Below are 121896 nucleotides of genomic sequence, written 5' to 3' on the forward strand. Positions count from 1 at the left end.
CCGATTTGCCCCGACCATAAGCCTGCACCCCTGCTGCCTTGAGATCTGCAGCTGCAGGAAATGGCATGACAGTCACCTTGCAGGGTGGCTCCTGGTCTCAGAGCCCTGATGTCACTGTGCCTTTTGCTCCCGTTTTTAACCTGGGAGGGGGTTAGAGAAAGTCACAAACCCCCAGCACAACGGACAGTCCTCAGCCTCGCCAACCTTTGTCCAGCCCGTCTGCACACTGCCTGCATTTATGGCTAAACCCCTTCCCTTTTCATCTCTGTCCCCAGGAACCCGGAGCTGGAGCAGGCCGTGCACTAGGCAGGACTCCTAATGGCTGCTTTGATTGATCAGGTCTGAGCCATTCTCCCATTTGGTCAGAAAGGTTACCTAGCTCCAGAAACAATCAATGGATCACTAATGCATGCAGGCAAGTTTTCAGCCTGTTCAGACTCCAGGACATTTTATAGACAGACTGCCAAGTCATTTTAAAGCTGTGAACATTCAAGTGGCTTTTGTAGCTGAGCCCATGCTGAAACATACCAATTGCAAGCCTTTGAGCTGCTCTGATTCTTCATAGCCTGCTAATAGGGATGTGGGGACAGGAAGTCGTGATTAGATGGCTTCCATTTAGGGCAGCAGAAATAGAACATCTGATAGAAATAGATGGAGAGCTGTCATTAACCTTCACAATGACACCTACCTCTATAGGGGCCTATGGAGACACAGGCTGGAAATGCCATCTTTAAAGATATCTCTGAATTTAATGGGCACTCGACTTGGCAAACAGTGACACTGGTCTGTGCTAGGGCTCCCTGAATTCCCACTTCAAAGACAATCATTTTTAAGTGGGCGATTGGCACAGGGGGGGTGGAGTGAGAATAAGAAGAGTGCAGAGGGAAAGGAAAGAGCTCATTAAGGAGTCCTTTTCACCATTCACTCCAAGAGGATGAAAGAATGGAAAGTTAGTGAAAGCCCAGGGTGCATCAGGAATTCATTCTCAGAAACTGACATTTATTCTGAGCAGTGATTACATGTTCATACTTAAACCTCCCATTTTGAGTTTCAAGCACACATCCCCCCATCCTCTAGTAACTATACCCAGTAGTCACTCTCCCACTCTCCATTTTTAGGGTTCAGCCTGCACTTCAGGTTTGGGTCTACAGGTGGGACATGTAACCTGGCCTGGTCAATCAGATGGCAAATTCCCCAGACCCGGAAGTGACTCAGGATGAGCACACAGACTTGATCCAAGCAGAGTGAATCCACTGTCTGCAGCAGAGTGACTGGAAAAGATGGTCCCGGGGCAGGCTGCTGGGTGTCCCCACCCATCCCCACTCCACCCCCAGCAGAGCCCACCCCCAGTCTAGAGGGAGACAGTGCATTACTTGCTCTCCCATCATCCTTTGCAGTGAGAGTCCTGGTCACATGACCCAGACCAGCCAGTTGTATCTGAGGGAGCTCCTATGGGGCTGGGGGAAGTGGGATGATGAGAATCCTGGGAAAGAGCTGCCTGATACGGAAAAGGAGAGATGTGCTTGGCAAGAGGTTTCCTTTTCTACTTTCACTGGATGCCACCTGTGAACACAATATGCTTAGAGATGGAGCGATTTGGGGATATACTAGCAAGACTAACAGAATTCCAAAGAAATCTACCAGAACCTTACATTTTGAGTTCCTGAATCACTCTCAGAATTAACGTAGTCTTTGGGTTAAATGTGTGGGGTGGGGTGGGATGGGTGTGGGGAGAAGGGAACTCATATTTAAGCTATTTTCTAGATTAAGGTTTTATTATTCCAGTCAAATTATTTTAAGTGAAATAAAAATATAGATGGTTTGGGAGCTATCCCCAGCCATTTAACCACCCGGAGAGCCCAGGAATGATGCCAGCATGAGCAGAGCTGACATAAACAGAATCCTGATGACACTGTTGGAGCCCCTGAATCCACCGGTACCTAAAGCCTTGCCTCTGAAATTTTCAGGTACATGAATTGATGCATTTTACTTTTTCTTAAATCAGGGTTGAGTTCCTCTTACAATTTACTACATTAAAATTTAAACTTCTACATAATAGTAGGGCATTTAAAATGTAAAGATATATGCCCAAAGATATTCTCTACAGTATTATTTATAATGGCAAGTTCTGCTTGGCTGCCCGTCTCTCTGTCCTCAGTCTCCAGCCAGCCCGTCCAGAGGCACCTTGCCCTCGGCCTAGCCTGGTCCTACACAGGTGGACCCGCCTCTGCTCCCTGCCAGCAAGTCCCAGCACCTTAGACTGGGTCTCTAAGCCCCAAGCTGGCCTTTTTGCTGAGACCTTCTGGGCCTCATGCCAGCCTCATCCTGCCTGGACTAACTCCTGTCTTTAAAGGAATCAGGTGCACCTCCTTCAATGAGCCTCCATCACATTTGGGAAATAAGTTAGATTAATCTGCTTCTTATTCATAAAGCTGTCACTCAAGACAGTATAATAATTCAGTACAAAGCACCAAACTAGCCTGGCCAGCGTGGCTCAGTGGTTGAACGTTGACCTATGAACCAGGAGGTCATGGTTCAATTACTAGTCAGGGCACATGCCTGGGTTGCAGGCTCGATCCCCAGTAGGGGGCATGCAGGAGGCAGCTGATCAATAATTCTGTCTCATTGTTGATGTTTCTATCCTTCTCCCTTCCTGAGATCAATAAAAATATATATTTTAAAAAGCACCAAACCAGCCAACATGCTCACTGTTCTAGAATAGTCCCAACATGCTCAATTTCTAGAATAACAAAGTTTGCAGTGGCTACAGTAGCAGGCGCTTCTTCACGTACTTGCTCACTATTTGAGGAGAATGTTTTGCCCTGAGTCTTGGCTGTTCTGAGAAACAACTCTCCTCTTGTCCTGGTCAGCAGTGCCTCTCTGTCTCTCTTTGGCGCCGACCTGGCATCCTACTCCAGGACAGGTAGAAAATGTGTGTGTGTGTGTGTTGGGGGGGGGGGGGGATGGGAGATCCTACAGGACCTTGGTCAGCTCGGGCTGCTATAACAGAGTGCCATGACCTGGTGGCTTATAAGCAACAGTCTTTTACTTCTCACAGTTCTGGAGGCTGGAAGTTCAAGATCAGGGTATCATCTTGGTCAAGTTCTGGCGAGAACCCTCTTCTGTGTTGCAGACTTCCATCTTCTCGTTTTACCCTCACTTGGTAGAGAACAGAGGAGAACAAGCTCTCCTGTGACTCTTTAAGGGCAGAAATCCCACTCACAAGGACTCCACTGTGCCGAGCCAGCTTGGCCATGGGTGAACCTGAGAGGGGGCGGTGAGGATGGAGAAAAGACAGACAAGAGAAGAAAGCTGGGCACTAGGTGGGACGCCGCCCTCTCTGATGGAGAGACAGTGCTTGACCTGCAAGCCGAGTCTTTATTTTATACCCGGATTCCAGGAGGCAAAGTAAGGGCGTGGTTACAACGTTCTCTCAGGTTTCGATCTACTCAATTACATGCACCTGATCAAGCTTTACTTGCTGCACCTCCTGCAGCCCATATCATCAGCCATGTGGGACCACAGGTTCGGACCATAAGCTCAAGCTTACAACCATAGCCTTTGGCTGTAATTGTGCTGAGACTGACACGTGGCTTTGCCCCGAGAGGATTGTGCCCTCTCATTAGTCCAAGGCTTGAACCTGTCCAAACGCTGTAGCCTCTCTCCACACTCCACCCTCATGACCTCATCTAATCCCCATCACCTCCCAAAGGCCCCACCTCCTAGTACCATCATGTTGGGAGAGGGGTTCCACATATGAATTAGGGGACACAAGCATTCAGTCCATAACTTCTTCTAATGTCATTGGCTTTTACTCTGAGGGAGATGAAAAGCCATTGGCTGCCTTGAGCTAAGTGGCAGGAGATGACTCAACTGTTGGGGGCCCCTGAGGGGGGAGGGCGCCTATGGGAGTGGACAGTCTATAGGCACCCGAAGAGAACAGGAGACCCATGGGGAGGTATCTGCAAGCACCCACGATGGAGGTCAGGACCATGGTGGTGGAGGTGGAAATGGAGAAGCAGACAGATTCCGGGTCTGTTCTGAAGGTGGAGACCACGGATTTGCTGCCAGGTTGGGGTTGAGGGGAAACAGAGAAATGAGGGATGACTGTGGCGCGGGGCTCCTGGACCCAGCTGCTCTAAGGAGGGAGCTCTGAGGCAGAGATGTCCTGAGAAGGAGGCCAGTCACTCAGACCTGTGACCCCACAGCTGTCGGTTCTCCTGCCATGACTTTCTTGTCCTGTACTATGATCATCTCTTCGCACATCCCTCCCAGCTGCGGGTTCTCAAGGGCAGGGCGGCCCGTGCCCTCCGTCACACTGGGGCTGGTGTCACAATCAGGGCCTGGAAAATAGAGCCCTCAGTTTGTGGAAGAAATAAATAGCAGGTACAGAGAGGCTGAGTAGACATATGGTGGATGCAACCAACCATAAAATTCTCAGCAAAAAGTAAGAAAAAAAGAAAAGGAAAAAATCTAGCTTGAGTCAGTTGTTTTTTTTTTAAACCATGTTTTGTTATTGTTATGGCTGTTTTGAACAAGTGCTTGGCGACTTGGCACATCCATTAGAAGAACTAAGACGTGAATCCCGCCGATCGGTCTCAGGAATCTAACTTGGGAAGACACACAGGTGCACACACACAAAGATGCTCACTGCAGGCTTGTCCAGAAGAGGCAAAACCTGGGAAGAACCCAGATATCTATTACCAAGCAAACGAATAAACAATTATGGCACCGATGTCACCAAGGAATACTATGCGGTGAACTAAAGAAAAGTTCAAAACCATGTGTTTCAACATGAATCTCAAAAACATACTGTTGAGTGAAAAAAGCAATTAGGAAAATGATATAGCATGTTTCCATTTACATGTACCATCTACACCAAAAAGATACCTGTGGTTTTTATTTAATTATAATTTTTATCAAAGTCATAGTGGATGCCCCACCATGCACCACTGATTTCTGTTCTCCAGAAATAACCATTTGGGGCAATTTTAGCATTTCTATGAGTACCTTTGTATTTTTCCAGCAATATGTTTATGCTGCTACTTGTTCATTTTTTTCTGGATCATTACCTACCATTTTCCTTTTGTAAAAGAAAATTATGAAGATTTAATTCTTAGATCAGCCCTGCTCACACCATTTAGAGCATGGGCTCTGGAGCCAGGTTACCCGAGTTCAAATTCTGCCTAGCAGGTGACCCAGCGTAAGTCATTCCACCCCTCTTGGTCAGAGTATCCCGGCTGTGAAGTGGGAATGAAGAGTATGTGCCTCACGGAGGGGCTGGGAGAATTAGACAAGTTCATATGCAGGAAACACAGGGAACTAAGCTCACGAGCCTAAGGAAATGTTCGTTAAACAAATAAAACAGTTTGCAGCACAGGTTCCCTCTTCAGCCGATTTCGGCCCGTGGCCACCATAAGCATCTGCCCGGGTCCCACCTCCTTCCTCTCAGAGGGGGGCTCGTTTGGGGCCCAGAGAGAGGAGGGCCCCTGCTCGGGCATGCATACAGCTCCTTGGTCCTAAAAGGTCCAGGACTGGGGTTTCCTTTGGATGCATTTCATCCATTAAATCCGTGCGCCCTGGAAGCCACGCAGCTCATTTCCGTTGAAGACAGAGAGGTCAAAGCTCCCTCAAACTATAGATACTTCTCTAACTGCCTTGCCTGCCCCGAATTCACCGTGATCGTTAGCAGAGCCCCCGGTGCTCCGGCTGAGAGAGGAGAGGGAGGCCCAGACATATCATTGCTCATCTAAATTTTTAATAATGCTCCGATCTTCAGATCACCGGGGTAATCAAACCCAAATTAGCCTGGTACTCCAAGCCTCAGAATAACAAGGGGAGTGAAAGGGATAATGTTTCTTTAATGAAAATTTCATCAATGCAGATTTCTCATTGAATGTTAAGGGTCCTGGCGTGAAGCCAGCATCAGAGCAGACTGCTGTGACATTGACCTTTGTCCCTCAGAGGGAGACACAAGTGCAGAGTCTGGCTGACTTCACCTGCTCAGAGACAACCCAGGTGGCCGTCCTTGCGGCTCAAACGAAGGAAGACCTTGAGGCAGGAGGCAAGTCAGCTCAACCCCCAAACCTCCCCACCCCACCTCCACCCCAGCCAGTCCTTTCCAGGTTTCTCTCCAAGCTCCAGGTCTCAGCCCCTCCCTCGTTTCTCAGTGTCTCAGCCCCTCACTGTCCCCACCCACTCCTCCTGAGACCTCCCACTCCTGGCTCAATAGCACCTCCCTTCTCCAGCTGCTCAGGCCTCATCCTGGGAGTTGTCCTTGATTTGTTTGCTTTCCTCTTCCTTCCTCTATTCCATCCACCAGCCTGGCCTTCACAGATAAGTCCCAAAGCTGGCATTGGTGGCCCTACAGTGTTGCCATCCCCACCCCACGGTGGCCTTCTCATGGGTCCAGCTGCTTCTGTCCTCATCCCCACAGTCTGTCTGTACACACGGTCTGAGAATCCATATACAATACACTCAGAGCACACCGCCCCTCCGCGCCGACCTGCCCCATGGCTCCGGTCAGGCACAGTGCAAGTTAACATCCTTGCAGCGGTCTACAAGGTCTCACATGGATCCGGCTGTGTCACCTCTGACCTCAGCCGCACACAGTCCCCGTCTCCCACGCCCCTGCAGCCACTCTGGCCCTCGCTGCTCCTCACCAGCAGGCTTCGCACTGGCTGTGCCCTCTGCCTTGAACCATCTCCCCCCAGGGGCCATGTGTCCCTGGTTCATTTCCTCAGGATACTTGGCCCTTGTCACCATCTCAGCGACTCCCTCCCCGGGCGGTCCACTTAACCACTCCTGTTCCTCCCTCGCGATCCTGCTGCACTTTGCTCCTGGCCGTCATCACCGCTGGCCCATTATATCCCCAATCACTGATCCTTTTCATGTCTATGGTCTCTCTCCCTGGCTAACATGTGAGGGATCAGGGACCTTGTTTGCTTTTCTTCTCTGCTTCCTTGAAGAGAGCTTAGTGCCGGGAAGGAGTGCAATGCGATTTGCTGGGTGAAGACATACTAGTACATAAGAGCTAAGTTGGACATGCCTTTTAGAACAAGTATTAATGGAGCACCTACTATGTGCGAGGCCGGTTCTAGGTCCTGGAACACATTAGAGCAGCGGTCACCAATCTTTTGGACCCCACGGACCACCGGTTGGCGACCGCAGCACTAGAGAAGAAAAGAGACAGAGTCCCTGCCCTCGTGGGATGACCTGACCTCCGACGTGTGGACCCCACTACTCAAGCAAGCAGGCAGCTGACCAGCATGAGCTGCAGACCGAGCTGGGGGACAGCACTTCCACACATGGGCCCTCTGAGCTGAGCTCTAAGAATGAGAATAATCCACCCATTTGACGATTGGGTGAAGAGTGCAAAGGGTTAGCTTTTCCCCCCAAAAAAAGGGGAGGAGGCCTTTGCCTTCAGCCACAGTGACCTAGGGGGACAATATGAGATGGTGGGGGTCCTGCTGGGCCTCATGATAATAATAGCAGCTGATGTTCATTGAAATTTACCATGTGCCACTTTACATATATTTTCTCATTTAATCCTCACAACAACCTGAGAAGGTAGGTGGCGTGATTAGCCCCATTTTACAGATGAAGAAACTGGTTAATTCATTTTTACTCAGCCAGTTGCAATAGTGCTCTATAACTTAATAATGCTCCAAACCCAGTGACTTACAATAACCAATACTTCCCAGGGCACATCGCCGCCGGTCCTCTTTTTCCACGAGTTACATTCTTGAGGGATTTGCCTCACCCTGTTCTTGCCCAAGTTCCCCTGACCAGCTGACCATCAGATTTGGGGCTCACCTGCTCTTTAGCCATTCAGACCTCCTCATCCTCAGGGGAGCCCTTCCATGTCACCAGCTGAACTGTGTTGCTTTTAGTCACTTACCTGTGCCGAGCCAGCACGGTCATGGGTGAACCTGAGAGGGGGCGGTGAAGGATGGAGAAAAGACAGGCAAGAGAAGAAAGCTGGGTCTCAGTGGGATACTGTTTCTCTGATGGAGAAAGCCGAGTCTTTATTTTATAGCCGGATTCCATGAGGCAAAGTAAGGGCACAGTCAAGATGTTTACAATGTTCTCTCGGGTTTCGAATCTGCTCAGTTACATGCACCTGATCAAGCTTTGTTTACTTGCTGCACCTCCCACAGCCCATATCACTCAGCCACATGGGGCCACAGGTTAGGACCATAAGGTCAAGCTTACAACCATAGCCTTTGGCTGTAATTGTGCTGGGACTTGCACGTGGCTTTGCCACGAGAGGATCGGGCCCTCTCATTAGCCCCAGGCTTGAACCTGTCCGAACGCTGTAGCCGCTCTCCATGCTGACCCTTTGACATATTGGTGCCTTTTGTCACTAATTTCCTAGGCAATGTGTCAGGGGAGAAGCAGCCCTCACAGCCACACGCAACACACTGAGCGGGCGGCTCTCCTGACAGGGCAGGACCACTCAGTCTCAGAGGTGGGGAAAACCACCTTCCACCTGAGGCTCAGCTTGCCATTCGCAAAACGAGTGGGTTTTAGATGATTTCCAGGGGCTCCGTCTGACGGGAATGTTCTATGATTTATATATGTATTTTAGAATTCTTAAGCTCCCATTCTATTCTTCTTCTTGCTCTTTTAATTACTCAACAAATACAAATCAATTACTCATTCTGTGGTTGGCTCTGTTCTTGGAGCAGAAATTCAACAGCAAACGGACAGCCTTCCTTCTCTCATGTGCTTGCCATTCCTGTGGGCACGAATGACAGTAGAATGGTATCATATGAGTAAATCACATTCAGACGGTGACAAGTTCAGTGCAGGACCTGGGGACATGACATGGGGGTGCAGCGGGCTTCTTCACACGGGGGGTCGGTCTCTGTAGGTGACACCTGAGAAGAGAATGGAAGGGCGTGAGGAAGCAGGTCTTGGAAAGAGCTAGAGAAAGGGCATTGGGGTGGGGCGGCAGCATGTGCAAAGGCCCTGAGGCAGGAAGACTTGGACTTTTGGAGGAAGGCCAGTGTGACTGGAATGGAGGGAGGGAGGGGGACAGAGATGGGAGATGATTTGGGGAAAGCTACAGTAATGGTGCCAGGCCTTCTAGGACATGGTGGAGGTGGGTCCACTGTCTCCCAGGTGCGATGGGAAGCTGCTGAAACATCTACTTGGGGTGACAGGGTCCCATTAGTATTTTGCAGAGCTCACGCTCCTTCTGGGTGCCTGTAGAGAGTAGGTGCCAACTCAGGTGAAAGCACGGGGCTGGGGGGCAGCAGACAGCCTGGAAGTGGATTTTTTAATTTAGTGCATGCGATGGAGAGAGGGCCTGAGGAGACAGATGCTGGGTCACGGGCCTGAGCGACTAGACCACTTACTGAAGATGGGGGCACTGGGTCTTCTGTGGTTTTGTTGAAAACTTGCCAGATCTGAAAACCTGAGCAGCTGTGGGGCCTCCCTCAGCTTCCTGAGCACGCAGGGACCCTCGTGCGGTCACTGCGCCCTGGGCCTTGGCCTGGGGACTGACCCCGTTCAGATGTGGAGGCAGCAGGAAGCCCAGCCTCTGACGGTGGTCTGGGCAGAGCCAAGCCCAGATTCATGGAGGAAGCTGAGGCGCCAATGATCCTTCAAAGAGCACCCCACCCATCACCATCCTCCACGACCCCAAACCACAAGAGGAGGAACTGGGTTCTCGTGGAGGAGACTAGGTTCTCACAGGACCCTCCGGGGCTGCCATTTGGATTTGAGCAAGGCTGCGCTCTCAGCCCCAGCCTCCTCCATGAGCCCAGGCTAGAGACTGGGAAATAAATTTAACTGCAAAAAAAAAATCAAGATTTTGACGCTGGGTTTAATCAAGGGCCCATTTTTCATTGGTCCAGCTGCAGTACTTCTCAGAAGACTCAAGGCGTTCAGTTTTTACACTAAGACTTTTTTTTTTTTTTAGTGCAATTTAGAGAAAGAAGAAAGAGAGGGAAAAGGGGGAGAGAAAAGTGAGCAGGAGAAAGAGGGCTTTCAACATCCATATGAGAAATAAAAGGTTCTCAGATCTCAGTCCAGAGGACACAAGCATTCAGCCAGTTTTGCTGTTTAAACTCTGGAGATGTAGGCGGCTTGATGTCAGATGCTGGGCAGAGAAACATGCACATAAGAACTGAGTTTTATCTATATTATCCCTTATAGGATGTTGGTAACTTTCTCACATTGGCATCAAAAAGACCCCTCAGACTTAGCAGCCCTACTGTGTGCCAGTGTGAACATCTCAGCACATATCAGGCCATCGCAGCCCTCCCAGGACCTCTGAAGGAAAAGCTGCTCTCAGCCCCACTCCCAGGGACCGGAAAACTTTCTCAGTCAGACCTGCCCTGGGAGTAGGGATGAGAGCCCAGTGCATCCCCATCCACCAGCCCCTCTTTCTCCAAAGAGACACCCTGAAGGAGTCAGCTGTTTCATATTCTGGGCAAACAGACGATTTGTTCCCAGTTGTTGTTGGCCTTCGGGGGACCCAACCTGGGCATTCATAGAGGGTTCTCAAGGAGGCTGGGCCTGGCTTTCCCGGATGAGTCCACTTCTGGATGGAGCTGGAGTGGGGACCTGGCACCTCCAAGCTCCCTGGTGAGACCCTGCGCTCACCCTGCTGTCTCTCGCCCACCTGCCCCCAGCCAACCACTGCCCTGCACACCCCACAGTCAGAGCGGAGAACAGACAGCCACAGGCAGCAGGTCCTCAAGGTGCATCCCACCAACACTGAGGAGCGAAAGCCAGCCGGCCTCCTCGCTGTGGGGTCACTGTGCATCTCCCCTGGCAACAAATAATTAAAAGCAACAAACAAGGGTGTTATGTTCCGATGATCTCGAGCTTCTTTCATTGTTACGTGTGTCCAATGACACAAAGCAGTATTCACCTTAAGCGAAGTTTCAGCGTCAGTGAGAAAATGGCTTTGCCAAGACCCTGCCTTATCTTTCTCTCCAAGACAACCCTGGTCCTCGTGGCTTCGGCACACGGAAGCCACTGGTTGGAAAGATAGGAACGTGTGAAGGTCTTTTCCCCCCTAAGATACAGCGTTGTGATCGGTATGGCAAAGATTCATTTGTGTGCCTTGGATAAAAGCAGATTTCATCCACTAACAGCAGACATATCAACCGACGGGAATTACTTATTAGGGGCCGTTGGGGAAGCAGATAGGAATTATTCTTTCCTTCTAAACAAATTTTTGTGTGGTGACAGCCTCCTAGGAAGCAAATCAGGGAGGGCATGAACATAACTCTAAGACAGAAAGAAAACCACTGTGTTTTTTAAAGAAATATGTAAACAGTAAGTGAGAGAACGCATAGCAGAATGTGTTTATGGATTCTGAGTTGTGCCAAAACCAAAACAACTTTTAAGAAAATATTTAAAGCACCATCGGTAACCTTGAACAGATTGTGTTCAAATGTCTTTAGTATTCAGCGGGCCACCCGGGAATTAAGGCAGTATTTAAGAAGGGATGAACAGTTAAGCTAGCGCTAATGTTTTGAGCTCCTAACCAAAAGGAAAAGTGTGGGGACAGAAAAGAAAGTCTGGATCGAGCAACGTTCATTTGAAGTGTCCAAGGAAATGTAAAATGTTCGTTTCAATTATGTATCTTTTTCTGCCATCATTAATAATGATGCGCGCAGTGTTTCTGTTTCTTTTCTTCTCTTTTCTGTCTTTCAAGGACAGATAAATGATCAAGAGGCAGTGATGATTGAGGCCTAAGGCCTTGAGAAGAGCTGCCGCCTGAGCTAAGCTGAAGAACAGGTGAGCGGTGGGTCCCGAGAGGCAAGCAGAGGGACTGATGTTTGAAGAAAGGGAGCAGATGCTACGCAGGCACACAGCAGATTCTACACCAGCTCCCCAAACATGTTACCACCCATTGTGAGGGTCCTCTCTTTTCCTTGCTCTTTGGCACAGCCCTGAGTCCACAGAGTGTTCCTTTGCGGGGGAGGGAGGCGGGGGGAAGGGCCGGGGATGCTTCATAAGTGAACCTTCAATTCAGCAACCACACTGGGTGATGAGCGGGCCTGGGTATGTGCGCAGTGTTGGAGAGGTGCAGAGGATTTGGGTATGGCCCCCTGTCCCCAAGGATATCACAGGATAGTGGGGGAAACAGATCTATAACCTGAGAGTTACAATTGGATGAGTGATAAGAGAATAATCAGAAAGTGTTCTTTGAATACTTAAGTGATAAAGATGAGTGTGCATTTCTATTAGATCTTGGGTAGACCCAAAACTTTGCACAATGAGGCCCCTGCCATCTTTCTGGTCTCATTTCATGTCACAATCCCTTCTTGCCCACCCTTCCTAGAATTCCAGCCACTTTGGTCATTTTTAAGTTCTTGAATGTGACCAGTTCTGTTCTACCTCAGGGCCTTTGCACAGGCTGTTCCTTCCATCGTAAATACCTTGTCTTCCACACCTTCCGCCAACTAGCCCCTTCATCTTTGGGGGCCCAACTTAATTGTCACTTTTCTAATAGACCTTCCCTGATAAAGTATACCCTGTCCAAAGTATACCCCCCGATATTCTCCATCTCACTTCATGATTTTTTTTTTCATTCAACACATTTTATGGACTGCCTAACTATATTCCAGGCACTTTTCTAGAAGCCAAAGATAAAGCATCAAGCAAACCAACAAACACCGCTGCCCTTGTGGAGTTTTTCTTTTATTTAGTGGAAGAAAGGAGTAACCCCAGTGAAAACTGTTAGAGGGCATCAGATGCCCTGGAGATAAATAAAGCAGAAAGGAGAGAGCGGTGCTCTATCTCTGGCTCTGCTCCGGGGGAACCCGAGTGGAGACACTGTTCATAGCGTCAACCTCAAAAATATTGGGGACCAGTCTTTTGTTTTGTCTTCAGAGACCCTGCGACAACATGGCGGGATCTGCATTGACTCCGGCTATACCACATCTAAGTGATCCCCCCTCCCCCCCTTTTTTTAAAAAACAGTTCTCTAAGAATTTTTTTTCTCTGCAGGTGATTCATTTTTTCCTCATCCACTTTGAACATATAAAATTGAACATACATCAAACATAGCACCAGCTCATTTCAAAGTATTCGCCATTAACGAGGGCCATTTCCAGGCTTCCAAGTGCCCTCTCTGTAACTAGCTTGCGGCATTTTCATCATAAAGAGTCGTTAGCATGCTTTCAATCTTCACTGATTTAGAAATCATTTCCAAGAAATCCACTAGTTGATTTGTTACTAGTATGGGTGGTGTTTTTTTTCATTTGAAGTCTGCTTTACAAAATCATTTTCTTATTTCCTCCAACTAGAGTAATAGTTGTTAATTCAGATTGTAGCTGAAACAATGATGACAAAGGTGGTGGTGATGGTGATGGTGATGCTCATGACAAAGGTGGTGGTGATGGTGTTGTGGTGGGGCTGGTAATGATGAATGTGATGGTGATGTTGGTGGTGGTGGTGGTGGTGGTGGTGGTGGTGGTGGTGATACTGATGACAAAGGTGATGCTATTGATGGTGGGGATGGTGATGATGTAAATGATGGTGATGTTGATGGTGGTGATGGTGGTGGTGGTGGTGGTGGTGGTGGTGGTGGTGGTGATGCTGATGACAAAGGTGATGCTATTGATGGTGGGGATGGTGGGGATGAATATGATGGGTGATATTTAATGGTGGTGGTGGCAGTTCCTCACACATTGGGAAACATCGATTGAAGATAGGAGACATTAGCTGTGGATGGTTTACTAATACAAAATATTCCTTTCATATTTTAATTCCATAGTGCATCAGCTTACAATTTTAACCTTATTAAAGTATTCATAGGTAATCACTTAAGAACCTAATTTGAGAACCTTAACCAGTCAGAAATACCTGAACCCAATGAGTCCTGCAACCCAACATCGAGGTCATGTTCCCGGGTCAGGTTCTCCTTGAATGGTGTTTCAGAAGTGGTTGCCATGGAGGTTTCTAGGAGAAGCATTGTCTCAGCCCAAAGAGAACCATTAGGGATTCCTGTCTTATGGAGTTTTGGGGAAAGAAGTCCATGCCTAAACATACACCATGTAGGTGAATCTTCCTCTTAAAAATGAGCCCTTCTTTCTTTACTATGAGTAGGAACCACTCCAAAGAAGCCCATCACACCCATCACACCGTGAGTAGACATCAGCTTTCACAAAAGTATCTCAGGGTGGGCTCACCAGGTGGAGGCTTGCTCTTGCCATCTGTGAGAGGGACCACAGGACCGCTTTCATCTAAAGCAGCCCAGCCAAGTTCACAAGCCACCTCCACAAGCCAGGCCAGTATCCAGTGACCTACTTCTATGTGGATGACCAGGAAGAAGACATAGATGAAGTGTTTGCTCACCTGGGAGCCATGCATCCCAACTTCCCTTTATTTTTCCTCCAAAATAAATAAATAAGTAAATAACTCATGCAACATTTGCACTTATCATCTAACGCAAGAATGAAACAGGTACAGAAATGAATATATTAATCAGGCTCCACTGGCAGACGTGCCACCTTCTTTCATTAGAGACTATAATTTGGGTGCTGTGATTTTCAAAGCCAGTGAAATACTAACTAGAAGCATTTCATCTGGCATCACATGGGTCCCTAAAATAACATTGCTGGGAATGGATCATTTGATAAAATATTCCTAAACAGTTTTAAGATACATAATGTGATGGGGTAGATTTTTTTTTTTACAGCAAACTTGGCAGAATTTTCCTCCAGTATCCAACTTTCCAAATGTGATTTCTTTATTCCAAGATGCTTTTAAGCTTGCAAAACTGAACTTACTGCTTACCTTCCCCCATGCTGAATTGTCTCTTTCACGTTTTGCAGTTCATTTAAAACCTGAGATTGATGACCCCTTTAGTGCTGAGTCACAAGAATAGAAATGGCCAAATTTTCAATTACAGGTGGGGAAAAATGGGATGTCTGGAACTAGTGTGCAGGCAATATTCAGCATATTCCTTACGAGCGTAGAAATGATAAATGCTGATGACCAAAAGACTCTCTGATGTTCCCCCAAAATGGTCATTCTCTTGTAGTTTTTTTCCTGTCAATAAGAAAAGGGAGTTTGGGATTTTTTAAATTAAATATTTGTGTCTCTCCAGGTAGACCAAATGTGCTATGAATTCAATGTCTGGTTCTTAGGATCTTAGCACCATCCATTATTCCTTGAACCCGAGAATAAGAAGTCCTCAGTAAATTCTTGTTGACAGCTTGATTAATGACTCTAAAAATCAGGAAATGACAGGTCTTGGTGTGGACTGGGATCACTGAAAGAAAAGAAAAGACTTGTTTTCATGAAAAATAACTATTATGGGCTGGACTGTGTTCCCCCAAAATTCATGTTGACATCCTAACCTTCATTTCCTCAGAATATGATTGTAATTGGAGATAGTCTCTAAAGAGGTAATTAAGGTTAAATGAGGTTATTCGGGTGGGCCCTAATCAATACGATTGGTGTGTCCGTATAAGAGATTAAGACATGCACAGAGGAAAAACCATGTGAAGACACAGAGAGAAGACAGCCACCCACAAGCCCAGGAGAGAAGCCTCTGGTAAAACAGTTCTGCTGACGCCTTGACCTTGGACTTCCAGCTTCCAGAACTAAGAGGAAGTACATTTCTGTCGTTTAAGCCACCCAGACCATGGAACTTCGTTGTGGCAGCCCTAGCAAACTAACGCAATAGCTACCTTGCCTTAAACTGAGGTTCTGTTCTCTGAAAGCTGACATCATTGACATGCAGGCAGCCCTTGAGTGAATTATGACAGGGTTTTACATCAAAGTCAAGGATGAGAGACTTGGAACTTGAACTTAATTATGTAATTTGTACCTGGTCAGATAGAGTTTCTATAAAATGCATTGTCCCCAAAGAGTTCCAAATGATTTATAATCTCTAAGAGTAAAAAAAGTAAGCAACCTTTTTATACTAATATTTAAAATCCCCCTCTTCCAACTCACACCAAAAATAAAAATAAAAAGCATTTATATCATATCTTGAAAACTAAGTCTTCTGGGCAGAAATGCTAAGCCCCAAGTTCTTCTGTGGGCCAGCATTAGGCAGTGTACCCACAGGATGCAAATACTATCAACTTCTTCCCTGAGTTGTATACACCTGGCAACAAGAGAGTGTAAGTTAACAGAAAAATGAATAAGTGAAACATAAAATATTAGAAGAACCATGTTTCATTCGTGCCGAGCCTGGTGCCAGCTCACTGTTCCCACATCACTGCTTTTCTCGCTTCCCTGCTCACGAACCTCCAGCTCACCTTAAATCACCCACCTCTGAGAGCCCAGCTGCTTTCTCAGACTCCCCAAAGCATGCCCCACGTCCCTGCTGGCATCCTCTCCCGTGAGGGCCCCAAAGCCTGGGCGGGTGGAAGGGAAGGGACGCTCTCCTCTGCACTCCTGGCCGCTGGATGGGCCACAGTGGAGGGAGAGATGCAGGAGGAGCGCTCAGGGGCAGACGGCTGGGCGGACTGTGATCACAGCCCATGTCACATCGACTCCTGTAGAAATTAGAGGTGATTTAACGAGTTGGGGCGTCCAGGCCAATGTCACAGTCTGGGGGTGTTTCTCTCAGGTCAACCTTCCAGGAGGGGGGCTTCTGTCTCCCTGAAGCGGGTCATGAGGGGCAGCCCCCTCAGAGAGGAAAGTGCTGGGCGCCTCTCCCTCTCCTCGGTCTTGATTGGATCATTAAGAGCTGATTGTCTGTGCAGCCGAGAGGAGCAGGGAGAGGCCCCAAAGTCAGCCGAGCCCAAGGCCTGTTCAAAGGACTAGCAGGCACTTAAGTCTCAGAGGCGATGGGTATTGATTTCTCCTTCAGCTGCCATGCAGGACTCGGAGCCCTCCCTCCTGTGGGGATGAATGCGAGCCGCCTGCAGTGCACGGTGTGGCTGACTGCTCCACAGACCTGCTGACACCCGGGCCTGGGGCCTGGAGGGCCTCTCAGGGGCCCTCCCCACAGATGGGGACAAGGACTGGCCCAATGGCCAGATAGACACAAAGGTCATTGATGATTGCCAGCGTCCTGGTGGTTGGTATGTCCCTGTGACTGACCATCTGCCTGGCCTCGAGTAGGGGCTCCTGGGTCAGCTTCTAGAGCTCGGCCCCCACTCACCATCCCCTCTGCTTGGGGTCTACTCAAGCCTTCTCCTTTCCATAGCTTAGTTTCCCCATCAGTCAAATGGGTAGATTGACATCCATCCCCTGGATTATCTCAGAGACCAGTGGATGGAAATGTGAGGTCCCAGCAGTGGGATCCACGATGAAGGATGGTAGTGAAGATGCAAAGTGTGGAGCCCACAGCCCCAGCTGCAATCTGTAGAGCCACGTGGTGAGATTGCTTTTATTCATTCTAAAATTAAGCTCATTTATCATAGTAAATTGCCGAAGGAACAGCTGTTGTTTCTGCCTTCCCAGCTTCCAGCCACCATTCCCCCCCCCACATTGTTCCAATTTTTCCTTGGAGAAGCCTCTCTCCGCATTCCTAACCCTTGTGGCAATTCTCAGAGCTGACCCACTCTTAGAAGGCAAGTGACCCAGGTCTGGCCCATCAAGGACGCCATTTTCCTGCCATAGCGATTGGCTTAGGGTGGAATGTGACCCAGCCTAGTCCGATGACCACCTGGCCTGGTCAATGACCATCCAGCCTCGGGACAATGAAAAGAAGACCCTCTTCTGGTGAGGCTGGGAGGCTGGTAGAAGATAACACTGGAGTTCCACCTACTATTGATGCATAAACAAATTACTCCAAATTGTAAGAGTTTAAAATAACCGTTTTATTATCGCATGGATTCGGTGGGTCGGGAATTCAGACTGAACAGGGCAGGACCATTCATCTCTACACCCCAAGGTCTGATACCTCAGCCAGGAAGAATCAACAGCTTGGGATGTTGCAATAGTCAGGGCTGGAATCATCCAGAATTACCTTCCTTCCATCTGGTGCTTGCTGTTGCCTATCAGCTGAGACCTCAGCTGAGGATGCCATCCTTGGCACCTACAAGTGACCTCTTCTATAGCGGGGCTTCCTGACAGCGTGGTGGCCACCGGACAGCAGGAAATCTTACCAGTTCAGGGTTCCAAGGGCAAGTGTCCCTGAGAACAAAGCACAAGCCACATTGCCTTTTCTGACCTGGTCTCTGCATCATTCTCACCTCTGCCTATTGATTTCCAGTCAGTCACATGCCTCCAGATTCAAGGAGAGGGGACGTAGAGCCACCTGTCCGTGGGAGGAATGTCAAGGTCCCACTGCAGCTGAGCAGGGAGGTCGGGATGTTGTTGTAGCCATCTTTGGAAAATAAACACGGCCACGACTGGTACTTGCAAAAGGAAAGCACCTTCCTGCTGATGAAGCCAGCACAGCAGAAAGTAGAACCATGATACGAAGAGAGAGAGCTGAGTCTAATAACACCATGCCAGCACCTGGATCTGAAGTCATTACTCTTGGACCTTTAAATTACACGAACCAACAAATTCCCCGCTTGCCTTAAGAGCTAAAATCCAATCACTTGCAATGAAAACAGCTTTTCAAACTCCAGCTCGGCTCTGCCTTGAACTTGAACTTGAGGATGGTTTTAAAGCATGGCTGACACCTGGTGCAGAATAAGACAGTGACAAACATTTGTCCATGCTGAGTGATTTCTCTGGTACAGAGGTTAGCCTGCCAAAGAGGGCGTTTCTCTGGGGTTGGGTATGACCGTGAGTCCCACTTTCAAGGAACTCTTCTGTGGTTTTGTCACCTGTGTGACATGATTTGCCAGCACAGTTCTGAGTCCTCTCACTCCCTGCCCGGAAGGTGGTATAGATGTATTTGCACTCCCAACAGGGGAGATAACCCCTTGCAAAGAAGTCTCAGCTCCAGGAATTCAGCAGCCCCAAACATGCTGTCGTATGACCAGCGGCCACGGAGCACCAGAGAAGCACGTGCCTGCAGCCCTCGCAGCCCTAAACCTTCCTCCTTAGGAAAGGGGTGATTCCTCCAGCATTTCCACCTTGCAGGTCTCGGAGCCGGAAGCTGCTTCTACCCCTGGGATCTGGATGAGGTCTGTGCCGTTTGGGAGGGAGGTGACTGAGCACACTCACTCACACAGTCTCACAGCCTGGCCACTCCAGGTGCAATCGCATATTTTATAATGCTTTCTTGAAATCTCCTGATCATTGTCTTCATAGCGCTCATGTCCACATAATGCTTCAAAACGATTGTTGTTGCCAAGCTACCCTTTTGGGAGAATGTGCCCAGGGTCAAAGACATTCCCAGCTTCCCTTCTCCTCAGCCTCCCAGGTAGATGGGACACACCCCTGGGAGTATCTGGTTAAATACCCAAAGATCTCACCACGGTGAATCCCAAAGGGTTGCCTAGAGGCAGAGTTGTGTGAAAGTCCAGAGGACAACCGTCTTATCCTCTGAGGGCTAAAGACCGTGTTCCTCCCTGTCCCACAACACATTTGCAGCTAATGGACAGAGTTGACAGGTGTCAGAAAATAGGCGGCCCCTTTGGGATGGGAACCGGCACTCGCCAAGCTCGGCCGGCACCATCCGTCAAGGCGAGTTTGTCTCTGGGGGCATCACAGCCAAGTTAGCTCTCAGCTTGCTGCTCTTCGGTTATCTCCCTGAGACAAACCTTTTTAAATGGAGTCTGAGGTAAAGAAGCTGGCTGGTGCCTTCAGCCTGCCTATTTGTGAGGGCCTCGCCCAGAGAGTAGTGGCTGACTTTGCCATCAGCCAGGAACGAAGGAAAAGCTGGGAACCTGACTGCAATGGCCTGTGACAGCGACAAAGACATCCGTGAAGCCAAATAAAAGTGGGACAACAGGAGCAGGTGTGGCCTAGCATGAGACATTAATATTTAACCATGATATGAGTAAAATGACAACACAGATTTGGTGAGCTTTGAAATACTCACACACAAAAATTGACTCTGCAGAATTCCATTCCAGAACTTGCCATCATTCCTAGTGAGTGTAAGTTTCCATAAGAATTCTTTTAATTGGCCACCAGCTTATGGTCTCACAGCATCCATATCATAAATTCCACAGATTGCCAAACCTGCATGTATCAAACCTGACAAGACCTGAGCTTAAAGGAACGCGTCTTTACTTGCCTCATTTGCACAAAACTGGAAGAAGCGCGTCGCACCCCCAGTGCTTAGAAAAGCATTCAATTGGAGTTGTCAACGTACAGGAATAAGCGCACTTTTAGAGTCACGTTATAATGCTCACTTATAAGGACACTCTGTTGAAACCTATTGATTGATCAACCATTTGACAAGTAGTTTTTGAACAACTACTCTGTGCAAAACACCATTCGGTGTGATAAAGTGTGCAAGGGAATGTAGTACAATTCCTTCAAATGAGGCAAATAAAGACGAGTTCCTTTCACGCATTGAGAATTCTGCTGACTCTGAGGCTCAGGGTGAGCAAAACGCAGATCCGGCCCCTGCAGGGATGACTGAGAGAAGCAGTGCGTCCCCCAAGTCAGTGCTGTCGTCTAACTTAGTGAAGGCTTTGTGCTGCCTCGGAGATGAGTTAGCGCTGGACACAGGCACCGCGGGAAATGCCTTCATTTCCTGCAGGTTCTTCGCGGGCGGAGCACGCTGCTGCTCAAGGACACCGAGGGCCGCGGTGCCTGTGAGAACCGTGGCGATGGGCCCTGCCCTGGAGTCAGACCCCGCTCACTCCAAATGTGCGCAGGCCATTGACACACTCTGTGCCTCGGTTTCCCCATCTGATAACTGAGCATGCGTGCCTAATTCGTGTCAATGAGACAGTGCGTGGAAAGAGCTGTTCAGAGCTGTGTCTGGAGCTCAGAGGGTGGGGCAGGTGGTGGCCGTCAGTACAGTGCATTGCAGGGTCTCGGGAGGTTTGGGTTTGCACTGGATCCGTTGATAACTGTCAGATCCTGCAGCCAGCGAGGCGTCCTGAGTAGATGAGGACCATCCTCGTCAGGGACGTGGCATTGCCTGCAGACGTGGTACCGAGCTGTGAGCCTCCTGGCCTGGCAGCAGCTTCCAAGCCAACGGCCCAAGCGTGTGACCGCAGTGTCCTGTCCTCCCTGTGCCATCGCCGCACAGTGTGTGGTGACTCCAGATGCAGAGTCGGGCCAAGGGGTGGCCCTTCTGGCTGCCACAGTCTGTGTGTGGAGGCGATAAACAGATCCGAAAAGGGAAGTAAATGTTAAAACAGAAGTGGATGCTGTGGCAGGAAATCCTAGTGATTCGGGCTCAGAAAAGGCAGAGCTCTCAAGCAGGGGCAGTCCCCCCTGCCTCTGAAACGGAGACGTGGGGCGATGTCTCAAGACATTTTTGGTTGTCACAACTGGAGAGGATGCTGCTAAAACCCTACACTGCACAGGAGAGCCCCAGCAGCAGAGAATTATCTGGCTCAAAATGCCAGTGTTGCAGGGGTGAGAAGTCCTGAGGTGAGGGAGCAGAGATGACTAAGGAGAGTGGTTTGAACTGGGTCTGGAAAGAGATGAAAGTTAAGGGAGCTGACTTTGGTGGGGGAAGCCTTCCAGGTGGGGATGAGAGCGACAAAGATCACCAAGGTCTCTCCTACCTCAGCGCCTTTGCACCTGCTGTTCTCTCTCTGGGTGTGCCCTTCCCAGCGGCCTCAGCGGGGCCCTCCTTGAGCATTTATATGGCTGCATCAATCAGCTCTATTGTCCTTTACATCAATTATCACCTCCCGACACATCATATAGTGGACGGTTCAATGGCTGCTGCTTGTCCTCAGACTACAAAGTAACCTCTAGGAGAACAGGGACTTATTTGTCCCCAGAGCCGGGCAGGGACCAGTGCTCTGCAATTAGCTGTTTGTGAATGACTCAGAAGCAGAGCCCTTTCCTGTAAACCCACAGGTACAGCTTTCCTATGTTGATATTGAATGGTCTCATACATCACCCACGTTCTCTATTGGTTCTTAGATAGTAAAGCCTCAGAGCTCTGCTGGGCAAAAAAACACGCATTTCTAAAAAGAAAACTGGAAGGTGGCATTACCCTGATGTAAAAGTCCCCTCTCAGGAGAGAGGGGACTCTGAGTCACCTCAGGTGCCTGGGGTTCAGGGTCCATGCAGGGCCCACTCTCATGCATTTATTTCTCTCTTTCCAGCTCTCAGCAAACCCACAGCTCTCTCCTGGCTTGCATTTTAATACATTTAACTTAAAGAAACATTAAAAACAAATAAAATGCACTTAGGAGAATGCCTTCGGGAGTTAGCCGGCCTCTGGGCTGAAGTGAATCAGCTCCTATTGGGGTCTTTGTGATGATTAATTATTTATCCCAACCCTGATTATATTCCTGGTGCCACCAAGACAGAAAGGGGACAGGGTCCCTGCCCAGGGCTTCCCAGGGAGGAAGGGACAGTCTGTGGGGCTGAAATAGGTTCCAGCTAAAAAGACAATGATATGTTGTGGCTAAAGGCTTCTCTATACCTTTGTTATATTTTTACTAGAGGCCCAGTGCACGAAATTCATGCATGGGGGGGGGGGTCTCTTCATCCCAGCCTGCACCCTCTCCAATCTGGGATCCCTCAGGGGATGTCCGACTGCCAGTTTAGGCCCAAACCGGCAGTCAGACATCCCTCACACAATCCAGGACTGCTGGCTCCTAACTGCTCACCTGCCTGCCTGCCTGATCACCCCTAACTGCCGAACCCCTGCCAGCCTGGTCACCCCCAAATCCCCCCCCCCTCGCTGGCCTAGTCACCCCTCACTAACCCCCCAGCCGGCCTGGCCGCCCCACGCAGCCTGCTGTTTGGTCGTTACTGTGAAGGCATCCTAACCAATTTGCATATTACCCTTTTATTAGTATAGATTTTTAATGATGCCCATTTATTTTTTTAATTTAAAAAGTAATAAAACATTTATAAAATACTCCTGGAACTAGAGAAAAAATAAAATTGAAATCCAGTACATTACTGCACATATAAAAAGTCTACTTGATATAAAATTAGGATTTCACTAACAAATGTACCTTCAGATCCTGCCTTGATTTTGACCTCACACTGTATTGTATGCATTTCTCTGTGCCATCAAGGAGTCCTCAGAAACATCAGTGTTAGCAGCTGTGAAATATTCCATCCTATGATTGTACGAGGAGTCCTCTACTGCTGGACAGAAGGGTGTTTTCTCTCTTTTCTGTCTTTTTGTTGCTGCTGCTGCTGCTGCTGCTGTTCTTGTTCTTAGCATAAACAACACTGCAGTGAACATCCTTAGGGATCTTCAGTCACTCCGGTGATCCCTGAAGTTCCCAGTGGGAAGAAAGAAAACCTAAGCCCGAGCAGGAAGTAAATCCTAAGCTTTCCCAGGGTTCTGTCTACAGAGGTGGAGGTGAGCATGAAGACGTGTGTGGAACCCAAGAACCATCCAGGTGCCACCCCTGTGCACCCCAGGCATCACCTGGAGAGGGCTCCCACCCCTGCCCGGTGCCATCACCCAGAACCTCCCTTCTCCAGGGCAAGCCCAGGGCAGGCATCTGCTGGATCTGAACGTTCAGCACTAGGAACCCCTGGATCATGGGAAATAATAAATGATTTGCTGTAATTTCATTTTTTTAAATGTGTTCTTCTCTTATGTTTTCGCTCAATATAAAAAGTGCCTGTTCTGGAGCAGGTGCACGAGGCTCTGAGCTCCATCCGAGAACAGAAGCTCTGCTGAGGCAGAACAAGCCTCTGGTTGTTCCATCTCCACAGAGAGGGGGTGGAGGAGACGCGGGCTCTCAGAGCTGCTGGGAGGGGAGCCTGCCTCACGGGGACCTGTCTCTTTCCCACTCTCTCGTAGCAGACAGGAGAATGGTGGGCAATTGATGGACATCTCCTGTTTGAAATTGGCATGGCCATTGGGCTCTTTGCTCTAAGAAATCAGCTCATAAATTCTTAAGCTCATTTTAATTTAATATAAAGGCTCAGACTTTCAGCCTGGTATCTTAATACTGAATTGTCCCTTTTATGGAGTTATTCCTGAATGACTTTCACAAGTGGCTTTCCTTTTGGAAGGAGCTGTGTGACCTCAAACTAGTTGCATAAACTCTCTGAGCTTCACTTCCTACTCCTGTCCAGTGGGAGTGATGAATGACAGGGATGTCCTATGGGGCTGTCAGCCTAAACCGTGCGAAGACAGGGAGCAGTCAACCAGACCCGCACGTCTCGTCTCTGGGGAAACAGTTCCTGTCGCTTCTCTCTTGACTCCTAATTTGAATCCTAAGAGACAGGAAGAGAGCTTTGCTCCCCCAACCCCCCACCACCGTTCCCCGACCTCTCCCACAGAGGAGCCACGGCAGTGACGCTGGTGGTGATTTAATAGCAAACTCCACCATAAGAACCGTCATCGGCAGGGGACACAGTTGGGGTCTCTCCAGAGAAGGTGTCAGGGTGAACGACAGGAAGCAGAGTGATGTGTGATCCAGAGGAGACAGACTGCCCTGCTATTCCCTTGTCACTGGGAAGAGGCCAGGGCTAGGTTTGACAAACGCGGAGTGAAAACGATTGGAAAGGAGAAAATGAACTGACATCATGTCCACACAGACGCTCTCAGCATTAGTGGGACTTGATGAGCCTTGACGATCTGATTAGAGAAAAATGAAACAAACAAATAAAAACTGAGCACGTGCACAGAATTGGAGCGTCACTGAGCATGGCCCAGCGCATGCTGGTGCTGCCCCCGGGAACATGTGCCAACGTGACACGGCGGGCAGGGACCCACCATCCAGTATGAAGGACAAGATGGGCTGCCTCCCCGGAGCTGAGAGCAAGGAGATGTGGATGCTATTGAGGGCTGCAGAGTGTCCATCCCAAGGGTTTGTGACTTCATTGTTGTCACAATGAAGCTACATAACAAACCACCCAAAACTCAGTTACAAAGAACATAAGCAGTTATTTCTCATTCTTACACCTACAGGTCTGCTGAGGGGCATCGGATCTAGTCCAGGCCGGGCTCTTTTTTGCTCCAAGCTGAGGGTTGAGTCCAGGTTGGCCACCTCACGTGTCTCTCATCCTCCTTGGACCAGTGATGACCAAAGGCATATTCTTCTTACAACAGAGGCAGGAGCCTTCTATTGCATGAAGTCAGGACCGGCTGGGCAAACACGTGTCAACCCTCTGCCCACATCCCATCAGACACAGCAAATCACACACCAAATTCAATGTCAGTGAAACAAAGAGAGAGAGATCCTACTTCTAGAGAAAAAACTACAAAGTCACATGACACAGGGCAATGGACCTAGGGAAGGAAAGATGAAGAATTAGAAACAACGATGTTCAACAGTACAACCTCCCACAGATGTGAAAGTCCCCTCCTGGTCATATTCTCAATGAAACAGAATCCTGGACTCATGTTTGGAGCAAGTCATTTCTTTTCTCCCCGCTGGAGTTCCCACATCTGTACAACAGGGGTAATGATGTCACGGCAAATCATGTCATATAAGTTTGTGATAAAGTGCAACACAGGAATGCCAGAAAAGTGCTTAGAGCATGCCTAGCACGGGGAGGGGGCGGGGGTTGGGCAAAAGCTAATACAGTACTAGCTATTAGCGTTACTGCTAATGATGGAAGAAACTCTCTTGAGTATCTGATTAGAGAATCATTCTCCTGACAATTTACATTTTCTTTTCTTTTAATGAGAGAGAAAAACTAATTGTCTCTCAGAGGCGTGTATAAAAGAGGTTAGGGCACTTTGGAGTCACACAATCCTGGTTTTGAGTCCCATCCTGCCACCTAAAAGCCCTAAGATCTTAAGGAAATCAAGTGGCCTCTCTGAGCCTCCATTTCTCACCTGTAGAATGTGTGCAATCTCATCCCCAGGATGTTCTGGGTCAGTTTACAGGCCTGGCACATGATGACCGATGACGAGCTGATAGAGCACTGACCTAGGAGACGGGAACTGGGACCTCTGGCCTCTGCTATGCTTCCTAGTACCTTGGGGGGAAAAGTTCCTTTGCCTCCCTGAGCCTCTTCTGCCCCATATGCACAGGAGACAGCTGGACCGGTCAGGCTGAGGACGTCCCTGCCGCTCTCTAGCGTCCTCTTGTTCCATGATCTCAGCATAGTTCCTGTGCAGTGAAGGACAGACGTTGAGCCTGGGCCAGGCTCCCACAAAGCCCAGAGGCCACTGTGGTTACTCAAACGAGGTCTGAGGATGCATTTCTGCAACAAAGGCTTGAGTTTCATGGACAAGATTTCCAAGGGTTTTCTTTCTTCATAGAGAGCAGTCACCCTCTCAGCCTGCAGGCAGTTGTTTAGACATCTCCTGCCTGCAGGGAACTCTCAGAGAACAAACAGGAGGCTCTTGTTTAGCTCTGGGGCAGCCTCTATTTGCTCTTGCTCTTGCCTGGCCTGGGGCAGACCTCCCCTGAGTGGCATTCCCCCACAGACCCCACATCCAAGGGAGAAGTGATCAAGCTAGGACCTGAAGCTCTACCCAGCCCGGCCTTAAAGGCTCTCCCTTCCACCATGATGCCCCCCCTCCCCACCCCATGTTTCTATCTCCCCAGCAAAGATTATTTCCCTAAAGTACCTTCTGTTCCCAGATCTAACCATTCCGCGTTGTAAAAAGCACAGACACTCAGCAAACATCACTTACACTGATCACATAAATGATGCTTATAGGAAGAAATTGGGACATCATGTTTAATCTTTAAAAACATGTGATGCTGCTGGTCAGTGTGCACAGTGGTTGAGTGTTGACCTATGAACCAGGAGGTCAGAGTTCAATTCCTGGTCAGGGCACATGCGTAGATTCCTGGTTCAACCCCCAGTAGGGGGTGTGCAAGACGCAGTCAATCAATGATTCTCATTGATGTTTCTAGCTCTCTCTCCCTCTTCCTTCCTCTATGAAATCAATAAAAATATATCTAAATTTTTTAAAAATTAAAAACAAAACACGTGTTGGGATCTGTGGACGATAATGAATAATGTGCCTCCCATGCTCCTGGTTCAGAACCCTGAGAAATACGGTAAACCCAGGGATCTCACAGTGGACGGGGAAACCTCAGCTCTGTTAGCGTGAGGCTGCTTTGGAGATGGTAACTTGACCTTGGGCCACATGTGACCTCCATGGACAGAAATCTCTCTGCAAAACCGGACAGAGAGGGATTTCAGAGTTAACTGGCAAGTCCCTGGGCCTGGCTTTGAGCTCTGTTCAACTGTGGAAAGGAACATTATCATCTCCCTCCCTCAAATCTTCGAGTTGAGAACCAAATGAAATCAGGCCTTTAATTCTCCCAGCCAGCTCACTGCTCACCCACCCACCAGCACATACGTGTGAAATCCGTCTCCCAGCACTCCAGGCACTAACGGGTAAGTGTGAACACGATGACTTGAAGCAACATGTGTCCCCAGTCAGTGAGGAACCCAAGTGTGGGACAGCTGCCGAAGAGTGACGTCTGACTCAGACCCTGGAACGCCTGCTCCGGGCACAGGGATTGCCGGGGAAGTATGGGACCCACACGTACTGCAGGAGCAAACGAATTGAAGTAAAAGAATGGCACTGCAGACGACATTAAAGCCTCTCTAGGACACACGACATGGAGGTGATCCAGATTCTAAAGGCCTATTGAATCACTCTGTGAAAATGAAATTGCTGAGACAGAATGACAATTAATTTCATGATAATGAGGTAGATAGTCACAGATTTCATCTTTGCTCGGAGTTCTTCCTGTGCACTGTTTCGGGGTCACAGGAGTGTGTCCTGGCCTGGGAAAGAGTCAGGATTTACCCACAAGGGTGAGCAGGGCTGTAGCACATGGCGGGTCCCAAAGGTGGATTCCAGCCCAGGTCAGTGGCTCCAAGGGAGCCTGTGCAGGCTCACAACGGAAGTGTGGGAACGCCGGTCCGGTGGGCAAACAGGCGGTGTCAGGGGAAGAAATAAAGAAATAGCTGTGGATCCTGGCTCACCAGCCTTGTGACGCCTTTATGGCACTTGCTGGTCTCCACCAGCCCCTGCTGGTTTATGATTTTGACATTCCAGTCACTAGAGCGAAGGGCTGGCCTCTCCGGCTGGGGCTCCAGGCACAGACGTGGCACCTTGGCTGGGGCAGAGACGGCCCCGGGCTGCTCTCCAGACCCATCAGCCTGCAGCTGGCAGCGAGAGGCCTGTTCTGAAGCCCAATGGCAGTCACACTTTGTTGTAACTCTCTCTTGCCGCTTTGGAAGGAATTCCCAGGTGAACTTCAGACCCCTGGTTGTGACTTTGGTTTCAACATAGTGATGGACACACCTTGGCCAATCAGTTGTCTCAGTGGAATCTGTGGTCACCGTTTCCCATGGACATCATCTCAGGTATCAACGCTGAAACAGAGACAATGACACGTCCCCAAGTGACAGCATGAGGCCCATTTTAATAGCAGCTTCAGAAGCCCCAGATGATTTTTATTGCAATTTGCTGGTGAGGCCATTAAAGAGAGGCCGAGTCAATTCTGGGCCAGCGCTGATTTTAGTTTTTAACAACTCAGAGGAGGCAAAGATCCATCCTCAGAATAGCACTGAGTCAGTGGGGAGTTGACCTGGAACAGGCCCTGAGTCCATGTCTGTCCCCACATAACCAAGACGGTAAGTTACACGGCAGCTAATTACACCTGGTGCGGCTACTTGAGGATGCGATCGACCAATTAAGGCTGCAGGCACAGGTGGTCCAAACCCTTGGAGCAGAGCTTCCAGCCAGAGGTGGACAGCCTGTCCTTCAAATCCACATCCTCTTGGAGAGGTGACATGGGGACCTTGGCGCAGTGAAGCAACTGGGGTCAGTGGTCAGAGACCCAGACTTCCTCTCAGGACAGTGCACTTGGAACCAACCACAGTCCAGGAAACTGAGGCCTCACAGTGCTGGCACCACCCTGACGCATGGGGCCTCAGCACAAAGCCCCCGATGTCCGACCTGAGCTCCTCTACGCATGTCTCTGACACAGACTGAACCTGCCCCCACAGCGGCCACTTTATCTGCTGCATTAAGTAGTTCCTATCTCAGGGCCGCTCTGCTGTGCAGTGGCCCGACCTTGACCTCCAAGGGTCACTTTCTGAATTTGCTCACTAGGGCCTGTGTTCCAGACCCTGCAATTAAGCCCCGGCTCCCGCCCGCCTCCCCCGGGGGCATTCGCACAGAAGGTTTCATTGTTTCCTCCCATCTGACTCACATGTGCCCTGGCCTTCTGTTTCTGAAAACACCCCTCCCTCGCCTGCCTTGGGTCAGGGGTCACCCCGAGCATCCACTGCGTTGGGAGTGGCGGCCTGAGCCATCCCGGGTTCCTGTGTGACACCAGCTGGCCAACAGGGAGCCCAGGCCTCGCAGAACCCACACAGGGGCTCCCTAGATGAGGACACGGGCATGAGGGCGATCATGGGCTCTGCCAAGAACAGGCACGCAGTCACCCCTGCTGCCTGCTTCACCCCCTGTCCTCGGCCCCCACAGCTCACCCACCAAAGCCAACCTGCTGAGTGGCCAAACCACCACCAAGACAGGCCCCTCACACGCTCTGACCCCCTGAATGGCCAGTTTGCTTAAAACAGTGCACAGACGCCTGCCGGGGTCTGGAAGCCCCAGGAATGTGACTGTGGTCAGAGGCCCTGAGCGCGACCTCCGTGAGGCCAGGACATCAGGAGCCCCGTGGTGACGGGCAGGACCCGGCTTCCGGTTTGTGCAAAATAAACATGTCTTACTTTTCAGTGAGTGAGGAGGAGCCTCAGGCTTCTCCGTGGACAGTCAGAGCTTCTACTGTGAGAAGGAAGGTCCCCCACCCTGTGTCCCGTCCTGCAGACACCCAACCTGGAGATGGTTTCCGTCTCTCAAAGGGCCCGGGACTCGTGACTGTCCAAAAACTTAATTTTTGTCATTTTCTGAGAATCTGTTGGTTAAACCAGGCGGCTGACTTATGAGGATGGGTCCAGAGAGGCTTTGCTGTTCACATGTCCCTTTGTCACAAGACACCAGGGACCCAGCAGGACCCGAATGCTCCCTGCAGGGTCAGCTGGAGCCTGGGAACCACGGCCCTGGGGCCCGAACTGAATTTATGTAAAGAGGCTGGTGTTCTCAGCGTGTGGGGGAGCTGCCTGTGGGCGGGAAGGAAAGTGGGTGCACAGGGCCCTGGGAAGCCCTCCCTGGCGCCCAAGACCTGTCCTAGGGGCAGAGGCACCCGCGGCCCTGCCTTTCCCTGGGGCTGGCTCAAGCCCCTCCTTAAAGTCCCCCCCCCCCCCCAGTGAGTCCAGCAGCCCCGGTCAGGCCCCAGGCCCCGGTGAGGGTGGGGTCCTGGAGCCCCGTCCCAGCCCCTTCAGCGCAGCTGTGTCCAGTCTCCGGCTCCTCCTCTCACTGACCTGCCTGCGGCGGTGGCCATGGCTCCCCTTGTCTTCCAGCCGCTCGGGGGGAACACATGCACCAGGAGCTGCCCCGAGACCCCTGCGACGGCACATGTGACATTAATGCATGGAATCAGCAGCCTCAGCAACACGAACGCATTTCCTCGTGGAGACGGCGATGTGTTTGGTAAAAGGGATCGTTAGATGTGTGCAAACATTCCACGGCTGTGGAAGGGCCTCGGGCTCTGACAAATGATAAATGAGACTATTAGAGGCTTGGGAAAATGTAAATATCATCTTTTGTAAGTCCTACTTGGCAGGGGAAAAACAAAAGTGTTTCCCCAAAGCAAGGAGGCCTTCCTCCTATTCTCTCCCCATGAAACGCCTGGACTGTCTGACATACTTTCACGTGTCTTGATTTGTCTTCCATTTTCCTACCAACGCCTCCGCAGCCTGTGGGAGGAACCACTATAGTTTCAGCCGCGTTTCCTCTAATTCAGTTTCTCAACCTTTATTTCATTATCACTCCCTAAGGAGCCATATTAGACTTTTTTTTTTTCATCGCCCCTCATGAAATTTTAATACCGCAGAAATACGGTACCGTGGGTTATGCACTGTACGTACATCCGTGTTTTCACATAAAGAGGGTGAAACCTTTTTATCCTCAAGAACCAACTTTCACCCTTTGGGGAGCAGTATCACCTTGTTGAGAATATATGTTTCATTCATTCATTCATTCCTTTATTCACTCAAACATGCAGCAAATATGCAGCAGGTACAGACTCTGGGCACTGGGGACTCGGCCCTGAGCAGAGCAGGTGACCAATGTGGATGGAGCCAAGTGGGCAAAGGGGAGTGTGGAGAAAGGTAAGGCCAGAGAGGTGACAGGTGGTATTCGGGACAAGGAGATGGATCACCTCGGGCCTATAAAACCACTGTGAAGACTTCAGCTTTTACTCTGAAGGAAGTGAGAGCCATTGGGACATGATCTGTTTTATATGTTAACAGGAATTATCTGGCTACAAACAGGTTGGGGGTGTGGGGCCAGGGCTGGATCAAGGAGCCCAGGGGTGGCCAGGTGCAGGTGATGATGGCCTGAGCCAGGCGGTCACAGGTGAGAGGGTGTTCTCTTCCCGGTAGACTTCACAGGCTGCACTGCTGGATAGGTGAGTGTGAAAGGACAGAGGAGCTGAGCACAACGCCCAGGTGTCGGCTGGGCTGCCATGTGTGGAGATGGGAAGACGAAGGGGAGGTCTGCGCTTTCATAGCGTTCCTCTGACTGACTGTGAGGAACACCGTGGGGCGGGGACAGAGGAATGAGGTTTATTACCGTTCTGCAGGCAGGCCCAGCTTCATTATCCGTGGGGTCTGTATAGAAAGAAAAGTGCTCAAAAGCAGGAAGAAAATGCCAGTAATACTGCTAAGAAAGCTTTTTCTTTTCTTCTGTGGTCTCTCTCTCTTGGCCCCTCGTGGTGTTTGTTATTCACTATTAAATGGTTATGGGGGCACCCGAGGGCCAGTGCAGACCCTCCTAGGTCAGGCCCCTCAGGCCCAATAGCAGAAGCAGTCCTGGGCAGGATTGTCCGGAGAAAATTCTCCAAAGTGACACCTTTTCAATCCTGTCTTTTAAAGAAACGTGTTGGCATGACAGTGATCTAATCACTGTGGTTCTCTCTTGGCCCATCAGTGATAAAAACTACAATAAAAATAGTTACTTTTTTATTGTAAAAACAGTCCTCCTCCAGGTGGCCTCACAACCCTCTCCCTCCGCTCAGAGGCCACCTCCTCCCGGAGGCCTTCCCTGACCACCCACCCTCTATTTCTTTAACCTGCTCTGTCTTTTATGTGTTCATTTTCTGCCCCATTCAGCAGAATGCCTGCTCCACGGGGGGCCTGCTTGGCACACGGTGGGACTCAATATGCATTTGTTGAAGGAATGAGATTTTACTTACTTAATATGAGTAACCATGTAAACAACTACCTGGAAAAAGCACCTGTATGTAAACACCTAGCTGATAACGGTGGTGATATGTGGGCGGGTGGAAGCCAGGGGAGGTCGATAGGGACCTGGACTTGCCTCTAATGTTTTGATTTTCCTCCAGGGGAAACAAACTTATGTATTACTAAATTAATAAAAATTAATTTTAATTAAAAAATCAATTTCATGTAATAACGATTTTACAATAAAGAAACAGAATTTCCAGCTTTGATTGAGATATCTGACACCGAGCACACCATCATCCTGAAAGAACCAATTTCACAGCAGCAAACCAATGTTGGCGCATTAATAATAATAACAGTAATAACCATGACATCTGCTCCTCCTGCTAACCGTTTCACAGGGCTTTGCTAATTCCAAAGTGTGTGCCTCCCATGACCTCATTGGATTCTTATGACAACATTGCATGGTTGGTAGAAGAAGGTTATGATTGCTATCGTGATCCTTCTTCCTGTTTTTCCAAAGAAGAAGATTCAGTGACTTTCTCTGTGCCATGGGCGCCTCCTGAGGGATTCTAGGCAACTATTGGTCATCCCCTTCGTCATGTGACACTGACTCTCCCAGCCCAGTAGCCGAGTGGGCCTGACCCTGACCCCAGCTCCAGAAGCGGGTGAGCCACGATTGGCCTCATCCCACTCCCCTGCCTTGGTTGATTCAAGGATGGGCGCCTGCCAGGTGGGTGGTGAGATGTAAGGAGGTGCTTGCCTGGGTCCCCTGGCTCTTCTGAGGCTCTCTCTGGACAAGGTGAATATGAGTGGGGCTCGCAGAGCCTCCGCAGCCTCTCCTGGCTACCACGAGGGAAGGCACTCTGAAGCCAGCACGGACCTTGAGAGAGACAGGAATCGAGAGAACTTCAGGGAAACTGAGCCTGATCAAATCACCCCCAGAGCCTTTTTATCTCTGGCATGGTTTAAGGCTTGAGTCCGTAAATCTCCGTGTTGTTCAAGCTTGTTTGCACTCTGTCCCTTCAACCACAAGCCATCTGCCTATTTGCACAGAATCACACAATAGAAAGAGGTAGGTGACGAAACCCAGCCTTGTCGTACTGACCGTGTGTGTGTAATGTACACCTTCTCAAAACCAGCCTGGTTCCTGAATCCTAACTTGGGAGTTAGAGGACAGGCCCCGTGTGCCAAGTGAGGCGGGAGGAAGGGACCTGCCGATCCCAGGGGAGGGGATGCCAGGGGTGGGCCATCTACCACTGGCCGCTCAGGTTTCTAGGTTAACACAGTGCACGAGACCACCTGTGACCAGACAACCAGGGCCTCATCTACCAATGCATCGTTTACGTCCGCACGCCCAAAATGATGTGGCAAATGCCTGCAGTCGTAGACCCCTGGGCGAGAAAGCTTCCCTGCGCTGAAGACCTGAACCAGCTGCAGTCACAGTCACCTTCAGGAGTTCGCAGCCCTTTTCCCACGCTGATCGCCGGAGCTGATACAAGTTGGCATTAATGAGCAAGCAGATTGCAGGAGACCTGGTGCGGGGTGACGTCCTTGTACGCTCCGCCCCACCTGGCCTATCCCACAGCCGGTCAGAAAGCAAGGGGCCGGCAGCACGGTGGGCCCTGACCTTAGTGTGCCCTCACCCCTCCCGCCCCTGGTCAGCAAGGACAGGGACGTGCAGAGCTGGACCTGGCTTATAAATAGGGGGTGGGGAGAGGCTCCTCCCTCTCCCAGAGCTGAGAGCCAGAGCTGTGGGGGTTAGAGCTGGGAATCAGGAGGACTGGGGTCCTGGGTTTCCTTTCGCATTGACCTGAACAGGATACAGTGGCAATGAAAACAGCCTGCTGGTCTCCAGAGAGGAGTTGGCAGAGCAGCGGCTGTGAGGGGACAGGAGGGAACTGGCGTCTTGTCAGAGGTCCCTTCCCTCCTGCCCACCGGGGGGAAGTCTGGCCCACAGAATGCTCTGTGATGCTGCGGCCTCTGTGGAGTCAGAGGAACGCTAAGCTTGCAGCCACGCCAGAGCATCTCCCAGGACCTCACCCCCGCCCATCAGAGGGCCAGCTGCAGGTGGGTTCTCATCTCACATGAGACAGCATCACTCAGAGCTCCCAGACAGCCATCGATTCAATGCCGCCAGGGGCAAGGGTGCCAGCGAGGTGGGCTGGGGCAGGCAGCTCAGAGAGGCGGCAGGGCCAGCGTGATTTATGGCCCCAGCTTTCATAGACACCCCACTGCCTCGGAGCCCTGACCTTGAGCAGATCACTCTGCAGTTTAGGAGTAATTAAGAGAAGTGTTTCCTTTTTATAGCCAGTTCCCCTTCCTCGCAGGTGTCAGGCTGGCTCTGGGATGAAAGCAGCACGAGGTCACGGAGACGGAGCAGGAGGTGAATCCGCTTCTTCGGAGAAGGGAGATCTGAAGTGAAGCGGGAAGAAAGGCCTTTTTATCAGACTTGATTTTTTTAAAAAAAAAAGGCAGGGAGGAAGGAAAAGAAAATGCCTCTCAGGCCCAGGCACCCTGTGACTGGGAACAAAGGGGTCTCCTGCAGGTCCAGGGCTGCCCAGAGCCCTTATCAGTGTCCCTGTGACTTAATTAGTCCTGAGAGCATGCCCCGGGGTGGGCAGGGGACCAGGAAGGTCCTGAGATAAAGGGGAAAAAATAAAGCATTTCTCCAAGGCCCTTTGGGATGTAACAATAAAGAACACAATAAACAGCCAAGGGTCCAGACGCCCCGTGAGGGACAGGAAGTGGCTGGGCAGGTGAGGTCCTGTCCTTTATAATGTGGAACCAGTGCTGCAGGGACTGGGTCAGACACAGAGACTGTCTGGGGTTGCACTTTCCAGTTAAAATCCTCAGCATCTTTATTTCTATTTCTTCGTGTAGAATGGAAGTAAATGGTCACAGCCCAGCTTTCAAAAGACAACTTATTTGCTCTTTGTCCATAATAATATGACCTTGGGAAAGATCATGTACTTTGAATTTTATGCAGACCTGTTTCATTTATTTATTCACTACTTTCTGAACAATATTTATTGATCACCTTCTCTGCATAGGCCTCAGAGGAGGAGTTTTTTAGTAAAAGAGACACAATAAACAAGCAAATAAAAGACAAGACTGATAAAGAGGCTAAAACTACTTTAAAGGGGTGACATTTGAGCTCCGAGGAAAACCCAGAAGATTCCAGCCACAGAGAAGCCATCAGGAGAAGATGCCAGGCCAAGGGCAAAGCACAGGCCAAGGCCTGGAGGCAGGACTGGGCTGGACACACGCAAGGAACAGAGAGGAAGCTGTGGACGGGACAGTGGGGAAGAGTGGGTTCTAGGGAGGTAGGAAGCGGGACACACGCCTCCAGGGTTAGGGCAAGACTGTAGGGTTCAAGTGAAGAAAGGTGGGAAGGGGGTGGAGGACCTTAAACGGGCAGACCATCATGGTTGATCTCACTTCTGAGTAGTCATTGATTGGCTACTGGGTGGAATCAATGGAGAGACAAGAGTAGAAGCCAGGGATCCAGACTGAACCCAGGACTAAAAGATGCATGACGTTGAGTAAATTTATCTTCCCTGAGCCTCAGTGTCCTCATCCGTGGAATGAGGGAATCACAATCAGATTCAATAAGACCATGCCTGTAGTGAGCCCAGCATACAGCACCAGAGTCTTTCTATACCTGTAACAACTGAATCTTGACCTTCCCAAATTCACACCAATTACCCAGAGGGTAACGGTGGCCAGAATAAGTGCGATGTACATATGCGGTATAACACGGCCCTTTCACCAGTCCATCATTTTGCCACGAAGGTTAGCAATTCTTCCGTGTGGGGGCTCCTGGCCATGGTTTGGGGACTGTGAATGCTAACATACAGCTCACCTGGGAAAGGCAGGGCCGCTAGTTAAGCGACTCCCCTGGAACAGAGCTGATGTGGAGTGAGGAGGTGGCTCTCAGGAGCAAACACTGGCGTGATCCAGGGAAGGTTCTGGTTCCATCGTGATCCAGGGAAGGTTCTCACACACTCAGTCACTTTCTAAAGCAATTGCTTGCAGCTGGTTCCCCAGAGTCCCAACCCCAGGCTGCACTTAACTGAAACCTCCCCCTTCCCAGGTGGCTCAGGGCTCTGCTTCACCTTCCAGGTGGAAGGAATGAACATGGGACACCACAAGGCCCAGACAGACACATCCAGGATGTGGGGCACCCGCAGGGCCACTGATCAGGAAATTCAACAGCAATGACTTGAAAAGGACGATGAAGGGAGTGGATCGCACTCAACAAGAGACTCCAGAGACTGACCCACTGAAGGCCAGTGGCCCTTGTTTGCATCTAATTCTGGAAAAGCAACGAGCAAAAGACACTGTGAGACAAATGGGGCCATCTGACCATTCCAGTGGTGAGGGTATTGTGGCTCTGCTAGCCAACATCCATTTGCTTTAAAACACGTTGGCAGAAAGAGGGGCGAGCTGCAGGGAGTGGGACAAATCCTCATAGTTATTGAATCTGGGTGATGGGTATATAGTGGTTCATTATATTCTATGGTTGCACATCTATCTATATATATAAAAGCCTAAGAGACCAAACGACCGAACAACCAGTCAACCAATTGCTATGGTGTGCACTGACCACCAGGGGGCAGATGCTCAACACAGGAGCTGCCCCCTGGTGGTCAGTGAGCTCCCACAGCCAACCTCCCACAGCTGGCCAACCTCCTGCGGTCCCTCTCCCTGGCCAACCCGTCCCCCCCACCCCCACCCCTATCAGCCCTGATCACTGGCCAGGCCTAGGGACCCCACCCATGCATGAATTCGTACACCGGGCCTCTAGTCCATAATAATTGTCCAGTTGTACTCAGTTTATTGTTTCAGATCGCTGCTTACTTGGGAAGTACTGCAGATTATTGCAAATCACCGATCCGTCATTCTGGCTCATCCCCATGTTAATCGGGCATGAACAGGGCACTTCACGTGGGCACCAGCCCTCAACTGTAGACATTCCCACTTCTGCTGCTGGGTCCGGATGCCGAGCAAGGAATTTTATTTCACTCCAACTGAAGCTACCAGCTTGCTCATTACAGAAGTGGACCTGCTGACGGCGATTTTATGCAGAGCTGAGCACACAGCCTGTACCTGTCACCGGCTCTCCAGTGAAGATCCAGGGGTATTTTCAAGCAGAAATAATGGGCCACTGCGGCTTTTTAAAGAGCTCTGATTTATCTCTGGGACCACGTCCAGGCTGGAGTGTTGGAGACCATCCCAGGCGTCCTGGCCTAAGAGGAGATTTTAATACCTCGGCAGCTTATGAGCAGATGGAGGACCGCAGAGGCCTTGCCTGTGGAGGTGACCTGGTGTTAGGGTGACCTGTGCACCCCAAGGAGGTGGGTATTTGGAAAGTTGCTGTTGGATTGGACCACATGACGGTTCACTGGAGTAACTCAGCATCCAGGAGGAATATTTGCAGGCAGGATCGTGTGGTCTGTTGCCTTCATTACTCAAAAGCAGGAATCTGTGTTTGCGAAGATGTGAATTATGTCTCTTTGACTGAAAACAGCTCCCTGTGTCCTCTGCACAGATACACTCAGACCCAGCTCTGCCTGAGGACCAAGCACCAATGCACAAGCCCATGATTGCCCTTGGCCCGAGCCACCTGAGTCAGGTCTCTGCCCCTGATCACCGAGAGAATTCCTCAGGAGAAGGTTCACTTTGGGGCAGAAACTACCTCAACCTGCCCAGAAACCAAGAGAACATCTACACCTGCTGAGATTTTCCCTCGTGATCGTCCTGTGTGGGCCTCACCCGCCACCATGGGGGTCGTTTTCTTTGGCCGAATTCAGTGACCTGTCAGGGAACCCTTATGGGGTCAGCTGTGCTCCCTTCCTGCCAGGAGAACACGCTGGTCTCTATTAGAACCAAATGACATAATTACACCCTGTGCGTGCAGCAGTGGGACTTCTTACTGCGGGGGACTCGCAGCACCTTCGTTTCTGAGGTTTTGTTCAAAGAAAACAAACCTGCCTGGAAGGCAAGCTCTGTTGTTACAGCTGCTCCAAGGCCCTTTCCTGCATCCCAGCATCCAGGTGCCCCTGTGGGGCTCTATCCCTTTCCCAGAGGCCACTGCGCTTCCCCACAAAGGCACTGGCCACTGTGCTTCCCCCCAAAGGCCCTGACCACTGCACTTCCCCCTAAAGGCCCTGACCACTGCACTTCCCCCTAAAGGCCCTGACCACTGTGCTTCCCCCAAAGGCCCTGACCACTGCACTTCCCCCAAAGGCCCTGGCCTCCTGTGACTTGGTTTCTGGGCATCAAACAGGCAGCAGTGAGGGTGCAGCTCTGCCTCCAGAGCTCCAGGAAGCAGGGATCTCGGGTGTCTCTTTGCTAAACTGACGCCAGCTGCCTCCTTGAAGGGGTGAAATGCCCTGAGCACCCAGCGAATGTCTGCTCCTGGAGGCACCAATGGGAGAGATGCCGACGCCTCCAAAATAAGCTCGAGGAACAACCCCCAAAACTGCAAGTGTCGGGTCCAGGCGAGGCTGGTTGGGGAGTTCATTCCCAACAGCTCCCGTGCTTCCGGCCACAGGATCAAGACCACTCAGGCCCGGGGCCTCTTCTGCATTTCCCGTCCTCTCTGTTTTCTAGGGACCCCTGTTCACCCCCAGGCCCTGGGGTTGGGCCCACATTCTAATTCCTGGAACTCAGTGCTTGCCTTGCACCAGGGCCCCCCCAGCCTGTCAGGAAGTGGTCTCTGGAGGCCACACCCACTCCTCTCCCTGGGCCATCTGACATGATTCCAAGCCCTGTCACCTGGGCTCCCAGAGATGCTGTTTCCCTAAGGCCAGCCCTCCCCCTGCAGACACCGTGTCTCTGTTCTATTGCCTCCTCTGCTGTGCTTGTGGCATTTGTTATTTTCTGAAATTGTCTTGTTTGTTTATTTACCTCCTTCTCTACTCTATGTGTCCCCAGACCAGAACATGAGCTCCCTGAGGTGGGGACTGTGTCCGTCTAATTCTCTTGTTTCCCTGGAGCCCATAACAGTGGTTGGTACCTAGAAGCAGCTCAATAAACGTGAATGAATTAGACGAGTGAATGAAGGACTGGATGAATGAGTGAGGGAGGACCTTTGGGGAAAAGTTCTGTTTTTATTTCCCATTTCCTTTTCACCTAGTGCCTCCTTCCAACCTGATGACTTGCTGGACTCAAAGCCTCATTTATCTGGTTAGTATTGTCTGAGAAAATGTACTGTGATGATGAACTGTTCCTTATCTGTGCTGTCCAATATGGTAACCATGAGCTACATAGCATTATAGGGCACTTGAAACGTGGCTGGTGTGACTTGGGAGCTGAATTTTTTATTTTATTTACTTTTGATAAATATAAATAGCCACAGATGGCTGTGAAGGACACACAGGTCTCCATGCTCAGCGTCATTCAAGGCCGTGTTCTCCGGATCTCACCTCCTGTCTGCCTCTGCCTGGCCTGGCCAAGCTCCCAGCTCTGCCCCTGTCAACCTCCTGCCAGGGCAGGCACCTCATTCACCTTTGGTTCAGGTGCCCACAGGGATTGGCACCAGGTTTCAAGATGATTAGAGCATCCAAGGCCATCTCAATAGGGACTTGGGTCAAAGATTTTCCAAGAATATAGGACAGACACGAACTTCCTTCTGATAGCTTGGGTTCCCAAAAAAACACCCCAAAAGCTCTAAACAAAGATGACATCACGGACACAGAACTTAGTGTCCTCGAGGGGACCCCAGGAACCGGGGTGATGCCGAAGCGAGGGTCCCCAGGGCCCGCGAGGCTGAGGCGGAGGGCAGAAGCTGCAGGAGACCTCTTTCTCACTGGGGAAAGTTGGGCTCATTTGTCACCGTGTTTGGTGGCTCCTGGAAGAAGGAAGTTATTTTTGTTGAGCTTCTCAAAGCCCAAATGTTGCCAAGGAGAATGAGTGACTCAGAGGGGACACGCTGGTCCCTCGGGAACTGGAAGTCACTGCCCTGTGTCCCAACATGCCCAGTCAGGGTTTCCTCAGAGGACGGGACACCTCGACTTCGCCATGCATGCATGTGTTCACATGTCAAGTGCTGAGAACATGTGTGAGTCACCGCTGTGCCAGGTACCAGGGAGACAGTGGAGGTCCAAGGCCGCCTCGGTTCCATCCCCCAGGGCGTTTCCCTTCCAGGGGCTCTGGTCTCAGCCCCACCTGCCCAGCTTCTCTCCCTGAGCCTCATTTCACCACAGGCATGATGTCACCTGCCCTGCATGCTTCTTAGAGCTGATGCTGCAAGAACAAAAGAAACAACATATGTAAATGTGCTTTCATGTCCAAATAATGACGACTCTAACCTCAAGCTTTCCCACTGACTTCATGTCTTTGGCTGGGTTCCTAGCAGGGGCCTCCCAGTGCCCGCAGCAGATGTCCGGCTCAGGGCCCGCACAGGAAGCAGGATCCCCCGCACGGTTTCACAGATGTGAACTCGGGGACTCTGCACGGAGGGTGGGCAGGGTTATCCAGCAAATGAGGATGTCGAGGCACAGAGATCAGCACCAGCAGGAAGCGGTCACTGTCCCAGGGCGGATGAGGGGAAGGGGGTTAGGCTGCCCCTCACCTCCCACTGACCAGCTCCAGCCAGAAGGCAGAGGTGGGAGGAGCCCCGGGGGTCTGCAGGGGTCTCCTGGACATGTGGTGGACCAGGTCAGCGTGGATGTTGGGGGGGGGGGGGGGGGCGGCTGTAGGTGGCAGGAGCAGATGAAGGCCACCCCAGGATGGAGCTCACAGGGAAGGCAGGTCGCGGCTCCTCGGGGGGACGTCTTGTTCAGCATGTGCAGGAGGGACCAGCTCTGCTGGCGTGGGTACTGTCCACAGGAAACATGATCTCCTCCTTCGATTCTATTTGCAGAGCCGCCTCCCTGCTGCCCGAGGGGACAACCCGCTTCAGGGCCCGCAGAAGAGCCGCCGCTCCCTGCTCTTCCTTCCGTTCTCAGTGCAGATGAGAAAGGCGTGGTCTCGCTGCTCTCTCTGCACTTCTCTCTGAGCTCCCAACTCTGGGAAAATCACCCTCCACGGGGACGGGGGTGGGGGGGGGTGGGGGGGGTGGAGTTACAGCCGGAATCTCTGCGACTCTGTCCTGAGTGACCTCCTGTCCCAGCACAGGCAGAGGACGGCCTGGCCTCCCTGGGAGGCTCTCGGGGCGTCCGTTAGTTGGCCCCACGCTGACCCCTCCCGTAGACCACGGTCTCCGCCCCAGGCTGCTTTAATGATTGAATTAGATGGTCTGCGGCAGCTGTAAGAAGAGTCTGGGAAGAGCAGATGCTCCGTAAATATCCCTCCTCCTCCCGGCCCTCCCCTCTTCCCCCTACCTCCCCCCTGTACAACTGTTGTCATCCTCCTGATCACAAAGCTGCTTCTGCAAACAGTTCACGTGTCGTTCTCATCGCTTTGTTGGGAGAAAGACATCAGCTCTTAACAGCTCTCAGGAGGCCGGCCTGTTTATGTCAAGGCCAGTCGGGAGGCCCCGGTCCATTCTCAGCCAAAGACTGAAGTGAGAGGCAGGCGTGTTAACATTCATCAGGGCCTCCCGAGGGCCACGGTCTGTGCTCCGGGCTTCACCTACACCAAATCGATTTTGTAGGTCAGAACGGTCACATGTGAGTGAGCACCTTGTACGGTTCCCCTAATGTCATCTCCCTCACTCTCTAAACCACTCCCGTCTCCTCTCATCCAGCAGATATTGACTGAGCAGCTACCACGTGCCAGGCCGGTGCTGGGCCCTGAAATGGGGGTGGGGGGGTGACCGGATGGACACGGCCCCTGACCTCACAGGGCTCAGGGTCCAGGGACCCACATCCAGGTGATCCTAGGCCAGTGGTCGGCAAACTGCAGCTCGCGAGCCACATGCGGCTCTTTGGCCCCTTGAGTTTTTAGCAAAGGCCAGCTTAGGAGTACCCTAATTAAGTGAATAACCATGTACCTACCTATATAGTTTAAGTTTAAAAAATTTGGCTCTCAAAAGAAATTTCAATCGTTGCACTGTTGATATTTGGCTCTGTGGACTAATGAGTTTGCCGACCACTGGCCTAGGCTATCAGTGCACGTTCTGGTTTCTCCTTCATAGGATCCCCCAGGGTCAAAGCACAGCCGACACCAGAGGGCTGGAGACCACGGGGTGGACGTTTCATAAACCCTGATGACTTAGAGGGAACGTGTAACAGACAAGGGGCTGGGGAGGGAGGGTGGAGAGGAAAGAGGGAGAACAGTGTGGAGGGGCTGACTCCCCAAGTGCTAAGGGGGAAAGTTCTCATGTCTCCGCCTAATGGAATGGGAATGGGGGGTCCCGTTTATTAAGGCATAAGGTTGGCCAACAGGAGAATTTAGAATTTTTTAAATGCACTTACTACCTCTCAGGATGGTGAAAGAACGCTGAGCTGCCGTGAAGGAACTAAACTTGTCATTTTTCAGGGCAGGAGAGCCAATATCTATTACCAGGAGATGACAAACCTAGACCTGGCTGCATGCACCATCTGGGATATTGGTTATGACCGCCAGCGAGCCCCGAAACAGCAGAGGTTACAAGGGGAGGAACTTCACTTTTCATTTATCACTGTGCTTTGCTGTGTGGTTTTTTAATAGCCATTTATTTGTATGTTTGTTTTATAATTGGGGTGGGGGGGTGGGGGGACCTAAAAGGAATTCATTCATTATGTGAATTCAGAGAGTGGTCCAAAAGTGCATGAAGGGGGCGAGTAGAACAATCGTGAGAGGTGTCTACCCTGGTATCAGCCCTATTTCACAGAGGAGGAAACCTTGACCCAGAGAGATGTCTCCATCCCACAGTCAGGGGGCCATAAAGGGCCATGCCGGGCCGTGAGCCCAGGGCTTCAGACGCCAGACTCACCCCTGAGTCGTCCGCAGTCACACAATGGGCAGCGCCTCTGTGCCTGGTGCCGCTGGAAGTGCTGGACACACGGGACTTAGCAGGACAGGCAGGTCCCTGCTGCCTCGGAGCCCACACTCAGCTGGGGAGGGAGAGAGATGACAGCAAGGAAACATGTCCTCGAGGTCGTTTCAGATGGTGGCGAGTGGTACCCAGAAGAGAAAGCAGGGTGACATGCTAGGAAGGGCCCATGAGAATGTGGCTCCTGTGGTCAGGGCGGTCAGGAGGGCTCCCGAGGAGGTGGCATTTGGTAGAGCCCGGGAAGGCGAAAAGGGGCATCCATCCAAAGCGCCGAGGGACAGCATCCCAGGAGGGCACACCGCCCTGGGCCGGGATGAGCCTGCACATTCGCAGCACAGAAGGAAGGTCAGTGAGTCCAGGAGGAGGACGGGGCGGGGTGGGCAGGCTCCCACTCAACCCTGGGGTCTGCCCATCTGGAAGCATCTCTGGGTCCTCAAGCATCTTGTCAGGGCAGGGGGAGCTCCCACCCTGGGCGGAAAGGGCTTGCTTTGTGGGTGGCGAGGAAGGTGAGGACTTGGGAGGTGACCCTGTGTCCCTGTTGGAAATCGAGGGCTGGCTAAGCGGGGTGGCCTGAGCCAGGACTGGTTCTTTCCTCATCGGGCCTCTGCCTTCTGGCTGGGGCATCGCAGAATGAGAAGCAAGAAGTGTGACTGTCACAGGGAAGACCTGCTTCCAAATTTCCTGACCCAGGGAACTTCCTGTGATAGGCTCTCCCTGTGCCAAAGGAGGTGACGCTGACAAGGGGACTCCCTCCCTTTCAATCTCCTTCTAGTTCTGCCCATGTGGCTTCTCTGTTTGGTTTTGATACTTTCCAACTAAGCTGTAAAGGCAGGACATATGCATAATTATGACACTTGGATTTGTTTAACTTTATCCCTGCAATTTCTCAAGGGTTCCTGCAATTCGAGAACACCACTGGATGATAAGACATGCTTTGGGGAAGTGATCTAACTACAACCTACAGGAATGGAAGGCGTTTTTAAGTCAGCTATTCCCTCGCATGTATATGTGCACACACATACATGTGAGTGTCATGTTGTGTTTCTAGATGTGAATTAACCATGTGTTTTACTTTCTGCATTATGATGCTTTGACATCTGGGAGCCCGGCTGACCCTGCAGGGACTTCCCCTCCCAGAGTTAGCCCATTTCAAGAGGCAGTGCACCGCTCGCTCCGGAGCTGCTTTTCAAATGCCAACCCACCAATCCAGAGCCCACGCCCCCAGGCTCCCACGCTCTGGGCCACTCTGCACCCGTTGTAGTCAGCCCTGGGCTGGGTACCAGTCAAGCAGGGACAGCCTCTATGCCCAGAGCCACTGAAATCATTCAAACCAGTCAATCCTAAGCCTCGTCCCCCTGCCCCACCCATTCCTCCAGAGAAAAACAGAGGAGATCCCCTGTCGTCAGAACATTCTGCTCAAATGAACACAAAGGCTGTCCCTGCTTGACTGAGCACAATAAAGGCTCTTGCCACAATGCGCCCTCTGCCTCCTGGCAGACCCCGGCGCTTCTTCAGGTGGCCCTGCGGCCTGCAGATCTGCGAGTACAATAAGCTTCCTCCATGCAGCTAGTTCTATGTCTCCGTGTCTTACTGTAACTGACTAACACAAACCTCAGCTACTGTAACTGCCTAACACAAATCTCAGCTTGGTTAAAACACAAAGTCTCGCCCCGACTGGTTTGGCTCAGTGGATAGAGCATCGACCTGCGGACTGAAAGGTCCCGGGTTCGATTCCGGTTAAGGGCATGTACCTTAGTTGTGGGCACATCCCCAGGAGGGGGTGGGCAGGAGGCAGCCGATCGATGTTTCTCTCTCATCGATGTTTGTAACTCTCTATCCCTCTCCCTTCCTCTCTGTAAAAAATCAATAAAATATATATTTTTAAAAAACCAAAGTCTCTAGGTGTCCCATTTTATGGGTATGTCCATAACAATGGCACACATAGTCACCAGTCCCCTTGTGTGTGTTTAGACAACATGTAACTTTGCATCACAAAACACCCAGTGATGTCAGAGGCACCATGCTCTGCCCCGGTATCCAGGAGACCTCGGCTTGCTGCTCAGTCACTGCCCCCGCTGTGGGAACAGCGGCTGCATCGGGAGCCTCCAGCTGAAGGGACTGAATTACATCTAGAAGGGCCCATATTGTGCCGCAGCTAATGACACAGTTAACCCCTGGTTAATTTTCTGCTTCTTCAGTGTCCTGGGAACGGGTGGTGTTTATCCGGCTGGGACAATCCGTTATTAATGTGCATTAATGTGCCAGGGTGTTTGCTGTTCTGGGCCAAGGGCTTTAATAGAAATCGGCCGATGGGGCCAGGGCCCTGCTGAAGTTGCAGAATATGAATGAGGTCCTTTCTTTACCCTCTCTCCTCCACCCTGATTTGCATGACTAAGCTTTTTTGCCTTTTTGAAAAATGTGTTTGTTTGTTTCTTGCTTGTTGCTGTGTCTCCTGTGGAGGAAACAAATTACTTGCTCACTAGGCAGGGACCTCAATCTGGCAGGAGCCCAGGCCGGCCCCTCTGGCAAAGGGAGCCAGACTGCCAGGCTCGCGCTGGAGGGGACAATTCCGGAAGAGTATACGCGGCCCAGGAATGTGGGACGAACATTACCTTGGCCCCCGCAGGCTCCATAAGAGGGGGTGTTAGTCCCAACATGGAGGGCGAGATGGGAGAGAAAAACAGAGGAGATCCCCTGTCGTCAGAACATTCTGTTCAAATGAACACATAGCTCAAAGCTGTGCCTTGATGAGGCTTTGGGTTCTCTGGGGAGAGGCAAGACATTGCTCCTGGTTTCCGAGTCTATCGGAGCCAGTCGCTGGTTTTTAAAACAAATGTAATTTTCTCTTTACTGAAACGAAATGCATAGGTAACATAGCCTACCTACATGTGTAGTTTTTAACCAACATGATAGCCCAACTATAGAGGAGATGAAAGGAATTTATAATAAAACACGTGTCAACGCGTAAATGCTCTGGTGCGACTTACCTAGAAGATGTAATAAAGTCATCAGAGGCTTGAGTTGGATGTGGAATCCCAGTGGATGAAGCTGTGCTGTTTGGGGCAACTCAACTGCCACCAGAGGCTTTGCTGTGAGTAATGAGACTTTCAAACTGGTGCACGGCCCTCCATGAAGTCCTAGACAGAAAGGACGGAGCACAGTCTTCTGAGTGTACACCCTGGTTTTACTCTTGAGAAACTTGGGATATTTTAAAACAGAAAAAAAAAATATTTTTGTGGCCATGTACAATGGAATTTGATTCTAAACTCAGATTACTTTAAGCAGCCTTTTCATCTACGTCAGTGGTTCTCAACCTTTCTAATGCCGCGACCCTTTAATACAGTTCCTCATGCTGTGGTGACCCCCAACCATAAAATTATTTTCGTTGCTGCTTCATAACTGTAATTGTGCTACTGTTGTGAATCGTAATGTAAATATCTGTGTTTTCCGATGGTCTTAGGCGGCCCTGCTAGCGGTTCTCAACGACCCACAGGTTGAGAACCACTGCTGTAGAGCCTAAGACCATCGGAAAACACAGATATTTACATTACGATTCACAACAGTAGCAAAATTACAGTTATGAAGTAGCAACGAAAATAATTTTATGGTTGGGGGTCACCGCAGCATGAGGAACTGTATTAAAGGGTCGCGGGTTAGGAAGGTTGAGAACCACTGATCTACGTGAACGTCCAGTGGGGCATTCAAAATGAGTGCCAGTGCCCAAAGAACGAATAAGAATGGGGGCTGCAGAAGGCGATCCGGAATTAGTCCCCAAGGCAGGTGTCGGGGTCCCAGACGAGGAAATGAATCCAGAGAGAGGGAGAAATTCACCCAAGAGCTCATAGCGAGAAGGGGGCCGTGGTGGTGCTTAAGTGGAATGCTAGTGGTTGGAAGGGAGGCCTAAAAACCCCTCCAGTGTGATTTCCTCTGTTTGTCACACATCTTGGCAGACACTGCAGCAGCTCAGCCAACTTTGCATGCCCAGCACAAGACGGACCGAGTCCATCTCTGACTTTTCCCTGACCCTGAAGAAGAGGACCACCTTGACCGCCCACCTATTAGGACTGTTGGGAGGGGTGGGGATGCTGTTACTCTGCCTGGATCCTATTTCCTGACCCCCTGCACCACTACCTTGAGTGGTGTTCTTCCCCAAAGCACGGCCCTCGACCCAAGGCAGCTTCTTTACCCGGGAGGTTATACCTCCAGGCACATCCTTGGGCAGCCCGGAGCCCCCCACGGAGGGACATGGAGACCGATGCCAGCCCCCTTGCCTTAACTTGGAATCAACTCGGGGATATAATTTGTGCTCCAGCGCTCTCCATGGGGTCAGGGTGGCGTTCCTCTCCTCCCAGCTTAGCTTTCTTCCCCTACTTTGTTCTGTGGACAGTTGAAAACAACAGAACTCATGCCAGTAGATTTAAGCAGAAAAAGGATTTATACCTAGCTGAGAACTTGGTCCAAAAATCATCCCACAAAGTGATTCACATGAAGATACCTCTGAGTACAGACATTGTAGCTCCCACCCCTCAAAGCACTGGCCTGTGGATCCTCCCATGATGGGCTATCCCCAGAATTGACTTCCTAATTGCTTGATTTCTTAAGTGACAACATTCCAATTCAAAATGTATGTGTATGGGTCCAGATCATGTGCGCAGCCCGAGGCGCCTGCCCCTGTCCTACCTGAGTAATCGGAGTTACTCAGTAACAGACAGCCATGTATCGGGTGTCACATTTCTGTACGGCTAACCAAAGTACAAATGCTCGCGAAACTCTTTAGGCAGGTGGTCATGGAAGAGCTGTTTCCCCCTTTAAGCCCCTGGCATTCCCACACCAGAAGGTTGCAATAAATCATCCTCTAGTTAACTCTCTCCTCCCGGTGACAGACAGCGCCGTCACCACTTCCCCCGGAGCCTCTGTCTTTTTAGCCTCTTTCCCTTAAAGCAACGAGGAGTTGGATGAATCGATGTCGGTGGAGCTCCGACCAACACTTACTCTCCGATCAGCATGAGGTCAACCTCGGGGTCCATGTGGTTGTGTCTGAAAGAGCTGTATATGCTAAACAACAGATGCAGACACATGGGAGACTATGGAGTCCACCCAGGTTTACACGTCTGAGAGCGGGGAAAGGGCTGCCATAGGTTCTACACTAAACTTTCTAGCCCTTCTTTCTTTCCTTCCTCGACAAGTATTTATGGAGCATCTGCCATACGCCAAGCAATGGCCGAGAAGCTGGACGTACGCTGCTGAGAAAAGTGGGCCTGGTCCCTGACATCATGGACTGTTCCTTTAGGGTGTAGGTTAAGGAGGGCAGCTATTAACCAAATAGTCCTTGAAACCAATGCAGCCTCTGGACTCCGACAAGCATGCCCTTTCAAAGCCACTACCATCCTGCTGTCCGCCTGCTCTGACTCCTCTTACTTCTTCCCACACTCAGAGGCTACGTGGAGACTACATAGCTGAGCACTCAGAGTAAAACCCGCCCTCCCGGCCCCACAGGGCAGGGCCCTGGCTGCCTCTCTGACCAGCCTCCTGACTTCTGCCTGAACTTCCTGGCACAGCCACACTGACCTTGTCATTCTACTTTATTTAGGCCACTGTTATCTTGAGTCTCTGCTTCTCAGTCAAACCGAACACCACTGACACAGCGCCTTGGGGAGCTTTTGTCTTTGTTTTTAGGAGCAGACGAAGTCATAGAAGCGTTTAGTCAGCAGGGCGACGTGTGGGTTTGGTGCATTCAGTGACCCCTCTGCTGCGATGAGGAGACTGGGTGGATGCTGGGTGGTGGGAATTGGGTATTGAGGGAGAAGGTGGGTGGACTCTCCTGCCCTCCCACAGTGTAGAGGACATTGAGACAGCCAGGGGAGAAGTTAGGGGGAGACAAACTAAAACCTGGAGGCCAAATGGGCCCCAATGGGTGCCTGCGTGCATTTCCTGTGTAGCCGCATGGTTTGAGATAGGTCACATTTCTGGACCCCAACCTCCTTGTGTAAGAAATGGGACTATGACTTATAAGATCCCTCCCCACTACTCTAAAGATCTCACACTTCTGCCCAGCTGGGTGGCTCAGCTGATTGGAGCATCGTCCCATACAATAAAAGGTTGTGGGTTCGATCCCCAGTCAAGGCATATACCGGAAGCAACCGATCAATTTTCTTTCTCACACCAATGTCCCTCTTTTTTCTCTCTCTCTCATTTCTCTCTCATCAATAAGAACATATCCTCAGGTGAGGATTAAAATAAAATAAAGATCTCACAGGTCTTCCCAAGATTGCACAGCCAACAATGGGCAAATCTGGATCCAGATCTTGATGTCTGAGTTTCTTGTTCATGTTCATGGCCCCTTCTGCTACCCCAAGCAAGCCAACCACGTCTTGTCAGAAATGAACAAAAGGAAAGGAGTAATCATGGCATCCAAGATCATGATGGCAGAGACCCCGGGAAAATGAGCACCCCAAAGCTCTCGGCCAACTTTCTTCTGTGTCCATCTCTCCTGAAGGTCCACAGCGATGAGGCTCCACTCTGGCAGGGGAGAAAGACATGGTTGGACGATAGGTAAGCCAATCAGTGTGGCTGTTTCAATAAAACTTTATTTGTAAAATGGGCAGCAGGCTGGATTTGCCCCCCACCCACCTGCCAGCCATGCTTTACTGGCTGCTGTGAGAGTGGCCAGTGGTGGACAAAAGGTTCCATCAACAATATGGTCAGGGAGACCTCATTAAGGACACAATGTGTGGATGAGAAGTCACTGAATGAAGACCCAGGGCAGGCTTTCCAAGCTGAGGGAAGGAGCTGCCAGGGCAAAGGCCACGAGGTTGGAACACACTCAGTAAGTGGGAGGAACAAGGCTGGAGAAGGAATAGAGGCAAGAGAGGTGATGATAGGAATGACAACTTAACGGCCCTTACGTGCTCCTGGCACTCATTTAATCCTCCCAACAACCCCATGAGGCAAGTGAGACTACTGCCCCATTTTCCAGAAGAGGAAACAGACACAAGGAAGTGAGGCACCTGGCCCAAGCACCCCCAGCTGGTGTCTGGTGGCTGGTGGGGCCAGCATGTTCCCCCCTTTCACGAGGAGAACTGCCTGCAGGGGAGAGGGTCCCTGTGGCACTAACCTCGGTGCCTGGCAAAGGAATGACAGTGACATTTGTCCAGCACTGACCCTATGCCAGGCCCCCTTCCAAGAGCTTCACAGGGACTAATTCATCCAATCGTCACATCAGCCCTATGAGATCACCATGTGACAGAGAAGGAAACTAGGCACCCAGAGTTTAATTTTCCCGAGGTTGTGGGCTGGGGAGGGACCGAGCCAGGATTCAAATTCAGGCCATCAGACTCCAGAGCCCCTGCTCATAACTGCTGTTTACACACGTGCACATGTGTGCTAGTGAGTCAGAAGCAACAATATTTAGAAGAGTGTTACCCCCCGTGGAACAGTAGGAGTTGTATCTGTGAGGCAGTTTTCCATGGATGTGAGTGCCTGAGTCACAGCTACTTGGTACATGGTCAGATATAAGAAAGGCTAGGGGAGCGTGGAATCCTGACTCCCGTGATCCCAGCACACCATCTGCTTTCGTCTGCCAGTGCCGGGCTTTGCAGCTGCAGTGTGTTCAATAAACCGACTACAAGTAAACCCAGGTTCCATCTCTTAGGCGCTCTGTGACAAACAGCAAAACACGTCACCATTCTGGGCCTCAGTTTCCAAATCTGTGAAGCGGGCCTAATAACACCCCCCTCTCCAAGGGCTATTGTGAGGATTGAGATGATACCTGGGAGTGCTTAGAGCCATGCCTGGCACACAGTTAGTGCTCAATAAATGCTGGCTCATATCAGGATTACCCCATGAATAAGCAGTCTGCTCCCTGACTCCCCAGCGCCAGACAGTCCCCGTGACCCTCCATGATCAAGAGCCACCCTGGTATCATTGCTTCAAAGCACCGTTACTCCAGGCACCCAGATAAGCGGCCACACGTCAACCAGAGACTCGCTGGCCTTTGTCTCGCTGTGCTGGGCTGATATGATCTAACATCGCAGGATTTTATGCTTTTCTTTGCCTGTTCCTTTTCTGTACGGATCAACAAAAAAGATGACAGCTGCACCTGGATCTTGTGTTTTAATAACTGTAATAATGCACAGGAAATTGGGTGGCTTGGGGACTCAGCCAGAGAGCGAGTCGTCACCATGTGGACAGACCAGGTGGAAGGAGAAGATTCAAGGGCAGGAAAGAGAAGGACCTTTGGAGATGGGAATAGAATAACTCGAGAGCCTTCGACGGTCCAAGTTAAATTAAATGTCAGGAGTGCTTCTTCCTTGTCAGAAGTTTCCAGTAAGAGAAAGAATGGGCACCTCCAAGCAGTGAGTTGAAAGTGAAGGATTCAGTCCATTGCTTTCACAGGAGAAATAGGCCCGTCTCCTCACTGGGACCTGCAAGGCCCTGACACCCATCCCCGCCCACCTCTCCTACCTCCACACTGCACTCTCCCCTCACGAAGCAACCATACTGGGTCTGCTGGTCCCTGAATCACACCCACATGACTGTGCCCACCTCCCAGCCTTTGCACTTGCTGTTCCCTCCACCCTGATCTTCACACGTCTGCCTCTTCCTCCAGGACCAGGTCTTGGCCCTAACAGGGGATCAGAGGGCTTTCTTCCAGAATGCTGTGTGTAAGGGGGCCCACCCTGCAGCTCCCACCCTCTGCTAGTCCACCACCCTGTTGTTTTCTTCATAGCTCTGTCACTATTTAAAATATTCCAGGTGTGTTTTCAGTGTGAGCACCGTGAGAACAAGGATCTCATCTTTTCTGTTTATCTCTCTCCCAAACACCTAGAATGTGCTGGCAGAATGCAGGTGCTCAATAAACCCTTTTAGGTAAATGAATGCATGAATGAATGAATGAATGACTTGGTTACTATCTAATGAGGTTTGCAACTCTTTCCTTACCAAGTGAATTGGGCACAAATCCACAGTATGTGTGTCAGTGATCATCTAGTGATGCCTTGAACATGAATCAGATCTTTTATTCTTTTTCTTTATTTATTTTTAATCTTTATTGTTGAGAGTGTTACAGATGTCACCCATTTTCCCTCCATTGTCCTCCTTCACCCAGTGAAGGCCTGGGACCTGCCCCAGGCCTTCACCACCCATAGGTAATGCATATATGCATATAAGATCTTTGGTTAATCTTTTATTCTTGTTTCCTTTTACATGCCTGCCAGCCTGGCTAAACTCAGAGCTCCTTGAGGGAAAGGGATGTGCGTTGTGCTTCTCTGCACCTTCCACAATGACTTGCACTTGGTTAATTCTACAAAGGTACCTCAGGATTGGAATGGATTGGATTGGATTGGATTGGATTGGATTGGATTGGATTGGATTGGAGCTAGGCACACAGGGGAGACTTGGTGAACAATGAGCAAATGTTGTTGCTTCATCATCTAGAGTCATCAGTCAAGCCGAGTCATCATCTAGAAAGTTTGATCACTTTCAAGGTATTTTAAATGCCACATTCTTTCATCAGTGGCAGCTCTTATGCCTCTAGACCTATAGACCATTCCCTTTGTCCCTTCAGTTCCACTTCTCCTGGTGAACTCCTACTCATCCCTCTACTGTCACTTCTTCTGTGAAGCCTTCTCTGATTTCTCCTTCATTACTCCACTTCCATCCTTGGCCCCAAGGTTGATCCCTCCATCTCTATTAGAGCTTTACTACTTTACTACTATTTTTATTCTCATGTCTGCCTCTACTATTTTACTACTCAGTACACTGTGAATCCTTTAAAATTAATTTTGATTATCATTTGTTTTAGATTCCTTAGTGCTTAACTCAATCTTTGTTAAATAGTAAGTCTCCCACAAAAATTGTTATTTGAACATATTATCAAAGTAACTATAAAATGAGACAGAACTAAACAGAGATACAAATAACATGTTTAATCCCCATTTTCCCCTGTGAGAATGGTGCCTCCATGAGGCAGGGATTCTGTTGTCTTTCCTGATTTAGCCCCATGGCCTTGTGTAGAACCTCACACCCAGAGGCTCAAAAACATGTGTCAGATGCAAGACTATAATGAGCCATTGAGGAACTAGGAACTGGCTCTGATGGGCATCCCCAAAACCTCAGGAAAAAGGTGAGTCTAGACTTGTGCTATAAAGAATGGTGGGCCGAAACCGGTTTGGCTCAGTGGATGGAGCGTCGGCCTGCGAACTGAAAGGTCCCAGGTTCGATTCCGGTCAAGGGCATGTACCTTGGTTGCGGGCACATCCCCAGTGGGGGGTGTGCAGGAGGCAGCTGATCGATGTTTCTCTATCATCGATGTTTCTAACTCTCTATCCCTCTCCCTTCCTCTCTGTAATAAAATCAATAAAATATATATTTAAAAAAAAAAAAGAATGGTGGATTCCTGTTCATTCAACAAATACTGGCTGAGGACCTACTGTGTGCCAAAGTCTGTCATAGGCACTGGGCTATGACAGTGAACAAGACAAAATTCCCGCCCTCTCGGACCTGACCTTTTAATAGGAAGAAAGACAATAACCAATAAAAATCTAAATACAATGTAATGTTAAGAAGTAAAAAGTGTTCCGGAGGAAGTATACCAGAATAAGAAGATGGAGATGTTATTTTTGACTAGAGGCCCAATGCACAAAACCCGTGCAAGAGTAGGCCTTCCTTCCCCTAGCTGCCAGCACCGGCTTCCCTCTGGCACCTGGGACCCAGGCTTCCCTCTGGCACCCAGGACCTGGGCTTCCCTCGCAGCCCCAGCTTCGTCGGGAAGGTTGTCCGGTCTAATTAGCATATTATGCTTTTATATATAGAGAGAGAGATGGGAGGTCTGAGATGATCTCACAAGGGAGAAGATGGTAGAAGAGACCTGAGTGAATTGGGGGAAGGGCCTGGAGGAGAGGAGCTACGTGGTTCAGTGGAGTGAAGGAGGCTGAGAGGTGTGCGAGGAGCAGAGAGGTGCCCACACATACATATGGGAACTAACTAATGCATTAGATATACACCCATGCACTCAAATTTCATTTTAGGTGATTTTCAGTATTTGAGTGTTTGACAATAATTATTACTGTTCGGTACAGTGATACCATTCAGAAAAGTGCTTTAGACAGGCACTCTTCTCTGTATTGGAAATATGTTCTACATTGACTAAGGTGCACGGGTTATAGAAAGGAGATCTCACCTCCTCACCCAACTTCCCGATCGATTGGCATGACCTAATTTGTCAGGATGCTAACTGTAACAGCAGAGCACTAACATGCCCAAGCCCCTTTCTATGTCTGCTGAATGCCTTTGGAGACGATTTCTGCCCCTTAATAGGAGCAGGGCTATGAAAATGAGCACGAAACCCAAACATCAAAGGATAGTCCCTTCCATTCCAAGTGGCCCAACCAGAAGACCTGGAAACTAAGAAACCTTCCCTGTCGCCTGCTGTCCAGATGGAAGGAATGCAGCTTACAAAGGAACCCACAGCATCTCATCACTAAGACCAGCGTCTTTTCTCTTTCCGAGCTTATTCCCGTCAAGCCCCAGTGGGTTTGGTTTTGTTTGAGGTTTAACAGGATTTCAGACTTGGGGGTGGTCTCTTCGGATTTTCTCCTTCTTTTTCCTTTTGATGCTTAAAAATACCCCACGACACCAAAGAAACAACCATGGCCGAGAAGATCCGAATTACACAGGATGTAATTCCCTTTCACATACACGTCAAACGGTGGTGGTAGGTCATTTCTGAAGTGGTGATTTTCCTTGTACACGAGTTCAAAAGCTGAGGATTTGGGTTAAATAAAAGTGGCTAAGAATAAAGTGTGACCTCAAGGACCCCCACAAAGCAGAACAGTTGTGGACCGGAGAGATATAGCAGTCAGTCATCTATTGCACCACCGGGCCACATGGTAGACCCAGGAGAAAATGGGTTAGGTCTCCTTAGGTTTGTCATTTCTGTGTGTGTGTGTGTGTGTGTGTGTGTGTGTGTGTGTGTACACATGCACAATGTGCATAGTATGAGATATTTGGGGTTCTTCATTCCATGAACAAAGAAACTGGCTCTCCTGCTGCTCTTGTGCTCTTACTGATCTTGGGACACTTGGGACTTGTGTGACTCTGGATTGTGGGTTTCCCCTTGCGTTTGCCCACGTGGCCCAAGGCCATGCACACCACACATGCAATGCACTAATGCAGTGGTCGGCAAACCGCGGCTCGGGGGCCACATGCGGCTCTTTGGCCCCTTGAGTGTGACTCTTCTACAAAATACCACGTACCCTAATTAAGTTAATAACAATGTACCTACCTATATAGTTTAAGTTTAAAAAATTTGGCTCTCAAAAGAAATTTCAATCGTGCTGTTGATATTTGGCTCTGTTGACTAATGAGTTTGCCGACCACTGCACTAATGGGCTGCGACGAGCCTGATACCGAACTGGACCTGGCTCCAACCTGGAAAGGAAACTCTGGACACTAGCCCTGCCTCTCGCTTCACTGAAACCCCAGCTACACTTCTTCTATGACTGGACTCAGGGAAATGGGACTTTGGAGACCCACGGGTGGTGATTCCACGAAAATAAAGCTTTCTACCCTATCTGATCCTCCTTGGTGGGGGGGGGGGGTGGCCTCCAGAAATGCTTATTCCAGCGATACCCCAAGAACCCCACTTCCACTAGCAATGGAGAAACACCACCCACGCTTTTCTCTGATAACAAGAGGACAGAGGCACATTAATTCTGTAAAACTGCCCAAGAGTTTCTCTAAGTGGTTGTACTATTTCATGCTCCTGCCACTGACATACACGAGTTCCGTGTGCTCCACGACCTGGTTTTGTCAGCTCTAGACTCTGGTTGCTGGCCTGCTGCCTTAACATATGGAGGGTTTAGCACTCAGTGGGAAGAACAGTTTTTCTTCGGTGAGGGCAGGAGAGAGGATACAGTGATGTTTCCCAGACGGCAGTGGGCATGGGTGACTGCCCTCCAGTGTCCATGACCCATCATCACTTCTCAGGAATCTCCTGTTCCCCTCCACCTCCCACGGGACCCAGACATGTCCCACCCCACTCAGCTCAGCCAGTGCACTCTTCTGAGAAACTTCCAAAGCTTTCGAGGACCTGATTTCTTCTTCTGAACACAAGTGACCTCCAACACCAGAGGGTCTCCAGCCTGGGGCTGACCAACCCAAAAACCAGGGCATCAATGAAAGGCATTCAACCCCTGAAGGCATCTTCAGATCACTGACTCCCCTTTTGACTGAGGGGACCAACATATTTTACAACTGGTTAAGCCAATCTGAGTATGAGTTTCCGAATCCACTGTTTATTTACAGTGTGTGTTGGAGAGCTGTGAGCCAATTCTTATTTTATCTCAAATTTTCCACAAGGGTGTTCAAAGTTCAAACCATGTTTGGGGGGTGCCAAACACCTACCATCACCAAGGAGGCTATAAAAGGGAAAATATTCCACTTGAAAGGGAAGTGGTTTGTTAATGGTTGATATCGGGTTGTGTTTAGAAGCATCATGCTCCCCAGAGTTAATCAATGAAACAGTCCAGCGTGCTCCCAAAGATGCTCCAGTGACTCCAGATTTTCGAGATCCAGTGGTTTTCTCCAGCTGTTGGATTGGCTGTATTCTGGGGCCTGTTAGCGGAGTTGACAAGGAAGCCTCTGCCTGGGGCTGAGCTCAGTTCTGCCCACATGACTAGGACAAGGTCAAGGTGCGGGAAGTAATAATTGCACTTTTGTTTGGTGGTTGTGTGAAATGACATGGGTGAGACCAGGACAGGCGGGGACAGAATCAGTAATAGAACCACCTCTCTCAAGTCACCATTTCCTGAGTGTTCTCTCTTCCGTGACATTTCTCCAACCCACCTCCCCAGAATCACAGTGTGACAGGGAAGGTGGACATTGTCACTTGTTTCAGACCTGAAACCCAGACTCAGAGAATTCCTTGTTGCCCTTGGAGATGTTTTAAGATTTAACATTTTTAATCATCTCCCTGTTTTCTAAACATTTTTCCAACCTTTCCATTGAATGTAATCCAGATGGATGGTTTTTTTTCTTAAAAAGAAAACGGGACTTTTGGCGAGAATGTTGGTCTGTTTGATCCATCTCCCCACCCCACCCCACCCCACCCCCAACACCGCAGCCCCCACCCATGCACTCCGCCTGCACTCAGCACTAGACTCACTCCGATGGAAGGAGAGAGGCTGCGTTCAATATAAATGCAAAACGCTCCAGACACGCAGGATTGTCTGTGCTTTGCATGAATAACGACAGCAGCTTGCAAGTGGGCAGGACTTGGCAGAGAGGCCCCTTGGCCGACCCGCCCGCGGAGGCACCAGCACGCTCCCCCAAGTGCCTGTGAAATCTGCCTTTGGTGGCTAATTTCACACTCCAGGGACAGAGCTGTGAACAGCTCAGAGCACGTGATTCTCATTTTCATAGCAGTTTCCTTAACCTTCAGACACCCTCTTATGGCATTTTCTCCGCCTTTGCAAAAATTAAAATGCTCACTTCCTTTAAGGTTAAATCTCAGGTTTGTTTTCACTTAATCATCTCTTTACTGCCTTGACTTTGCAAACAACAGAGATTTTATTTTGTCTAGACGTTTAGTGACGCTTTCTCCCTCCTCAGTTACATTTTTTTAAAAGCCAATTCTGCATTCATTATTCCCTCTCCTGCCATTTTCTAAATAATGTAGGTACTTTGGATGCTTCTGTGATGAGCAAGGCATGCTTTTGAAATGCCCTATTAAGATATGCTTTTCATCTCCGTTCTGATCATAAAGCGAGTTTTCTTCTCTGGATTCCGCAGACCTGAGAAATGTGTGCAAGACACAGGGAGGGTCCTTTGGGACACAGGACGTGAGGATCTTGAGCTGGCTGCATGAATTTTAGAGGCTGGATTTAGAAAACCCCAAAAGTGTTTGCATTAGGGATTAAGGTTTGAATGTTTTTGATCGTTCCTGTTATCAAATAACTCAGATGGGCATTTCCATCAATGAATGACTCAGGCATAATATCTATTCAGATCATAAAATATTCTTAAAATTTGGCTCAGTTGTTTCAGAAAAATAATCATGGGTTTGTTTCTGATATAAATTGCCTGGTTGGGGTTAGAGGGTTTTTTAATAAGCCATAGTTCTCATTGTGGTCCTTTTCAAAACAGAATATGTTGAGCAGGCAGGAAAGTAGAGGCATACAGGTGAAATTTTAATTCCTGGTCAACCAACCGATCCTGTGTTTATTTGAAAATTTGATATTTTGTTCATTATGGACTTTCCTGGAATTGATTCTGACTTTTAAAGTATTGCATCAAAATTCTATGTATCTTCTTACCATTTGCAGCAACCTGGATGGAATTGGAGAACATTATGCTAAGTGAAATAAGCCAGTCCATGAAAGAAAAATACCACAAGATCTCACTCATTTATGGATAATAAAGAACATTATAAACCGATGAACAAAAAGATAGATACAGAGACAGTAAAGCATCAAACAGACTGTCAAATTACAGTGGGAAGGTTAGGGAGAGGTGGGGGAGATAAGAGATCAACCGAAGGACTTGTATGCATGCATATAAGCATAACCAATGGACGCAAAACACTGGGGGGTGAGGGCATGTATGGAAGTGGGGTGGGGGGGGGCAATGGTAAGATATGTACACATATAATTCCTTAATAAAAAAATGAAAATAAAGTTCTATGTATCTTGATTACTGACTGAGTTTGGGAGCATCCCAGCGCTATTGTGCCCAAGGCAAGTGCCCACCTGCCCCCCTCAGTTTCTGCCCTGAATTCACTTCAAGCCCAGGGAAGTGGTGAGCCTCATCACAGAGGGTGAAGTTGGGTCTTTCCTGTAGGAAAGGGGGATTTAAGGTCTGAAGCTGGCCCCAGACTCTCAGCTTTCCTGTGCCTTCCTAAACACCGGGAATTAAATCTCCAAATTACGGGCTGTCGGGATGTCATTGGCTCCCAGCCTCCTGCCTGTCTTGCCCTCTTTCCTTCGTCTCTCTCTTCATGTTCTCTTGACCTGAGATGGGGCCAGCAGCCCCCCTCCAGCATCATCCCACATTAGAACAACTGAGCGCCAGACTGTTCCTTGGGTGAGGTTCTCTCAGATGAAACCGCACAGCACCAGGATCCCAGTATCATTGTGTGTACAACCAGGATCCCAGTATCATCGCCGTGTACAACCAGGATCCCAGTATCATCGCCGTGTCCACCCTGGGATCCACAGAGGCCTGGGGAGGAAGGGGAGGATTTCCAGGCAAGAACTTCAGATTCAGCTGTAACCCCAGGCAGCCTTTCCCAACCTGCTCTGAGCCCAGTGTAAAAGCCAACTTGGTAATTCTCCGTGTTCTTTTTTCCTTTTTAAAATTTTATTTTTTGATTACAGTTTGCATAAAAATGTGGAACGCTTCACAAATTTGCATGCCATCCTTCCGCAGGGGCCATGCTAATCTTCTCGGCATGGTTCCAATTTCAGTGTATGTGCTGCCCAAGCAAGTGCTCTCCGTGTTCCTGAGTGTCTGTTCTATGACACAAATTGTTGACCAAAAATCTTGTATAGTCAGCCTTCAAAATACCAACAATTAGATATTGGGAATATCTGGAAATATCTACTTGGATCAATGATCCCCGCCTCCGCCCCCTCCCCCACCCCCATTGTGGGCAGATGATGGAAGCCCTGTACCTGTTTGGGAATGGTTATTATAGTGGCAACATGTTCTTTTAAACAATCACCCAAAAGACATTACCCTTCTTTTCATTGTAACTGGCACCCTCCTGCGTGCTCTGTCACAGCCCTCCGATGCAGGAGAGGATGAGAGGGAGGGAGGTTGTAAGGAGCTGTCCCGGGCCATTGCCCACCCACGGCCCTCTCTTCCTGGAGGCTGCCAGGAGACGGTTTCTCGTCACCAGCCAGGCGAGGTAGGAGGCGCTCGGTCTCACACCCTCACAGTATAGCTGCAGACCATAAAACCACTCAGCTGCAGTCTAGAATTGGCTTCTTGGCAACAGGGTGTCCCATCATTTCTTGCAGCCATCCAGCCTTTTTCATTAGGTGTCACCCTGAATCTTAAAGGTACAGCTTTCTTTTGGGCAGAAAGCCTCTTGGAGATAAGAACAGAAACCCAACTCAAACAGGAATAAGGAAAAGACAAAAGACAATTATTGACCCACATAACTTCAGGGCAGTCTAAGGTAGTAATTCTCAATAGCGGTGATTTTGCCTCCGCACCGCCTCAGGACACTTGGCAATGTCTACAGTCATTTTTGGTTGTCAGGGGGTTGGGAGGCAGCATGCTACTGGCATCTAGTGGGTAGAGGCCAGAGATGTTGTTATACATCCTACAGTGCACAGGACAAACCCCACAACAATTACCTAATTCTGAGAAAACCTGCTCGAGGGTGCTGGCTTCAGGCATGGCTGAATCCAGGAGCTCCAATCATGTCTACAAGGCTCCGTTTCTCTCCCATTCTTGGTTGTTTTTTCCACACTGACCTCACACACACACACAGACAGAACCTCTCTGCTCTGCGGGCCTGCTCACATCCTCACAGAAACAAGTCCTGTGAAAAGAAAGGTGTTCTTTCCAGTAAATCAAAGCAAGTCTGGTGTTGAGTTTCATTAGCCACCCAGGAATCTCTTTGACCTAAGGAGGTGGGGTTGGAGGTAAAGAGGAAGAACGCACTGATCACCAAGTACAAATCTAGAGCTGGAGGCTAACAGAGTCAAGTGACTACATGGATTGAAGAGGGGAGGAACTACTTGCCCAAAATAAAATCAGGGCAGTGATACCAGAAGGAGGAGGAATGGCTGCTGAACAGACAAAAGCAATAGTCACCTATTCTATATAATAAAAGCCCAGCGACCAAATGGAGGAATGACCAGAACGACCAGTTGACCAGTGGCTATGACGTGCACTGACCACCAGGGGGCAGACGCTCAATGCAAGAGCTGCCCCCTGGTGGTCAGTGCGCTACCACAGTGGGAGTGCCGCTCAGCTGACCGGGATGAGCGGCTGCTCCCGCTGCAAAGGCCGATGGGTAGGAACCTGGGCTGTAATCGTTGCCTCCTTGCCCCAGGCTCCTCCTTCTTGCTCCCTGCCACCTCCTCCAGATGCCTGCAGACTGTGCAGCGCCGCCAGGCTCACAGAGCTGACCCCAGAGGTTGGGAGGCGGGTTCGTGGCTGCTTCGGGACTGAGACCTACTCCACCACCTCTCAGTGCTATTGTCCTTGGGCCCGGCCCCGAGCAGGTCCCCTGGAGAGGCTTCACGGAAGATGCCGGACCAGGGAGCAGCTGCTCAGAGGGCGGGTCCACAGCCACTTGGCAGACAGCAGACCAGGATGAGCAGCACTCCTACAGCAGCCGATCCCCACAGGCCATGTCCCCCACCAATGCACGAATCCCATGCACCGGGCCTCTAGAAATCACATATTTATGAATGAAAGGGGTAGGGAAAGACCTGGTTTATAGCATTAAACCAGGAATATGAGAGGAGGAAAGAATGCGAATGTGAGTTCCTCGTGCTTATCAGAAAGTGTACACCTGAGGGTTTGCGGGCAATCTTTTTTTCTTTTCTTTCTCTCATTTAATTGGGAAAAGAATTATAGATATGTATGACATGCAAACACCTTCCACGCATTCAATAAACTTGTGCATGAGAAAATATCTTTACAAAGTATAGCATATTATACAAACAAAATGAAATGTGTTACTATGGCCCCAGATGCCGAAGCTGTAAAACAGGTATTTCCCTCAGGGTTCTGTTTCCACAGAGAGATTAGTTTTATTTACCTGTGGTTAAAGATTAAAGTATGGTGCCTTAATTCCTTAACAAGAGAAAGAATGTGTATCCTAGGGTAATGATGATCAGCCATTCCACTTGATTCAACCCTCTCTGCAACTCCTTAATCTACTTAGGTGCCTGGTTGATATATTTTAATAAGCCTGCAATAGCCTCTGACAAACAGAGTGAGTCACAGTCCACAGAAGGCTGGGGCTCTTCCTGAGGTGGAGGGGTGGGAAGGCTCTCTCCATCTCTGATGCAAAGGGGAGGGAGGGAGGCGTGCTTTGTGGTCGGGAAGTGATTAGAAAGACATGCTGGGGTGTGACCACAGCAGATTTACCCAAAAGGAGCATGGCTCCCTCTCCCCATGGTAATTGCAGCCCCCGGCACATTCCTTCCACCCACAACCTGAGGACCTTGGAGCTGTCAGGGCAGATCTGTAGACTCCTGCAGCCTAACCTGCCTGTCCAGGGCCAGGTGGTTTTCTAAAACGCGTCTACCAGCTGTCCCACGGCCAGCTGCCCAGGGTAGACACCTCACTGACTGATATCTGGAGAAAAGGGAAGCTTACACCGGATGAAGCAGACACTCCCGTCATCCTTGTTGTGATGTCTCATCTCAGTTTGGTCTTGGTCAGAGTGTCTCAACAGGCGACGCGGTTGGCATTTTGTACAGGGCAATTCATTGTAAGGGACTGTTCCAGGCATTGAGGGACATTTATCTTTACCCGAATCCTTGTGACGATTGAAAACACGCATGCATTTCCAATCAAAAGGTTTGCATGCAAAACTCACTTAAAATGCCTAGACCCTCAGTGGGGGACCCAGCACAGGCCCCATGGCACCCTTGCCTGGGTGAGGCTTGTGACAGGCAGGTCAAGCGCTAGTGCCTGCAAATATTCCATTACGGACCAGCCACGGCTCCAAAGGAAGGGGACGCTGCTTCCTAAGCATTCAAGCCTGCAGAACAGGTCAAGTGTGAAAACAGAGAAAAAAGGACCCATGCACGGAGCCATCAGGCAGTAGGCATTGGCAGAGCACGTGTATCAGGCCCAGTGCCCAGTGTGGGGGCCAAGGAAGAATGAAGACACCATCCCGCAGGGCAAGGGGCTCACTGTGGGCCAGGGAGAGAAACAGAATTATCATCCACCGTGGAAAAGCAACGGGAGAGAGGATCCTGGTGAAAAATGAGGTTTGATCCTGCAGATCCTGACCTATTTATGTGTTATTCAGCTGATCACACCTGAAGAGTATTGTTATGTGGGGATGGGGTGGGATGGGATGGGATGGGATGGGATGGGATGGGATGGGATGGGATGGGATGGAATGGGATGGGATGGGAAAGAATAGAATAGAAAACACCAGAGTGTGTCCCCGTTGGTAAAAGTAAGTATTGTGTTCTTAATATTTTGTGTCCTCAATTATTTAAACATGTATATTGTCCTGTGATGGAAAATGTATTTCTAATTTTGAGTCATGTTCCAAAAAGCTTCAAAAACAGAGTGTATGTAATTTGGGATCCTGCATGGAATTGTAGGACAGAAAAGGGCCATTAGGGAAAACTAGTGAGATCTGAATAAAGTGCAGAGTTTAGTAAATCGTAACATATCAGTGTTGGCTACACAGGAAACTGCACTTGCAATGTGGACCAGAAACAGACGTGAAAACCAGTCATGAACTGAAAACTCAGCATCAGATTTTGGAATAATGAGCTGCTCAATTCCTCCTTCCCCAGCACCCCTGGGAGGTGCAGGACAGGGTCGTTTGCTGCAAAGAACAGGACAAGGAGAATCAGCCAGATTCCCAGATGTCACCCAGCTGAGCGGCCAGAGCACCAGGCCCTGCAGCCCCAGACTCTGACCCGGGAGGGTCCTGCCCACCAGCAGCCACCAGGGACAGAGCGTCACCCACGTCACCCAGAGCCTCCACTGCCCGCGACACTTCCTCACCCCACCCCGTCTCAGCCGCCTCTGCAGTGACAGGCAGGCTGAGAGGCTCAATTAGGTTTTAGAACACAGTCTTTCCACCAAGGTTTCCTGGGTACAGAGTCCCCACATTCCTCTCCTGGGAGAACATCTCCCTCCGGCGACTGTGACCCTTAACGCCATCGACTGTCAGCTCCTACGGAAGCCACTGGTGTGAGCTCAGGAAGTGACCAGGGAAGCAAATCTTCCAAGTGCTTATCCCACCCCAGCCCGTGGCCATCACGCCTCAGACTAAAAGGGCCAAGAAGGACAGAAAGGAAGCGCAGGAATAGAAACATCAGGGTTTCCCCTGGAAGAGAGAAGCCGAATGAACTGGGCGGACTGGAGCACCGTCCTGGCCGGGCTGGGGGAGCCGTCCCCGCCCCCATTTACACTCAGTGTCCCGCATGCAGGGCGTGTGGAGGGGGGCCTCCCACACTGACACTCCCCCTCAGTGTCCCTCTGAGGGCGCTGGGCTGTGGTTTGTTGACTGGGTGTCCGCACGGAGTAGGTTCTGGAAGCTGAGCTCAGTCTTGGGCACAAGCTTGGCTCTTGCTGGAAGGTCATCGGGCTCCGTGATGACCCCTGTCAGGTGTGTCCATGACGTGTGCCCGTATGGCAGTGTAGTCGGGTGGTCAGGGGCACAGTTTCTGGAGCCCCCCGCCCACCCCCGTTTCCTCTGTCAAGTGAGCGGTGGGATGGGGCGACCTTGGAGACTCTCCCAGCGCCTCCAGCAGCCGAGCGAGGAACCCACCCGCCGGCCTTGCCGAGCCCACGCTGTCTGCCAGGCCCAGCTCCAGGCTCTGGGGATGCAGCCGTGGCCCTGAGCCCAGTCCTGCCCCCACAGACCTTGCACTGCGGCAGGAGACAGACAATGAGCAAGAAATCAAAGCAACACTCCAGACAGTTTCAGAGACCTAACCGTGCAGGGAAGAACTTGACCCAGGCTGAAGCGGTGGAGTGACGGGCGTGGGTGGGCTTGGATGGGGACTCGGGGAGCTCAGAGGGGACATTTGACCGGGGTCCTGAAGAAGGAGAAGGAACAGATCATGTGAGGGGTCAGGGAGGGGGCTCCCTGTAGAGACAGCAGGAGGGTGGAACCTGAGTCACAGCCAACCCCACCCTTCCCAGCAGGCCCTGTGGGACCCACAGAGAAGCCACCTTCTTTCTACCTGCCCCAGAGTCCCTGCAGTTCCAGCTGGGAGCGGGGGAGGGAGGGCATCTATTAAGAACCTCTTTAAAGAGTGGTTAAGAACATCATCTCTGGTGCAAGGATCCCTGGGTTCAAACCCCAACTCTACCACTTACTAGCTGAGCGACCTTGGGCCAGTTAGTTAACCTCTCTGTGCCTGTTTCCTCATCTGTAGAACAGAGATAAAAATAGCACCCACCTCACAGAGCTGAAGGAAGGGTTAAATGACTTGTTTCCTTAGACCTGTGCCTGGCATATGATATGAGTAGTCCGCCGTTACTGTTTGGGTAGAAGAGTCCAGCATATTGCACAGGATGCCAAAAAACCCATGCGAGCAGACCAAGATGGGCAGATTGACATGCAAAGGGTGTAACTGAAAGACAAGCACAATTGGCATCGGAACATTAGTCTTCCTGGAGCCTGTGCCTACATTTTTATATGACAAGGAATTTCACGGCAGCCTGGCAACTCTTGAAAAAAATTAATTACCCCTGCTGCCTGCCCCTCCCTGTGCTCTGTGTTTAACCTGGACTCTCCCTTCTCCCACCCACCCCTAGAGGGGTCCCTGAGGTGTCCGTTACACATTTGGCACCAGCCCCTTCCCAGCACTGAGTGAGTGGTTTTCTGGCCCAACTGCACACAGCAGCCCCATGAAGAGAAGCTAATGTGTCATCCAAAGAGCTGGAGGGGGTTTTCTGCACAAAGGACAGAAGCAGGAAATAGACTGGGGGGGGTGGGGAGGGAAGGGGGGGAGGTCTCTGCAGAGTTGGGGTGGGGGTTGATGCATCCTGTGGTTGGACAGCTGGCTTCCCCTGGGACAAGCCCTGCATTCCCATAGGACGTGGGGAGGCAGGAGAGAAAGGCTGAATGTGGGGGATCAGCAGAGGCAGCAGAGCTGGGTGCGGTGCCCGGGCCGTGGTGGCTGGGCCGCAGTGACATGTGTACAGGGGTGAGATGTCACCAGGAACTTCAGCGTCCTCAGGATTCGGGGCAGAGGCTCCAAGAAAGGAGTGGATGGGAAGAGGGGAAATTCATCAGCCCCTCCCCCACCCGTCCCAGCTCTGCCCAGGACGCTGTGGTGCTTCGTGCAGGAGCTGGACATCAGTCCCTGGAGCCGGCCTGGGCTGTCACTGCTGCACAGACACCAAGCACCGGGAGCAGAGGCACAAGCAGGAGGCAGGGCACGGGGAGGGCAGTGAGCAGGAAGCACCAACGGGCTGCGAGCATCTGCCTTCGCAGTGACCAAAGGGAGAGAAAGGGAGACCAGCAGGTCCTGGGCAGGGGGCCCCTCCCAGGAGGTCTCCACAGACAGTGGGGCTGGGGGAATCACAGGGATGGCTCCAGGCAGCCACTTCACAGCTGCCCTGGGACCCCACGGCCCAGCCCCCAACTGCCCTGAGGCCCCACGTCCCAGCCCCTGGCACGAGGTCTCCCGGCCTCTTCTTCTCTCCAGTTTTTGTGACTTGATTGAGCACCAAGGTCTCTATCTGTGCTCCCAGCCCCGACACCCACAGCCTGAGTGTTACCGTCCAACATCCTTCAGTCGTGTCCCCCACACCTGGCCCAGCCTCATGTCCCCCACACCTGGCCCAGCCTCATGTCCCCCACACCTGGCCCAGCCTCATGTCCCCCACACCTGGCCCAACCTCATGTCCCCCACACCTGGCCCAGCCTCATGTCCCCCACACCTGGCCCAGCCTCATGTCCCCCACACCTGGCCCTGCCTCAGGCCCGGGCAAGGCCTCGATGATGCCTCCTGGGATAGGAAGTGTCCAGGACACCACCGGTGCCCCTCCAGATGGCACAGAAGAAATGGCGCTTGAATCACTCCCATCACCCTGACACCGGGGCTCCTGGCGATGCACAGGAGGGGACCTAGCCATTTCTCATAAGGACGGGAAGCAGAGGGGAAGGCACCCGGCTGATCAGGGCGGCCATGCTTTCCAAACTACTCCCACCTGCAGGTGAGCAACCTGCCCTAGATGTGCCCAGGCGGCTGAAAACCAGCAGAAGATAGACGCCATCAACTTGCAGAGTCCTGCCCGGATTTCGGTTTTAAGAAGTAATTTGCAAGAAATAATTTGCCGCAGTGAGCAGTTGCCAGGCATCCTGGCTGATTGGCGTTTTCTCTTAGTGGCTGTTCTCAGGCTCTGGAGCCAGATTGGGGCTGGGGGCTCCGCCTTGGCCTCAGGGGACCCTCGCAGACTGCAGGGAGCCACAGAGTGCACAGGCTGACTTAATGGACGTTGATGGAGCCCTGCAGGCGGCCATAGCTTAGCATGACGCTCCTAATTCAAGGACAGCGGCCAGTTGTTGCCCATCAGAGCTTACAAAAGACGATTGCTTTGGTCCCAGGGAGCATATGGGGGCAGGTCAGATGCCAAAATCTGGGGCCTGCCACCTGGCGTTTTTCAGCAGTGACCCTTCAGGAGAGATGGCCATTGTGAGGGAGACGGTCATGGTGGGGCTTCTATCCTGCCTCTGCAGGGTCAGCTCAGCTCTGCCCCTGGGGTGGGGTGGGGGTGCAGGAGGAGGATAATGTCCTTAACCTGCTGCTGACCTGGCCCGGTGGGGCCTGGGGGCTTTGCATGGGGGGAGGGGGCACACTAGATGCAAATACTACAGGCCTAGGGGTCAGGGGGTTCATGCAGGGGCAAAGGCCAGGGAGGGAGGGTTCTGGCCTTCAGGATGAGCCCTGTCTCCAGCCAGTGGGTGCCACGGCAACCCCAGGAAAATAGATGTCACTGTCCACTCCAAGATGGGTGTCACTTTCCACTCTCGTGTATCTTGTCCCTGGATGTTAACCCCTCCTTTCCCCGGTGATTTCGGGGCTGCACGGGAGATGTAATCAAATTTACCAGAGGGTTCTCTCTCCTTCCACCTGCCCACCGTGAGACACTCAGAACTCACCAGATGTAACATAACATCGGGATAAACAGGCCATGTTAAGTCCTTTGAAAGCAATCCACAATTGTAATCCAATTACAATTGGCTGTATTTCTCACGCTACCTCACCCCAACCTCATCCTAACTGTGTGCCAAACTCACAATACACACACACACACACACACACACACACACACACACACACACACAGCAGATGCCAATTTTGTGCCTCGCCGCCTCACGGAGCAGGGGAGTGCTGAATAGTGAACCGTTGATCGGCATGAATTAATGAGAGGTGGTGGCAGCCCCAGCTTTTACCTTACAAACAGGTAGCAGGCTGGGTTGCCATGGAGAGCAGGCGGACCGGTGCCAGGGCCCACCCTCAGGACTATGGCCTCCTCTGACTAGGGGGTCACACGGGGCTCGGGGAGGAGGCAGAGGCATGGCCTGGCATTTCAATGATGCCCGACTTGCTGTGTGAGTGTACCAATGCGTGTGGGTGTAAGAGAGGGTACGCGTGTGTGTGTGTAAGTTTGCACATATGTCCAGAGCCCACATGTACAGGTTGAAAACTGAATGGCCCCAAAGACCTGCGGGACACACTTTCTGTTCTGCGGGCTTAAGCTCCAAGGGGTCACTGAATGGACAATTCCTGCTCTGAGTCAGGGCGGCTACCGACCCAGCCCCCAGGAAAGCTGCCCCTCCCGCTCCATAGATGCCCCCCTGCTCCCTCCCCGTCTCCTCACAGCCATCAGCCCTCCCTCCTCTCCTGCCTCTTCCCCTCCTTTCTCCTTCCCGGCCTCCCGCTTCCCCTCTCATTTTCTCTAGCCACATCCTTCCTTGTCCTGCAAGTCCCCTCCCCTCACTATGGATCATGGGAGGAGAGGACCACATCCTGCCGCCCTGTCACACAGAACCCTGACACGGGTTTGTGGCCATTTTTTGTCTAACGAATCCATCCCAACACAGAAAAAAATACATACAGGGGTGGACAAAAGAAGGTGTGCAGTTGTTTGTATGGAAAATAACACAATAATTAATTAATAAATAATAATACAAGAATAAAGTCTGTATTTTGTATACTCACAACTGTAAACCTACTTTTTCCCACCCCTGTATACACACATGCATACACACACACACACACACACACACACACACACACACACATCTGTGCATTACACACATGCATACACACGTCTGTATATGTGCACACATACATTCTTACACCACATACACAGAATGTGAACACAGACCAGAAGCAAGTCCTCTACCCTATGCCTTAGCTTTGGTTTCCCCAGAAGCAGACCCTGAAGCAAGGTTTCAAGTTCAAGTATTTTATTTGGACCCCAAACAACACCAGTCGGGTAGAGCAGGGAGACAGGGAGGGATGCAGCCAATAAGCATCCTGCCTGCTTCTCTGGGAAACAGACAAGGGCAGCCGAGGTCTGAAGATGGGCCTGAGGTTCTGGGAAGCGTGGCTATACCCCCTCAGCAGGTGACCAACGAGGGAAATAAAGCCCAGTCCCACGGGGGAACCGATGCATCCTGCAGGGTTATCCCATCCAAACCCCAACTCCACAGGCCTGGCTGGGGACCCAGGCGCACTACTTTCCCAGCACCTCAATTCATTTCCCAGCACCGTGACAGGCACTGTGCGGAGGGGAAAGCAGGGACATGAGGTACAGAGTGGTGACAACAAGGAGCCAGAGTGGCTTACCCAGGGTGGAAATCGATGGTCTTATCACTGTACCAGCCACGTGCCGTCTCCCTGTGGCCCCGTCCTGCCATCTCTCTCTCTCTCTCTCTCTCTCTCTCTCTCTCTCTCTCTCTCTCTCTCTCTCTCTCTTTCTCCAGGCTCTACAATCTCCTCCCTAAATTAAACAAAGCCAAAGCCCATGTCCACTGGACCCCCAGGGTGACTTCCCTGTCCTATGACACTAAGGCCACTTGCCAGATCTTTTCGATCATTTTAAAATGCAAGCCACAGTAAGAAACACATTTCATACACTGACCCAGCACACACACACACACACACACACACACACACACACACACTTATACAAAAGTTTCCCATAAACACTGCTTTCCCTCACCCCACGCCTCGCGCTCTGACATTTCCTAATCTAGTCTATTCTGATCTTCTGCAGATTTTAAATGCCGGCTGCAGCCTCCGCATTGATTTCAAACCCGCTAATGCATCGCGAGCTGTGATCTGATCGACTCTGCACGGGCAAACAGCGGTTGTGGATGTTCAACCAAGTGCCATCTGTCCCACGGCGAGGGGCTGGGTTCCCCCAGAGACAAACCACCTTCTTCTCCAGTGTGGGGACAGCAGCTGACATTCCAGAGCGCCCGCCACGTGACCCACACGGGGCCAAGGGCTCCATTTGGTTCATGGGGGGTGGGGGTTGGGGGGGATGGGGGGGATGGGGGGAAGCTCCCTCCTCATGGGCCAGTTCTCTGTGGGATGACGTTTCTGCTGCTGGGAAGGACCGGTCCACCTTCCATCATCCTGACGGTCCCTCATCTTGCTCATTGCTGTCCCTCTTGCCTCCATCATTTCCACACCACTGACAGTGACAGTCTTCCTGCACATGCTTGTGACAGGGCCTTTTGGTTTCTGATAGACTTATTTAAAACCAGATTTTACCTACAAAGGTGGTTTTTCTTTCCAGTCTCGCTTGGGGTGGGGGGTCTCGTGGCTGTCGGGAGGCCATTACTCCCACGCAGACATTCTCATTCCCTTTTGAGGTCTAGGAGGAGTCAGAACCGACTGGGGAACAGCTCGAGCTCTGGAGTCACCTCCCTGGTTCAAATCCAGCTCTGCCACTTCCTGCTGTGTGACTTTGGGCAAGTTTCTTAAGCTCTCTGTGTCTCAGTTTCCTCATCTGAAGAACATACTGGCCAGAAGATAGTAGTCTCTGCTGCCCCACCAACTGGCATTTAGGCTTTTACACTTCTTTCCTCTTCTAAAAAGGCTTAGAGACCTGTCTTTGCATATTTTTTTCTTATTATTTCCTTGGGATAAATTCTCATGAATGGAATCTGGGGCCTAAAGTTACGCACTTTCAGGATTGCCAAATTGCCCTCCAGAAAGGTTGCACTGGTGAACTCACCCAAGAGGTCTGGCTTTTTTTTAATAAAAAGTTTCTCCATCAAACACTTCCTTTTAATCCACCCTTTGCCTTTATTGGGCTCACACATCTCTTCCAAACCCTCGTTTCCTAGATCATAATCTTGGAATTCAATACATGTTCTTCTTTCAGGTTATTATTAATATCAGATATATCAGACACTGTGAGAGCCCTGCCAGGGCCTTAGGGAAAGAGACGTGCCTTTCAGAGCTGCAGAGAATAAGAATGACTAATCCGTGCAGATTTTGAATCTGAAGTGGATGGGGAGGAGCGGAGCATGGCTGGCATTTTCACTCTGCTCCTGGCGTGCAGTGTGTAGTGCAGCAGATCATGCCCAAGGTGGGCACCCAGTAATCATTTCTGAATGGAAAGAGTAGTGCTACGCATGTTCCAGGCAGAGCTAACAGCAAAGGCAAAGGCCCTGAGGCAGGAAGGTGCTCGGCCCATTTGGGAAGAAGAAAAGAGGCCAGTGTGGCTGAAACAGAGTAGAAAAATTCATCCCAGTTGGCCCAGAACGTTCCCAGTTTTAGCACTCCAAATCCTGTGTGCCAAGAAACTCCTCGGTCCTGAACAAACCAGGACAGGTGGTCACCCGGGGCTGGAGCAATGTGAGCAAGATTAGGCAGAGTCATCTAGTCTCCTGATATCTACTCTCCCCTCACAGCAACAGACTTTTATCTGGGCAAAATAAAGACTACATTTCCCAGCCTCCCTTGCAGCCAGGCATAGTCATGTGACAGGCTATGGCCAGTGGGGAAGAGATCTGTGTGTACAGCTGTTGGGTTCCCTCCCCACTTGAAGAAAAGGGAAGCTTTGTACCCTTCCTGTCCCCTCCTCCTTCTCCCTGCTGACTGGCATGGGGACCTGATGGACCATGTGGGAGAAACCTCACTGTAAGGATGACGGAAGGAGCCTGAGACCCTGAAAACTACCCAGAGAAGAATCACCCTACAAGCTTGGCTTTTCTGAGGCTATAACCTACCTGGAAGAGAGATGGGTTGGAGAGACAGACAGGGGCCAATCACACCTCGCCTATAGGCCAAGGTGAGGGAAGAAACGATGATGAAAGAATCAAAAGTGCCCACTTGCTCCAGACGAAGAGTCTGTCATGGTGCCCCTCCCCCCATGCGGAGTAACAGGATTTTTCCACTTCCCCGTTAGAACTTTGCAAGACACTCAGCATAGTCACAGGTGCTTATCTCCTAATGAGTCCTTTAAATTTTTTAGACCTACCCCTTCAGTTTATCCACAGGGAAACTGAGGCCCAGAGAGGGAATGACCTGCCATGTCCTCAGGAAAAGGCCAGTCTCCTTGAACATTCTCCATGGTCAAGTGGACATACTTTGCTTCGATATCTACTGAGAATCAGACCCAGATATTCCTTCCTTCTTTCATTCATTTATCCATTAAATACTTTTTGTAAAGCAAGATGTCCACATGAGACTCAGTTAACATGTGTTGTGGGAGTGGGTAGTCCTTTATAATCAATGCCTTTGATGCCCAGTGAGATATTTCTAACCCACAGGTCCTGGGGAGAAGGTGACAAGACCATTTCCTTGCCTGCTGCTCATCTCCTCTCCCCCACTGCTTCCCTTGTTTGTTTATATCTTCATAGTGATGCCTTCTCCATCCTCTGGGCTTGCTTTTCCCCTCCCAGTGGCCAGAAGGGCTCTCATCCAGGACCCATTTGGGATGCTGCTGGCTCTCAGCCACCCCAGACCTTCCAACTGAGCCAAGAATAAACTGAAACTCTCCCCATGAGGCCAACATTCTCTGCATCTCCTGACATCTTGACCTCTCCAACCTCCCTGGCCACCCCACCCTCCCATGCTCGCCCAATCAACCTTCCCACTGACCTCAAAAGGCACAGCACACACCGGCCTCTGTGCCTTGGCACCTCTGTTCCCTCTGCCCGGACACCTCTTCTCCCTGTCCATGCTCAACATCACCAGCTCACTTCCTGTCCATGCTCAACATCACCAGCTCACTTCCTGTCCGTGCTCAGAGCAGCCATTATGACCACTTATGTCAAAAGCACATCTCACTCCTCTGCAGCCCTCTGTCTTCCTGTTCTGTGCTTGCATTTATAGCTAATCACTAACCAGCATTATAGTAAATATTCATTTTGTGTATTAGCTTATTGTTGCTCCCCCATGAGAAAGGAGCTTCCATAAGGCCAGAACCTTGTCTGTCTTGTTCACAGCTGTGTCCCCAGTGCCTGGAACCTCAGTAAACATAGTATATGTTGAGTGAATAAGCCCCAAGTGCCCAGTGCCTACAGCTACCAACCTCCCCAGCCATGATCAAGACCAGCCACCTGCTCACAGGTCCCATTTCCTCTTCCTGAATACATTAGACAATGATATTTCTCAGCAAACTCGCAGTGGATCTGGGGACATGTGCCTGAGTTCTGACCATGAGAACAATGGTACAAGGGATGTAAGGTGATGCCAGGCAGTGACCTTGAGCACACAAATTGAAGATGGTGCCATCACAAGACTGAAGGAGCCTGAATCCCTGAGCCACCACTTGGAGGAGATCCTGCCAGGAGAGCTGCCCCACTCAGACAGACAACACTCTCAGAGGTTTGGGGGTTGATGTCATAGCAGCTGCTAATACTCATCCCAACTAATGCACAGACACCGTTCATCACACTCTGACCTGTAAACACTGAGTTTGGTGAGGTGTGACCAGGAAAGTACCCAGGCTGATTACCCTCCTTGCCCCAGGTCCACTGAGCAGGACACAGTGACCTGAGATCAACCCAACTCCTGCCCACCTGTACACCTACCATGGATGGATCAGGTCCCAGGTACCATGCACAGAAATCTGAAACCCAGCTTTGTCCCTGCCCTCCTGGAGCTCACTGGCCAGAGCATGGGATCTTCCAGAACCGCCTCCCACACACAGAGCTCACAGGGGCCAGGCAGGCAGCAGACAGAGCTGGGACCGCCTGACCCACTCCCCTCACCTGGGAGTGGCTGCTGTAACAGCACTTGCAGCTCACGTGGGGCTGAGGTCCCAGCCTCCAAGACACCCCGAGGCCTCCCTGGCTGCTTGGCAATCAGGCCAGGAACCTGTAAGGAGGCGTGACTCTCATTTCACTTAATTGAAAAATCCACATCATCAAAGACAGCTTCGTGCTCAGTGGCCCTTTCTTCCCTCGCCAATGACCATTAACCTTTAAAAAGATGCTTTATGAGCCATTTGCTGAGCCTCATTCTCCGTGCCAAAGTGTAATGAGGCTCGTAAAGGGCCAGACCCGGGAAGGGGCATGTGAGAAATGCCACGAATGGGAGGCCTGGGCAGAGCCGCCCCTGGGCCACCCAGCCACGTGGGAGCCAGGAGTGCATGCAGCAGCAGCCACGCCAGAGCCCAGCCCTCAGCCACCGACTCCGGGACAGTCGAGTCCACGTCCTGTTGAAGCAGGGAGTTCGACTGAGCCAACAAATGAACAAGGGAGAGCCTGTCAGTCCTCTGGCCAAAGCCCTCTGCCTCCACCTGCTCAGAGAGAAACCAAGTCCTCACAGTGGCCGCGGGTCTGCCTGCCTCGGGCCCTCACTGCTCTGGTTCCCCAGCCCCTCTGCCCCCCGCCCTCTCCTCTCCAGCCATAATGACTTCATGGCCTCCTGATGTGCCTGCAAATGCCAGGTCAACCCACCTCGGGCCTTTGCACAACCATTCCCTCCGCTGGGAAAGCTCCTCTCCAACTGGTCTCCGAGTTGCTCCCTCTGTGTTGCCTTTTCAGAGGGAATTCCCTGCTCCCACTTTATAAACACCACCACCCCCAGCACATCCTCCACACGCACTGTCCACCTCCAGCTTCATTTCCCACCAAAGCACTGACCCGGACCTGACATACTGTACCTTTAACTGATTTACACGTCACTCTCCTCTCTCAGCATTAGGATGTACACGCCAAGGGAGCTTTCTGCTTTGCTCACTGCGTTGTTCCCAGTACCTAGGACACCGTCAGACACATAGCAGACACTTGTGGAGTGAGTGAGTGAGTGAGTGAGTGAGTGAGTGAGTGAGTGAAATCATACCTGAAGGACAACCCCCTGGAGGAACTTGGTACGAAAGGTGTGCAGTCCTAGTGCCCACACCCCTCCATTTGCTGAAGGGCAGACTCAGAAATACAATTGTCACGGGGATAGCACAGGCCAGGGTCTGACTGACAGCAAACAGGCCCTCACAGCCAGGCCCTTGGAAAGGGGCGGAGACCTGAGCAGGGAAGGGGGAACCTCTGAGGGGTTGCTCCCCCAGAGCAGCTGCTGTTCCCTCCGAGTTCACGGGAGCATCTGCTGGTCCTCGTCCTGCTGCCTGGAGTCCTCTCCCCATCGCCGACCCAGGGCGGCTCCTCCCATCACTAGGGTCTCCGCTCGGTGCCCCTCCTCAGACAGTCCTCCCTGACCCCGGGTCTAACAGGACCCTCCCCTCGGTCACACCTCCAAGGTGTATTTTCCTCGATGCACTCGCCATGCTCTGAAATTCTCTGCTTCACTCATTCATCTCCTGGCTTGTTCTCTGCCAGCGCCACTGAGGACCCAGCTCTGTGAGAAGGGGGACCTCACCTGTCTTGTCCTCTACTGAACCCCTGGGCTTACCTCAGGGTCCCACACACAGTAGGTGCTTAACAGACATCTGTGGAATGAATGGTGGGAGGAACCCAGTGGTGTATACTTGTCTCAGTGGAAATTTTCATTTCTTGTAACTACCACGGCTGTCATCGCAGGTGGGTTAGCTGCTGTCTGCCGAGGAAATGGTCATGAAGACAGGAGGGTGAGCAATTAGCTTCCCCAAACCCCTCGGGCTTTGCTGTAGCTCAATAAAAAGATTACATTTCTTTCTTTGGAGTCTGTGTTCAGTGAAGCTCTCAGTAAGGCAGAATATAGCCATCACTGGCTTTTTCCTTTTCCCCTTTAGCAACAACAAGGTCTTTGAGAAACCAGTTCAGTATCTGCACCTCCCGTCCACCTGGGGAGGACCCGGGGGTCGCACTCCAAGGCTGACCACCCAGGAGTCTGGGTCCAGTGACCAAGACCTAGTCCCCCTCCTGCTCCTGCTCCTGCCCTGGTCACAGCACAGCCTGGAGCTCTCGGTGCCACCACCTGTGAGGTGGGGACTGTGATGAAGCGACCCCTGGGTTTGACCTTTACTCGTGAGGGTCCCTGACAGGGTTGGGGACGAGGAATCCTGCTGGGGACAGGCTCCTGGAGTGGATATTGTGCTCTGGCCCTGTCTCCTCCTAAGGAAAAGGGCTGGTCAGTTCTCCCTGGAGGATTCAGCTCACCCCGATTCCCACCAGTGCACCCCGACAGCACACTCTCCCCATCCCCCCTGCTGCCTGGAAGCCAAGGACGCCCAGGCTCCTGCCCCCCGAGGTCTGGTGCCCTGCTCCCCATTCCTTCTGGTCAGTTCCTCTTGTCTGTGCCTCAGAACTCAGTGTGGATTCTGTGCCTGCACCTCAGACCCGAGGGATGCAGCCACCACCTTCACCCAGGACAGGTGCACCTGAGCCCCCAGTCCCAGGCGGGTCCTTCCTGGCACATTGTGGATGACAGAGCATCTCCAAGGAACCACGGGCCCTCGAAGTCCTCAGAAGCATCAAGAGCTTCAGCAGGGAGCCCCATACGGGAGACCCACCATGTAAATGTGCGGGGGACCCCTGAGAAGGCCAGGCAGAGGCATCAGAATGGTCATTGCAAACGACCCGGGAGCGGAGCTGTGTTGAAATGCCTGTGTTGACCAAGTCCCTCATGAGTTAAATTATTTAATAAATGAAATGAAAAGTCCTCCTTGTCTTCCTTTTGAATGAGCCGTGAAATAAGATTCTGGGATGGGCCTCCAATTCACCCGAGAAGGTGAAACCTAGAACGAGCTGGTCCCAGCAATGAATTCTCTGCAAATTAAAAGAACAGCGAAGCACATCACATCCGATTTCCACAAACATCCCTCAACGCACGCTACTCCGTGCCTGCGAGGGCACAGTGACACGGCAAGCACGCCCGCCAGCGGGGCTCTCGGTCTCAATGTCTCCAGAAGCAACTTGGTGACCATATCAGCAGCTTTAAAAAGCACTCGCTCTTGATCCAGTCATTGTAATGCACAAGACTTAATCTTACGGAGCTATTCATAAATGTGAACCAAAATCATTCAGTAAGATGTTTGTTACAATATCCATTATAACAGCAAGAATTGGAAACAATACAAATGTTCAACAGTATAGAAATGGAGAAACGTGCGTGAATTGTCCAGACAGGGGAATGTTGAAGGATAATTTTATAATACGTTTTCAAGAAGTTTTTAATAGCATAAAAATGTTCATGATATCATGTAAACGTGAAAAAAAGCAGGATATAACACTATGTAGACTATTCTCTCATCACACACGTTCAGAAAAAATACTTGAGTGAGTAATAAACCAAGATGCCAACAGTGGTAACGTATGGGTAGTATAATTATAGTTGGTTTTCACTTTCTTCTTCAGAGTTGTTAATATAGTTTCACATTTTCTGGAATGAGCACGTTTTTTAAAATCAGAAGGAAATTTTTAAAGTTGCCAGCAGCTACCATAATATTCCCTGGTAGTTACTGCAAAATATAGGACCTTTCATAAAATATAAGGTCTTTTAATAATTGATATTTTATTTTCAATTTAAATTCTGACATCAAAGCTTATAAAATAATTTGAAGAAAGAAAGGTTCAAAGCATTCATTAACATTCTCTATGTTTGAGAAAGAAACACAGCAGTCAAATTACTTTGAAAAGTACCAAATTTGTGGTCTGATTTTAAATTGATATCTTTAACATCTTTATGCCACTCGGTAAACTTGTCTGCTCCCTGTCAACCTTGAAATACATAATTATCATGAATTTGAAAAATAAACCTATTATTTTGAACAAACTTAAAAAAAGTGTTGAGTACTTTTTATATAATTTTATCACATAGTTATAGAAATAGTTTCATTTGTCTCTGCACACATAATTGTCCTAACAATCAAACTATGAATTTACTTTACTGAGATTCCCATATCATGTAGTATCCCCAAATGTTACTTTCCTCCCTAAAACCCTTTAATACCTTCCCATTGCCATAGGACATCCCAGCTCTCCACCAGCCTACTATGTTCAGGGTGATCTGGCCCCACCTTCTCCTCTCTGCTGACAGGTTCTTGCCTATCCACCTTATCACAGTTCTTCAGACAGACTCAACCCATTTCTGAGCCTTTGCACTTGTGTGCTTTGCAGAGTTCCCCATCCAGAAGTCCTAGCCAATGCAATAAGACAAGAAAATGAAATAATAGGATACAGACTGAAAAGTAGAAATAAAACTGTCTTTGTTTGCAAATAACATGATCATCTATGTAGATAATCTGAAAGAATTGCTGGAACTCATAAGCAATTATTGCAAAGTTTCAGGATATAAGGTTAATGTGCAAAAGCCAATCACTTTCCTATTATTGATCAGCAATGAACAAGTGGAACTTAAAATTAAAAGTTCAATTTCATTGTATTAGGACACAAAATATTGAAATATGCAAGTGTAAATCTTACAAAATATGTATGATATGTATATTAAGAAAACTATAAAACTCCAGTAAAAGAAATCAAATAGGAACTAAATGCATGAAGAAATATTCCATGTTCATGCAATTATGGAGGCTCTGGGGGGAAAATATGCCTCCAGGCCAGTTCATGTGATTGGCATCAATCAGTTCCATGTGGTTATAAGACCAAGGTGCCCATGTTCTTGCTGGGTGTCCACCAGGGACCACTGGCAGCTACTAAAGGCCTCCCACATTCTTTGCCATGTGGGCCCCTTCATCTTCAAGACAGCAAAGGTCTGCTGAATACCTCTCATGCTTTGAATGTATAACTTCCTCTGCCTCTGATTCCTAGACTCAATTTTAAAGAGCTAGCATGATTAGACCAGCCCCATCTGGTTTATTTCCCTTTTGATTAACTCAAAGTCAACTAATAATCTGAATTTGATCTTCACAGTCCCTTTTGTCATATACAACATCACATAATGACAGGAGTAATATCTCATCATATTTACAGGTTATGCCACACTCCAGGGCAAAAGATTATACAAGGGTGAAGATCACTGGGGGTCATCGTAGAATTCTGCAGACCACACCCCTGACTCTTCTGTAATATGAGCCCTTACATTCATTTGTTTATTTAAGGTAATTTGAATTGTTCTGCACTTAAACCCAAAAAGAGTTATTCATGAAATGGGCTATTATTCAGTCACACAAAAAAGAATGGAGTATTGATACATGCCACAACATGGATGAACCTTGAAAAGATTAGGTTAAGCGACATGAACCAGACAAAAAAGACCACATATAGAACTGCATTTATAGGAAATGTCCAGAGCAGGAGAGTCCATGGAAACAGAACATAGATTAGTGACTGTCTAGGGTGGTTGGGGGAATTAGTGATTATCCAGGGGGGTTGGTTTCCTTTTAGAAGTGAAGAAAATGTTCTGGGACTAGCAGTAATGGTCTCACACCTTGGGAATACTAAAAACCATTGCATTGTACACTTTAAAAGGGCAAATTAGATGGTATGTAAATTATATCTCCATATATTAAAGTGAAAAAATAAAAAGAATCCTGATTTTTAAAAAGACTAAGAAAATCAAAGATCCTGATTTCATTCAAGTCCTGCTTGGGAAGAGCCGGGGCTGGGTGTGCTGTTTCTGTGTGAATATGGAGCCTTACGCTCTGAAGTCATCCCCCTCACGTTGTCACAGGCTCTACAGCTCCCTGGGGAGGGGAGACGTGGGGGGAGGGAATCAAATTATTTTTTAAACTTCTCCCATTAGTGAGGGTTAGCTAGACAAATGGCTTATGGGAACTTGCTCAAAAGTACCTATAATTTGAAAGGTCCATGAAAGAGAAATTCTCCTGGAGTTCATCCCACAAAAGTAAAATTAATGGTTGATGATGAGTGTTACCAATCAGTCCTTATCTCAAAGGGAAACCGACGTTAGCTGTTAGAGCCAGAGATCATCCTTCTCTCTGGAACACTTTCCAAAGAGGCCATTTGTTAAAAAGCAATTTGCAGATTCCCCTGATAGGGGGGCAGGTTAATCCATTCAGCGAAGGAGGTGTGTGTGTCCAGGACCCACGTGTCATCCCCAGGACTAGTACAATCCCTAGGGCTCTGAGGTGGACAACCGTGAAGACATACTTCCACACACTCACAGGGGAGGCTTCAACAGCCCAAATTCCCATGCAGGGCTGACTGGATGAGCACAGAGCACCTGACCTGATCCAGCCCGATCAGAATCTCTTTAAGGTCACTGAATTAAGAAGATATACAATGGGGCCGTCATTTCAAGACATGATCTTGGAGAGGCAGGAAGAAGAGAGGAATGAAATAAATGGCCAGTGGGGACATGAGACTCCATGGAAAGGGCCAGAGTGGCCACCTGGAATATGACAGCCTCCAGGTCTCGGTCCTGCCCTCCTGAGCCTGGGCCCCCCCTCCCACTTCCTGCAGATGTCTTGTGTCCTGGCAATCCAGCTGGTCTGACGGGGTGTCTGCCCTGCACAACCAGAAGTTACCTCACCGAGACTCCTTGTTTTTTCCCCTGAGACAAGATCTCGCGTTTCAAAGGAAGGATCCTGCTAAGAGTTGGCATCAGTGGGTTATCATTTTTTCTGTAAGAAGGGTGGGGTGTTGGGGGGTGTCCTCACCTGGACAGCCAGAGGGGACATGCACAACAGAAACCCAGCTGGGTGCCGTGAGCACAGTGGGCTTTCCCTGCAGGACCTCAAGCCCCACAGAGGCGGGAACCACAGGAATCTGTGGGGCCAAGAGACAGCACCTCACATCTGGAAATAACTGATCAAGATGCTGACCTGGGAGAGGGGACCTCCCTCCATTCCTCCTTCCTTCCATCACTTGTTCAAGTCCCAAGAAAGAGCATGTGAGGGGCCAGATTTAGACCAGTGCCCACCCCTCAGGCAGGCAAGGTGAGAGGTGGGAGCCTCACCCCTCAGGTCTCACCATAGGTGTCACCAGGAATTATTACAATGAAACACTCCCACACGGGGGAGGGCCAATTCCCAAATGAAGTCGGGCAGCTTCAGAAAGATGAAGTGGATCGTGGGCAGTCAGAAATGACCCCTGTCCCACTGTGTCACTCAGGATGGGACAATAGTGAACACTGAATGCTGAACTAATGACTCTCAGCTTCCCTCCAGAGGCAGGGCAGGGCTGGGCACACACGACAAACCTGTGTATAGAAAAGGTGGCTCTCGGGACTCTAGATTCCAGCTCTAGAAATGTTGCAAGGCTGTGCTCCCAGGATTGCTGATTTTTACCTTGACGATCACTTTTATAATAAAAATGGTTTTTCATTTAGAAAATAAAAAGTCCACAGGTTCTGAGAGACACAAACCAGAAGCTGAGGCTAATGGGTACAAATGCCTTTAATCAAGTCATCTGCACACTTCGGTGCCACTGTGCCTCCTGTGCTGTGGTCGGTGCCCAGAAGATATCAGACAGTGGGTTTCACTCCCACCCCAGGTGCCCAGCTGGACTGTCCATTTCACTGCAGATTGTCCCTTAAATCGCCCATAACACGATTAGATCAGGAACAAATTACTCGCTGTATCTGCCTTGTGTACACACAGCCAACACTCACATGTCTCGCTGCCAACCTTCTTGGGAAATGGTGTCATTTGTCAGATTTCCATTTTCTCTGCAGCGGCCTCTTTCCTCCAGGCCCATCAGGCTTGGTGCGAGCAGCACACTTTCAGGGCCTTGCACCCCATCCCCTGAAGAGCGGCGCTGAGGCGGCAGATGCAATCATGCGGATTGTTCACTGCACACCTCCAGGGGGCATGTTCCCTGTGAGGGGTGCCCTGGACGTGTGCACTGTCAGCCTCTACCAGCTGCCCCCTCAATCCTCAGGGAAATGCTTACCCCATCCCAGAAAGTCGGATCTGGAAGGAGGTACCTCGGAGACATTGCATTCGGGGGTTCATCTCCATTGCATCTGGGAGAACTTTGCTCAAAGCCCAGCGTGCTCCCTGGCCTTGGCTTTCTTGAAACATCACCCAGCAGAGCAAATCTCAATATCTCGGGTCCAGTCCACCATCCTTCATGACAGGATGAGGAACTTGAGGCCTGGAGAGGAGGCACATCGGCCAGGGCGCACCCCAGGCAGAGCGGGGACAAACCACCATGTGACGTTTTATAATGTGCAAAAGCCCCTCAATCCTATGAGGTCACATTTGACCTTCATCATAGCTGGCCAATGGCGGATGATACCGCATTTCACACATCTAAGGCAAAGTTAGTTTTATGTGCCACAAAGAAAGAAATCATTGACCATTAAAATACTAGTACTAGGTTTAGCTACTGGGTGATCATTTCATGAGGCATATACTAGTAATGTCTAAGCACTATGTTGTACACCTGAAACTGTTAAAATATTGTTTTTCAACTATAACTGAAAAATAAATTTTTTAAAATGTATGATGCAATGATAAGACTCCATAGATTACACTGAGTGGCCAGATTATTATGATCTCTAAACGCATAATAATCTGGCCACTCAGTGTATATCCTATATAATAAAAGGCTAATATGCAAATTGTCCCCTCGACCAGGAGTTCGACCAGCAGGCAGGCCCGCCAACCACCCATATCTCCTCACCCTGGCCAGGCTGGCCGGAACCCACCCATGTACGAATTCATGCACCGGGTCTCTAACACACACACACACACACACACACACACACACACACACACACTGAGTGACCAGATTATTATGCGTTCAGAGGTCATAATAATCTGGCCACTCAGTGTATATGACACAACAAGATTACAGAGACATTAAAATGAGAAGTACATCTTAGAATCAGTAAGATTCAGTGTTCTTTCCATTTCATAGATTTAAAACTGATTCCAGGTCGTTTGGGTTTGTTCACATATGCAGCTGGCCAGAGGTCAAGCCTGGGGGGCAACCTCAGCCCCAACCCTCCACCCCCATACCCTCACCACTGTGAACCTCCCGTTGGTGGGGGGCAGGGAGATGTGCTGCCCTGATCCCCCCTCAAGGACACTTTGCTGCTATCTCAGGAGGTGTGGTCAGCAGTCCATCTCCACTTCTTTATAAAATGACTCCCAAAGCTTGTGGAAGAGCAGGGAAATGCATTATGCAAAGGATAAAATACCAAAAAAATTAAGGCTCTGTGTACTCATTTCTATGCTAAAACAGTGGCCTGGGATTGATGGAAGAAATGGAATGTGCTGCTGAGTTGGATCAAAGGCCCTGGACGCCTCTCCCTGAGGCGAAGTGAGGAGGCTGGAGTGGGGGTGATGGGGAGGGAGGAAGGAGGAGAGAGATCATCCCCGTCCACCTGTTCACGCCACCTCTGCAGTGGGAGGGAAGGTGAGGAGGAGGGGAAGACCAAAGGCTCTGCCTTCTTCAAGATCACTTTTAAAAGAATAAGGTAGTGACTACTTTTGTCACAAATCCTCGTGACAAGAACCACATCTTCATTCTTCCCCAGCCAATGTGACTGCATTGGTTTGTACAGTTGTCCATTCTACAGATATTTATTGAAGGCCTATGTGCTAGACACTCTTGCAAGTACTTAAGTTTTTTTTTTTAAGTCCCAAGTCCCTTCCCTCAAGAGATTACTAGTATTTTTCAATGTAGGAAAACTGGCAAACAAAGATGTACAATGTGAGGATGTGTATCAGATTCATGTTTCGTGTCATCTCAGATATTTCCAGCCTCACCTGTCTCCCACTGCAGAGACTGACTCTACCTAGTCCCACAGGATTCTGCTGTGTTCTGATCACCTCCTAGTCACCCCGTCAGGGAGGGGCGGATCCCCCACCCTACATGGTATGAGATGGCTGAACACACAACACCCAACCCTGCACAGGGGAGACTGACAGCCGATCATTAGTCACAGTCACAGGCCAGAGGAAGGAGACACCACGAGTCCTGCAGAGCCACACGGGGAACAGAGGGAATCACAGGGCCTGTGGGAGGCGAACTTTCTGGTAACAAGAGGTCTAGGTGCCTGCTGGTTCCCATGGGAGGATGTGATTGTCTGGTTCGAATAATTCCACAGGCTGGCAAGGAAGTGAAACCAGTGAGTCTGAAGACCAGGTGGAGTGCAGCTGGTCCAGCTGACATGGGACAGATCTGGTGAGGAGCCTTCCGGCCAGGTGGGGGCATATCTGGTGAGAGCAGGAGAACTTGTGGTTGAGCGGGAGAACTTTGGGCCCCATGAGGCTCAAGGGGGTCAAGGCAGTACTTAATATCACATCTTCATTCCAAGCCTTACACCATCCTTGCCTGAGACCAATACCTCCAGTTTCTGGATTCTCCCACCAATTCTGGACTCAGGTGGTGCCACAAAAACAAGTGTGGAGGAAAAACAAGTTGTCTGGCTTCCCCAAACACTGTGGGAGGAACCAGGGGATGGACCTGTGGTGAAGGGGGAGTGAGTCCCTGAACACTGACTTCTGACAACCAAGGGGCACAAGACGAGAGGGACCAGCACTCAATGGCCTCTTCCCGCAGCTGATCTGGAGATGGTCCACATGACCAAGTGACTGGCCAGGTCTCTTTCTGAGGCTGTTGCCCGCTTGATAATTGCTTCCCAGTCGCCTTTATCTTGCATCGGCAACACCATGGAATGTCAACAGGGGTGTGTAGTTTACAGATGGGGAAACTGAGGCCCTAAGAGGGAAGATGATGTGTCCAGGTGATGGCAGGACTGGGACCCGAGCCTGCCTTTGACCCAGGGAAGTTCGATGATGCTTCGACGTGTCAACTAAATGTTGGCATGAGCCTTGAGGTTCATTCACAAGAAGAAAGATCGATAAGTATGGCCGAATCCACAAGCTGTGCCTGAATGACTATGATGCTTCTAATAAGAGTCTTTTTAACCCAGATATCTGGGACCTCTACCAGCTCTCCGTTCGCAGTCTGCACTGGGTGTCATGAATTCTTGGACATGAATTCACGTGCGTGTAAGGCTTCTGTCTGTGTTCTCTGCCTGTTGGAAGGAGGGTGAACTAGGGGACATTTAATCACCTGTTTCCACACTCTGGTTCCATGATACTAGTTTGACTACACAGGATCTCTAATACTTCCCCATCACAAGCACTCAATTTCATACACAAATAAGTCAAGGTCAAATGGGAGGAGAAGGAGGGGGCCATGCCATGTTTTCCCATCGCCTCCTAAATGGTTTATTTCACACTGATACAGATCAGGGGCCCTGGATTACGCTGACAAGCTCAGAAATGGCCTGATACTCACCAACACCAAGGTCCTGTGTTCTTATTGGGTTGTTGATGTTGATTGAGGAGGATGTCCCTGAACTTGAAACTGTGTTGTGTACCCACCAGGGACCTTGAACTTGAGAACTTCCTACTTCACGTAGAGGTATAGAGGTACAGATGACTTGCCTGCTGGGAGTATGCTCCGGGGACATAAATTAGAGTGGGTTGGAAGAAAGGGAAAGATGCATTCCTAATTGGGCATCATTACAGGGCTTCCAGAAGCTAAAAGAGACATGGTGTCAACATTGAAACCCCAGAAGCGACAGGAAGGGACCGCATTTGGAACCAGAGGTCATTAACACAGGCAACTGGAGTCGCTATGACTCTGAGGGGGAGGGAAACTGGCTCTGACAGGAGACAGTGTGTTCAAGTGGGCATTTAGTATCTCTCAGAGGCTCTAGTTTTCAGATGGTGACTCCAGGGATCCTTTAAGGAGGATAACTGATTACCTGGCAAAGAACCTATACCATTTCCTCCACAATGGAAGGGGAAAGCAGCAATCCAGCTCTTTGGAGCAGAAAATGAGCATTTTTTTTCAGAGAAGACTTAGCAAGTTTATAACAATGGGAGTCGGGGGAAACCCAAATGCATCTCACCTGTTTGACAAATAAAATTTAATTAAGAGACTCTTCATGCTGAAAAAACAGTCCTGCCTGTGCCGTGCAGGGAAAGCGACAGGCGGAGACGAGAGTCCCCTTGAAATAGGGCCCTGTGTCGGCCCCTTAATTATTCATAAATGTCCTTGTGGCTGAATTTCACTGCTTCACCTATTTTTAGTTAATCCTCCATTTTTTACTCCAACAGCCATTTGTGTTGCTTAATGAAAAAGTTAATTCATCCCACAGTAAACACGGATGAAACAGAGAGGCTTGGGTTTCTCCCCTCAAAGACTTTTGCAAATTTTAACACTTTGCAGGCACGTAAACCATGGGCACTGAAGTTATTTGCATGGAGATGCACCTGTGTCTCCCAGTTCCCCACGCAAACCTGTAGCCCTGGCAGGATCTCAACTGCCTGGCCAGCTGGTCCTTGCCAGCTGACGCTCCCAAAGCAGGTCCTTCCATTGTGACCCCTTCACCAGTCCTTCCACGACCCGTGTGACTCTGGCCCCGTCCTGAGGCTTCTCCTGGAAGCCCTGCTCCAGGCTGGGAGCCCCGAGCAAGACACCACAGCTGACGGACTCTCAGACCCCTGCTGCCCACGCCAGAGTTTCTTCCTGGATATTTCCTGACCGTCTGCTCTGATTTTCTCCTGATATTTGACCAAGGCCCGAAAACAGAAGTCTGCCGTCCCACCCAGGTTTTTATCTATGCCAACAGGCTGTGGTGAGGAATGCCTGAGATTGTTGAGATTCCCTGTTATGTGGTAAGAGCTTACAAGCTCACCCTCATCCCCATGGTGCCCCCACCCTCACATCTGCTGGGAGCCCTAGTGATGACTCACCTGGTCACTCACACCCGGTGGTGTGCAGAGGACAGACAGCTCTGAGAGCCGATTGAGAAACGTTCAGAAATTTTAGTAACTGGTACTTGGAATCAGCAATTGCTACAAATCAGGGCCTTTTTATCCCTAAAGCACCAGGTTACCAACATGCCACTGCAATCACACGTCATGCACAACCCTGACATTTGTAGGGAACCCCCTGTTATCAAATTTGGGGGGCCCTCCAGTGGCTCCCATATCCAAAACCTAGCTTTCTCCTTTCACTCACTTCACTAGAAGGGGATCATGAGCCCCCAAACCACGGTGCTGAGACCACTCTGCTCCTCAGCACCATCCACTAGCAAACCAGGAGCCCCCTTGGTTTGTCCTTGGGCAGCTATTCCGTCTTTACTTGGATAGCTATTGAGCGCTCACTGTGTGCGGGAGCTGTCCTGGGTGCTGAAATGGTTTGCTTGGGAGCAATCAGATGCTGAGCGGTGCAATGATCTCAGACATATGACTCTATGCACCTATCAGACAAGGAAGGGGATGTGGCAGTCTGTGATAAATAGGCCTGTCCTTTCTGGGCCAAGCACACACAAAAATGAGAATCCAGAACTGCCAATGGCTGGGGTGGGGTGGGGGGAGAGAGAGGGAGGACAGGAGCCCCTCAGGGCAATGTTATCTCAGGAAGGAACAGGGAAATAGAGTTGGAACCACAACCATGTGAGGCTTCAACTGCCAGCAAACCCACTCTGCCTACTCCGGCTGCTTTGCACACATCATGTCCGCCACCTTCCCAGCCTGCTGTTACCTAGACTTCCAGAGATTTGGGAGAATCTTTGACTACCCACATGGCCCCATATATCACCCCACATGTTACTTAGCAATTGAGTTAATTTACAACAGAGAAATCTGGCGAATACCATCTTAACCCAGGGCTCAAACCTGACACCCTAATGACGGATGAGCAGACATTATGAGTCTCCCTCTGCAGCAATCCTGGCAACAATGTTTGACAGGAAACCCGTCACATTCATCCAGACTGTGGGACGTCCTACAGGCCAGCAGGCCCAGCTCCTGTCTGACCTCACCTTGGTGGTCAACAGACACTCCTTGCTCTGAGCTCTGCCTCATACCAGGCCCTGTGCTGGCACCAAAGATGCAGAGATGGAACCTTGGCCTTCAAGGATGGAGATAATGCTCAAGAACCATCTCCAAATGATTTCCAGATGATTGCAACTTCTGCACCACAGAGATAAAGAAAAAAGAAAAAAATTTTTTTTTTCGTTGTTTTCTTTTCTTGCTCAAACCAGGTGGGCTGGTTTCACAAAAGTCTGTCATTAGGGAGGTGCACTCAGGAGCAATCTGCGGCTCTTGGTCGTCCCATCAAGCAAAATGGGCCAGGTAATTGGGACTGTTACCATCACAGCTGCCTCAGGACCCGTGGCTGCAACAACATCAAAGCGCGTCTTTCTGGAGGCGTCAGCCACTCGCCCGCCAGACCAGGGGCTTTCATCATCGTGTCTGAGCCCCTGCAGCGCGGCTGCTCCTGAGAAAGCCCACTCGGCCACAAAGGGCGGCAGCAGCTTCAGAACCAGCGGGAAAGCGCTGGGGAGTCGGGTCTGCAAAGGCCAAAGCAGATCATTTGGTCTAGAGTTTGGGTTCTTTAAGGTTCTAACTATCCGGCTCAGCAGCCTCTGAGGTGGCTAAGGCCTCATTCACTCATTCCGCACGTAGTTCAGGGGGCCAGGCACAGCTGGGGTCTGTAGGGATGCAGCAAAGAATAGAAGAGGGGAAGACCCAGCTCAAGACCCAGCTCCAGGAGCTCATGACCCACAGAGGGAGACAAACACTAGCGACAGTGCAGCATACAGCTGGTGTCACTGTCCCCTCGTTTCTCATCATTATTCCCGGTGGTGGCTTCTTACTGACCCTGGGGCTTCCCCTCTGAGGCCTTGGCTGCAGACACCTGTAAGGCTGGGAGCTGACACACTGGGAGGCAGTCTCCACAAAGGCCCGAAGGGAGGTGGTGGAACAAACGCCCGGTAACCTCGCCCTCAGTACGTCCCCTCTGAGGCCTGTTTCACACTGTCTCCCAACAGAACCCAGCAGGACTGAGCCCAAGGTCCCATGGTAGTCATCTGCCCAGTGTCCCACCATAACTACAACTATCCTCCCCACTACCAGCCCGGGACAACTGTTAGCCTTTACCACTTTAGTTTTGGATTGTATTAGAATTGCATGTAAATGGAACCATGCAGCACATAGCTTTGTGCCCCTGGCTTCTTCGCTTGGCACCTGTTGAAGGGCATTTGCGTTGTCTCAGTTTGGGGGCTATTTTGAATGAAGGTGCTACCAGTTATTCTGTGGGCGTATGTTTTCATTTCTTTTGGATAAATATTGAGGATTGAGATCATTGGGTCAAATGATAACTGTCTAGTTTTATAAGAAACTGGAACTGCCCTAGCCGGTTTGGGTCAGTGGATAAAGGGTCCCGGGTTCAATTCCATTCCAAGGCACGTACCTCGGTTGGCACGTGTGAGAGGCAACCAATTGATGTGTACCTCTCACATTGATGTTTCTCTCTCTGTATCGCCCCCACCCTTCCACTCTCTCTAAAAAATCAATGGGAAAATATCCTTGGGTGAGGATTAACAAAAAAGAAAAAGAAACTGGAACTATTTTTATAAAGTGACAGTACCTTTCGAATTACCACCAACAATGTAGGAGTGTTTCACTTGCTCCAAATATCTGCCAACCGTTGGCCTTGTCAATCTTTCTTCCATTTTAGCAATGCCATGGGGTAGGCAGTGGTATCACATGGTAATTTTGCTTTGCATCAACAAACGTGTTAAGCATCTTTTCAGGTACCTACTTGTCACTCATATACCTTCTTTAGTGAAAAATCTGTTCAGATCTTTGCCCTTTTCTTATTAAGCCATCTCCATATTGAATTGGCCCCATAATCTCCACCACCTGATGTGGCTTCCATTAGGTCACATTGAGTGGTAAAAGGGACTTTGCAGATGTCATTAAGATTACCAATCTGCTGATCTTAACGTGAGTGTCCTGGATTATCCAGGTGGACCCAATATAATCAATCGCATGAGTCCTCAAAAGCAGAGAGGAAGGCATAGAGGTTGGAAGCAAGAGGACTGAAGAAGAAAAGACCACAAGGAAAGCACGAAAAGGAAATGAGTTCTGCCTACAACCAATGAACCTGAAAGAGGACCCTGAGTTCAGGGGAGAACCACAGCCCCCGTGAATATCTGGGTTTGAGCTGGTGAGACCCGCACGGAGAACCCAGCCATATCATGCTGCACTTCTGACCTATCAAACTGAGATACTACATGGGTATTGTTTTAAGCCATCAAGTTAGTGGTAACTTGCTATGCAGCAAAGGAATATACCATCTCTATTAAAAGCAAAAAGAAGTTAAATTATGAAGTCCATATGTTTCAAGAAACATGTGAGTGCATATTTTTGGTGGAATTTACTTACTCGTGTATTTACTATGCAAACAAAATGCAATTATGTGGGGAAAATACAGTCCACCCCCTGCCTTCACATGCACCTCCCACCTGGCCCCTGGAGGCACGTGCGACTCCGGTTTCCAGAGCCTCTGGACGCGGCCTCCGTTCTCCTTTTCACTGCCCCTAACCAGAGCAGCTCTGGCCCCTCCAATCAGACCAACAGGCCTGCTCGCATTTGCCAGATGACATCACCCCTGCAGGAGCCAAGCCTCTATTTGGAGGTGTTTTCTTCCATTCTTTGTTGTTTTATTCCCCCTTTTAGGCCCAGGAACCCATCCAAGCCATGTTTGCTTCCCAACATGTGAACGCGAACAGCCGGCCACGCACACTGAAGAGGCCCAGGCTGCCTTCATTACCGCGGGGACACGCCGCGCTGTAGAAACGCCCGGTGGAGGACAAAGCCCTCCGCTGGGGAGGAAAATGAGCTGTACACAAACAAGAACACATTTCATCCTGAATTAAAATCTTCAGCACTCGCTCGTTAGAGAACTCTGGCTGTTTCTTTTCTTTTCCGTGCTTCGTCCCCTCCCTGCCAGGGGGTGGGGGAGGTTCTTGGCAGTGGGGCCAGGCTGTGAGGCCCCACGGGGGTTTCTCCTGTCATTCCCCTCCAGGTCGGTCCTTCTCTTGCCTTTGTGGAAGCTGCAGTTGCCCCAGGCCTGTCCCTTGCTGTGCACAGCGCCCCCCGCAGCCCCTCAGAGTAAATCGTCCTCAGCAGCAAGCCCTCCTCCCGGGCCCAGGCTCAGCCCAGGTGGATGAATGATTAAACGTGATGAATAACAGTGAGCGGAAGGCGCCATGCAGGAAAGTGCTCGCTTTAGCTGAAACTCCCAGATTTACTGCCGAGCGCCACAAATAATGAAATCATCCATCTTCCACGGACTGAAACAAGGAATCCGCTGAGGCCAGTTCGCACTGGACAGTGAGAAAAAGTCCTGCCTCCTCTGCAGAGCGACTTGTGTCCTGGGATCTCCCTGCTCCAGGGGCTCAGCTAATCCCAGGCACCCTGGGGACTGTGCCCAGTGGACGCCCCGCCCCCCAGGTCTCCCCTGAGGCGGAGGGGGAGTCGCCAACACCCTGACCCCAAAACGTGCTTACTCACTTGTGAGAAGAAAGGAGGGTCTTGGGTGTCCCTGAAAGTGGGAAAATGTGTACCTGTGACAACACCAACTCCAGCAAGAGCACTCCCATCTGCCAGGCTCTGAGAACAGCTCCAGTGAGACAAGGTAGAAATCTCAGCCTTCAGAACATGCCCAACCCAACCTGTCTCTCCACCTGCAAACCACTCCCTGGCCCACAGGCCTCCTCCAGCCTTCACACCCTACACCTATTGTCTTGCTGCTCCTCCCATCAAAACTCTCTTCCTGGCTGCCAATTCCCTCAGAGGAAAGCCCTAGCCATCTAGCCCCCACAACCCTTTGACCTCATCCCCGAAACTGCCTGCCCCCCACCAACACACACACACTCACCTGGTCCAGCTACTCTGAACTCAGGTTATTTGCTTTTCTTCAAACAAACAAAGAACACTTATTCAACAGAACAAATATTCAGTCTGCATCATCCTCCTGAGAGAAAAATACCCTAGTTATGGGTTTTCGAAAATGCAGTACATGTACCTCCAGAGACAATTAGGATTCTTCTCAGACAAATGTTGCTTATCTAATGGCGGGAGAGTATTTGATGTGTGTTAGACCAAAATAAAACCAACCATGGTACCTAGGCATGAAAAGTTTGAGTGACTAGATTAAAAGAAGCAATGTACAATAGAAGAGATAGTATCATGCAGGTAGCTCAAGATGCCTGGAGTTTGGGAAAAAGTTGCAGTAGAAAAATCCTAACTCTGAATACACACCCTTGCTCTGCCACTTGCTGGCCATGTGGCTTTGGGCACCTGGAATGGTCTCCTGGACCTCCAGCTGCTCATGTGGAAGATGAAGAGGCTTCAATGGCTCTGCGGTTCCTTCTCCTTCACGTTCAAAGACTGAAGGGGTTGGGTCATGGGTTCTAGAGCCAGTGCCTGGACCAGGATGCCCCATATTCCTGCTGCTGGGACCTCCTAGTGTGGCCCTGGAAGTGTCCTTTCTATGCATGGTCCCCAGCCTCCCCTGTGCCTGAGAACACCCCCATAGAAGTATCTCCTAAGTCCCTGTTTGTGTTGAGTTATGCCTCTGTCACTTGCAGCCAAAGGGCCCTAATGGATATAACTGGCTGACTCTCACATCTTCCTGGGTCTTTGGCCAGGTCAAGTTCCTCAGGCCTTGTTGGCCGCACCTCTGCATATCCTCTTTCTCCTCCTGGGATCCCTCCCCACCCCACCTTCCGTGCCCGGCCCAGCTCATATGTTGGCTCCTCTCAACAGACCTCCCAACCTCTCTTCTCTGGGCTGCATGGCCCTCGCTCACCTGGACAGGCACACCTGAGCAACTTGGCCCAGTGTGGCCCTGCTTCCCCACAGAACTGACCGACCACAGCAGCAGTGACCACACCCAGCTAGTGGGATACAGACTCCTCCCTCTATGATGGTCCTCACTCCATCTTCCTGAGTTAACATCCTGTTGCCCCGCTGGCATGGACAGTCTTTAGGTTTATAGCAGATACTTTGGTCATTTCCTGGCACATTAATAGCTGTGGGATGCCTTTAATGATTCATGTTGGATATTAAAGCACACATTTTATGGGTTGAAGGGTGAGCATCAGATGAGTGTGGGTCACACTCTAAGCTTTGTTTTTCAACATTAGAACATAATAAAGAATGCCTGGAAGCTTCAATTATCTGCCAATATACTCCTCATTGCAAATTGATCATAGTTAATACATTCTGATGTCCTGAGCACATCTTCATAGGAACTACATAGAATGACCTTGGATTTGTTCTTGACTCTTCTCTCCCTCTCACAGCATTCGCAATTGACCAGCAAATCTTGCTCATTCTACTTTTAAAATATGTCCTGAATCTGACCACTTCTCCCACTTCCACCTTGGACCAGGCACCATCATCTCTCCCTGGATAATTGCTGCACCTCCTCACTGGTCCCGTCTCCATCTCGCCCCCTACAGGCCATTTTGCACATGGCAGCCACAGGGATGTTAACACCTTCCCTGAATCAATCTTGTCCCTCCTCTGCTCAAAACCCCTAGTGGCTCCAGGCATACCTGAAACAGAACCAAGTCCTCACTGTGTCCCACAAGGTTCAGAAGCACCTATTCCAGAATCACCTTTCTGACTGTATCCCAGCCTTGTTTCCCATGTGAGTACTGGCTCACTCTACCCAGGCACAATGGCTCCTTTGTGACTCTCCCCCTCCCCACACTTGTACTCACTCAGATCCTGCCCTCACCAGGACACTCTCCCCAGATGTCCCCATCACCCCAACCTTGGTTCAGCTGTGACTTCCCAGAGTGGCCTTCCCTACTGCCTTCCTGGGATATCCTCCCTCCTCAGTTACTATCCCCTCACCCTACGTGCTGGCTCCTTGCTCCTTGCTTCTCCATACCTGTTCTCCATCCTTCTCCACCTGCTCTGTGCACCAGGAGGCCGACCTCTGGGACTGCCTCATCAGGCCCCCTGCCCTTGGCTTCTGTGGGAGCAGGAGATTGAGGGCAGAATTTAGGGAGTAGGAGATGAATTTCTCCCTCCTCCTTCATGCTCTCCATGCTGGGCTGTGGTGCCAGGAGTGGCTACAAATCTCAACACCCACAGCCCCTGTCCCTTGGCTAGAGTTCAACCAGGTTCCAATACGCTGCCCCCTCCTCTTGCTCCTTCAAGCCCTGTGGACAGTACCACCCTCCCTTGGCTCCCATAACCCAGCCCCACTGTTAATGGTCATTGAACGATCTCTTCATTAAACTCTCTTCCATTCATCTTTTTAACAAGGCCTTTGTGTCCTTCCCTGAAGAGAGGAAAATAAAAACGCTGTCAAGTATACTAGGACATAGCATCCACTTGTAAGACACATGCCAATTTTAGAGATGTCAAATGTGTGAAAAACACTCACCTTAAAATCAGTAAAATATAGTACATATTTGTATCTTGTCTGTCCCTCTGCTAAAATGCAAACTCCCTAAGGCTATTTTGTTACCTGTTGAATTCCCAAAAACCACAGCACTGCTTGGCTCCTGGCAGGGGGTCATTAATACTTTCTGAATAAAAGAGACACCCGGTCTGTGATAGCTGACCTCCAATGACCCCCCCTCCTGGCACTCCATTGTCCCCTTCCATGTAATGGCAGAAGTGATGGCACGTCACTTCCAATATTAGGTTAGAAAAGGCTGGAACTTCCATCTCTCTCTGGCAACAGCCATGTAAGTGAGCTTGGAAGCAGCTCTTCAGCTCTTGCAAGACTTCAAAGACTGTAGCCCTGTGCATAGCTTCCCTGCAACCTCAGGAGAGATCCTGAGCCAGAAACACCAGCTAAGCTGCCCCCAGAATTCTGACCCTCAAAAACTGTAAGATAATAAATGTGTGTTGTTTTAAGCCACTAAATTGGAGAGGGAATGTTTGTTACACAGCACTAGGCACCTGATACTCGGCCCTAACTTAGTGAACACTCCTGTGTCTCAGAATGTAGCCCTTGCAACTAAGCACACTGAGCCTGTGGCCAAGCACTTCCTGCTACGATCTAGAAATTTCAGTTTCTTCTCCCTGACAAGCCTTTCAAGATGGACTCTGTCTTCTCTCCCCATCTTTGCACCAGGTCTGCCTGATGTGGCGCTTTTCTGACATTGATCCCAAGGTCACCTTCCCCAGTTGCAACGCTATTGCTGGTTAACCTTCCTACAGACTCCTATACTTGGGAGCCAAAGACTTGGGGAAACAAAACAGACATTTACATGACAGTCTGTAGAGACTTGCGATGCAATATGATCCGTCCTGTGGATTTTTTATGTAGAATTTTTTTCTAAGTTTGATGTGAACAGACTTAAACTCCATAAGGATTTTCCAGACGGCTAACGGGACAATGTGTAATTCTCACCTGCACCACAAGTGATCAGAGGCCCATGTAAGGAGCGGAAGGTCCCTTTCCTAAGTGTTTGGTTTGGTGACTAACGTTATCTATTATCCAACCTGCAAAGGCCAAGGGAGTGCCCACTTTTCCTTGCTGCTGCCCGTCCCATCCCAACAAATGTAAACCACCCAGCAATGCTTTCTTGAAGGGCATAATGGTCATCATCATCATATTTCAATTGGTGTTTTGTGGATTGTTTTTTTTTTTTTTAAGAAAGAGCACCGCTGGGTACAATTGAGCTTTTAATAGGGGAAGAAAACATGGGAATGTCTGTGAGCAAAGAAGTGCAGACAGAATGGGGGACTAAGGCAACACGAGCAGGACAACGGGAAGCTCAGAGCAGAGGGTGGGGACGGGGAAGGGAAGGGGTCTTGGCATGTGAGCCAATGACAGGAAACCTACCGTTGCCAACAGATTTAAGATGGCCCATGCTGGGAGACACAGGAAGCATTTTTTAAGGATATTAAGGAGTGAGAGAACATTAAAGTGAGTTACCAGGGCTTCCAAGAAACCGTGGGAGTCATTTAATGAGAGAGGCCCCAACAATGCAAAAACCTAAATTAATCCATTGCTCGGCTGTTCACAGGGAGGACAAGAAAGTGGTTGCCTTGACACACCGTAATACATTTTCTTACGGAGGCAAAATATACAGAGAGAAAGAGGAAGGGGTGGGGGGGGGAAGCAGCCAGGATAAGGGCACATGGGGCTTATTTGTTCTTTGATGTCATGGTGAGAGTATCTCTGACACAGATAAACTTTAAAACCAGCTCAGACCTGCCCCTCGAGCCCTTGCCGGCCCCTCCACATGCCCCAGCCCCTTCAGGGCTTGCAGGAAGCAGCTTAGGCCACACAGTTGCTGTCCTGGGACCCGGGAGTCCTTCATCCTTGCTCCGGGCCAAGTGTCCCTCTAACACTCCTGAGAGCTGAGCTCCAATGGCCACCTCTCTAGGTGGCTTGTCTTCTGGTGGTTAAAAAAATATGTCAACCTTTTCCAGATTTTCGGTATCACATTCTGTGATTTGGAGTGTCCGTTGTGCTGCAGGGCGGAATCAAGATGGAATTAAAATTTAAAAACACAGGTAGGACCCATTTTCAAAGTCCACATACAAATCGGCATATATTCACGTGAAACATGAGCGAGACAGAGGCCTTTTGGGGTCCAATCTCCCTTACATGGAAGGTGCCGATGAGCCCCTCCAGCGTGTGTCTGCCCAGCGGCCTCTGTATTCTGGTGACGCTGTTTGCTGCCCCAGAGGCTGTGTACGTGTTTGCACACCTTGCCTGGCAATGACTTCTTATTGCATTTGTGATCTGGCCACTTTTCTTATGTAGGTTATACAGCAATATATTTTACTCCCAGTGGCATTTTGATGGAAGAAACCAAAGACATTTTTTAAGGTGAGCCACCAACCCCCAAGGGTGTTTGAGTCAATCACTCTGAAACCACTCTCGGCCCTTTCCCAAGGGGATTTGCTCTGCGTCTGCCGCTGCAAACTCCCACTCCTGGCTCCCTTTCTGCCTTTCTGCTTTGTCGTGTCCCATTTAGGGCAGTTGGACCGCGGACATTCCCTAAGGACCTGGCTGGGCTGGCCCCTCCCATCCAGAGTTCCCATTGGTCCTCCCTGTCCTCGCTCAGAGAAACCCTTTTCCATTGCAGAGAACCCCGGCAGGTCCATCCTGACTCTCCACCCTGCCTCCCCCAGACACCATACAAGTTCATCGCAGAACCCCACCCGATCTCAGAGGTCTTTGATGATGATGGGGCTTTGGGCAGATGAATCCACTCTCTCAAAATCTCACTTCTGGTCTGTGTAACCCCGAGGCAGGGCAGTGCTAGCATCCAAACCCTGTGTAAAAAAAAAAAAAAAAAGGTTGAGAAAAGGGAAAGAAAGACTTAGAGCCCAGGAGAAGGGTGAGGGAGGGCCGTACAGACTTTGACTATTCCAGCTTCTAGCTCGCCCTGCCTCGGGCGGCTTCCCCACTGCAGTGGGAGCCGCCATCCTTCTCAACCCTGCTCCCCCACAGCACTCGCGCGTAAAACCTTCAGCTCCTGAAATGAAAAAATGCGTTTCCTGTGATGCATTCTCACATTGCTGGCTCCTCTAAAACCCTCATCTTCTGGATACTGACCACTGTGCATATTTGATTTGGGCTCTTATTTTTATCCATTCCCTCTCCTCGGTTTATCTTGGTTTATTTTGCTTCTTCTTTTTTTTTTTAATCCTGTGTTTTAAGAACCGAGTGCCTTTCCCGGGGCTCTTTCCTCTGGAATAATGCCAGCAGTTCAGACCATAAATTTTCTTCCGAGCCCAGCTCTGCCGTGTCCCCAGGTTGGGCTGTGAACTGTTCTCCTTTTCATTGTTTTCTAGAAATGTTGTTTTTCTTTTGATTTCTGCTTTGGTCTGGGAGTTATTTGGGAGAGAGTTCCTCCCGATAAAATGCACTCATTTTAAGTGTCCAGTTAGATGTTTTGACAAATGTGTCAGCAGGGTAAACAGCGACACATTCATACACAGAACATTTCCAGGATGGACATATTTTTGTTATTTGCTTTACTGTCACTTGATAATAATCAGAGCACAGCCTGTAAAAGCCTGTACTGTTTGCCCAAAGAAACTACAACAAATAGAGTTGTGATTTGTAAAAAAAAAAAAAACATTTAAACACCAAATATTCTCTCCCTGGCGTCCATTCCGCAGCTCACCTTCACTCTGCCCCTAACACGATCTAGTCATCTGAAAATTCCGCTGTGGCCGTGCTGCAGTGTCTTTAGGCCTTTCTGAGCACAACCCAGCCCCCTCACTAGACCGGAGCTCCTTGAAAGTCTGGGCCACCTCCGTTTGCTGGGCTGCTGCGTCCCTGGGGCGACAATTGGACTCAGAGTGGTGAAGATGACCCATCAATACTGCCAGGCTGGAGTTGAATTAAGTACCCGTCGCCCGTGCCCTGGGGAGCCCATGTGGGTGGGCAGGTGGTTTAGAGCCACCAATCCTCTACCTCAGGCCTCATCTCTACAGCGGCTCAATTCATGTTAAGATATTTCCACTGTTCTGTAGCAGCCTGAATAATTAAGGAAATCATTCTAACACGGAGTCTATTGACTTCTCTGCCATGACCCAGTGGCCTGAAGTAAGTAAATGATTGAAACCATCAGAGCTTTCATGTTTCAGGGGAGGTGTTGATGGATGGGAGTCGATGGATCTGATTCAGCAGGCAGGTGAAGAGAGGTCCCTGGCCCAGGGCATCAGTGTGATCCTCGGGGTTGTCAAAGCCTCAGAAATCCAATCCAGGGCACTTCATAGGGGACAGAGGGGCCGCTGCTACCTGCCATTGCACTGCTTTCCCTGAGCTGGCCCAGGGTCCCCGCCGAGGCACTGGCATGGGGGTTCAGCAGCTGAAGACCCAAAGTCTCCACGTACCCCTCAAGCTCAGCCTCTGAGGAACACAGTGGGCACCTGCCGGGGAGGGGTGTCTGAGAGCTGGGAGGCAGGGCCAGGTGACACACAGGGAGTGGCACATGGGTCAGAAGCTGTCCCATCTCCTCTCCCGGGGCCACTGGACTTAAGAGTGCTCATCGGCCCCCTCATGCCCTGGCTTTGCTGCTCTCACATGGCTTCCCATTACCACCCAAGGAACTCTTGACTGTGGTCTCCAGGCCCCGCCCTGCCCACTTCCCCAGCCTCCTCCAGCCTCTCTCTGCGCTGCCTCCTCTCTGCTCTTCATTTGGGCCCCAGGCCTCCTCTCCTCTCTTCTCAGGCCTGAGCCATGCTGACTCCCTCCCCGCAGCTCAGGACCCGCCAAATGGCAAATGTGAGATGATCTGACAGAGCAAAAGGCAGTGCCACTCGGGAGCTCTGACTCCTAGACTGATTCTTCCAGTTACCTCAAAGGCAACATCTTGATTTGATGCTAATACGCCTTCAGCGCCTCTCTAAGCCTCGCCCTTGGAACGGAGAAGGGACAGGCCCGGGCTCAGCGCAGAACGCAGCACCTCTGTGCAGGTCCGTTGTTTCTATTGCTATGGTTACCGCCCTTCTGCAGCAAAACGTGCTGGTTTCCCACTTACTCTGCTGACACAGTTTTCCTTTCATAGAAGTTGCTTAGTGAAAACAAAACCAAAAAAAAAATAGGTTTACTTAAAGAACAATAATACATAAAGGATCATCCTGGTGGTGTGCGGATAATGGAAAATTAGAGACAGTGGGCTACAAATGAATAAAATTGGGTAAACAGTTTGGGGGTGGGTGAAATGGGTGACAGGGATCAAAAGGTACAAACTTCCAGATATCAGATAATTAAGTCCTGGGGATGTAATATACAGCATGGCAACTATATTTAACAAGACGACACTGATTATTTGAAAGTTGCTAAGAGAGTAGATCTTAAAAGTTCTCATCGCAAGAAAAAACATTTTGTAACTATTTTGTGGTGATGGACGTTAACAGCACTTATTGTGGTGATCATTTCACAATATATGCAAATATCAATTCATTATGCTGCACACTGAAACTAATACAATGTAATACATCAATTATATCTCAATAAAAATAAAATAGAGAAAACAAAGAGCACTAGTTAGGAGCTTGGACCTCAAAGTGAGATAGCACCCAACCCCTCCATTTACCATCAATTCCCTTCTTCTGACCCCTCCTCGGCTTCTGCATCTGGAAAATGGAAAAACAGGCCCATCTCATGGGGCCCTTGTGCAGAATGAGATAAGCTACACAGGGACCTGACTAGTAGGGGATTGTGAGGGGACAGGGTCCAAAGGACGCCTCAGAAGAGACTGCGGGGTTGCTAAGCAACACATCCTAATGCTGGTGTTGGCAGAAATGCAAAGGGAGCAAGTCACCTGTGCTGCTCCCGAGTCATCAGTAAAATGTGTCCGTCACAGCGGCCACCGGAGTGAGGGACAAGGAGAAGGGGCCCATGCGCTGTGTGGACAATGGACTCCTGCAGAAGTGAGGAGAGCATCCACCAGACACGGAGTGGAGAGTAAGAGCTCAGCAGAGGTGGGAAATGAGAGCGGAGGAGCCGGAGAAATGCCTGGGGAACCACAGAAATGGAAGGGAGGACTTTGCACTTCCCCTAGATATGGGATTCGAGCATGTCTGCCAGCCAACAACTGAGCTACAATGAGATCCTGGGGTCCTTTCAAGCCAGAACTGTTTGTGTCCTTGACAAATCTGCTGTGAGAACAACAGGCACAGGTAAGACATGCTGGCCTCCGAGGCCAGAAGGAGACAGACAGTGAGTGATGGTGAGGAACAACACCTGTAAGGCCTTGGCCCCCTCCTGGGACTCCCAGGGAGCCCCGGGGTCTTCCTGATGCAGCTGGCTCCTTCCCACACCAGACACCAGACAGAGGCAGAGGGGAGGGGACCCCCAGGGCAGTCACTCTCTGCACAGGGTGGGAACCTCCACCCTTTGAACAGATGCTAATTATAACCCCCCACGCCGGTCTGTCACCCGCTAAAAATAGGCTGTGTGGTGCTCTCCTCCCACAGGTGCAGCTGAGTTTGGGAAATAATGCTGTTTTTAGCCTGGTGCAAGCAGGAGGACTGACTCCTAGACGCTCGGGACCAGGGTCTGTCTGCACAGGAACTTGCAGGAGCAGGAGGGGCCCCACAGTTATAAATTCCTCAGAACATCAAGGAGGACCCAGCTCCCCTGTAAGCTCAGTGGTGGGAGCCGCTGCTGGGCTCCGTGGGGTCAGCAGGTCTGTCCTGCTGTGGAGACGCGTGGAGACACGGCACCAGCAGCCTGATGTCCAAAGGGCGGGTTCTGCTCAGCAAAGAGCACCACGAGGCAGAGTTCACCTGGGTGAATACTGATCCCCTGCTCCCTGGAGATTGTGTTTCCACCTTTCTTACCTGCGGGTTGAATCCCTGCCGCGCTCCTCGGGTCACTGGCACGCATGTCTGCTGAGGGGTCAGGGACACGCCTCAGTGGCTGTTCCAGCCCAGCTGGAGGCAGGTCCGTCTCCACGGCGCACAATGTCTGGCTCTCAGTCAGCTGCTTCCCATCGGCCCCCTGGGAAGGGCCATCTTTGCTGTCATCGCTGGTTTATGAGAGAAGAGAACTCTCAATCCAAGACTTTGGCTCAAAGCCCCTCATTTTCCCGCTGCAGGTGGATCCCAACGTGAACTTGAGCACAGCCCATCTCAGTCCATCGTAAAGACACAGTTCCTGCTCATTCTCACCTGGAGTGGAGGCCCAGCCCCCACCTGCCGGATCCCAGCGCTGCCCCGCAGGCTCTTGGGAACTCAGGTATTGCGTGTTCTTCTCGGGGACGGTGGGTCAGGGTCTAGAGCAGAGATTGCATGTCACAGAGGGAAGGATGGAGTCTGGAAAAGAGGGAACACCTGGGTGAAGTGTTTTTGCATTTTGCCCTTCTGGAAGCCAGATATTAGAATGCTGAGAAATGTCACCTAAGAAGGTCAGAGTAAAACCGTTCATGAGTGGTTGTCTGTACAGGTATCAGGACTTCAACGGTTAGCTTTCTGAGAGGTGGGCCTCTGGAGGCAGAGTCTCTGGGTTCAAATCCCAGCCCACTACTTACTAGCTGTGTGCCCTTGGACAAGCGATTTACCCTCTCTGGGCCTCCATTTTCTCGTCTGTAAAACAAGGATGATGGCAGTGCCTGCTGCATAGGACCAGTGGCCATAGGACTATCAGCTGCATGTCATTTTCTACTGGGATCAATTCTGTCTCCTAGATCAGACCCTTTTCTGTAAAAATGCAGGCTGGGAAGGATGCTCTGAGGTCATCCTCCTCATCGTCATCACCATCAACAGCTTCAGGAGTCACTGAGCCCATGGCAGGTGCTAGCCCATGGCCCCCGAGATGGAGGCCCCCTCCAGTTTGCAGAGCAGGTGCCTTCTCATTCACCTTCCCAGCATCAGCTGAGCCTGGAGGCTGCCCCAGCCTCCTCCTGGCCTTTCTCCCTCCCTTTCTGCTCAGGGGCCACCTCTTCCACACATGGGCCCCTTTCAACTCCTGAACCAGGCGCCTCTCTGCCTAAAACCTTCCTGGCCCCATCCGTCTTTCCAGTTGCATCTCTTTCCACTCTTCCACCTGATTCACTTGCTCTTGAAGCACTGGACCCCTTTCTATTTATCAAATGTGCCCGCTCATCCCACAACAGGGCCTTTGCTCTTGTTGCTCCCTAGGCCTGGAACTCTCTTCCAATCGTTTTAATTGCAGTAAAATAAACATAACTTTACCATTTCTAAGTGTACAAGTCAGTGGCATTAGTACATTCACATCATCATGCTACCTTCACCACCATTCATCAGTAGAACTTTCTTCATCTTGCAAAACCAAAACCCTGTACCCACTAAATAACAACTCCCATCCCTCCTTACCCCAGCCCCTGGCATCCACCATTTTACCTTCTGTCTCTATGAATTTGACAACTCTGGGTACCTCATATAAGTGGAATCATATAGTATTTGTTCTTTTGTGACTAGCTTATTTCTCTGAGCCTAAAGTCAAGATCCATTCATGTTGTCGCATGAGTCAGAATTCCCTTCCTTTTTAAGGTTGAATAATATTCCATTGTGAGGCTAGACCACGTGTTTTTGTTTGTTTGTTTTTTAATCCATTCATTCATATCCCACTAGTCTTTGCTTGGTATATTCCATTCTCTTCATTCATGTCTCAACTCAAATATCTCTTTTGAGAGCCAGCCCCTAATCCCTCACCATCAACATACATTATTTTACTATGGAAAACAGTATGGAGTTTCCTCAAAAAATTAAAAATGGAATTCCCATTTGACCCAGGAATCCCACTTCTAGGACTATATCCCAAGAACTCAGAAACACCAATCAGAAAGGATATATGCACCCCTATGGTCATAGCAGCACAATTTACAACAGCTAAGATTTGGAAACAGCCTAAGTGCCCATCAGCAGATGAGTGGATTAAAAAACTGTGGTACATCTACACAATGAAATACTATGCTGCTGTAAAAAAGAAGGAACTCTTACCATTTGCAACAGCATGGATGGACCTGGAGAGAATTATGCTAAGCAAAATAAGCTAGTCAGAGAAAGATAAATATCACAAGATCTCATTTGAAGAATATAATAAACAACATAACCTGATGAACAAAAATAGAGCCAGAGGAAAAAAATATTTTGGACTATAACAGAAGTAATCCTGTTATTTGCAGATTTTTAATATTTCTACAACTTTGGTGATGTTATACTATGTTAGTACAGTTTTAGTAACATATTTAAAATCATTTTTCTTGAAATATTAACGTTTATTGCATGTAAATGGCTAATTATTTTGTATCTACAATCTGGTTATAGATTTAGTTTGTATATTGTAAATAAATAATTTAAAAAGTTTAAAAAAAAACCCACATGATTTTACACCACTTGGCAGGATCTGAAATTACATCATTATTGGTTTAACTGTTCATTTCCTGTCTCTGCTCCTAGATGTGAGCTCCATGTGTGTGGGGACCTTGCCCGTCTGGCACACCCATGGCCTAGCATGGAGTCCAGTGCAGGGAAATTCCTTGACAAATGTTTATTGAATGACTTGATCAAAGGAGGATTCTAGGCACCAGCGGATACAGGCTCCCAGGCCTTAGTGATGCTTCTTTCTCCCTAGAACTTTGTTCTGTGCTTGACCACTAACGTCCTTCATCCAACCACAGTGGTTCTGTGCTGACTTCTGTAATTGTTCAGAGTGGCTGGGGTTAGTCATCTTAGGTGCATCACCACCATATTTACAACCTGCTTTACAGCCTTCGGGGAATTAAGCATCCATCACCCTTGAAAGGGAAAGATATAAACACTTAGCCAGAAAGAGAGGGAGGAAGGAGAGCATTAAGAATGAACAAGGGATGCATTTCCCGGCAGTCAGCAAGACACAGGTTTCTTCCTGGTCTCAAGATCAAAGAGGATACCCAGGGGAGAAGAACACGCAAAAAAGTCTATGCTTTATCCTAAAGACTGGCTCACAGTCGGGTGTCCAGGAATCTGTAGGAATGGAGTCTGGGATAGTTTTTTAATATCTCAAATAATATAATTAAATTTAAACAATTTCTTTATATCAAGAAGCAGGAGGAGGAAAGACAGCAGGCCCTGGGCCAAGAGCTTTGGCAGGTCCGTCTGCGTCTGGCCACCTGACGGCCGCTGGCAGAGTGGGCGCAGCTCAGGGAGCGAGGCCCCCATTTACCCCCACAGCCCTTTCCGCTCCCCTTTTAAGGATAATCAGCCTTTCCTGCTGTCTCTCGGGAGCTGTTGGAAGCACAGCTGCCAATTACAGGCTACATCTCAAAGCTCCCCTACAGTAACCTCCCAAAGCCCCGATTCCAGGGGGGCCTCTCGACCTGATTCTTCTGTGACCCCAGTTGGGAACTCGCTGAGGACAGTGGGCTGACACTCACACGGTCCTTCCGGGGTGTCACAGGGGCTGGGGTTCTGAGTGCTCTGGGCGTTACCTCACTTCATCCTCACCCGCACGCGGTCACAGGGTCCTGTCAGGAGCCACGTGTCACAGAGGAGCCGCGTCAGGCTGGGCAGGACCCACACTCCCTGGGGCCGATGCTGCAGGGCCACAGAGGGCAGGTCCAGGCCCATACCTCTGACCACTGAGCCCTGACCGTGCACTGACGGTGCCCTCGCTGGTGGAAGGGGGCCTCCGTGACAACCCCAGACATGGCTCCGGACGCCTCTGTCCAGGAAAAAGTCCTACTTTCTGAAACAGTGAATCCAGCCCAACAGGACATTGACCAAGACTTTTCTGGGGGACTCAGACTTCGGGCAGAAGTCTCAAAGCCGGAGTGTTGGGACTCACTCTTTCCAAAGAGAATGCTGGAAGCATGCAGGTGAGCTGGGGACACCACCTCCCCATGGGAGAAGAGGGCCATTGGAAGGAGAGCCCTAGGAGGAAATTCACAACAGGAGACTGAGCTGCGTCCAGCATGGCCAGGGGTGAACCTGAGGAGGGGCGGTGAAGGATTAAAGACAAGAGAATACAGTTGGGGCCATGATGGGACACTGCTCTCAGATGGAGAGACAGCACCACAGCCTGAACGCCGAGTCTTTATTTTATAGTCAGATCCCGGGAGGCAAAGCAAGGGCGTGGTAAAGATGTTTACAATGTTCTCTCGGGTTTCCAATCCACTCAATTACATGCACCTGAGAACTCTATCAAGCTTTGTTTTGGCAGCACTTGCTGCACCTCCTGCAGCCTACATCACTCAGCCACCTGGGACCACAGGTTCGGACCATAAGGTCAAGCTTACAACCATAGCCTTTGGCTATAATTGTGCTGGGAAGGCTTTGCCCTCCACGCTGGGACCTGCACGTGGCTTTGCCACGAGAGGACCGTGTCATTAGTCCGAGGCTTGAACCTGTCCAGACGCTGTAGCCGCTCTCCACAGGAGACACTCAGATTGTTTGTGAAACTGAATGTTGGTGTGTCCTGGACTGGACGCTTCAGTTTCTGAAGGATGCACCTGTTTTAAGAGCTGAGCGAATCTGAGAAGCTTTGAGATGTGCCCAAAATATCAAGCTGGGGAGGAGGGAGGAATCCTGGCATCTGGTCGGCTCAGGCTCTTATAACAGATTCCCATAGACCTGGGCACTTAGACAATAAACATTTATTTATGACAGTTCTGGAGGCTGGAAAGTCCAAGATCAAGGTGTTAGCCAACTCAGTTCCTGCTGAGACCTGCTTCCCAACTTGTAGATGGCCACATTCTCAATGCAGGTGGTGGTGGACCCTGTCATGGGAGATAAATTTCCTTACGGTGTAAGTCAGATGCATTAGGGGTTTCAGTTACATGCTGGCATAAGCAAGCTAATGAACACACCATTCCTTGTCTGATCCCCCCAGCACGCAGTTCCTCCCTTCTCTGTCCTCAAGACCTTTCTCACTGCATCAACCCACTGCGACCTGTGTGCTAATTTATGTCCGAGTTTCATCCCCACCAGCCATGGGCCCGCTGAGAAGAAGATCAGGTTCATCTCTCTCCTCCTTAGCCGAGGGCCCGTGCTTAATAGGTGCTTTGTAAATTTCACTGGACAACTACATGTGTCTTCGTATTGCAGTTGCTTTAGAAAGCCGGATAGAGTGGTGAAAGCACTGTTTTGTGTTTTCTTTTTAAGAAACTCATCATTGGCACGGATACTGCTGTTAGACAACATTGCAACACTTCGATGCCAGTAAAGACAGGTTTTAAGATGTTTTATTTTATTGGGACAAATGACACGTCCATGAAAGCCTCATCCATCTTTTTCCCAGTTGATGGTATTTGAAGACTCAGTAGTAACTTCCTTCCAGCAACTGCTATCCCTTTTTAACATTCAAACTCTCTTTAACAAATGTGGCACCTTCCTACAAACCGCCTGGACAGGTGGCAGCCACGCTACATCTCCTCCATGGGCCTGGGGCCTCAGGCGCTGCTGCAATGTCACCCATTCGTGCTTCAACTGCCGGGCTGCCCATCCTTAGGGGGATGAACCCCAGCCATTAGAATAGAATGCAGGCTGAGTCTTTAAAAGAGAAAGTCAAAAGTGCCCCCAAAACTTTAGAGATGAGATTTCAGGAAGGAAATGTAGGTTTGGGGTTAAACCAGAGGCCCATGTTCCAGGGCCTCCTACACCTGGGCAGAGGCCCAGGGACCAAGGGCGAGGCCACCCTTACACAGGGTTGCAAGTGCACTCCTGCAGGTTCCCGATGCTCCTGTCCTCCACCCACGCCAGCCACTCCCCACAGTAAAGGTCAACCCCCTCCTCCAGGCGATGAGGCCAAACTTGGAGTCGGCTTTGACACTTTTCTTCCTCCTGTTTCATCACTTCCAGTCCATCAACCCATCCTGATGGCTTTACGTTTCAGCTATGGCAAGAATTAGATCAGCTCCCCACCTCCAGCACGGATGGGCCAAGCATCCATCATCTCTCTCACTAAACTATAACAGTTGCCTCCTCGCTGGTCTCCCTGCATCTGCTCTCTCTGCATTGACCCTGCACAATTCATCCTCCACGGGCAGCCAGAGGAATCCATTCAAATATCAAGTCAAAATTCAAGTCCTCTGTGCAAAACTTTCAAACCACATCTCATCTCTGTCACAATGTAACAACTCTATCACACACCCCTGGCTCACTCCACTATGGTGGTCACACTGGTTCTTGTTCTTCCTAGAACACACCATGCATGCTCCCACCACAGGGCCTTTGCACGTGCTCTTCCTCTGTTTGGAACTTTAACCCCCCAGATATGCACATGGAAGATTCCTTTCATTCTCTCAGACCTCTGCTCAAATGGCTCATCTCAGAGAGGACTTTCATTTCCCCCAATATAAAGTAACCCCCAGAACTCTCTATCCCGATACCCTACTTGATTGCTTGATTTTGATAGCATCTATTACTACCTAGAATAACACACACTCACATATATTTGTGAGTATGTGTGTACATACACTTACATGCAAGTGCACATATACACATATATGTGTCTATATGATCATGCTTGTTGGATGGGTGTGCCTTCATGTTCACTGCCCTCTTCCTCCCTCCACTGGAATGTCAGCTCCATGAGAAGTGGGCCTTGGTCTGTTTCATTCGCAGCTGTATGCCAGATGCCTAGAACAGGGCCTGCTCTGTGGAGAGTTAGTGAACGAATGAATTGACTGAATGATTCATTCTTGTGAGAGTTCTGCCTCAAAGGAGAACTCGGGGAGACTGACAGAGGCTGGCCTGGACCCCGGGGCTGGACTCCCTGTCCCAGGTCTCTTCTCAGCACAGGGGATCCCTCTGCAATTATCTGGCCATGCGGATCGTCGTGGAAGCTAGAGCCGCTCGGCCTCCTGAATGCACTTTCCTAGAACAAGTTTCACATTGGCGGGTCCAATCCTGGTTGGTCACACAGGCAGCTCCGCCGTCCATTGGGACACAGCTGGACAATCAGGGTCATGTGCAGAGCTTGATGACCTGAAATCTCACCTCAGGCCACTCACACTCCCGGTGCAGAAACTGCGGGCAGACAAGGGGACGTGATGGCCACGGCACTCAGACCAGCTTCCTCCCAGCCCAGGACACCTTCCCAATGGAAGTTTCTGGCCCGGATTCTTTCTCTCAGCACTCCTGTGAGTCAGTGGGGCAGGATTAGTAGAGCCCAACTTGGCAAATGAGGAAACTGAGGCACAGCCAAAGTAAGTGACTCACCTTTCTTCAAAGGGCTCATTACTGTGGGGCCGTTGCCTGGTGGTTACAATGTGGGCCTAAGCCAGCAGCCTGGGCTGGGTCCTGGCTCGGTCACTTTCAAGAGGAGAAATTGCTAATCACCGTGTGCCTCGATTTTCTCTTCTGTGAAATGAGTAATAAGCATAATTGACCCACGGCCTTTTATGAGCATGATGAAAACCAGGCATCATCCTGGGGAGAAACCAGACTCTGGAGCCAGACAGCATTCACTCCACCGGCCCGCTCCCTCCCCTTGCTCCGGCTAAGCTGCCTCTGCAAGTGGAGACAATAGCACCAACGCCAGAGGCTTTTGTGAGGAGTAACTGGTTTCCTGATAAAATGGTTTAAAATGTTGGTAGCTTTTGTTTTGTAAAACAAGTAGAGCAGTGCCTCCACAGAGCAAGCACAACGTATTTGCTATATAAAAATACCAAAAAAAATGCATGAAAAGTGCTCAGACCAGTGTTTGCTGCCTGTGTGCACAGTGAATTGTGGCTGCTCTAACCTTTCTGACAAAGTAAGGCAAGAGCCAGGGAGTCACCCTGCCCTGGCCCCCTCCGGGCCTCCCACCTGCCCACGCGCTCAGCTTCGGTGCAGCCCGCACCTGCCGGGACTCTGCTGGGACTCGCTCCTCTGCTAACAGGACAAGAGGGGCTGGATGGTGTCCGTGCGTCTCTCTCCCACCGATTCCCAGCTCTGTTCTCTTCACAGCGACATGACCTGCCCGGAGCCTCCTGCTCAGGCCTCGGGCTCTGCTGGTTCCCCAAACCCAATCCGGAGACCCCAGGCCGTGCTCTCAGCCGCAGGACAAGCATCAGTACCGTGTCCACCAGTGCAGACTGGTCTCTGGTCTCACTCAGAGCTGGGGAACAGGAACTCCTCAGGCTCCACTTAGCCAGGGACAGGAACAGCTAAGAGGGGAGGTCAATGCTGAGCTGGCAGGGCCATGGTCACACTTCATAATGATCCCCCCCAAGGCTGAGCGCCTTGCTTGTCCAGAGTCACCTGAGGAGTCAAGGGGACACTGAGGAGGGAGCAGTGGTCACTCCTTTCCTCTTTCACTCGTCCATCAGCTGACTCACCGCGGGCTGCAGTGAGGGGCAGGACTTTGTTGTCAAGCTCCTGGGCTAATGGGGGACCCATCTTTCAACGACCATATATGCAGAAGGAGGAAATAATCCTGCGGGGGAAGGGGGTGCCCCAGCAGGAAGCACTCAGCTCCAACAGGGGGAAGGAGAGGGGGTCTAGGGAGCATGGAGCTGGGCCTTCAACTTGATCAGGATATTGAAAGAAGAACAGGCCAGGCCTGGTGTGGCTAACCGGTTGAGTGTCAACCCAGAAACCAAGAGGTCACTGGTTCAATTCCTGGTCAGGGCATATGACCGGGTTGTGGGCTTGATCCCCCAGTAGAGGGCGTGCAGGAGGCAGCCAATCAATGATTCTCTCTCATCATTGATGTTTCTCTCTCTCCCTCTCCCTTATTCTCTGAAATCAATAAAAATATATTTTTTTTAAAAAGGAGAGAGATGTTGTGGGAACAGCTGGGACAACAACAGAGATATGAACATACTTGGTGGGAGGAAGAAGGGAGTTCCAGTGGGCAGAGGGGTCAATGAGAAATGAGAATCAGATCCAGAGATGTGGCTGGAAACCAGCAGGGAGAGGTCTCAGATGCCCACTGTGGAGCGGGGACTTGGTCCCTCGGGCCAGCTTCCGCGGGCTCCAGCCACCACCTGTCACCTGTTCTGATGCAGCACAACCTGTGATACACTTAACATTCTTTTAAATCAGACGTCTTAATTATGTAAATGTAATTTTAGAGTGAACCTTATATACTGGACTTAACTGGAAAAATAAACTCGAAACCAAAGCAATGTGATAAATTGCAGCGAGGTATGATTGCCCAGGAAGTCTCCAAATCCAAGGCTGGCTCTCTCTCAGTTCAAAAGGGAGACAATCAAGTGTTATAAAAGAGTTAAGACACGTGAGCAGAAGCTGAGACCTTTCTCCTTGAGGGAAAGGAGAATTGGAAAGGACCAATTTTCTAACCCTGTTCTGTCATGAGCGTCTGAGTCACTTAGTGGGCATCGTTCATCATCATCTCCAGGGGGAGCGGGCACTGTCCGTGCCTGGCACATAGCCCTGAACCCTCCAGGGGGCTCAGACCCACTGCCCACTGCCAACATCTGCTTGCTTTTGCCTGAGGGTTTCTGTCCACAACCTCAGCAGACCACGCTGCCCACACAGGGCAGGCAGAAAGTGCCAGAGAATTAACAGCCCCTGCAGCAACCCCACAAAGAATGCGTTGTAGGAGTGGGTGCTCCCTCGCCCCTGGGATAACCGACCACCTGGAATTGGTTCCATCTCCCAGACCTTCCCCACAATGTTGGACTCTCAGTGTCCTCTGTACCTATAGGCTTGATAACACGCCCCAAATTGTTATCTCCATTCCCTCTCTCACCCCCTGCTCCCAGACTGGGTTTCCCGAATCACCTCCTAAATAAACTACTTGCTCTTAAATTCTCCTCTCAGACTCTACACCCGGCACAAGCCAAACTAAGGCACTAGTCATGAGTGACATTTGTCCCGCCCTGGCCCCCTGATGTCAGACTCCATCCCTGAGAGGCTCAGTCCAAAGGGACCCCAAAGACTGCTTGGCTCTTATAACTAGATGTAAAATCAACTCAGGAGAAGCCTGCGTGGCAATTTCCTCGGGGAGGAGCTGAAGTTTTCTGTGAAATATTTCCATATGGCATTGATTACCGAGAGTGAGATAGAATGGAATCAGTCAGCTGTGCAGTTGGGAGAACTCCCTCCCGCTCTGCCCTGAAGCATGGATTTGGGTGGTGCCAGGGCAGGCACAGGGAGCCCAGTGGCCCCACGGCTGCCATCAGAGGTGACACCGGAGGAGATTGGACTGGAAGGGGTAGCTGCCCTTGGCAGGTATTTCAGAAGGGCGGTCACCAGGAGTTTGCAATGAATCAGCCTGGGGGGCGAGGGGGGTGAGGAAGAGGGTGATTTCTGACTTGTAATGGATGGAAGTGTCAGTCACCCCGAAGAAAAGCAGGTTTGGGAAGGAAGGTCATGAGTTCAGACTGAAGCATATTGAAGATGAGCTGCCTTTCAAATGTCCAGGGGAAGATATCAAGAAGCATGGATGGCCCTGACTGGTTTGGCTCAGTGGATAGAGCGTTGGCCTGTGGACTGAAGGGTCCCAGGTTCGATTCCGGTCAAGGGCATGTACCTGGGTTGCAGGCACATCCCCAGTAGGGGGTGTTCAGGAGGCAGCTGATCGATGTTTCTCATCGATGTTTCTAACTCTCTATCCCCCTCCCTTCCTCTCTGTAAAAAAACAATAAAATATATTTTTTTTTAAAAGAAAATGAAAAAAAAAAAAAAAACATGGATGGCCCTAGCTGGTTTGGCTCATGGATAGAGCGTCGGCCTACTGACTGAAGGGTCCCAGGTTCGATTCTGGTCAAGGGCACATGCCCAGGTTGTGGGCTCGATCACCAGTAGGAGGCATGCAAGAGTCAGCCAATCAATGATTCTGTCTCATCATTGATGTTTCTATCTCTCTCTCCCTCCCCCTTCCTCTCTGAAATCAATAAAAATATATTTTAAAAAAACAAGAGCCTGGATATGTGGGGCTAGAACTCAGAGGAAAGGCAAGAGCAATACAGATAAGGCATAAGTAATGTGAAGGAAGGGATGGGCTCGAGCTCGCGTGTGTGTGTGTGTGTGTGTGTGTGTGTGTGTCTGTGTGTTTCTTATTGTTGTTGTTTCATTGTGCTCAAATATACATAACAAAAAAATTCACCATCTTAACCATCCATCAATAGATCTTGCCTTGCTTCCACCTTTTGGTTTCTGTGAATAATGCTGCCTGTGAATATGGGTATGCAAATCTCTCTGAGACCCTGTTTTCAATGCTTTTGGCCATATACCCAGAAGTAGAACTGCTGGATCCTATCAGAATTCTAGCTTTAATTTCTGGAGGAACCGTCATCCTCTTTTCCATGGCAGCTGCACCACTTTACATCCCCACCAACGGGACACAAGGCTTCTGCTCTCTCCACATCCTCACCAACCCTTGTTAATCTCTGGGTTTCTTGGTAGTAGCCATTCTAATGCATGGGAGGCTTTCAATGACAGATGTGACCTTGTGCAGAGGAGGAAAAGGATGGGGGCACCATCATAATAAGGCAGGGACACTAGGTGCCAGTGCTTAGTCCATCATCAGCCTTGTGAACCTGGATCTCCCAGCTACAAGCAGCAATGCTGTAAGGCAAGCATGTCAAACTCAAAGGCCAAATAAACGAGGCATGCAGCCCAGGGGCCACGAGTTTGACATGCTTGCTCTAAGGGCATTTACTGTTTTCTTTTTTCCTTTTTCATTTATTTTTTTTAAATTTCTTTATTGATTAAGGTATCACATATTTGTCCTCGTCCCCCCATGCCCATCCCACACCCCTCCCCACACATGCCCCCACCCCCTTGTTGTCCTTAACCGCTGTTTATTTTTCTTTTTAAAAATTTATCTTCATTGTTGAAAGTATTACAGATGCCCTTCTTTCTCCCCACCATGGACCCCCTCCTACCTTGCACCCCACCCCCAAGCCTCCACTGCACTATAGTCTGTGCCCATGGGTTATGTATATACATACACATGCATGTTCTTTGGTTAATCTCTTCACAAGGTCCCCGAGTGGTTGGATGGTTCGGGCTCTTTTCTGCTCTGCCATCCTCAGCCTGTCAGTGGCATCACCCCTCCTGGATGAATTTTTTTAACGGGAAGAAAACTATTTCTCCAAAGCCCCCAGCAGGTATCTCCTTACATCTCATGTGCCCATGCATATGGTGAGTGCCCCAGGGAAGGGCGTGTTAAAGCAGAGATTGCTGGCCCCACCCCCAGAGCTTCTGACTCAGCGGGGCTGGTGGGGCTGCGGAGGGGCCCAAGAATTTGCATGGCTTCCCTCTGAACATCTCCCCCATGGGAGGCCTGGCTTCCTGCTCTGAAAGGCACTGCAGGATCAGAACACCCTGTGAGTAAGCCCAGAACAAGGCTTGTTTGGGTGTCTTTGCTGCTGCCTACATCCAGGCAGAGGCTGCCTGTGGCCAGGCCATCAGTCCCAAATAGTGTCTGTTCATGGCCCACAGGGGTGTGGTCCCTATTCAAGGCAAAGAAACAAGCCCTCTGTTCGCTGATTGTCTAAACAGACAACCCTGAGAGCTCCTCTAGCCCAGCGTATGATTCCTCCTGAATGGAGGGAATGCAGCTGCAAATGGGCCCACAGACGCCTTTATTCGCAGGTGGCTGGTGGGGACTAAGATCAATGCAGAGGAGAGCTGTCCTGCATAGAGTTCATCCTTTGTTCTGCACTCACATTCACATTTGATCTTAATGACAGCCCTGGAGGGAGCAAAATGGGAAGAGACTTTGGTACCCACTTTACAGATGAGAAAATAGAGGCTCAGAGGATGAACGAGACCCAAGGTCATGCAATAGGAAGCTGGACCCAGAACTCAAGTCTTCTGACAGTGAATTTTACATGATCTGGCTGTTAATAAATGGACAAAATGTAAGTGGTTTTCTGCTTCCAACTGAGGATTCAATGGGTAAGGGCAGAGAGCCCGTCCTGTGACTGCTTTGGCCACACAAAGTGGGTTAATTTGTGGTTGAGACCCCGGGTCAGCATTAGGGCATCCAGATGGCTGGGGTTCAGGGAGCTCTGTGCTATTTTCTGTTCAGTCCAGCCTTTGGAAGTTGGGTGAAGGTTCTGGAGTCTGAGCTCCATACAATCTTGGACAAATTATTTCCCCTCTCTAAATCCTTGTTTCCCTAACTACAAGGGTGGCATTAAATGAGAGGCACTGAGTGCTCAGCCCACCCCCTGGCACTGTAGGTGGAGCAGGTGTCTGTCTTTTGTGGCCAACCAATTCCTTCTCTACATTTTGCTAACACCCCCACGTAATGAGTGCTGCCTTCCCAGGTCAACTGCAGAAACTCAGCTCCCACACTTCTTTGCAGCTGGGATGCAGTCCCATGGCCCAGGTTCCACCAATCAGACACGCCTGGGTGAGAGGGATTCGCAATGGAGCTTGTGCAATGACGGCTGTGCCCAGTGGATCTGAGCTTCTAGAAAACTCGGTGTCAGGCTGCTGAGCCTTCAGTCCAGGCACAACTTCATCAGAACAGACCCGCAGCCATGGTGTTACCACAGCAGCCCCCATAGTGTGGCGGCGGTCTTTTTCTGCTGCGTAGCTTCAGAGCCTGCAGCACCCTCCCACGGATTTGGGAACACTTGATCTCTTTTAACAAATCCCACCCTTCAACAGCCAAGGTGGGTCTATTGTTTGCAACTGAGTTTCTGACACGTACAGTAAGTGTCACTACCAGTGGCAGTTGTACTCCTAAGTCACTCTCTCCAAGGTGAAGGGGACAGACCAGGATAAACTGGGCACATCACAGAGGCCTCTCTGCAGGCTTGGTCGGCAGCCCAGCCCTGTGGACACCCGTGCCTGCCAGAGCCACACGACCGGATATAAGCACAAACGGTGAGTCACCAGGAGCAAGCACAGGATGACAGTAAGCCTGGGTGCCAAGTGGTGGAGAGTCCGCCACAGGGCGAGACAAGGTCCTGCTGGAAAGAAGGCCAAGGAATGCTGCGGGGTCCAGGCAGGGCCAGCCCTGGACACTGAGCAGCACAGATCAGGCTCAGGGGGCCCGGCCAAGGCCGAAGAGCAGAACCCCTGGGTCCTTCACTCGCCGCTGTTTCTGTCCCCCTGTGTGTCCTCAGGGGTGGTGTCTTCCCCCTCTGGCAACAATGACTTCCATGGACCTGGGTCTGGGCCATGCGGGGGGTCTTGCAGGGTCCCCACACCCACCCCAGACCCCTTCCCTCAGCCTCCCCTCCTAAAACCAGAGGACTGGGGAGGAGGCCAAGGGTTCTCTTTCCAGGTGGAAATGTGGAGTGTACCCCCCTATTTCCTTACTCTGCCTCCCGAGCCTCTCCCCACCCCACCCCCACCCCCAGCACTATCCACAGCCCAGATGAACCTTTCTAGACGGTGGCCTGGGCTTCCACGACTCATCTCAACAGCCAGCCTCCACAGTCTCCCCACCACCTCCCCCTTCCCTCTCTCCCCACAACCAAAACTGCCTCTGTGAACACTCATTTACATTCTTCTAAAGCCCATACACATCTGTTTCAGTGCCAACTATGTTCCTCAGCACCCCTGGGCCACCGTAGGTCACGCTCCTGTTTCCCAGGCCCCGCCCTTGAGCAGGGCTCTACGTTAGAATCACCTGGGAGCTTCAGAACAATCCATGGCCACGAGGGCTCGTATTCTGAAGGGTGATGAGAAAGTTCCAGAACTGAGTTATGTCGATGGCTGCCCAATTCAGGAAATTTAAAAATCATTCAATGGTATGCCTAATGTGAGTGAGTTTTATGGTATGTAAATTATACCTCAAACAAGTTGTTTTTTACAAATACCCATGTTTAGGCCCTTGGCTAACCCATTAAGTCAGAGTCTCTGGTGAGGGCCCTACTCTGTCGTCAGCATTTGGACATTTCTTTCAACCACCACCACCATCCACACACTCACAATGAGGGAGGAGTGACCCCCAGTGAGTCCTGGGGCTGTCGTAACAAAGCCACAAATTGGGTGGCTTCAATCAGACGCCTGCAGGGCTACACCTGACCCAGAAGTTCCCAGGAGGATCCTTCCTTGCCTCTTCCAGCTTCTGGTGGTTACCGGCCATCCCTGAAGTCCCTTGGCTTGTAACGGCATCCCTCTAATCTCCGCCTCCATCTTCACATGGCCCTCTTCCTTGTGTGTCTTTCTATGTTCCGGTTTTCTTCTAAGGACACCAGTGACTGAATTAGGTCCTCCCTAATCCAGCATGGCCTCCTCTTAACTATTTACATCTGCAAAGACCCTTTTTCCAGGTAAGATCACATTCTGAGGCTCTGGGTGGACATGAATTTCAGGGGGACTATTCAACCCAGTACATCAAAAAAGAGAGCAGTCAACCCGGTGAGGACAAGACGACGCGTCGGCAGGCTGGCCCCTTCCCCACTTCCTGCAGTAACCGCACCTCCCCCGGGGCTCCAGGCTGCCCCAAGCAGCAGTTCTGAGGCTCATCTCCCTCCAGGTGCCACCATGGGGACTGTGCAGGTGTGTGTGGTGGTATCTGGGTAAGTGGCAGCTCTGGGGATTCCCCAGCGAGGTGGGGGTCGCCCTAGACTTGGGGAGATGGGGGTCGCCCTAGACTTGGGGAGATGGGGTCAGGAAAGCCCTCGAGCCAAGTCATGTCATCTAATCCAGCCTGACCAGAAATAACCCTGCCAACTTGGTCTACAGCTGCCAGGCCCTCAGGTCTGTTTCTCAGTTGGTTTCAAATCACAGGTTGGGGAAAGAGAATGATTTGACATTGGGACATCAGGGTCACACACAGCAGACTAGAACGAAAGATGGTTTCAGTGTCCTTGGCTGAAGGTGGCTGAAGCTGTGATCTTGTCCCAGGCTCTTCCATACTCCCTGGCTGTAGAGGAATTCAGTTTCTTATGGTTTTAGGAGAATGACCCCCACTTTTTTGTGGTCAGGCAGAGGCCGCTTTCTGCTAAGTGGCCTTCTCCACAAGATGCCAGTTCCTCCCTTACAGGTCAGTTATAACATCTCTGATGCCTGAAATCACCCAGTTCCCTTCACCTGATTGAGTCAGGCCCATCCAGGATATTCTCCCTTTTGATGCATTCAAACTCAATTGATTTGGAGCTTTAATTACATCTTCAAAATCTCTTCCCCTTAACCTAATCAGGGAAGTGAAATCCAGCATACCCACAGCCTTGCCCACCCTCAAGAGGAGGAAATTCTGTAGGGCCTATGTACCAGACGGGCCGGAGTCCTCAGGGCCACCTTAGAATCACAACACAGCTTACCTACCTCACGGCTCTGCTTCTGCTTTATTTCCAGGGCCACGTGTGAGCTCCTGTGGCTTTTTAATTATTACCCCGTTCAAGTCCAGAGGAAAGAAAGCTCTTGTCACTCAATAGAGCAAATGAAATCCCAGGCCTGATTCCCATTGGCTTAAAATGGATCACGTGCCCATGTCTGAACCAATCACTGGTCAGAGCATGGAATCCACCGATTGGCCAGTTCTGAATCAGGTGCCCAAATCTGGAGCAAGAGGTCAAAGCCATTCCACCAGAGGCTCAGGGATTGAAAATAGGGTAGGGATCATTTCACCAAAGGAAAGCAGCATTCCCATTGTAAAAACTGCACAAACAGAAACACCCCACACTCCTCCCTGAAAAAGCAAATATCTATATTCCATTCACACTCTCCTGGACAGGCTGCCTTATTTTATCTCCAGTTAGATGCGATTTTACCCAAATTTCCAACAATTTTCTTGATTTCTTACCTCACTTTTTATTACAGCTTTAGCTGAAAACACACACACACACACACACACACACACACAAAAAAAAAAACACATGTATGTCCCTACATGCCCCTACAGGCCAGTAATAAGGTAAAAATTCATAACAGTCGACCAACCAAACAGGGCATGGGAGGGGAGCCGCTGAGTCAGAGTCCATGCCACTGGGTTCACTTTCCTCCAGGAGGTTGGGGTCTACTTTTGTCCCCTCCTCTCCAGGTCCCCATGCCTCCGCTCCTGTGTGAGCCTCCAAGGGCTGGTCTCAGGGATGAGAGTCTAAATATTTGGCCTCGCACCCTGACACATCAGCCCAGATGCCCGCTGTAAACAACCAGAGCCTTTCCCAGGCCCGTGCTGACCTGGCTGACCTCTCACAGGGCAGCATGTGGCCAACGGGGCGGTCACATCAGTGCTTCCAAGAAGTGTTCCACGGGGCGTTATGCTTGGAGACGGTTTCTGTGTGAGCCTGTGAGTGGCCAATAGTGCTTAAAATCACGGGGCCTCTAGCCAGCTGACCTACATTAATCACAAGTGCACAAGGAAGGTTGATGGTTATGTGCCAGGCTCTGTCCTAAGCACTTTGTATATAACCTCATTAATAACTCACAACCACCCTGGGAAGTAGAGACAATTGTCACTGTCCCCATTTGGCAGAGAAGTTTAAGGGGCGGGGCCCATAGTGACACACAGCTGGTGAGTGGCAGCGCTGGGGTTAACCCTTGCGATTTGTCTCTAAACACGGGTCCTAATCATTTCATTTTACCACATCTTCTGTTGGAAAACACTGCACGCAGGGATACTGTTATTCACTTAACAAATGCCCATTGAATACCAACTGTATGCTAGACACTGTCCTAGGCACTGGGCTAAAACAGTGAACAAACCAGACACAGCCCCTGCTCTCCTGCAGCTAGTGGAGGGAGGGGTGGGGAGGCAGAAAGAGACCACGGTCACAGATGCAGAGTAAAAACGGAATGTCACACAGTGGCAGGTTGTAGGAAGACAATAACATGGAGAGGATAGAGAGTGAGGGAAATCAGGGAACATCTGCAGGTGAAATAGACAGGGGAGAACTCCCAGGGAGGTAACATCTACGCTGATCTCTACAACGAGCTGGTAGAGCAAAATCCAGCGAGAGTAGTATTCCAGGAAGCGAGCACAGCAAGTGCAAAGGCCCTGAGGCAGGAAAAGGCTTAATTAAGGAACAAAGAGAAAGACACCCTTGTGGCTCTGTTAATAGGAGCAAGCTGGGGCGTGATTATAGAATTAATGCTCATTTCCTTAGGTGTGATAACGATGTGGAAGCCACCTGAAAGAACAGCTTATTCTTAGGAGATGCTCACTCAAGTCCTGGAGGGGAATGTGCCATGATGGCCATGACTTCCTTTCAAATGGTTCAGTGACACGTAAAGCACACGTGACAAAATATTAACAGCTGTTGATTCCAGGTGGAGAGCATAGCATACCCACTGTACTACTTTTTACATTTGTTTTTTGAAATTTTCATAATTAAAATAGAAGAGAGAAAAAAAAAGATGTTGGAGAGGTGGGCAGGGACAGGACTATGTAGATCTCATGGTCCTGCTCCCGAAGGTGGATTTTCATCCAAGACCGAGGGGTTTTAAGGCTGGAAGTGGCAAGATCGGGTTTGCTTTGCCATCATCACAGCAGCTGCCCTGGGTTTCAGTCAGGCTTTGCAGACGATGGAAGAGAGTCTCTAGAGGCCCTGCAAGCACGTTTCTACTTCTGATTCAATAAACACTCATTGTGCACCTTCCACCCAGGCACCATGCCTGCGTTTTACCTTCACTGATCTCACTTAACCCACATGACAACCTGCAATGTCCTCCATACGATCCCCATTCTTAAGATGAGGAAACTTACCCCCAAGCAGAACAGCTAAGGCCGTGGTCAGCAAACTGCGGCTCGCGAGCCACATGCGGCTCTTTGGCCCCTTGAGAGTGGCTCTTCCACAAAATACCATGGCCTGGGCAAGTCTATTTTGAAGAAGTGGCGTTAGAAAAAGTTTAAGTTTAAAAAATTTGGCTCTCAAAAGAAATTTCAATCGTTGTACTGTTGATATTTGGCTCTGTTGACTAATGAGTTTGCCGACCACTGAGCTAAGGCGTCATTAGCCAGAGGGGACAGAGTCCAGGTTAGTTCGAACTTTGGCCCTGAGGCAACACTAATTCATCATTCCACTTTTACTAAATCACCACCATTAGTCATAGTTGATTAATTATAGTCAAAGCTCAAAAGTGACTTCTCTGGAAGACAATCTTCTATATATATAAAAAGCCAGTGACCAGAACGACCAGAGACCAGAACACCATGGCTCCTCGCCCAGGCTGGTCCCTCCCCCCAGGGAGCGGTTAGGGGCGCCCCTAGGCAATGCGATAGGGTGCGAGTTTGGTGGGGGAAGTCGAAGAAATAGGGGGGAAGGTCTTGGGGCCTGCGGGGTTGGGGTGGTCGTCCGGAGTGGGTGTGGATGTGCTGGGGGAGGAAGAGGAAGATCCGGTTGGGACGGCTCAGCACAGCACCTCCTCATTGCGAACCAGGACGGGACTGAATGGGCGGCTGCTTCCCGAGTGCGCTGGGCCGACATGTTCATGGCAGCCGCCGTCCTCCCGACACGTCACTCATTCCCAACAGTAAACGGCTGCCGACACCAACACAGAAAAACCCTCTCCAACCAGAGGCCCTGGATGTGCCACGGGACCGAAGGAAACACACTAAGGAGCTAGAAAACCCGGAAGTGTGCGACCAGAGGATTGTGGGATTGCGGAGGACGCCTGGGCGCCTGGGGCCGGACCTGAGCCTGTTACTGCGCATGTACAGGGTCAGCCCTGCAGCCCTCCGTCTCCAGTATTTGGACGTCACTTCTGGCGGGAAGTTATTTCATTGGGGTTTGCTGTTCCCTGGCTGCAGGAAGATCAGAATTAAAGGTTTCGCTTGTTACCTTGGTTTGAAGCGGAGGAAAATGGGACAGTGACGAAGAAGAAGCTTTGGAGATAGTGAAGGGCAGTGTGTCCAGACTGTTGGGAGCTCAGAATTAGAGTTTAATTGGGATGGAAATCCTGCCAATAGCACCTGATGCTGAAATCTGAGCTCTCTACTTTTAGGTGTTCCAGTTCAAGCTTGGAGGCTGCCTATTAAAACATTCCTGCTTGGGGAGCACTTCCGGCGCCAGACGGTCACCTTGAAGTTCAACCCCTTGGTAACCTCCGACGCAGCAAAAAACCGCAAAGGCCACTTCAACGCCCCCTCGCACGTGCACCGCAAGATCACGTCTCCCCGCTGTCCAAGGAGCTGCGGCAGAAGTACAATGTCCGCTCCATGCCCATCCGCGAGGATGTCGAAGTCCAGGTGGTTCGAGGACACTGCAAAGGTCAGCAAGTCGGCAAGGCAGTGCAGGTGCACAGAAAGAAACATGCCATCTACATGGAGCGGGTGCAGCGTGAGAAGGCTATGGCACACCTGTCCACGTGGGCATTCACCCCGGCAATGCCCACGTGGACAGGTGTGTCCAATATCACCATGCTACAACTGCACAAAGATCGGGAAAAAATTCTTGAGCGCAAAGCCCAATCTTGACAAGTTGGAAAAGAGAAAGGCAAATGTAAGGAAGAACTTACTGACAAAATGCAGGAATAAATGTAACCTGTTGTGTAACGGTTTAGCTGTGGGTTTTTAGCCTGGTGTGTATTCCTTTAAAATTGTTTAAGCTGTCTCTGAAATATGTTGTTTCCTTCCCAGTTTGTTATTGATATGTGGCTCTGTATATCTATTGTTGCTGTTTGGATTAATTTTATGAATAAAAATTGGAAATGTTTCTTAATTCAAAAGTAAATAAATAAAATAAAACATTCCTGGT

At 50.2% G+C, this 121896-nt stretch overlaps 1 pseudogene across 1 annotated transcript; it reads left to right on the top strand.

Annotated features, from left to right (window-relative positions):
- The first annotated feature begins 3977 nt into the window (after positions 1–3977).
- LOC307106745 (ribosomal protein uL24-like) lies at positions 3978–121676 on the top strand (annotated as a pseudogene). Its single transcript has 2 exons — positions 3978–4071; positions 121145–121676. The product of its transcript is annotated as a ribosomal protein uL24-like (transcript).
- Positions 121677–121896: the final 220 nt, after the last annotated feature.

Source organism: Cnephaeus nilssonii (genome assembly GCF_951640355.1).
Source record: "Cnephaeus nilssonii genome assembly, chromosome: 11".
Classification (NCBI taxonomy): Eukaryota; Metazoa; Chordata; class Mammalia; order Chiroptera; family Vespertilionidae; genus Cnephaeus; species Cnephaeus nilssonii.